The following is a 144,179-nucleotide window of genomic DNA, read 5'->3' as shown; positions in this document are numbered from 1 at the left end:
TTGTGCAACCTGTGACAGGAAGTCACTGTACACACTTTCTGATAACATCGAGTCACAATAAAGAACTATCACTGTGTTGGAGACTCCATTTGTTAATGAGGTTGTTTTTTTTTTATCTTGCCATGTCCTTTAAGCCAAAACAAGAGAACCCATTGATTGGCTTAATTCTTTTTTCAAAAGATTTAGAATTTCACCAAATACTGGATTTATTTGGCTCTTCAGAAATCAAGTAATGAAGAGAAGATTCTTGTTTAATTGTAAGTTAGGTTCTTATTCTGATTTGAGTGTTGTGTACAGGGTTGTGTACCTGCTACTCCAATATTATTATTATTATTATAATAATACCATTAACATTGTCATAAATATTAACACTTTCTGCAGTTACTTAAATAAATCTGTTGTCCTATGTTTGCTCAGCCAACAACTGTGATACATTACCTCACTTGTATATATAATTATATAAGTACAGTCCATTTCCATTTTGTTAACTAAGCAGATCATACATAGAGGTGGCCTTAAAGGCAGAGTGCACAATGCCAATCATTTCTCTGTGTGTCCAGTATAAAAGGAAAATATCGCAGAAATTACCATTACTTAAATTATAATTATAGTTATGTCGATCACCTGAGAAAAAAAAGGAATCTTATAAAATAACTTTACAAGAATAAATGTCATGTTACACTAATGAGCCTGTGCTGTGCAGGTGTACAGTATGACACAGGTTAAAGTGCATTCCATTGACATTTTAGAATAAGACAATTTCTTGCCCTTGAAACTAATTAGAATTCATTTTACATCTATTTTCTGCCTGACTTTAAGTAAAAGTTAGTTGGGTTTTTCTTGTTGGTAACAGCATGTTGCTGTTTTGTTTTGGGTTTTTTTATTCCCCTGGTTAAAGGATATATTTATTATTTGTAAACAGAATCTTTGATTCGGTCGTGCATGAAATATTATAGGTGCAAGTAAGTCCAGGCTTTTATTCCACAATTTAGGCTGTTGAGGCTGTCATAGATAATACATTATTATTATTATTCTTGAGATAAATGGGACTGTTTTTCATCAAGAACTGAAATTATGTGTTCCCTTAAGACGTTACCATAGAAATGGGTTGCCTAACAATTGTCAACATAAATGGATGGAAGCAGGAAGGGTGGGGGCTTTAAAATAAATGTTGAGGTTTCGTTTTTTTTTTCCCACTGAGATGCAGCAACACCGAGGGTCAAACACATCCAATCTTCTTCACTGGAGACTTCAGACTTATCTGGCCTGTTCAATGCCCTGTACAATATGTCCATATTCTGTATATTATCTATAATTTAGTATAGCATGCTCACTGCACCTTAATCTGTATATTATAATATACATAAGAATATACTTATATTTATAGCATTTATTTATATTTATAACATCCCATTAATCCAGCCATCCATATATACCCAATAATTCACTTTTTTTTGTCTACATCTGTAAATTTTGTAATTACTTGTACATAGCACAGATTCTTGCACTTTCTGCTTATTATACTTCTGGTGAGATGCCAAACCTCATTTCGTTACTCTATAATTGTATATGTGTAATGACAATAAAGTTGAAGCTCATCTCTCATCTCATCTCATAAGTGGCACAAAGCAGATGTCAGATGGTGATACTTGAAAAAACAAGTGAAACTATTCACTTTTCAGGGATGTCAAGAACCACTAATACTTTGATAGTAAAACTGCAAGGATGTAGGGAACCTACATTTTGTGTTTTTAATGTCAGCTGCTTCATTGGATGGCAGGAGCTCATTGGCAGTGCTGCCTGTCACAGCGATGCCACACAGCAGCTCCTGGCCGACTGCCGTTGAGATAAAGAACAAAACTAGAGCAACATGGTGAAGGCCTCTGAACACGACACTATTCACTTCAATTTATTATGCATCACAAGGAGGTCAAAAAGAATCATGATATCGGTTCAAGACAAGATGGGGGATGTGAAAATATGCAAGCTGTGGAAATAAAACACTCCAGCCTCCATGTGAAACATTTTGAGCTTACAGAATACAAAGAACACCTCTTCGAATTGCTCCATCTTTTTTAAACTTTTCCATTTTTACTTCTTTAATTTGCATGATGTAAGCTGCACTGGGTTGTAAGATGTATAATAAGTGCAAAGAGTTGTGAAGTGTAGGCAATTGAACAAAAATCAAGTTCTTCATGATGGCAAATTATGTTCTGAATGATCTATGAATTAATAGGTTATAAAGTAAAGGGATAACAGCACACAGTGTTTCTTCACTGTTACACTAACAATGAGAGTAAGAGGTCCATCAGAAGAGAAGTGTGTGACATAGATGGGTCAGAGAAGAAAGCAAAAGGTGGAAACACAAGCACACAGACCCAGAGAGAGAAGGAGATTCAGAGACAGAAGAGCAGCAAGGAGGGGAGAAAGAGCGAGCTCCATCCTGACTGTTGTTTTCTTCTCTGAGAGGAAAAGCCAACTGAGGGCAGCCCCATGTGGGTATATGTCTTTGAATAATTACTTTGGATAACAGTGGGAACAATAAGCTTTGATGTAGTGTCAGATTCAACTCAGTCAAGTCAGTCATATGTGTATATCAGCAATGTGCCTTAGATTGGTCTTGTAATTTAAAATTATAATGTGCAGTGGACTCCCTTTTGAGCTTAAAAGGTTAATTACAAGTTCACTGACACTTAAATAAAGCAATTAGCTAATTAACCAAGCTCATGGTTTTAAGGCGTCATTTAATCAAAGCCAAGTGGTTCATTGTTTTTCAGGTAGCCCAGCCTTTGTGTTGCAGTGAGACATTCTGTGCCCTGAAGTCTTACAGTTCCTCATTTTATAAGTGTGAGACCTTCGTGAAAGCAGTCCCAAGTTTTTCAAGGTATTATTGTTGTTGGTATAGTTTGGAGACAAATTATTGGCTATATGTTTTGCTCAAGGCCAAGCAACTAACAGAAAATAATAAAATGGTGAGAATTTTAAAAAAAGCCAGGGCTTTGCCTTCTAATCAATCTTTTTAATCACTTTCACTGTTCTTTGCCTTCTCCATCAACAGGATTAATTCCTTCTTTCTACCAAGGCCTTCACACTGCTAGGCTACTTTGAATTATATTGGATGGTTGTAGAGCCTAAAAGTTATTGTTTAAAAGAGGTCATATTATGCCCTTTTTGGGTTTCGTATATTTAATCTATGTACCTCCTAAAGTACGTTCACAATAGCTAAAGTTCGAATAAAGTGTCTGTTTTCATGTACTGCCGCTCCATGCACCGGCTCGCTTCTGACTCTCTCTCTAAGGCTCTGAAGTGCCCACGTTCAGAGTCCCCACGTGTGCCAAGTCTGATCTGATTGGTCAGCCTGTTGGCTCTGCTGTAATTGGTCAGTCGATCGGCACGGTTCTCGGAAATGTCACGCCCCTTTTACCATATTGGGAATGCAGCCACTTTGGATCCGAGGGGAGCATAAACATTAGCTACCGCAGGCTACGGCATATCGTGGGCGTGCTACAGAAGTTAATGGGCGTGCCACAACGAGCCAATGGGCTTAGATCAGTGATATCACACTGACAAGACGTCACACTGGCATTTTTTTTTCAAGGGGGGCTAGAACCGAGCGTTACATGCAGCTAATGCTGCAGCTAACAGGAGGACGTAGGAGAAGCCGCGTTTCCGCAGACTTTGAATTCTTGCACATAGATGTGCCTAAACATGCACAGGACACTTGGAAAACACACTAAAAAGCATATAAAACCAGAAAAAGCATAATATGACCCCTTTAATGGCTTGAAAAGTGAAATTTTCATATCATCAAGACAGGAAATAAATAACAAATGAGGTTCTTCGGCCTGCTTGAAGATATTGTTAGGTAGGGTCGTGATGAGATCTTGTGCCACGAGATCTTGGGATGTTAAAACATGACGATATCCCTTCGAGGGGAAAACTGTCTGGCGATATCATTACATAGAGCAGCAGACATCATGGCGGAGTCTGATTTTGAACTAAAAAAATCTACCAAAGAACATGCCATGACCACTTTTTAATCATTTTTGTGGCAGCTACAAACAGATCACAGCTAATCCATGATCCATTAAGATCATAAAGTTTACCCTCTATGAATATGCTATCATAAAATAAGTACAGTTTGATAGAGGAGATATCCCTGGATGTAATGTAGATATGGTAAAAATGTTGTATAGCCTATTAATCCATTTGTTTATCATATTGAAAATAACATTTCATTGAAGGTTTTAGCAGTTTGGGCCATCATAAAAACTAAAACTATTTTTATACCCCTTATTATAACCCTATTATTATTAAGTTAACAAAAAAAACTATGGTGTACACAAAAATATGCCACAAAGTAAATCCAGACTAGATGAAGCAAAATAAAAAGGCTCAGTTGTTCCTTCCAAAATCTGGACAATCTGTTCTGTGTGCTGGACACTTCATGCGATTATTGCTCCTTTCTCGAACAATTCCTCTTCCTCCTCTTCTCCCTCACTCAGTCCATTGATTCCACTTGCTGACAGCTGGGATTTATTCTCCCTGCTCTGTGCGTCTTCCTTACCTTGCTAAAAGTCTAGAAACGAACATATTACAAATAAATGGATCCCACCCAGGTTTAAGGTGAGGCAACTTGCTTCCCAAAAACAGAGGGTTTAGGTATTGAATTAAAATGTTGTTGATGTTTTAGGTATAAAAACGTTGCCAATGTTGGTTTATAATGAAATGAAGCTGGGTTGAATATGTTAAAATGCCCTTTATCCACAAGCATTATATACCATTTAAAGTTTTTCTGAAAGTAATTGCAGCATCCTGAGCTATAAGCAAAAATGTAACTGTTTGGCTAATGAGCCAACCAGAAGTACTAAACTTTCAGTAAATGAATCATTGAAAGCACCAAAGCAGCACAGTCACTGTGGGTCAGCTTTTAATGATAGCTCATTTTAGCTTTCTAAAAAGCACTCCTTAACAACAACACAAATATATACTACCACTGAACACACACCCTTGATGTTAAAACATGAAGCAATCAGCCATTAAATATAACCTTGCATGGTTTTGTTGATGCCCAATAAAATAATTCAAACATGCATCAAACTGTTTGATTCCCTCTTTTCCCCAACAATCTGCATAACTATTACACAAGAAGTCTTCACCAAGGTCGGGGCTCAAATGTTTCAGCACAATCAGGCACAAATAGAAGTTGTTGCAAAGCTCCCAAATCCAGATAGGATTAAACAAATACAGTCCATGGCCTTCCTGTTGCCTGGATGATAAAAATCCTATATTGTGCACCGTTGGTGTTATATTCAGGTGTCAGCATGGTACAGTGGTTTATTTATAGCTACAGCGAAGCAGAGATTCTCCACAGCAGCTCGATGGAACAAGAGAAACAACAAGACCTTTGCTAGTTAAATGCATTTTAAATACAATCTGGTGATGTTCACATTCTTACTGTCATTTCAATAAATCAAATTCTTGCGTGAATGCTTTACATTCATGTTGAGAAGAAGAAAATCCAAAACTTTTAAAATGCATGTTTGAATCATCAGATTTAGCTTCCAAATGAGCCTTGGCTTCCCAGACTCCAATGTAAGAGACAATAATATAATATAATGTAATTTAAGCAAACTGTCAAAATTCCTGTGAATTATTAAATGAAATAAGTTCACCTGACTTTATACAGACGCTTGTTTTGTGTTCGTCAATTCTCTAAGGTGCTCTTTAGGCCTGTGGGGGGTGTGACACCTTCGCTTTATCCGGTAATAATCCCATTCTATGATCTTTCTCCGTGCTCTGTTGCCACAAAATTCAAAGCCCACAGTCCCTTGCAGGAGTCAAAAAACCTTTGACCATTATCTCCTTCGAACTAATGGGATGTCTGGCAGTGAGTGTGCTGAACAGAAAGAGTCCCAAAGCGTAGGAATGTTGATTATTCTAATCCACAAGTCATTTCAGAAGAAAGGAGGAGACACAGATTATATCCCAGCAGTAAGAAGAAGAGCCAGTGTAGCGCTGCAGGTTTGACTTCAGAGCAATGGCTCCTTGATCAACTCATGCAACGGTGTGGATAAGTAAAATACCTGTTCCTCTGCAATTCAATAGCCACCGGAATCTAAGGTGTTCCTGGAAACCGACCATATATTGACTTCTGTCCATGAATTAGGAGTGAGGTTTCCATTAGGGAAATCACTCAGGCTGAGAATGTAGCTCTCCCTCCGGCCACACAAACCACAAGGGCCTTGTAAATATAACCTCCAATATTCCTGCACTTTCCTTAAACTCATTAAGAGCTGGTCAGAGAATGCATTCATATATTAAACACCTTTGGATTATAGCGCTTGCATCTGTTATGTACTGAATACTCTCACAGGCCTAATCCAGGTAATGAGCTGTGCATTGTGTTTGTGCTATCCAGGACATATTTTTTGACGTTTGCTGCCGTCGTCTTTTATAACAAAGAAATTGGTGTAGCCTTTTGTTATAATTAATTAAATATTTTCATTCAATGTCATCACAAAAGATATATATGAAAATGTGCTTAACAAACACTCAAGGGTTCACCACCAACTGTTGATTTGTTTTTATCTTATCAACACATGGAGTTTCACATCAGGACACAGACTGTCTGAAAATGTGACCCCAGAGCTACAGGGACTGTGACCCTCATCAGCTCATGATCAGATGTCATTTTTTAGTAAAATGCTATACTTAACAAAACTTTCCAACATTTTGAACCATTAGTTTACAATACAATGGCCATTTTAACTTGTTGTAGGTGCCAAACAGCTCTTAACGCCAATGCAGTTTTAGCATTTTAGGCAGAGTCAGACATCTCAAAACGTTACTGACTACAGCTCTCAGAACAAGGAAACAGCCTTGATTTGGCTCTTTAGGTTAACTGTATTAAGCTTGCACTGCAGCATATTGAAATCTGAATGTCATGTAGTGGCCCACAGTATATTTAAGTTTATTTATCAAAGCTGTAAGGCGGCGTATTTAGGAGCAGCATCTGCCTGTGCTTAGTCTACTATGCATAACCAAACAAAGTAGTTATGTCAACACTATTTATTGACACTTTTGAAAGGTGTGTATAACACTTAATGGATAGTATGTGTATGTTAGACAGTGTTTCAAGCATGGTTCAGTGTTTGCACCTACAGTTGTCATCACCTTCTACACAAGGTTGATTTCATGCTTCTACTTGTCTCTCAAACAGCCCAATACACACACACACACACCTTTCTCTCATACAAACACACATAGAAAACACCTGTCTCTATAATACACACACCTCTAACTTTCACATTCTTATTTTTACCCCTGTTATTTTGTTTGATAGAGATGCCCACACAGTTTCCATGGCAACACTTTAAAAAAAGGATGTCTGACTGGGTGTTGCCTTATAGGAACCAAGACAATGGAAATGGGGGACAAGGAACACAGCGCAAAGAACTTCTTCAAAACCAAGTCAGTGTGCGATCATCAGTGTACTCAGATATTTTAAAACATTAATAAAATATTAGCTTGAGGAGATGTTGTGAAAGAGCATGGATGAATGGCTCATCACAGAAATAAATTTCCTATAGCATACTTGGCATTAAAATAATTGATCTACATGTTGTCAGCACTTTAATGATGGTGAAGCCAGAGCTAACTGTAGTTGTATAATCTTCCATGGTAGCAAGTGGATTACCCCAAACCAAATATTCTAACTTAATGAAATGTAATGTATTTATGTATTACTTATGTGAATCTGAAAATCAAAAAGGAAGAATTATAAACTAGCAGGAAAAGGAAAATACTTAAGTAAATGATTTGTGCCTCAAAACTGTACTTTAGTATTACTTTCCCGCTTTTAAAAACCTCTGTTCCCTCTGTTATTTGAACATTTTAACCAATCAGGGAGGATGTGATGGTGATGTTCATCAGCCAGGTAAAGTTGCTGATCTCTGTGAGGCAGGTCTACATGAAAGCCTTATACAGTACAATGATGATGACAATACGATAGCGATTCGATTCAAAACAGCACTGTGTTAGTTTTCATCAGTTAAGCTTTATTGAAGGGATCTGAAAATGAAAGCTACATTAAAAGTGTGAAGCTTTTAAAATGTGTTAACTGATGCTTTGTTTTCAGGGTCAGGGAACAAGTATTGTTGCATGTGAAGGCCTCTACCTATAACCTTTGTTGTCCTTCTGAGTGCACAGGCGTGTGTGTGTGTGTTTGTTGGGTCTGTGTGTGCATGTATTCAAGAGATCAACAGTGTTGTGCGTGTGGGTCCACCTGTTGGGCACAGGAAGGAGAGGCATTAAAAGATTGCATCTGACCCCACAGAGTAATGACTTCTCAGTGGCTGAGTGTGTGAGTCAGGGAGGAGGACTAGTTTTATCTTTGCCTGACAGTCTTTCTTTCAGCCCTCTCATTCTTTTTTCCTTCCACTTCTTCCTTTTGCTTCTCTTTGTGTTGTCAACACTTAAAGAAGAGCTGAACTACATCTCCCTCTACCTCATGTCTTCTGTCCATACTGTTGATGGATCCCATGTCTTTTAGCTTTGTTTTCACACACACCTTTGTTACTGTCAATCTAGGTTATGTATTTACCGCTGTTTACATTTATCATCGGTAATACTAAATAGTGATGGGATGATTGTCAGGATGGAAATCAAGTATCGTATAATTCTGTACGATCTTCATTCAATAGTGCAGTATTTCATAATAACAGTTTCTAAATGTCTTTTTTTTTTATGAAAGAATGAATGTGTTAGCTTCCTAGCATAAAAAGAGCAGTTTTTGTTGAGTTAAAGTAGAATACTTTGTGGCTTTAGGATTTTTTATTTTACAATTTCATTCCAAAGATCTTAGAAAAAAATGTCAGCCACAACAAGAAGAAGCATCTCCAATTTAAATCATTTCTGGAGTACAGAGTACGTTATGTCATGTAATGTTTGTAATGTGAACTGAAATGTCATCTGTAAAGTGGAGGATTTTCTTTAGGTGTATTATGTATGACAGAAGCGGCAAAGCATTTTTGTTTTGTCACACTTTTGACCTTTTGGCTTGAAACAAGAACCAGAACTTCTTGTTACTTTAAATCATAATCTTTGAACATATTACTGCATTTTATTTGAAGTGACTTATTTATAATATCTCTACACTTTTAATGAACATTACTTTTTTTTTTTTTGCAATACTTTTTTTGATGTCAAAACTGTTTTACTGTCACTTATGGGGCTTTGAGCTATAAGAGGGATGTCTGAGACCACACACAGCAAGTTAGTTTCTTGGGTGCTTGTTTGTTTTCCCCTTACACCTTCATTAAAGAAAACCAGAAGACGCTCAGACCAAATTAAAGGGGAAGTACTGGAGGAAATTCTTCAGCACAGCACGGTGTATGCCATTGTGGTGTCTGTCAGTGCGTCTGTAATGATTTAGTTTAGATATGAAAAATTAAACAGAGAAATATGAAAGCAGTGTTATTTTGTTCCCTGAATCTGAAACAAGAGAGAGATCAGCTTCTGTATCATTCAAGGTGATCATCGGACCTTGCTGTGGCTTCGTTGGGCTTTAAAAAAGTGTCGAAGATTTCTTGGCAAAAGGCATCCTGCCATGACACACACACACACACACACACACACACACACACACACACACACACACACACACACACACACACACACACACACACACACACACACACACACACACACACACACACACACACACAGGGCAGTCACAGTGAGGATAATAGGAACCATTTCGTCCTGTTGTGAAGGCCTCAGCTGTGTTCTCCCCCACTGTTTTTACACACACATCTGCAGATACAAGGACACAACTTTCTGGATAACAGTTATTCATTCTATAGTGCCTGGGCAGCTGTCTAAGGTTTGTTGACTTAAAACAGAATTAAAACTTCTGTACAGGTACGCAGCGTTTGATGCAGCTATACTGAGTCAAGATTTGTGCAGACCTGTTTTCCCAGAGCAGCTTTGGCTGTTACATGTGGTGTAATTCTAAATTTAAATTCAATTGTAAAAAAGGGTCATGCCTATTTTCCCAGAGTCTTGTTTTTCTTGACATTGTATGCAGCCCTTTTCAGACTTGCATTTCAAGGCGTGGTTTTTTGGTCCTTGTGTCGTTTCGCCTTCAATCTGAATATCGCGGAGGTGTAATGGAGGGACGAAGAGATCCTCCCTCTGAGCCATCTTCGGAGGTAATAACAGATGCACTACAGGGCAAGACGGTATCAGCTGAGTTGGCCAGGAGCTCAGAGCGTGTGTTGGTGCATGCCATACTGTGTGTGTATGTGGAGCTCCCACTGTGCACTGCTTCTGCAATGCCGAAATACAATGTGAATTCACAGACTGGGAACTGCAAACAAAACCAAAGGAGGTGGACATTTCAAAAGCACATTGAATGTTGAAAGGATGTCAATGTTTAAAGTCCAGATAGCTGTCTGCTCAAAAGTTTAGGGCGTAGCATAATATAGTTGGGCTATAAGCCGTAGGTGGTTAAAGTCAACATGCTAACACAAAACAACATACATTGAACATTTGACCTAAGAAAAACCCATGTATGGGAACATTTAAAAATGTTAAATGTTTTCTCAGTATGTCATGAAATAGGATATCGAGCTAATTGTGACTAAAGCAAAGTCACAGTGACTTATACCTTCAGCGGACTAACCTGAGACTTTTCATTTAGGGGTATCTCAATGTGCCATGGAGGCCAGTGTGTGTCATTCAAGAGTTAATGTCGCTGGTAATGCACATACACAGTATTGAATAGCAGTGCATCCTACAGACTTTGGGGCCTCCGTGACACATGGTTGGGAATCAGTGCACCATGACATCCTGCTGCACCTGGATAAATAACAGTTTATGTTCCCGTGTTCGTCAGCCCACACCAGCTGATATGTAAGGGTTGCACAGGTCACTCCCTAGCTTCCATCAGCACCACATCAGCAAAATTAAACAGGCAGACGCTTGGCCAGCCCCTCTTTTATTTATCACCTGAGCCTTATCATCCATGAAAAGTGCTGAAAATGTTGGGAATTCGGAGAGGCCCCCATTGAGGCAAACCCATCCATCCATCAACTACAGCCACTCTTGAAACTGTCTTCTGCTATATCTGCTGTTTTTTTTTCTGAACCTGCCATTTGGATCTCAATAAGTGGTGAAAACACTTGCACCAGGGAGGAGACAGCAGCCTCTCCGCCCAAACTCAATTGATAAATGGAAGATGCTAAGGATATCATATTGTGTAGCATGGGGATACTTGGGTGAGCGAGTTTTTGTGGGTGGGGTGCTACAGGTATGTTCCTGTACGCAAAATGATGGTGTGGACACTTGCCATGTACAGCATTGTATTGGCATTTAAAAAAGAAGACACTTTCTTTTGCATTCTCATTTTGTTTCATGATTTTGATATTCCCTGACTTAGATGTTGTTAATCCTTCACATCTTTTTTTGCACTAGAATCGAGCTTCCTTGGTATTTTTTTTATCTCCATTTGTAAATAGTTGCTATTTCTTGTCACATGGTATGGATAAGGCGAGATGAAGGAGATAAAGTAAAAATATCTCTACTGAGGGTTCGATTCTACTGTGAGTTTATGGTTCCATATTGCCATTCTGTATGGGAGCAAAGTGCTGTTGTGTTGCTGTTTTTGTTCAGAGCTCCCCTATACCTAAAGGTTAAAGAATTCATGAGGTAATGCTGTTACAGCAGGGGACGCCAGTTTGAAGTAAGTTTTGAAATCAACACCTCGGCATTGCTGTCTCACAAAAACATCCTGGATGGAGTTTGGGGAAGGCTGTCATACAAAGTCTGAAAATGCTATCAGACCTTTGTTGTAGTGTGGCGAGCGTCCTTTACTCTTTCTCTGCCTGCTTGTCCGAGTAATGAGTCAAATACTGTGAACGCCTGGTCATCTGTGACCAATTGGATAAGTGGGCAAGGGATGAGAGGTGGGAGGTAAAGAGAGATATTGACCTAACCATTTAGGATGGTGCTTTTAATATCTGCATCAATATAAACAGGCAATATTGCAGAAATCAGTGTCATGGGCAACATAAGGTATTCTGATTGAATACAACCAAGAGTGAGTGAACAATGACTTTAGTAAGTTTTGGGCGATAGACATTGAAGTGTAACCACTAGCTATCTACAGATTGTCCATGTCATTGTAAGAAATAAACAGGAAGTCCGGTGGTACTTTGGCAGTAGGTTTTTTCATAGTTGAAGCACCCTGTGTTTTTTTCTCATTGACACAATTGACACAATTTGGAATGCTGTTAAGAGAGACTTGAAAACGTATTGTCTAAAGCCTAGCTCACACTGAAGGATAATTGGGCCGATTTGAGCTTCGATTCTTCCTTCCCTACAATCGTAGGGTCACTCCCGACTCAAGGCTGCTCGGGAAAGATTATCTGCTCAGATTATCTTGTAGTGTGAGCGACACAAAGATCCAATCTTAACGTCCCCGATCTGCCTGACGATCGACGGGGACGCACCGATTTATTTCAAACATTTTTGATATTTCGAATTTAAAATCTTAACGATTACGTCATGAAAGGGTCTGGCAGAAGTTGTGTGTGACAACAATATAATCAAGAGAGACAAGGGAGGACTGTAGTCATGGCGACCAGTCGCAGGACGCGACCCGGCATTTTTATTTTTAATTTTTTTGTTTTTGGTACAGATCATCATTGCAGCACTTTTCTGAAACTTGTATCCATATATCTACGATTGTATCAAATTTCCTACATCCTACGACAACTTACACTTCCTTCTCTTTCACCAACCGCCGTCTGTTGGAGTTTTCAAATGAAACTTTATGAACAATTGTTAATGCTCCGTCCCGATTTCACTCGTACAGTGTGAGCTCTCCGGCCGTGCCCGACAATCGTGTCGTACAGTGTGAGCACATAAATCGCAAGGTCTGGTCGGGCGTCGTCAATAATTCAGTCGTACAGTGTGAGCTGCCATGCCACCCCGACTTTTGTACAATCGGGGAAAAATCACACAGTGTGAGCCAGGCTTAAGGTTAGTACTGTCTAAGCAACAGTTTAATTAATATAATCTATGGTTTTTGGTTCGGATCTAAGTGTCTATTTATCCGTTGAACACAAAACTAGTCTAACAGCTTGTAACAAACAATAGACAAAAAGTCAAATGCATCTCCTTTCAAACTCAGTTATTATCATTCAACCCATGACACACAATTCCAAACGGCATTGCTAACCAACCACTGGCCAGCTTTCAAAACATCAACATTCCTATTAGCAGGGTAGTCCTAGAGCTTGCCGGTCTGTAGTTTCTCTCATGAGGTACCCAAAACTTTTTGGTCAGAAATTTCAGCAGATCACGTTTAATGCTCTCTAGGTTAGCGGTTGTACTACTAAAGACTCACATGTGCAGGTATATGTGGGAAAAAAAACATAGTTGTAGCCCTGTGGCTGGTTGCACCAGTCCAAGGTGCACGTTAATTATTTTACTATTTGCTGTTGGAAAACATAATGTAAAGCTCTAAATAGACCAACACTAAACTTTATGTGTTAGTAAAGCTATTCCTGAACTCATGTAGCTTTGAGTTAACTAAAATAAACTGTTTTACTTGAACCTAAACAGCTCTTCAATCATGTAGTCAGACAGACTCACAGGGCTTTTGTGTGTCAGATATAAAGTATTTTCTCATTTCCAAGTCACTCTAAAGACTGTTGTGTTCAACTATAAACCCAATGAATATGGAAAAAGGTGCACACCCATGAATATTACAGAGGATGTCTGCGATTCAAAAGTGTGATTAAATGCTCCTTTGTGTGCACTGCTGCAGTCGACAATGGGCGGTTTTTTTTTGTGCTGAGTCCATCTCCATGAGGGTGTAAAAACTGGTGGAGGCCCAGTGCTGAAATAAGCCTGTTGTTGAGAGGTGCTGTTCACACATATATTCTAATTCTCATTTAAAACGTTACTTTTTTATAAACAGAGCAGCGTGCCAGGGTTTTGTAGACATTCCATATTGAAAGAACAGACTTTAGTCTTCTTACTACATGGTTTATTTTACTGTAAATAATGTATTAACAACATGTTCATGATGATATTTTAATATAGAGATAATTCCAGATACCAGCGAGGACAGTCACAAATAGTATTTACTTTTTTATACTTTGATAATGTTTTACTTTTGTACATTTTTTAAGATTTTTGTTTTAGTTTGTGGCCTTTATTTTATAGGACAGCTTGAGAGAGACATACAATTTGGGGATCGAGAGTGGGGGATGACATGTACCAAATAGTATCAGGACTGTAAATAAACATGGACAAAGCCTCAGTGTTGTCATCCATTGGTTACTGAGAGTCTTTTTTGTTGGTTATGGTAAGAATGCTAACTAAACCATATTGAGGGGAAAAGCACAATCTGCAGTGGCCAGCAGTTGCATGCTGGCCCTAGCTAAACCCTAAAGGCTAAAAAGCTAACAGAAAATTCCCTAATGATGAATTGCTAAATGTTGAGAAATGTTCCAATATGTAAACCGGTGAAATATGTATCCTCACTTATTTTCCTTTCGTGTGCATTGTGGCCAATTTACTTAGTTGGCATGCCAACAGGAAAAAAATACATGAGGGAAGCACTGATCCTCCTCTTCCATTACCACTGTCGGTTACCTGCTCATTCCCTGGTGGACACTGATGTTAACTGTGTGCTGTGCTGTTTCCGTGTTAAGTATTCCCTCAGTAAAGGTCTGTAGATAATCACGCTTGGGAGACTTTCAGCGTCTTTCATGGAGCCAAGTATAGAAACTGTAGATGTGTGTTTCCCATGTTAGCTTACTTACTCCATGATAAATGTTTTGCTCTTACCTTTAGTATTCTCTGTTTAAAGTGCCTTGGTTTGGGTAGTTTCTACTTTCCTTTTTGATTGACAAGTGTTCCAGATGTTCTGACATTCTATTGATATTCCCATCAAAGAGGTACTGCGCACTTTTGTTTAGTAAGCAAAACACCAAATTATAGGACTGCCCTCTAAAAGAACACATGATTTCCATTAATATTGACATTTCTTATATTCACATTGGGGGTTTAATGGGCCGTTTAAGAACGGCTCAAAATGTCTTTAAATCAGCCCTGAATCTTGATATGGATTTGTAAGTCACAGTCACTGAATAACTTCTGCATCACATGTTGATGAGTGTGTTATTTGGATTAAAGTCCAAAGGATAGTTCAGCCAACAACAAGACAAAGTTGAGCCCTCTTCCCACTTCTGTCACATGTAGAACAACCACCTTAAGATCCTGTCACCAGTTGAAGAGGTTTTTGTTTGTACAGTAATAAATTACACAACACTTTACAATTGAGATATCAGAGGTAGTATTTAGTGCAGCACTGTGCGACAGTGAAGCTATTAAAGAAGAAGAAGAAGGGGATAAAAATCCACAGATGCATGACACATAATAAAAGCTGGAACAGTGCCTCGGCCCATTAACGATAAAGGGGGAAGTGGGGGATGATAGGCACGCTAATGCATATTAAGCACAACAGTATTGCTGGCAACTACCATCACCAGTCTTTATGTGAAAGAGGCTTTAATGGATAATTGATTAAGCCATAAATTACAACACCACAAACAAGCAAATCAAAAGAGGGAAGACAGGCAATTTCTCACAGGCGCTGGATGTCTCCAATGGGAGGAGAGGAGGCAATGGGACGGGTGTGTGAAGAGGGGCTTGATTTGTGATGTTGTGTGTGTGTAATGAAAATAAATACTGTTATCTAGCATGCAGCTGTATTTTCTTGTTAATGTCCATCTGTCTTTTTAGGAGGTTATCTTCTTAAGCTTCATATCACCCTGCACTTTAAGAAACACTGTGCAACTTTCCATCATTTATGTATACAGTTCATCTATCCTCCAGACTCAGTTCTAGTTCATATCCAGCTTATTCATTCATCCATCCACGCATCTGCCCATCCACCAGATCCCTATTCAACCATCTGTCTGCACATTCAGGAATTACAAACTGTATCCATCTCTCACTGATTCATTTTCTTACTAATCAACAATCCTTCCAAGCTTCTCGTCAGCCAATCACAGGTCCTCAACTTGGGTCTGTTTTTGAGAGTGCAGAGAGACTCCCTTAAACTCTGCATCACCCCATTCATTTATTTTCCACTTAATCCATTCGAACTCCATCAGCGCTTGTTTTGTTCCAAGTCACCAACAAGTGTAACCTCGGACCACCACAGTCACCCTGTGCAGGACCCTGGTCCCAGGAGGGAACGTTTCCGCTGGAGAAATACAACGGACAGGGCCAGCAGGCATTTGACATTTCTCTGACATTTCCGTTCTCCCTCTCTCAATTCTTTGTACATACTCCTACTTGTAAACAGTATGATGGCTTTATACAAAGCTTGGGTATTTTTTTTTTAACAATGAGCAACTGAGAAGCACATAACCTTTTACAAGGCACAGGGCGCAAGATGTAAGACCTCAGAATCCCTCTTCCTTTAGATCTCACTCCCTGCTTTTCCCCACCTTTTATTGTATAAGATGAAATACGTGTAAGAATGTGTGTTCAAGGATTAAATATAAGAACACATTTCAAAGCTGCTGTAGAATTTCCCCTGTTGGATTCAACATGTTCTTCTTTCATTCATATTTTAAATAACGTTTCAAATAACATTTCAGATCTAGTGCTGCAAGACTTTCAATTTAAAAACAATGACAACAATCAAATCATAGATTTTTTGACCAGTTTAGTTTTATGCTTTACATTCCCCATGATCTGAGTATTTATACATCAAAACATCCGTATTTTATCTTCCTGTACAACACTTTCAAATGTCTGAAGACTCATCCTGTACTCACAGGCATTTCCCTAATTTCGACCAATGAAAAAGCTTTGTTGTCACTAATGATTGCATCAAATTCAACCTAACATTACTTATTTGTTATTTCAAAAATGGGTTTGGTCTTGGCATTACTGCCGCCTGTGTTTGTGCCACCATATTTGACTGCAGATGTGTGACTATAACATAACATTTCCATCCTCCTTTCCACCATGCACAAGTAGACACATGACTCTTAAACATATTGTGAACACTCGTGCACCACCCAAACAAAACCCTCTCAAATTAAATTCCCTGCATACATAATAAGCATGTGGGATTTTTACCTCATGCAGTTGCACTTTACACATTTATTCAAATTTATATACACATACTGTTCACACTCCATTAATTAATCATCGCCTGCAATCCCTGCCGCCGCGCTCATAATTATGCCATCATTCAAAAATGTAGAGTAACCGAGTTTGAATGGAAATTGAGCCGTCGCTGTAGCAACATTCAAATCGCTGTCTTCCCTGGCCCTTAAAGGTCGGCTCAGTCCTCAGCGGTGATAGTATCACAGAACCCAAAAGGCATGCATGTTTGTGCTGATCCTTGAAAAGCATGCCTTGAATTCCAGACATGTTCTCTGCCACTAGACCGTGTCACTGCCTGGATTTTAGTAAATGCATTATGATAATCTCTTACCGAACAGGCCGTGGTGAGAAACGCACAGCAGGCATTGAATGAGTATGCAGATAATACACAAATCCTATAGACTGTGAATATGTGGAGCGACCAATCAGTCCTTCTTCCTTTATGTTATGCTTTCATCACAGCATATATTTGTGTGCATTGTGAGGGTTAATGTTTAACAGCATGTGCAGCTTCGTACATCTTATCATCTTCCATAGGATGTAGTCAGTGTTTGCCTTTCAACCGTGTATTAAACTTTGGATTCATTATAGTGGGTGTAATAATAGTGTATATTCATCAAATAATACGATTAGTTTCTTGTGATAGTTATATTGATCAAAGTGCCACGTACATGCACATCTTCGATTTACGCTGCAGTTTTCCGTAAACCATTTTGAAACCTTTCAAATTTAAATACTGTAGGTAGTTTTTAGAGTTTCTGCATTCAACGAGGAAGAAATCCCAAAAATCTCCCATTTAACAAGTTCTTGTGCCCGTCATCAACAACCCAGTTTTACAGATTTTCATTCACATGTTTTCTACCTAATATGTCTGACTGCTGGAAATGTCACAAGTGCTGTGCTCATAACAACCATTTTGTCTTTCTTATCTCATGCTCATCTCCTCTTTGCTCTTATTCTTTCTTGCTACTTACTCGCTGCTGCTGATGCTGCAGCAGTTTTCCCACAAAGATCATTAAAGGCTGCACGGCGTCACGTACTGACAGCCCCAAAACTGTAGTAACATGTTGGAAAAGTTTTGACTTCAAGATTTAAAGTTCAAATATGCACACCACGGTCATGGTAGAAATTTAAGTCAGGTTAGACATTCGAGTGGATGAGATTGTCCACTCAGGTTGGCCTGAGTTTCTCTGGTTATGGTGAGCCCCAGGGGGAAGACATGTGTCACCACCCACACTGCTTAAAGTATGTTTGTCACAGTGACTCAGACCCAGTTTGTAACACAGAATTATTGTTGTTTTGCTTCCTTTGCACCTGTTGGCAGTGTGTAGTTTATTATGGTGTTATGAGTATGGACAGCCAAGAAAAGCTGTAAAAGTCAGAGAAAGAGGATCACTACTTGTCAAAATCAAAAAGGAATCTTTTCTATTTTAATTGGTTTGTCATCTGTGTCCTACCTACTTGTCTGTGCCATTTTGGACCAAAGAATAATAGAGGTTTCAGACTAAAAATTATGTGAATATCCACTTCATATTACTTGCACATGTTGGTGCAGGATTCTTTGGTGTGAAAATTCCCAAAAATATTTGCCTCTCCGAATATGTTAGAAAAATAAAGTCTGTCATTATTTATTTGTTTCTTACATCCCCCATAGGAGATTTGAGTGATTGAAACAAACTGCAATTTGGCTGAGGAGCACATGTTCATCTGTTTACTGCGAGTCTATATTTCTCTGCAAATAGTAGGTTACACAGAGGCTTCACTCTGGCTAACTTTAGTGGAATGAAACAACAATATAAACAGATTTCCTTGTGAAAACATTGCAATAAAAGGGATGAAAGAGATAATAATAATAATTCTAACAACAACGACAACATTAATGAGTTTGTATAAGGGCGCCTTTCAGGACACTCAAGGTCAGCTTGCAGGTAAAACAACAATAAGAACAGCACAACGTCAGGACCTAATAACAACAATATTCAATAAAAAGCAGAGGAGAGCATGTAACTATGAAAACGTAATTCTAAAAAGGTGAGTTTTGCGGCAGGACAGGAAAATAGGGAGGATGTCGATGTCATAGATGGCTGCTGGGAGATATCAGAATCATTGTACTGGTTCATAATACCAAAATTGTCAGTTGTTCCAGTCAAGGGACGATAAAATCTAGACACTAATTGGATTTCGCAAAACAGCCTCATAATTAAAGTTTGTTACAGTTTAATTTTCTGATCTTTCTGAATGACAGGAATGACGCAATTGATGTAAATTTACATTATAGTTTGATTTTGCATTGACAGACACATATCGGAGTCTCCTGCAGCAGAGTCTTCTGACTCCCTTTTTGTGGGATGTGAAAATCCAACCTAGAAGGTTCTTATTGCCATTAGAAAGACAATTTGTTGCCATTACTTTTGTCTCAAGTTATGTAAAAAATATTAAATGTGTAAATCAGGGGATTGTAACATTTTCACATAGTGAGGGGATCATTGTTGACTGTGACATGTTCAACTGATGAGAATTATTTATTTTGAAAACAAACAAATGACCAGTTGTACTCTTGAATTCATTACCCTGATACAATATGAACTTGATTTACAGTATAAGCACGGTCATAACAAGACTCTTTGATTTGCCGATCACTGAGCCTATTCTCTGTTTTTAACCTCACTGGACTGAGCATCAGGCCTACTGTTACTGAATCCACACTGCTCATCAAACCACAGCAAATTGTCCTGATTGGCCGACATGGAGAGGAAGTCGGGCCGCTTGGGTTCTTGCCTGATGCGATTTATTGCCCTGCACACAACAAACTAATGGCCCGTTGGCAGCAAACAGGGAGCAAAGAGAGGCTGCTGCTGCTAATGAGGGTTGTCTGTGAGGAGGAGGTGGAGAGAGGGACACCAGAAAAGAGGTGAAAACAGAGAGAGAGAGAGACGGAGAGAAATACAGTCAGCGAAGGGGATGGCAGATGGAGTGAAAGGGGTGAGAATGAGAGACAGAAATGGTGACAATAAGCAGAAGAAAGTGACAGAGAGAGAAAGAAAGGTGGAAAAAGAAAGGAGAGAAAAAAAGAGAGCAGATAGGAAGATAAAGAAATAGGCCAAATAAAACAGTGTTGGTCAGTACTGAGTGATATTCAGGCAGTTTCACACAACTGCTGCATTGTCTAACAGTGTTGGAGGTCTGCTGTGTTAGCAGGAGAAACTTTTCTGTGACTTGGCTTCTAGACTACAACTGAAAAATACGCCTTCTTGTAACTTCTTCATTCGTCGTCTCTCAAGTTTTTTTTTTTACAGTGCATGTTGAGTCTCTTCTGCTGGGTAGCAACTTTTAAGACTACAATCAAGAGTCACCTGGGTTTTGTGATTTTTAGGATGGCATGTGGACTCACTGTGAGATCAGGTAAGGACTTCTGAATTGTTTGTAGTCATCATGGACTGTATATAAAGATAGACATCATGACTTCTCTAAAAGTGAAGCCAAAACATTTGGAGCTTCCCCTACAGACTGGCTGACATGATGGTCATAAACTCCGCCTCCTCTATGTTAACCAATGGGACAAATGGGTCAAACTATAAAACACAAATACTCATCAAATCGTTTTCTCTCCGACACAGAGACACTGATTATAATTAGTTTTTGGTAAAATGCCATGATTGGCAGCCCAGTTTATAAATGCTGCTTCTGTGGCACTGTGTGCACTCAATCAGCAAAGAAGAGGAGGAATGGCGAGAGAAATCATAACAAACACTAACACAAGAGTTATTGAACTTTCCAATATGGAGTTAGATCAGTCTCAATATCCATGAATGCACACAAAAGGATTCACAAATGTATTTCAATGAACACACAAATATTTATCATTTTATATAAATGTTTAAAAAAAATCATAAAAAAATAAGATTCACAAATGTATTTCTGATTCACACACAAATATGTATTGTTTTATATATATATATATGTAATAGAAATACACATATGTCTTAAAGTATTTGCAGTTTCCATCAAAAACACATTTGCACATTTGTTTTCTTTGTGTTCAGTGGCACACTGAAAGGAGTACAAATGAAGTTGGACATGCCCCAAATCACTTTTCTCAATGCACTTTACGCCATCAAAATGGGTCCCAAAGAGTGAGGAAAAGTGGAGAAAGGAAAGAGATAAGGTGAGAAAAAAAAGATGTCAGCATTAGATTAGTGTGCACTCACTCCTGAGAGATCCCACTTCTATTACAAAGAGCACATGTGTGCCCAAGTCTGACACACGAGCAGGACACGTTGGAGCTGGTTCAAACATGTGTACGACATACACTACTCACTAACGCACACACCCACATTTAGCAGTGAGGTTTGTGTGCACTGTGGTAGGCACAGAAACCAATGGCTTGTGACCAGAGGGTTTGGTCCTGCATCTACTTGGATGAAAGTGATCTGCCCACCTGCAGCACCAAGTCTTTCTTAGGCTCTTTAATTCCAACAGCTTGACAGGAAGCTGCTCAGAGGCCGCATGCAAGTCTATTTACCTGTTCACTACCCACACAATAAGAATTAAAATGCATGCACTAAAACACAGCAGCATGAATCAATGATGTACTTTGAGATGAGATGGGAGTGTTTTTACTATTTATGTGTGTGACTTGTCATATTCACATGCTTTAAACCTATATTGGCAGCCGTGCCTTGTCCATACAAAACATCCTGCACACAATCTAAATGCATGATTACCTTATTATTCATAGTTTGTTATGTGTATGGTATGTGTAAATTGTATAAGCTGTATTTGTATATATTTGGAAAAATAAGCTATCAACAGCAAAAGATGCAGACTGTGGCTCAGTTGGTAGAGTCGGTTGTCTCTCAACCAGAAGGTCTGGGGTTCAACACTTTACATAGCAACGTCTACCATCAGTGTGTGAAGGGGTAGGTGTGAAAAGAGTAACAGGGTGGTTTGTTGTTGTTTCCATATTATTGCTTCCATTTAATAATCAATTTCCAGCACTTGCACTTTTTTGTCTCCATAGGTCTTGAGTTGCTCCACTGAAAGCCTTTTAAGTGACCAATGCTTAACAATCTAAACATAATGATAATAATGATAATAATAATAATAATAATGATGATAATAGAAGCAATGTTGTCATGGGGTCCTGCAACACATCAATAGATCATTGCATCAGGGTGAGATGTTACACCACTGGAGGTCAGAAAAAAGCAGACAGGCAGAAATGAAGCCCTTCAGCTGTATCCCAAAAGGAGTGTATACATCTACTTTTAAAGAGAAAGGAGGAAACTCCTCTCCGTTCCCCTGGCAGTTGAATTACAACTCAAGTAACTTCCTTTACTTCAATAAAACATCTTCAGCTTTTTCAGTCTTTTTTAATGTTTTCATGGTTAGTGGGATCATCTTGAAGTGCCTGACAAATTTTACAGCAGTCTCAAAACAAAAAGAATCTTTCACATCACACATGAGAACCGTGGTTTGTTTTGATCAGGATCTTTTTGCCTTCCAGCGTCCTCTTCTGTTGTTTTCAGTCTGGATCTGAGAGAGCCGAGCCTGAGACACTCATCACTGCACATCACAGCATGATGCAACACAAAACTCCCACTTCCCTCTATTTTTTTTTTTCCTGCTTTTCCCCCATCCTAAACCCAAACTCACACTTCCCCCCTCCCAAACAACGAGGTTGTTAGCAAAACCAGAAATGTATCCCATTGCTCTATCTGCAAGATAGGAGCCAAATAATCTATGTCTGCTGTATAAACAGCATCCTCCCGGTCTCGCTTCCTGACTTACAGTAACTGGCCGTTCTGCAATGGAAGGTCTCCAGGGTGTTAAGGTCCATACAGAGAGTTATTCCCTGAGCAGAGCTGCCGAGCAAGCTGTCACTGGTTCTGCAAACAGGAGACACAGAGGCTAAAAGCCTGTTCCTGCCAGGTGAACAAGGAATCCAAGGAGATGGACAGGAGCAAATGAAACATCACTGCCTACATTCAAGCCCAAGAAAAAAACAAAACGATTTTTACAACCTTTTTGCTTTAAGGGATTCTGAGAAGGTAGATACTGTATAATCACATCTATGTCTGCATGTATCCTACATCCTGTATTGTCTTAATACAGTATCCAGAGCCACTGCAAACTCTTCATTTCATCTTTTCGAAAACCCTGCATCGACACTTTAGCAGATATTCTATGGAACTAAATAGCAAAGGAGAAGTGTCGTAGCTCTTCTCTCGCAAAATGAAAGAATGCCAATCATTCCTTTACATTTTTCCAGTAGAAAATATTGCTTCATCTGGTATGAAAATAGATAAGACTCAAAATTGGTCTTTGCTTGTTTAACTGTAGCCTGCTACTGTTTAACCATACAGCAGCTCCGATGTGTGTAATAATGTGTGACTGCAGGCTTAACCTGAAACAGTTTAAGTTGTCAGTTAAATTTAACAAAGACAACAAGATGTTATTCATGTCATTTTCTCTATAAAGAAAAAGATGCATTTACCGTAACATGTGATCCCTCTTTGATTAGGAAAATTCTAACGGTCTGCCTCTCAAAGCAAAGACTGAAGAGCGACACCTGGTGGCTCACTCTAAATTCTCTGCCATGACAAAGCCTCAGAGAGATCTGTGAATTGCACACACCGCTGTACCTGGCAGCCGGTACACTGCACAGTCCCAATGTACAATCCCATCGGTCAGGGAAGATCAACATGTAAAAAAAAAAAAAAAAGATGGAGATTGTTTGATCACCCAGCCAGCCCTGTGTCCTCACATGTTCAATTTTGAGTCTTCTCTATCCTTTTTTCGCTCGTTCCTTCGTTTGCCAGCTATTTTCATCACTACCCCTCTGACGCAAGAGCACAGCATCCATCTCGTCAGTTATTACCGTCAGAAGAAGCACATGAATCGAAACTGATGCTGTCGAAATCCTCACTTTGATCTATTATTTCTAACCTTAAGTCGAGCACACATTACTTAAGATCATTTATGCATGTTGCATGTGAGGAGAATCTTAACTTGTTTAGCTCTGATTACAAGAGTAACGGAGGAGATCAGGCTGCTGGGCTTTTTGTGTCTCTAAATGTAAATGACCTTGGAAAAAAATACTTACACAGCTGTCCGAACATAAAGGGAAAACAGTGTTCAGTGCGTCATGTCTGCTGCTGCTGACAGTAAGAATCAAATAAAGGCTTCTGATAAATAGAAAATAAACTGAGGTGAGTGCTGCACAGGGTCAAATAAATAGAAAAATTATGTGAAAAATGTAGGTGCTCTTCAAGGATAAGGGACAGAGGTCAAATTGCAAATAAGATAAAATACTGTCCTGGTTTTTTGTTTGCCAATATCCTGGACAGTTTTTTATCCTATTTGTGAAGATGCTTTAAATGATAGAATTGTTTTGCAGATGGAAGATTCCGGTCTGGTTTTTTTTTGTATTTAAGTGTTTCTATAGTGGAAAAAAACAGCAAGAAATAGCAGCAGTGCTTAAGATAAAGACTGTGAGCCAAAACGGAGGGAGAAAGTTACTAACTTAAGTTTCAGGCATATTAAAATGCAGCAGGTTTTTCTTTTTGCGATGCTTACTGAAAAGTCTCCACAGTTTTACACCTGTAAGCGTTATTTAGTTGTGGTAACACTGGCATCAGAGGTCTTGATATGCCTGAAATATAATAGAAATGTTCAAGTTGCATTTGTGCTTTTGTTTCAGATAAAAAAGGAAGCTTTTCTTCTGATTCAAACATCATAAACACACAGAATGGAGGTTTAAAAGTTTTCATAAGCTGAAGAACGATTAAATCGAGCCTGATTTTAGGAGTGCTGCAGCACCCTCAGTCCCCCTACTCCCCCGGCATATTTTAGATCTCATACTGTCCAAGTTAAAATGAGATTTCTGCTCACGGTCGGATGGAGCGGAAAAAGTCCGCTTTCCAACTTGTCATTGCCTCAAAAAAAATGCAGTCCTTTTTGCCGTTTCATCATTCCAAAAGTGATAGCTGGATGTGTGTCAGAAAAGTCTGTTTACATCACACGACACAATGGGCAAATAGATCTTTAGAAAATGAATGTAGAATGTATTGCTTTCTTATCAACGGCGGTCATGGAAGCAGTGTACAATGTATCTGGCTGCTGACTCATTTATTGACCGTATGTTTTTCATTTACTTCTATATTCAAAAGCTGGTCGGACTCAGACCACACTGACCCCAAAGGCTCCGCAGTCCATGAGAAGATCATCATGTTTATATTCTGTCTTTATCAGGTCATGAACCTTTTACATCTGGATAAATTCATTTGTAAGGAAGCCCTAATTTGACATGCATCCATTAATTTTACCTCCTCCATTTTTTTGTGATTATAACTTCCGGTTGTTTTCTAAAGATCTGGACATATTTATCTTATTATTCCTTGATAACAATACTGGTTTTCCTGGGATAATGATTTCAGTTGTGTTACAAAGCTGGTGTAAATTTATTGATCTCATCTTGAGATCACAAAGCTTGTTTTCTCGTGGCAAAGTGATAATATCCTGGTGTTCAAGAAAACAAAACATTAGGCTGGTCACTGTGATAGGCCAAACCAGGATTGTATTTGCCATGCTGCCACTGCCCACACCACTGAAGTCAGTAAAGAATATTTCTATGGTGTTTGTGCTTTTGAAACTCTATGGATATGAGATGAATAAAATCGAGCTCTTAAAGAAAACAACCGGCAATTACCCCTTATTTTCATCTTTGATTTGCGGTGACAGGATGAAATAAAATCTTTTGGTTTCACTTCTTTACTTTTCCTTCTTTCCATCCCCTCGCTCGCTGACCCTCCATCCGTGGCAGCCATACCCCCCCTCAGCCACAATGTAAGCAATCTGACACGCTCCATTACGTTGTGCTTGTTCCAATTAAAGCCGACACCATTTGCTGTCAAGAGCATGGTGATACCCTGCAGAAAGGTAACCCACCCCACTTCAATACCTGCTGCCCGGGGGGCTCTAACAGTTTCTGCATGTATATTATGTTGTTACAAGAAGATCTATACTGTCAGATTGTGATCCAAACGTTGGACCTCTAAAGCCTTCTCCTGCAAAAATATGTGCCATGGCATAAGTTTTTACAAAACGGTTAGTAAATGGTGATACTTCTACCGCTTTACTGTTTTAAAATTTATTTGATTCTCCAATTAATGTCAAAATTAAGAAAAATATTTCACAAAGGTGATTGTCTCCAGGTATGGGACGGCTTGTACTGCTTTTGGTGATCCCTCACTGGCTTCCCACACATGAGATACAATGAATAAAGAGGCGTAATTCTTCTAAATGAGCCATAATAAGCTCATTGTGGGTAGTAATATGTTGTTGTTATTCATTTTAAAAAATACATCTAATTGCTAAAATGCATTGCAGTGCAGTGTCCAGCCCCCAACTAAAAGTAAACATGTAGGCTATGTATACAGAATTTAATGAGTATTCAATAAAGTTTGGGGAAAAAAACACAATATAGAAAAAGCAGGAATGAACACGACTTGAAAACTACAAATACATGTATCTGTAAGTGACAACAAGTAGTTCCTCTCTTTGTGGTTTGTTATAGAACACTTAATTGATGTTTTTCTGTTAAATACTCATAGTGGATTTACATTAAGGATATGTGTCCCATGATAGTGTTACCTATTCTTCATTCATCGTCATCTTCAGCCCTGACGGACTCTCACTCCCACACGGCATGCCTGACGTCATTTAAGTCCATAAGGGTTCAGTTTGTGTGCTTTAGGGCCGAAGGTGAGATTGAGACATTGACATTATAGAGGCATGTGACATATTGATGGGCCATCAAGTATGTCAATCATTGTGATTATTATGTAAAAGTTACCACCTTTTCTGCGCTTCTTTTAATTTAAGCTGCAAGTCTGAAAATAGCTCAAAGTTTGATTTTATTAATAGCTAAAGGAAATGAATCACTGTGACTTGTTTCTCCAAATGTGGGGGACCACTAATGTGGATGCCGCTGACTAAGAAGAATCTATTTGGCTCTCAAAGCGACGAAGCTGAGCAAAAGTTTATCAGCAACCTTTTCCTTTGGCTAATAACAAAGATCCTGAGCCAGCAGGCTTGTGACTCAGCCTTGACTTCACCTTAAATTTAGTTCAAGATAAAACCAAATTTAAACTTTTGAATTTATAATTTGCAAGCCTGTCATATTACCTCGACACACTTTCAGACGTTCACTTTATTTCTGATGCTTTCCTGGCGAAGCTTTCTTTGGAAAAATTCCTCCGTAATGACTGTTTACATAATTCTCTTTGACTGGAACTTTCCGCTGAACGTCTCATCAGGCAGACTGATGTTAATGTACAAAAATCAGGGGACAGTGGAGCCCTTCGTGAAAACGTATCTGTTCGGCACTCAGAGCAATGAGGCTGAGAAAAAGTTAATCAGAAGGCCCCTCCTTTGATGAAATGACCCCGAGTAAAGTTGTGGAGAAGCTCAATATGTTTCCTCTGCAGCGGGCTGCAGTCCACCGACCACCCAGAACCAATCTGGGGCTTATGACGGTGGCAGGGGAGAAGATACATTAGGCCTCCCTCCAGTGGGTAATGAATGGAACTAATAGGAAGAGGCAATCCTGGTCCACACGTCTAATATATGTAGAAAAATCCTACACACAGCTTCTCTTGTGTGGTACTTAGGCAAACTGTGAGGCCAGTTTCAAACACCACTTCAGAAGAGTTATTTGGATCTTGGGAAGTTACAGAAATGTAGGAATGACATGTTTTGAAGGAAAATAGAGTTCATAAGATTTTAAATATGTTTTTGTAATGAATAAGAATATTTTAAGCCATGCAAGCGTTAAGGTTTAAGTGACAACAGGATTGTTCTGTTTTCAAACTTTGTGAATTAAAACAAAATCCAGCCGCTCAACAATGTTTTAATGTTGACTGGATTTTATTCTTTATTCACTTGTTCAACCTTTTTTTTCTCGCTCGTTATCAGCCCGTTGAGGTTAAAAGTATTGTGACCCATATACTGCATCTCCTATAGAAATATTGTTTCATTTTAATGTTACATTCGCTGTGATTTCTATCCTTGCAATATTTCAGATGTGAAATTTAAGGAGTCAAAGCACATTACAAAACACAGTCATAGAATCTATACTTTCTGAATTCGACTATTAACTTTGGAATAACTATAGTTACAAGAAACCCCATCAAGAATCTGCTTTGCATGTTGCTGATCAGAGTTATTTTCTGTATTAAAATGACCTTGTTTTGTAAATATTTTTGTATGGATGTGTACGATCATTATTTAGCCTTCGGGACCTTTAGTGTCCCCTTAACTCGAATTAATGAATTTTAAAACTGATTATGCTTTCTTAGCTTTATGCAACCTTATGGTAAGCTAACTCTCTAAGCTGATGTTTGTTATTAATTTATTAATTTATTCATTAAGATCTGATATAACAATGTTGACTAGTTTTAAGAGGTCCTCCCTCTTTAACACACTGCCTGATGAAGGTGTAGACCACACGATGTGCAGAAGTTTTCTTGTCATTTTTGATGGCCCCATTAGGTTTTGTTTTGTTTTTAATTTCCCTCAGGATCAATAAAGTATCTATCTATCTATAGTTCTCTCCTAAGCACCAATCTTGTAAAAAAAAAATGCGCAAAGTAATTTTCTACATCAAAGAAAAAAAAAAAGATTACATCATGGGTGGCTATGGCTCAGTTGGTAGAGTCATTACCTCTTAGCCAGAAGGTCAAGGGTTCAATCCCCAGCTGGGCAACATGTCCATCATTGTTTAAAAACAATGATCAATAAACGATCACAGTAATCTAATTTTGCTGTCGATATGGGACTTAACACAACCAGAACAAACAGGATAGAAAATCGTTTTGCATGAGGGATTGATTTGAAGTAAGAGATCCTTATTAATGTTGTTTTTTGTATAACTTGAAGGAGCAATCTGTAACTCTGACACGTAGCATAAATTGGTACAGCAGGCCAAATTCAGAACACTGAAGAGAGCTGTCTCTCCCCGCTCCCTCCTCCCGAGAGTCGATGTGCACGCTTGTTGCCATGTCGCAGATTCAGAAGCTTCAGTGTTCATCGGTCTTTTCTGTATTCCAACCTCCTCTCCTTTTAAAACGCATCTCCAATATTTGTCTATTAAATATCTAGTTTTCACATTTCTGGCCGTGGAGTTTATTAGAAAAATGCAGAGGCTTTTTAGGCCGGGTAGAATCAGTAATATTAGATAACTGGTCTCAAATCTGACAAGCTGAGGGGCGTCCAAAACGGATGTGTGAGGGTGCCTTAAACTGCCTACCTTCTCTGGTCAAAACTATTCTGGTGCGGAATCTAAACTTAGAAGGAGGACAAACTACTGTCTGCTGCATTGTTAACAGAGAAGCCAACACTTCATCATAGCATGTTTCCATAATGTCTGATGATAGAGAAATGAATGAATAAAAAGTCTTGAAATAATTACATAATCTGAATCCTATTGAACTACTCTAATTCAACATTAAAACAATATTTAAATGGTGTGATTTACCCTGCAACATAAATAAGTCCCACTAACAATTGGTTATAAATTCTATAAAAATGTAAAACTATTTTTGATTATTTGTGCAGATCAATATTTCTTTCAAATTTACAGCTTGTTACTCAGTTGTAGAATATAGCAGCCTATCACTGATACTTTTCCTCTGCTGCATGTCAGCTTGATGTAACATGTCTGCATGTCAGGGAAATTCACAATCATCCATTTATGAAGGCTAATGAAAGAGAATATCAAATGTCAGTGAACATTTGCTTAGAACTATAGCCTGACTCAGCCTTTAAATTTATTCATATTCTTTGGATTTCTGGTGAAAAAAAATGTGATTGGGTAATAAGTTATAAAATAAAGTGTGAACATGCATACACAGGGATATGGGCAAAACCCCCAATCTTTAGTTTTGATCAGAAACCAAGTAATATCTGGACCTGAAAACACAATACTAATACAGATTCAGATAAAGTGGCGATAATAGGAATATGTCGTTCTTCTGGAGCTCTTTCTAGTAAATGCTCATGTTTCCATTACACACGACACCGTTCATCTCTGGTGTGTGTCAACAGCACCACTCTGCTCTGCTCCACTCCAAATACACGTCGAGTCTTTCATCGACAGAGCTGGCTGTAAGTCCTGTACGCGTCATGGTCAGACTTAACGCTGCATACACGGATCCTGAGCAAACCTCCTGTTAGGCTGAGCCTGGCCTTCCTTTAAAGGGAAATCATTTCAGCTGCTTATTCCGCAATCTCATTCTTTCACCCACTACCCAAAGTTCATGACGGGGGGATGAGGGTTGGAATGATTCACTGGCCAAGTGAAAGCTTTGCTCTTTCAGCTCTGCTCCCTTTTTCCCCACAATCGTCCAACACAATGCCTGCTCAAAGTCTTACAACTTTAAAAACCCTTCTATCTCAGCCAAAGAAAACCAAATGAAACCACAGTCGGTCACAGTATGGATTGCTTAACAAGATTTTAACAGAATAGAAAATATCGTTGAGTATTTCTCTGACATTTAATAACCACAATGTAGGGCTTTATGTGTATCACTGTTCCAACATGAAGCAATGTTTTCTTGCACCAGCTGAGGTGGGAGAACAATGGACACAGAAAACAACTGAAATAGAGACAGCAGGGAAATCAATTTCAGTGACTAGTCTCACAAACAAAACCTCATCAGTGGAGAAAATTGCTTTTTACAACCACAGCAAATTGCAGGCTTTTATACATTTTGCAAACAAGACAAGGGTAATGTCGGTTGTAAACATTAAGCTCAGCATTACTGCCATTAGGAAGTGTCGTTTCAGTGCTTTGTTAGTATTAAGTGTGAATGTGTTTGTGTGCATTCACATTTTGGTGGCGGTGGCGTGCATGTGTGTGTGTGTGTGTGTGTGTGTGGGGGGGGGGGGGGGGGGGGGGGTTCTACACAACCAAACCTCCAGTTGACTTTATTTTAAACATGCTTTAATCAGAAATCTTTTTGATCTTTAACATGCATCTCCTAACATTTCAAATGTGTTTAAATTTACTAAAAGGGAAAAGTATGATCTCTAAGTCAGCTGTGATCATCTCGTCTAAGAAATCTTTCAAAGCAATTAATGCCTCGGACAGCCTGGAGGAGGAGGAGCTTCAGTAAAACGTGGTCAACATCCTTAAGGCCAGCGGCTGAGCTCGGAATTATACAAGGTCATGGCCTCCATCAAAAAACAGTTTTAATTGCATTTCCACCCCGTTCTCCTCTGGTTCCGCTGTTAGAGAGATGGTGTGTACTCCTCCTCAAATCCTTTTTTTTTTTTTTAATGACTTGCGGGTATAATCAATCGTCCTTCACATACAGGGAGGCGTACATGTGTGTATTCAAATGTGTAAGAATACCTGCAGGCTCATGGGAAATGAGGTGTTTTTACTGCATGAACTCTGTGTGCAATCATATGTGCCAATACCGTGTGACTGATATACTACAGATAAAGTCCCCACAGCTTTTATCTGCCACCAGAAAGAAGGAACAGGAAGCTGACAGCTGAGATGTTGCCCCCCCCCCTTGCTATTTTTTTTATTCACATTACTTTCACTGCCACAAAGCAATCCCTCGGCTCCCTTTCTGCTGACTGGTGACTTCTGTAAGCAGTGGTGGATAGAAAAAGCGAGGGTAAAAAAAGGAGAAATCAGTCCTCTGAGAAGTTTCAGTCGTCCTTTCACTCCTCTAACTCCCAGACTGCTGCCCTACATTTCCTCGCACATACAGACTGACTGAGCTTTAGAGCTGGTGTAATTTTGTATCTTCCACAGCCATTGCCTTTTTAAGAAGACAAATGATTCACAGGAGGTGGTGATTATGAGAATGTCTGCAACTGGAACAATCAACCGAGGGAGCAACCACTTACAAGCAAAACAACATATATTTTTTATTTTTTTGCAAAAACTAGAGGAAACTGCTGGATTGCTTCCTCAACATTATTAATTAAGGGCAGGAATAAAAGAGACATGTATATAAGGAAAAGGAAGATACAACCAAAGGGAGAGTCCTTTGTTTTAGCCCCTTTGCTGTATGTTACGTGTTTGTTGCTTAAATAAGACACTGAGGCAATTTAAGATTGAGTTATTGGTGATGTTTTGGACAAAAATGTGCAGCTTTATTCAAAGTCAGTAAACCTTGTTTGATCAGATTGAAAAAGCCAATCAACAAGTGGATAAAGAGACAATAATTTGTGTATATTGTATGTAGTCATTGTCCCAAGAGAATGAATCTTACCATCTTCAGAGAGACCCAGATGTTTTCCCTCTGGAGAATATGTGGGTTTTTAGTTTGTAGTAAAATATATCGACAGTTAATTGATGGTAGTTAAGTTCATAAAGCCATTGTCCAATGGCGACCAATTTACTTTGAGATAGCAAATTCCATAAAGGCATAACCTGACGGGACTTTGAGGTGTATTTGTTATTATTGCCATGTATGTGATTGTGATCGGGGGCTTAGCCTTTTCTAGGGATGCACCAATTCCAACATTAGCATCCATTAGTGGCCATGTTGACAGACATCGAACCATCAGCAAAAAAAATGTGACATGCACTGATTAGTAAAACATTTTCCAGTGTCATACAAAGGGAATGGACTTACAACAATCTCATAGCTCATTTGAAACACAAATTGGATAACGAATATCAACATGTAAGCATTTCAGCATTTTTTCCGTGGACATTTTAGCATGCTCAAGTTAGCATTGTGCTTGAAGCCCTGTTATGTCTTTCAGTATCCTTGCAAGGAATTGATGGCGCAATACATTCAGGATTCTAAAATAGGCAGTGGCACCAATCCCACAGAACAATACGCGAGATCTGGTGTTTATGTCTAATTTGATATGTAAAGTGGACAGAGCACTGACAGACGGACTAACAATTAACACTCAGAGAGCACTTAACTCTCAGAACAGTCGAGGAGTGACAGTGAACTGCATGGATGAGAGACAAGTGTTTGATTAAAAAATCATTTGTGCATCCTTGACAAGACACAGAGCCATAATCCGGCCCTGAGGGATCACAGTCCTAAAGCAATGCATCACCCATGATAAAAACATGCACAATCAGTTCTCATGGTTTGCCTTCTCAGACCCTCAACTTGACATCTGACATTGAAAACAGTGAAAGCAGGGATCAGGATAATGCAAACGCTTATAAAGAACATAATGATCCAAACAGCGATCCCCACTGAGACGAGAATTACAACCCAGTAACACAAGCACCAGCTGATCGAGCTCTCACTTTCCACTACATTACAGCTCTCACCTCACAACAGGAGAGACACTTGAAATATGAATTGACTCCAGTGGTGTTCACTTTATTTAACCAACAGCAATCATGTTTGACTTACAAGAGGTTTATTAGTTTATCGAGCCCTGCAATCTTCTCATTAAATGTGACAATGAGACAACTAGCATGGCAGAGGTAAAAAATCAATGGAGGGAAAAATAAGAATAAAAATGTCCTTTAGCTACTCTGTGTAACTGATTTTACAACAACTACAGAGACAGCCACAGAGAAAGCAGTAGTAAATGAAAACCAGAAAAACATGCATTATGTAAAATGACAAGGAATAACATTGCGCTCAAACCAAAGATTGCAGAAAATGGACATTTTCAAATTTCAATTCAGCTCTACCTTATCAGCAGCATAAACTGGAATACCTGTGTGCCCATATAGCCAACAAACATCAGGTGTGTTTTTTTTTTTACAAATGTCTAAAGGTGTAGATTTCATACCTTTTCAAGAGGTTTAGAACTCAAAACAATCACTGGAGGAATTCTGTTCCATTAACAAACAGGCAAAATGAGATTAATACAAAACAAAGAAAAACTTACCTATGGGAGTCCTCAGCTGACTGACAAAAAACGAAAAGCCATGTGGATCAAACAACAGTTTTTAATACTTCCTGGTTAAACCACAGTACCACTAGCAAGGAGAACGTTTTACTGATGATTAAAGCAATAAAAAAAATGTTTCCATGTATTAGTTAAAATATAAAATAAGTTAGATAGAGTTATTTATTTTTACTTCAGCTGAAACCAAGCACATAAGATAAACCTTTGCATCCTCCCCCATCCCAAAGTCTAACTTTGTACAATCCACATTGCCTGCACCTGGTCCAAGGGGTATTCATGTGCTCGTGTTCATGAGAGCATCAACCTCAACCAGGTATTGAAACGTAGAAAACAGCCTTTTAAAATCTATGATGCAAATACTTGTATGATGAATGAATCAAATAATCAACTAAAGAGAATCCTCATTTCAGTTGATTAACAAAGATCGCATAACAACGAACCAGATATTCATCTAAATAGTTGAGTTTCTCACTAGATTGGTGAAGGCTGGGGTGAGAGAGATATTTGATTTACAAAAAACAACTTTATTAACTTCTCCAGGAGAAGTCAGATCACTGTCTCACCATCAGCAAACAAACAGAAATCAAAAATGTACAACCAGCTGATCCCCTTCCCCTACAGAGAGAGCGAGAGAGAGAGAGAGAGAGAGAGAGAGAGAGAGGGAGAGAGCAGATGAGCAATGCTTCCGGTACCATCAGTCAGAGCATTTCCAAGTACTGTGACTCAACTCAGCAGTGATAGAAGGTGGGCAAAAAATAACTTAAAAACATTAGCCTGGCAAAGTCAATTGACCACACTTGGCTTAGAAATCTGATTCACAGAGACAGACACTCTGCACATTTATACAAGCGACTGTTTAAAATTCATGCACAAATAGTCAGTGGAGTCATTATTTAAATTGCACGCATTTCTCCCTCTCTTGAACACTTGATGTCAGAAAATAAATAAAGTAAGGCTGCACGGTGCTGCAGTGGTTATGACTGTTGCCTCACAGCGGTTCCCTTCCACAGTCCAAAGAAATGCTCATTAGGTTAACTGGTGACTTTAAATTGCCCGTAGGTGTGACTGGGAGTATGACTTGTGGTTTGTCTCTGTATGTCAGCCCTGTGATTAACTGGCTACCAGTCCAGGTCATACCACGCCTCTCACCCAATGGCAGCTGGGATTGGCTCCAGCCCCCTGCAACCCCTAACGTTATAAGCGGTATAGATAACGGATGAATGGATGGATGGATGGATGGACGGACATAGCCTTCTTAAAGTGTCTGCCATGATTTTAAGCCTAACCTCTGGATTCAACCAGCCGCTGTGTCCACCTGATAAAACATTATCACTTCCGAGTTTTGCTGACAACCATTCCACAGGGCATGTAAAAGCCCTGCTGGTAGAAAATGTGGTGGTGATGTAGGGCCGAGGCTGATTATTCACAGTCACACCTCACCGCCTCCCCTCACTAAGTGAGAGTGATCACATCGATACCACATCCTCCAGGTTGTCGATATGCTCGTCTTCCCTGACGCTTTGCACCTCAAGTGGAACAGGGGGGGAAACCTAGTTGTTTCAACATGTAGGAATAGATACATTCAATAATTAGCTTGTTCATTAATTAGGAAATGTGGTTGGGTTTAAATGACAAATTGGAGCAACGCAAGAGTAGCAATTTCTCAAATGTGAGGCATGTGGTATGAAGACTCCTCTATAGTCTCTTGATAAGTTTATCACACTTCAGAAAATGGTGTATGGGTAATACTTAAAAGCCAAAAAAAACAGACCCTCAATGTTTTATTGCATTTGCATTCTTGAGCTATGACTTATTTTTGTTCTCTGACCACTGCTTATATATGTGGAAATGTCAGAAAAATAAAATGATGACTGAAATATCTTAAGTGCAGCAAATAGGTAAGAAGGAGAGTAGCTGTGTTTAAAGAAAATTAACATGCTCACCTGAAGAATTACATTTTTGTTGTTTGTCCAGTTTTATGCAAAACTTATTTTATGCAAAACAGAATACAGATAAACTAATTTAGTAGATCAGTCTCAGCAGATACAGATGTAACTGGAGGGGAAGTTTCTAAACAGTTTGTACGGATGAGGAGTCAACACATCTGACTTCACAGTAAAACAGCATTGGCTCTAGCCATGTTTTCAAGACCCGCCCACAGGAACCAAGAGGAGATGCTGTAAGTGCATTGAGATGGGCTTCTAGGTCCAGACAGCTCCAGCGACATCAATCTCTCCTCCACCACTCCTATCCCATCCTACCTCGCCCTTTTGCATATTACAAACAACTACTTTAATATGCATGGTCTTGTTATTGAAAAGAGAAAAAAATCCATGTCCCATTTTCAATCTGTTTAGTATTTCTATCCATTAAACTTCACGAGTCTGGCAATGCTATGTGAGTGCTAACTACGTTCAGCACTTTTAAAATTGTTGGTTTCCCTGTTTTGCTTCTTTCTCCCTTAATTCTGGACAAAAATAGAGCCTCAATACATGAGGAAAGGATCCCATTAACAGGTGTTAGAGCAACAGGCTGAGATAAAGAGGGAGAGAAAGGTCTGTGCTGTGAGCAGGCAGGTGGAGCTTTTAAGACAGCAAAATGCCTCCTGATGCCTCCAGTTCATTTACAAACAAACCAGAGCTGCACCACAAAATGTTTACCTGCATCCTAACATTGACCATTGACTTTTTGCAGTATATGAAATGCTTATTTGTCAAAGTGAAATGAGAACGGACCACAGCACAAGGCAGCAAAGTGGTCAGCAGAACCCTTAACTTCAACCCCCTTAAAACTTTGCTGCCAATGATCTCATTAGTGTCTTGCCAACTCCTGGGACAAATTGTCCAGATAAGTCGATCCCTGACGCTGAGGAGAAGCACCGTGAAGCCTCACTAGACATTTTAAAAGGCTCCCGTCTCATCCGGGTGAGTGCCTCGACAAATAGGGAGGAGAGAAGCGACAGGGGGAGAGAGATGGAGGTGAAGACCGAGGTGGCAGAGGAGGGGGAATCAGCGGGGCAGAATGGAAACCCTGTCGAAGGTTAATGAGCAGAAAGATAATGTTTTAGCTCCAAATACGACCCTGTCACTATCTGCATCCCAGGCAGGAAGGATTATGGGAGGAAGAGGGTGTCAAGTGTATGAAGTGTGAGTGTGTGTTTGGAAGTAAACACACCCTCTGAATGTAATGTTGTGTGCATGAAGCCTTAACATTAAAGGTATCTCACCTATCCAGTCACACTTGAAATGTTTGAATCTTAACTGTACCTGCAGGTGCCTGAGAAGCTACAGTACACTTTCAAAATACACACAGTCACAAAGCGTTATCATTTTGACAGATGTAAAGACAAATTTTTACCGACCCCGAAAAGCAAAGCAAGCAAACTCAATATTGTAAAAGACACGAATGATGTGGTTCCATCAGTAGATGTGACTGGAAGAAACCAGAAATGTCAGTTTTATTTTATGTTCGCCGCAGTAAATTCTACAAGCAGGCTGGTGCTCTCCAAGATTACCAGACAGCAATAATACAACATGTCTGCCATAATTTGTTCCCAGTGCACCTGCTGTAGCAAACACAGTTGGATATCATGTTCCTAAACACTTATCCTGCTGTTGTCCTTCGTCTTACACTGTTGATTTGTCGTTTCAGAGCTTTCATTAGCTTTGTTCAGCGGAGACCAAAAAAAAACAAAAACAACGAGGCTTTGCAGCTGCGGCACAAATCTCTGCTGCATCTGCTTTTTCATGCAGCCGAACGTGGAGAGCAAACTGTGTGCAAATAAAACAAAGACGAACAACAAATATACAAAAGTACACATATATACAGCTGAACAATATATTTGATGTTGTTTTATCAGTTCACTAAAGAATAAGATTTTCATAACCTTTTGCAGCTAAGGAAGACTTGTTCAAATCTTAGAAGTTAAAGGGTAACACTTTATAATAACCATCATCTATAAAGGGTAAGTAAGAGTAAATAGATAGTTAATTAACTTTAGTTAATAGTTATTTACTGTTAACAAACAATGAAATTATAGTTCATAATGTTTGCTGTTATATTGTGTATTATGGAATTGAAGATTATAATCCCTTATTAATACTTTGTAAATCATCTATACATATTTTTTAGCTAGATAATTTATATTTTATCAAAGATTAATTATTGGTTTGTAAACCATCTACAATCATTATCTGGATGGCTATTGTAAAGTTGGAAGTGATGTTTATAATATTTGTAAAGGGTTCATTAATATTGTTCTACCACAATTTTAGTTCTAAGTCTTTTCTTCCTTGAGCTGTCTGGTTTTTGCATGATTCATTTTTGCTCAGGGTGTTTCTGTTGTCCTTACTCAGACGTTTGTGGGTCGACTGCTTGATCTTTGAAGGTCACATGTAGGCTACTATTCCTTTAGCTTAGTGATGTCACAAAAACTGGTTCATTTCTTTCTTTGGTGTTTGATATAATATCTTTCATTGTCTCTTACCTGTTGTCTAAATAGTGGATTTGTTTGTTTCTACATGCAAATAGGTGATGTGTCATGAAATTTTAGAAAATCAAGAGAGTCGTCTTCATTTGAATCAAGTTGAACTCAGGTTATTAAACTGACACATATCCCTTCAATAGCCCCTTCTCTAGTCATTCATAGAGAGTGTAAAACTGAGTTGAACTTTCCAGTGATGTTTGTGCTGCAGGGATGTTTTTGTACAACAAAAAGGTGCGCAGGTATTTCTAGGACAAGCCTTGAATCACATTCTATGAGGTACAAGAGAAGAAAAGAGGGAGAAGGATTCAGAAAAACAAGACTGAAGCAGACTAAGCTTGGTTTTGAGCCCCTGATAGAAATGCTTATTAGGCTTTTCTGAAAGTTACAGGTAATAGCAGGAGCCAGAAGCCAGAAGCCAGAGAAGCAGCAATTTGAGGATATTTTTGCCAACCAATTTCAGCCATCCACAGTGCAACAAGGTTCCAACTTCATAAAACACTTATCCTCCAGAGAGAGAGAGAGAGAGAGAGAGAGAGGGGGGGGGTAACAGAAAGAATTGATCATGTGTTCAGGAGGATCTAAGGGGAGGAGGAGAAGGGGAGTCAAGGGGAGGTGATGGGGATGGATGCATGGAAACAGAAAAGAGATGGAAAATTGGACAATCAAATGCTCACACAAACAGAAAGCAGACAATTTCAGATGGCTGTACAGACGTATATCTAATCGATTTCATTGTCAGAGAAGCGCACACACAAACACACACATATACACACACATACACCCTGGGAATGACGGCAGGGAACATTATGAAAACAGTAATTGGAGGAAACATCTCAGAAGGCTCCAGCATGTTAATATTGAATAATCACTCCCTCATCTCTCTCTCTCTGAATCACACGCACACACATTTATGCACACACTTTCCCTGACTCTCCCATTTATTGACAGAATGAGAATCAAAGCTGCTCAAAGGACAAATTAGAGGGTTGGAGGAGAAACACTTCCACAGTGGCCGAGGGGGGACTTCAATTACAATATAGAGCCGTGTTTGGCAAAAACCAAATAAATAAATAATCATAATTTAAAAAGAATATACAGTAAAAATTGTCTGGTGCATTTGCCGTTCGCCTCTCCCCAAGAATCAATTTGTCATACAGAGACGCACGTATATGAGAAGCAATCTATTTCACACTCTGAAAGAATTACTCATTTCCAATTTTCCTTGTTGACATTTGAGCCGGAGTGGTGGGGGCACTGTTTGTTTGTTTGTTTGAGTGTGTGTGTGCATGAGTGTGTGTGTGCATGAGTGTGTGTGTGCATGAGTGTGTGTGTGCATGAGTGTGTGTGTGCGTGTGCGTGTGTGTGTGTGTGTGCGTGTGTGTGTGTGTGTGTGTGTGTGTGTGTGTGTGTGTGTGCGTGCGTGTGCGTGTGCGTGTGCGTGTGTGTGTGTGTGTGCGTGTGTGTGTGTGTGTGTGTGTGTGTACCGTAGCTGTAGTGTTGAGGACCTCACATTCCCTTCTCAAATCTTACACTTTCATTATTCTGTCCTTTTTTAACCTTTTATACTGATACCCTCAGCTAAAGCCTAAACACACACTCTCCCCCCTTCTCTGTCTGATGTTGTCTTGTAGACATGAAATTTGAAAAAAAAAAGGCCATGAAAGGACCTGTGCAACACACAAAACACATCTCTTGACCAGCTTGAGACTTCTGTGATAATATTTCATGATTTCCTTTCGGCTCATACGTCTGAAGTTGGTCAAGATTTGATTGTTTTAGGTTAGGTTAGGCTATCTTTTTTGTACCAGTAGGCAGATTTGGATAACAGTGAGTGAGTCTGCCTCCCTTTCCAAAGGCATTACGGCATTAGACAAGACATAATAGACAAAGTGACGACAGTGCTGTCTCCAAAATATGTCCTACTCTTTTTCAATTTATGCTGTTCATCACATTCTCCACATATCTATCTCTCTCTCTCTCTCTCTTTCTGTCATTCTCTCGCTCTCTCTCTCTCTCTCTCTCTCTCTATCACTTTCTGTCATTCTCTCTCTCTCTGTCTCCCCCCCCCACCCCCCCTGCTTGGCTGCGCCTCCAACTGGGGTCAATTAATCATCAAATACTATTTGCATATTTACAGTGGGGCTAAGCTAAGCTGATTACCAGTCCAATAGCTGCTGATTCAACGGGGGCTTATGCTGCGAAATAATGTGATGAGGATTTAGGGAAAACAGCTTTGGAGCAATCTGATTGGCTCTCAGCCCTGAAAGCCTAAACAGCAGTTGAGTGCAACATCAGTGACCTTCACGAAACACCTTTACGCCGTAAAAAACCCACAGGACTGCAAAAATTGATTCTTCCCTTCCATTTCCTCTCTTCTGTTCTTTCTCTCAATCTGTGTTTCCATGTAAAGATCATAACAAAAACACATGTTTGAGGAGATGATGGGCTACTCTCCACAATATTAGAGTCTAGAATCTAATAGAGAGAATCCAGCACATTTATAACAACATTTTAATTTCATTTTTTCCAATATTTCTTTTTGGGCTGTTTATACTTTTATTGCATATGGAGACAGAGCTGTGGATAGAGTTGGAATCAGGGAGAGAGAGAGAGTGGGGGAATGACATGTGGGAAAGGATCCACAGGTCGGATTTGAACCTGGGTCACCCACTAAAAGAACTACAGCCTCTGTAAATAAGGCGCAACCTAACCACTAGGCCATCGTCACCCCAATAACAACACTTTTTATACACATTTCATATATATATATATTTTTGGGCTTTTCGTTTGAGAGGACAGTGGACAAAGTAGAGAAATCTGTGAGAGAGTTTGGAAGGACAAAATGGAAAGGAGCCATTTGTTGGATTCAAACACAGGCCTCCTGCTTGAATGAATAACCTCTGTATATGGGGCCCGACCTAAGTGCGAGGCCACCAGCACCACAACACACTTGTATTTAAAAATGCAGTATCCCAGAAGGGTCTCACTGTTTGGACATGATGTAGCTTTTCAGCTCTGTCCCATTCTTCCCTTTACCCCACACACCTCCTAAACCCCTCGACCTTGCTTACCTTACTCACCCTTAAGTCACCTCCTCCTCATGCTCTTCCTCCTCCTCTGATGCCTCTCAAGCTGCTTCATAAAATGAGGTAAGGAGAAGGGGGGGAGGTATTACGCTGGGATTAGGTCTCAGCAAGCTTTAATTCCACCTCCTGAAATGAGATCTATGCTGCAGCCAAAAAGAAGGCTGCTCACAGCCCTCACACACACATACGTTCACACTCATCACACACAAACACCCTCAAACACAAAACTGAATCCGAGAACATACTGTCTTCTATTTTCATCTTTGTTTGTGTCATAAGAAGAATAATGGGTGTAAAGAGAAAAGTTTTATTGGCATGTTTTATTCCAAGATCTTTGTATCTGGGTTTGTCATACAGATTGTTTTACTAAAACATTAAGATGATTAAAAATGAACACATTTGAGTTGATGTAACTTGACTTGATCATTTCTTTACAATAAACTAAACTAGAGAATCAACTGTACTTGAAGTTAACTGTTAAATCACATTTTTGGAGTTATTTGACAAATTAGTTTAACAGAACAGTCTACAGGAATTTAAATAACCAATAATATTGTGAAATCTACAACCCCCAGGAAAAAATCATTAACGTTAATAGTATGTCTTGTTACAATATCACAATGTACTGCTTAACTAGCTCTTGTACCTCAGTGTGTTTAAGCTTACAGTATCAAAGGTGACTCTCATACAAGAGTTCTTAACAAAAGTCATACACACCTCAACACCTGCCTGTCTTTTTTCCATGGTTTACTTTAAACGCCACGCTGTGATCAAGTCACCTGACAGTGCTCTGTTTCAACGAGAAATGATGGAACAGCTTGGTTCATGATTTATGTTCCGTTTAATAGTTTGAAATGACACAGTGTTGTGTTACCATTTTTAAAAACAGAAAAACATTGAACATGTCCAATTTAATTCTAATATTGTACGGTAAAACGTAAAATGTTTGTGAGAGAGAAAGAGACATGTTGTGGGAGTGGGAGTGGGAGTGGACACATTAAAACAATGTTATTGTGTATGAACATGTGGAGTTTCACTGCCCCCTAGTGTTAACATATGGATAGAAATGTCCGATTATGAAATGAGGGGCATAAGTTTGTGTGTGTGTGCGTGCAAGACAGAAACTAAGAGAGAGAGAGACAGACAGAGACAGGGAGGGAGAGAGAGAGAGAGAGAGAGAGAGAGAGAACAAGAGAGGACCGATAAAATGAGATAAATTGAGAGAGAGAAAGGAGGGGAGTTCTTGACAATCAGAGCAAGAAGAAAAGCAATGAGAGGAACTAGGTTTGGGAAAGTGTTTGAAAAATCAGACAGACAGGGCACATGCTCGGTCACACTTGAAACTGTCTCTGCAAACATTCGCTCCCACTCTCTTTCACTCGACAATGCAATACTGTGTTTTCTCACAGCAGGAGAAATAGTGAGTCCATTCACTTTGAGCGGCAGAGTCAGATTGACCTGTTCGGAAAATACAGATTGATTTCTTCCTTTTTTATGTAACTTGTTGTGAAAGAAAGCAAGCAGCAGAGTAAAAGACAGTGTGTGTGAAAGGGTGTATACCATGTTAAGCAATACATCACTAAAAGCTTATCAAAACTTGTATGTGTTAATAGCAAGAGATGTATTCTGTGAAACCTGCTGGATTTCCTCAAGAAGAAATCATAATCTATACAGAAAAGCAGATATTTTACTTAAAAACTCATGTTATATAATCATCACATTCAACCTGAGGGCTTTGACGTCAAACAGCAGGTTGTGGGAAGATGCAGGAGGAAACGCTGATGAAGATACGACATTGGCAGTTGTATGGGTCTAGTTTTTGATCAGCTTTTCTCTGCACTGGAGCTTCCTGCCATCACTCTTTGTCAGAATGATGCAGGAGTGTGGTTTTGTGTCAGGTTTAGTCATGAAGTAAGGAGCCTAGAGAGGGGACAGCAGACAACTTCTTCTAACTGGGCCAAGCAGACGCTAAAGCTTTGGGAGTTATGTATTGGGCAGGTTGAAGAAGCCTTATTGTACATGAACTGGTGTCTGGTTTCGATCTGTGGCAGTTTGTTGAGTAGGAACCTCAAAATCGTATCACTGCGAGGATAGGTAAATGGAATTTGTGCACAATCCTGCCATATTGTGTGTCGGATGTGACAAATTTAACAGTTAGAGAATCTGGCAGAATCTGCGGTAGTGTGCTAGTGTTAGTTTGCATTGGGAGTTATTTAATAATGCTTTGATGTGCTATTAGGAAAGTTCATATTTTAGGAGGTTAACATAGCAATAAAAATAAAGCTGTGTTACATACAGTACATCATGTCAATCCAATGTCCATGTAATATCCCAAGACCTCAAAAGCAACAATGACAAATACCTTCGAGTATCTGACCATAATTGTATCAAAGCATTGTACGTCTGGATGTTCAGGCAGTGTGAGTGAGAAAATAACAGATCAACAACCAGGTTGCAGATTTCTCCGTTTAGAACAGAAATTTATTCAGACTGGCCACATATACACACACACACTGGTTCTCCTCACAGGTGACACATATCAACCACTCTGCTGATCCAACACACATTAAAAACCCTGTTACCTGTCCTCTTGGGCCAATCAGAGAGGAGCTCTGTAATCAGTGTCAGATTGACTGCAGGTGTGATCAATCTCACCTCCCCTGAGTGAATGAGACACAGGTATGATTGAACAAAGAAAAAATAAATACCAATCCTCCCTTTATAAGTCCAAACAAAGCATATATTTACAAGAAATACATCAAATAAACATTTTGTCCACTTTCATTTTAAACAGAAAAAAAAAGTTTATTCATTAATTAGTTTTAGTCTTTTAAAAGTCATTTTTCTTAGCACTTTTAGAGAACAAAATATTTACACGTATTTCTAGATTAATATCGACTCTTGAGCGAGCGGAATGTGCACCTTCTTCTCGGCCTAGAACATCAACATTTATCAAAATAATCAACATTTTAGCATTGAAGCAATATGCTCCATAACACAAATAAATGGTTGGATTTTTAAAAAGGGGATTATGGTTTAAAAAGTAAACTTCAATTAAATTTCTAGATTTGTATTTCATCAGCTGATTTTTCTGGTTTTATGTCTCACAATCTTGGACCTCATTGACAGTTGTCATGGTTGCCCTCGGTTGTTCATGCTTTTGAGCCTTGGCGTCTTGTTAGTTTGCCCTTTTTTTAATCCTGCCTGGATTTTTTCTATTTTCTATTTTTTCTTTTTTCCATTGCTGGGTTTTTCTGCCCTTACTCATTGCCTCCCTACACATGACTTTCAAACATTTGATGATCTGTTAAATTTTCAAAACGTTGATTGCCAAAATATACAACCTATACGTATATTTTGAGATTATAGGACCTTGGATTGAAAAATAAATTAAACCTGTTTTTCGTTTGAATCTTCCTGATTTTTGAATGATTGCACAGTTTCGATGTTGGTGGATATTCGGAGATGATCACAGACGCTGACTTTCTCCTTCACATCCATCGTTTGTGGTCGGCTCTAAAGATGCTATAGGTAGGATTTCTTTTTTTTGATGCAACCCTATCAAAGCAACTTTGATACTGATCAAATTTCTGCAAATCCTGAAGCCGCTCCTTACCTCCACAGTTTGTGATCAGTTTCTTTGTTTGAAGCAGCAGAATATTAAGGGTGAAACGGCAGCAACATTAAGCAGCTTTGTTCTTTCATGAGGCAGGATTTGAGAGCTTTTGGGTTGGATTTTCCCTGAAAGCTGTAAGTTCCTTTAAAGCAGGATGTTAAATAACATTTTCATTAGAGGACAGAGGATGAGAACTGTGAGGAGCATTTCTAAACGTTCAGTAATGGTAAACAGGTCCTCTGTGGCTGCAATGTTCATGCTGGAAATTATAAAACTATGAAAGACAAAAAAGTATGATCAATGAAGACATTTACAATAACAGATCATTAAAATCTGTATTTGTTAAAACCATTTATTTAAGTGTCATTTTTTCTACTGATATACAATCGTAAACGTGCCTCTGATCTTTGTCATTCCCAGTTAAGGGATAAAACTGATCATAACTTTATTACTGTTGCATATTTTTAGGATTATTATTAGGGCTGCAAACTTAATCACAATTGCATTTTGACAGTAATATGACCAGTCGGCACAAACACATCACAAATAAATCTGTGATTTCCACAATAAATAAGATAAATAAATAAGCTTGTTTTTTTTGGTAAACAAGCCATGCAATCTTTTTCTATGTACATTTCAACTCTTGGATTGGAGGCTTGGCTGCAGCAGTCATACTATCACATTGTTCTGATGCTGTCAGATGAAGCTCAAAATATCCATCAGCTACGTCACAATAAGTGGTGCCACTCTCAGGAGTAATGTGTTGTAAACTGTGCTGGTAATTTCTGTTAACAATGCAAAATAAAGGATCATGAGTCAATGTCTTTGTTTAGTTTAATTCTTCTTGCAAGTAGAAGGAACAAAGCTTCAGAGTGTCAATACGGTCTGAAGGAAAGCGCAAAGTAATCACAATATGCTTGGGTTTATATACACATGCTTCACAGAAAAATCTTCATGTCTACATAAGGAGTGTCGATACAGTAAGTCAGAAATATCAAATACACGTCGCACTACAGTAATGTCAAGGAAACTTCAAGTCTGGGTATCTTTGATAATTTACTATTTGTGAGAAACCTTCATCATGGGTATAGACAAAACAAGAATATTACGTATTAAATTATTGCTGCATTTATCACGCGAGCTGTGAGTAAAATGTGTCCTCGACAGTAAACACAATTTTTCCATCATGAAACACATGTTGTATAAACCATGAAGAACAGCCTATAGACAAATAAATGTGAGTTATAGCTTTATATTTTGTTCTTATATCACACCTCCTATCAATATCACAAAATAGGACATTGTTATCAAGCATAGTATATTTAACTCCTATTGTACTGGTCTATTATTCAGTTTACAAAATGTCAGAACACTTGCCATAAAGTAAATCTAATGTTCCTATAACACAGAATAAAATCGTGCAATTACTTGATTTGTCCAAAGCCAAAAGATTTACATTTTGGAACGCTTAAAGCTCCTGTTAGTTTTTGACGTGTTATGATGAAGAAGTCTGACATTAGAATAATAACTTCTTTTGAACAGCCTTTTTTTTTTTTTTTTCCAGCAAACTTTTCCAGTGAACGATATGATTGATTGAACTTATGTCATCAGAAAACTACACTGGCACAGTGTACAAGACAAAATCAGCAAAGACAGAAGAGGTATTGTTATGTCCACAGGGGGCGCTTTAGTTGACACAAGAGTTCTTCACATGAGCTTTAATGTTAACAGACTGGGTTGGTACATCTGCCAGCTAAATTGTAGTTTTCCTTTGAGTTTTAGACTCAAATAGGGAGGGACAACTTTGAGCATAAATCCAAGTTTGTGTTTTAGTGCTTGGTCCAACACCAATTGCTCTAAGGATTGATAATCACCTGGGGTCAGGTCTTTAAATCAGATCCAATAGATCAATTCACTTCTCCCCAGCTTTGGCCTCCGACTTTGTTGTTTTGCATACACGTCAGCCTCACCGATGAAGCCAAACTTTGTTTTTCTTAGTCTTTAGTCTTAATGACACATCATTAGTGTGCTTAGTCTGAAAAAAAAAAAACAATTCAACCATTTTTTTTAAAGTAATGCTAACAAGTAAGTCTTCAGCTTACAAGGCTAACTTAAACAGCAGCTGTTGACTGTTGTTAAGACAAACAAACACATCCTATTTAAGGCACAAAAGAAATCACAAGGCATCATTCACAATCATTACGATGAGGGATGTTTAAATTGTATATCCAGGCCTCTAAATGAATCAATGAACCTTTTTGCCCTTAAAAAAAACCTGAAGTTACAATCTGTCATTTTCATTATGATTGCACCACAGAAAAAAATGCAATTAAATTTAATTAAATTTCCCTCCAGATTGGCTGTGTTTGCCATCTGCCCTCAAACACCTGCAGAGGCTTTCAGGACACTAGAATTGACACCGAGTCTCCAGATAAAAAGCTTTGTGTGAAAATATAACATGTAATGAGGACAGTGGAAGTATTAATATATTTGTTAGCCTAATGGAGTAGTAAGACTGGATTAACTTGGATGGTTTGATTTTACGGGCGTTTTTTTGTGTTTTTTTACTAGTATGTATTGATCTTTAATTTAGAATTAAATCTAGTCAAGTCTACTAGTTCTAAGGTGGCGACCCTGGTGTTCTCCTAAGTCTGCACACATTGGAAATTTGATGAAGCAGAAAACATAGTGACACGAGCTTCATCAAACATAACAAATGGTCAGGAAAAAATTACCTGAGATTAAAAGTCTTCTGCAATTTAATAAGCCTTTTTTTCCTGCAGACACACAGGGTCACTTCTGGCTCTGCTCGGCCCCCTGCGACAGACGACCAGCAGTGTGCTCGTCTACAGATGGGAGGGACGACCAGCCAATTACATCTCTTTGCTTTCTTAAGTCCATTAATCACCTCATTACAAAGGCCTCACTCCCCTTAAAGCAGTCCGCTGTCCTACTATAACACTTTATCACATTAGTGCTTAATTAAGAATTATGTCCTAGCATCTTGGTTTTAATTATGTGGATGCCTGGCTCCATTTGTAAAGTTCCTTTATGTAGCGACATGCTACAGCCACCACTGCAGGAAGGACAGGGACGAAGAAGAGGCGATGGCCTTTTGAGGTAATGAATTTAGCTCTAATTATGGAGGAGTGGAGGGCTTCTAGGCTTATTTAAAGGAGTAAACATTGATGCACACAAAAGGTAGAAAGGGGTTGTGAAGAACATGGCTCTTCACTTTACAAGGCTGAAAGGAGATGTAGTTTTGTTTGCACACACACTGCGAGATATAACTGCTCCTTCATCTCTCTCACACTGAACTATTAGTTTTGAAGAGGGCAGATAAGAGCTGTTACGCTCGGGGAAGCTGATGGGGCTGTTGCATCTTGGTTGTCAAGAAGGTTCAGTCCTTCTACTCCACTCCTGGCTGAACTTTGCTTCTCAAGCAGCACTTGTGTTTCACATCAGAGCAAAAATAAAACCTTCAGCAAAAACAAGCCAATACGTTTCCTTTCAGAAATACATTTCTGCACAGGTTTGTCCATGAAGAGCAGTTCACTTTCTTGCATGGGCGCCTCATGCACAAAAGTGAAAATGGAACACAAAGATGTTCAGAACCTTAAAAGAGAGAAAGATTTGAAAAGTAAAAGTGTACAGAAAAGAATCAAAGTGCCACTGGATGAAGTGAGAACACAATGTAGAATACTGGCCTCTAAATCTCAACATAAATTTTGTACACACATTCATATAAGGGTCTGAAAATCGAGATTCTTCTCTTCTAAGATTTAAAATTGATTCATAATTTCCAAAAATCGAAAATTCTTAATGCTAATCAGTCACTCCCTGCTGAGTGCTAAAGCCAGCTCTTTAACTCAGTAGAATGCCAAATATAGCGACAAGAAATTCAGCCAGTCTCACAGATGACTGGAGTAGATCCTGAAGTATGTACTCTATTAAAAAATAGACTTTGAATCATGAATCCAGAATCGTTTTGAATCGAAAATCGCTTCTGAATTGAACCGTGACCCCAAGAATTGAAATCGAATCGTGAGACACCCAAAGATTTCCAGCCCTACTAAAGTGACCAACTTTGGAGGCCTGACAAAAGTATATCTGTTGCAAAAAGAAATCAAGATGATTGGAAAATCTATTGGACGTTAACAGGAATTTTTGTTCAGATTTTCACTATTAAGTAAATGTTTTGACTATTTTATTTTTCAAATGATTTTCGATACATTTAGTTCATTTGCAACATTGTTCGCTGACCGTCAGAACACACCAAGAAGAAGAAGCAGTAAGCACAGAGAATGTTGGGGGCAGGTGAAAAGGTACCTTTTCACTTATGACATGTACATTTTGAACTCTAACAGTAGTTTTAAATGATTCTTATATTGATGCTGATTTTTTTCAGTTTAATCATGTTCATGTCGGTGCTGTTGTTTCTCTGCCAAGTGTTAATCTTTTGAGGATATACTGATAGAAATCCAGCTCAAAGACTGAAGATGTTGTGTGGCAGCACTTTATTCCCACAGAAGAATGATTCAGAGTCTCTTGAGGTTGAAGTTTCTCCACACCATAGAAGAATAAGATATATATTCTGGATAAAGGATAACCTTTCCTTTAAAAAAGCTTATTGTTTGAAAGTTTGGGGTGTTAGAAGAATCCAAGGGGAACCCTTCACACTCAGAGTGCAAAGTGAGTTTGCAGTCGAGAAGAGGAAGTGTTTTTTTCAATTAGCAAGAAAAATGAAAGTGGGAGTATGTGGGGGTGTTTGATGTGATAACTATGGACACAGAATGAGACAGGGAGGGGGGAATAATGAGGACATGTCAGAGGAGCGAGGGCAGGTTTCTCCTGAGGGGTTTTTCCATCAGATGTTAAAAGAGGGACAGCCGTCAGATAAGTTGAAGTCTCCATTTTCAGCCTCCGTGCTGCCGGCTCATCTGTTGCATCAGCTCTGCCGGTGTAGCTATCTCTGCACAAATTGATGTTCATGGCAGCTTCGATTACAGCTAGAGTCAAATCTGAAATCGTTTTGTGTTTGCGTTGGATGATTCGTTTCTCAAAATGAGATCCGCTGTTTGGAAGAGATGTCACCTACACTTTCAAAATGATGGGTTTGCTACCAATGTTATACTGTTAATACATCAGACATGATCTAGGCAATAGAAGTGTGTGTGTGTGTGTGTGTGTGTGTGTGTGTGAGCATGTGTGTGTGTGTGTGTGTGTGTGTGTGTGTGTGTGTGTGATTGAATGTTAGCATGCAAGAAGATGAAAAGTAATAACTTTTCTTGCAGTAAGACTTGAATATTTCAAAGATACTGAATAATGAATAAAATGATGGCTGTTGTAACTGAATGTAATTGAGTGTTAAAGTTTTTCATGTGAAGTTTGAGAAGTAGCCTGCATGTTTGAAAAATTAAGACCACTTCTTAATTATGTTCAGACTTCTTCATTTAGTTCTTCTGTGGAAGCTACTTAAGTAACAAATAAACATGTGTTGTGTGACTAAATAACCTCCAAAGTTGAGTTGAGAGGATTTTCTCTAATTATCGAATTATTAAACAATTATTCCATACATTTCTGAAGACAAGAAAAAAGTCCATATGGAAGAAAAAAGGATGGAACTCAATCTGCTATGTATTCCCAAGGACCATCTAGCTTCAACTTGTGTATTTAAACAGATATCTGCATACAAGTGCTGCTAACATTTTGCATGTAGACATCATCTCTCAATACAGACTTTAATCATTACTTCTCAAGTTTTAAGTCTTAAACATGGCGAAGCATTAAAAGGGAACGTCATGGCCGGTAGTCCTTTAAAGCAAGCCGCTGGCTATACCAGAAGACCTGAAAAGTTAGCCGTCACTCTTCAAAGACTATATACATGTACATCACTCTACAAAGACTATATACATGTACATCACTCTACAAAGACTATATACATGTACATCACTCTACAAAGACTATATACATGTACATCACTCTACAAAGACTATATACATGTACATCACCCTATACAGTCTCTATAGATGATAGCCAACGGGTTTCAGCTGTGTCCAGAATCACAAACGTATTCATTACTTCCTACTCCCTGTCTCAGGAGATCTCTGTTTGGGTCTATATAGTGAACTCATCGGCACAATAAGACAAAACCTCTATCGGACACTACTCCCTGTTTTGCGGCCACCACCATGATTTGACATCATTGCTGTGACACAATAAAAACATGAAGCTCAACGCTTCAGGGAGCGATCATAAATAACAGCATTATTTACTGTGACAACTAATGTATTATTATTACATTTTACAGTTAAAGTTAAAAATAACCAGTATTATAAAATACTTATACTGAAAATAAAATATTCAAACCCTATATTTGTGCCACCACTCATTTATTTATTGTGCATACAGATATCTGCTTGTCCTTTACCCCTCAATGCATGATGGTACATATTGCTTGGTCAGTGACCATTGGTTGTACACTATATTTCAAAAACAGCAAAAAAGGAGCACACTCGACCATAAATAAAGTTTCAGGTGCATGACTGCAACAAGACTAAAAAAGAGACAGAAAAGTCCAGCACACTAAATGTCCTTCAAGTTTCCTTGAAGGACATTTATAAGAGTGACGTACAAAATAACAGCGTTCCTCGTCCGTTGTTGTTTTGTACGCTGCTGTTACCCAGATAAAGGAAACTTGAAGGACATTTATTGTGCCGACTTTTCTGTCTCTTTTGTGCACTATATTTCACAATAGATTGTGGGAGTCCACTCTATTGGGGGAAATGAAATTCAGACAGCACTACAAAATGGTGATTCCCCCATAAAGTATACTATGTAGTGAGTAGTGTGTGATTTCACACACAGCACAGGATTGACAAATAGGTTCTTTTAATTATCATTGTTCTTTTGTGTTTATCCCTGGTTTTAATATTGACTTGTAGAGTCTTCATGGTCTACCAACACGCCCTCACACTATCTCTGTCTTTATTGATTTCATTTGGTTTAATTCAAATAAATCCTTTTAAAAACTACACAGGTGTGACGCGTGGGGATAATTATCAGCATTAAAGTCTTCCTGCACTCCTTTTTTTTAATTATGGGAACTGAATTCTTATTGAAAGACACACACACATACACACTAATGCAAAGGTATAAATATAGAAAAGCTGAAGATGGGCCCACATAAGCAGACATATTAAAAAAGGAACCAGACGTTATTGTAAAAAACAAAAACACCACAAACGCACACCTACACAAAATCTTATGTCTATTCTGGGAAGCAGCAGACACAAGAGACTGTTTTCTTTCGTCACATTGGAGTTCAGCATCATGACGGAGACGGTGTTATAGGACTGTTAGTGTGACATTTGTTCAATAAGAATTTCAGCAGATGTTGATTTAGCTGTGAAACAAGAAAGTAAATGAAACAAGAATTGAACCCAAAGTTACTTGAACACGTCTACACGCTCCTCTTTAAAGGAAGACAGGGCAACAGGATTTGTACTAGTGACGACTTAGAGGTCATGTCGCTGACAAAAAAAGGTGTTTAGATGAAATGATGTTAAATGTTACTGGGTCTTTTTGTGAAGGAAATATGGTAACAGTCTTTTGTATTTTTGTAGAGTTCCTGATCGTATTATTAATGTTTACTCCCCTGATGGATGGTAAAGAGTGTTTTTCCATTCTTAACTCATGATGAGTAGGAAGCTGGAATACAAGGATTACAAGGTTTTGTATTTTCTTGCTGACTGACTCAATATTATTATAACTGAACGCCAAGCTGTGGATTAATGAATTCTCTGTAGAACCTCATTAAAAGAAAATCCAGGTTTTACTCGCTTTAAATCTCCCATAGTTGCTGTCTTTTAACCTTACTCTGTCGTTGTTACGGCCTCCGTACAATCACTTCTCTATCGTATCGAGGTTGTCCCTTCACCAAACATATTTCCAATATGGGAATTGATTCCATTTAAGGACATATGACGTGGACAATTTCTTTAAAGGGATACTTCATGAATCTGTATTGACATTGGGTCATATATGTAGTAGAAATGTGAAATACATTTTGAAGTTGGTGCCTTCTTGACAGAGAAAAGGCAGAAAGTGTCTTTTTGGCTCATGTGGATGAAAGACACCAAATCCCAGAATGCACAGCACCGCAGGCCACTCCCACTAAGGTCCTCAATTTCAGAATCAGAATCAGAAATACTTTGTTAATCCCAGAGGGAAATTCGATCGTTACAGTTTCTCCAAAATATACAATATAGCAATAGATATGTAGTAATAAAAACATTTACAGACATGTTTACTTCAACACATACGGCCATTTCCTGGGGTGGCGCCTGGGGCCAGTGTCGGCCCCAGGCCCCACCTCGGTCCTGACACAAGAGTGCCACAGACCCTCCCCGACCCCCTCAGAATTCAGACATCATGGGAGGCTCTAGGGGCAGACCATGATGTGGTCTCTACCATGATGAGGGGGTACAGATTGCAGTTTGTGACCGCCCCTCCGGTGGCACGAGCTGCCGTGGAGACCACGGTTACAAACCCACAGCACAGAGAAGCTCTGCACTCGGAAATCTTCTCTCTCCTTGCAAAGTCAGCTATCAGATTACTGGGGAGAGGGGACCGGAGAGCAGGGTTTTATTCTCGCTACTTCCTTGTACCGAAACGGGGTGGCACTTTCAGGCCCATTCTGGATCTCAGGAACCTCAACAGGATTGGTTCTTGGAGTGAAGAGGTTTTCCCTTCACACAGACGCCACTCGGATACGGTTTCAATCAATGTAAATGACCGGGGTATGCGTGCATGGGCCTTTTATACCCTCGCATGCGGCCACTGGGAGTGGTGTGTCTTAAAGAAATTGTCCACGTCATATGTCCTTAAATGGAATCGATTCCCATATTGGAAATATGTTTGGTGAAGGGACAACCTCGTCACTCAGAGAACCAAGGTTACAAAGTAACCAAGTGATTCAAACACGACGGCTTGAGAGGAAAGCGACTAGAAAACATATGGGACACCACACTGTTCTCTTAAAGGTTTTCGACCCCGAGTTAAAATACCCCCCAGAAAATAACCAAAGATTAATAATGAAATTAATTAATCTCGCTTTGGGCACCTCCTGAGAAAGACCTGTCACTCCTACCTGGCTCCTTTAATTACCCATCCTCCTCAATGAGCACAGATTACACGCAGGTGTGCAGCAGGTGGAGGAGGAGGGAGGATCAAGGAGAGAGAGAATAGGTGTACAGCAGGTAGAGGGAGAAACGGAGAGGGAGGACAGGGCTGCCACATGTAACAGTTGTCAAACTTTCCATCCAATCAATAAATTCACTTTTTCATCTCCCTTACTCTCTTACGACAAGAGAGTAAGCGCCCCCTGCAGGCCTGAGCACTTCTGTTTAAAACTTGATCTGCAGTGTTTGTCTATTTGCAGTTGTTTTCTGAATGTGTTTTTGATAACCGGTATGTATTGTTTATGAATTTGCAGCACAGTTATTGTTTATGCAGTTGTGTTTTTTGCAGCATATTTGTTTCATTTGCAGGGTGTTTTCAATCATTGCATTTGTTTTGGACATTTTCCTAATGGAAGTTGTTTTGGCTGTTGCCATGCCTTTGCAACCCAAAATAAATAAATAATAATAATAGATATATCTTGTATAGAATAAATATAATTATCACGTTTGCCTACTACAAAATACACACAATACTTTCTCATCCAAATTCTACATTCTACATACATATCTTATAATGAAGTCTTGGCAACAGCTGCTTCTTCACCATCACAGTAACAGTCAACCAACAACAATACTTCTTTTCTCACATATGTGTCAAACACTATTTATTTCCCTTTCTTTACGTATTTCTTTCTCCCTCTCACCACATCCCTCTGAAGCCTTCTCTCCGTTCGTTTTCTTCTTCTTTGGTGGCTCTCAGTGCATAATTACCTTCAGCTTTGCAATCATGAGCCTCCTGGGCTCCTCCCTGCTTGCACTGAGATGTTCCTGTCTTGTTGAACACCCTGCTCTGTCGAACACAACAGGAGCGCACAGTCATTAGGCAGGTGGTGGAGGAGGTGAGACACTGTGCAGCAGATCTCAATCTGATGAGTGCTCCCACATGATGAACTGAAGCTTTGACCTGTATGGAGTTCACTGGCTTTTAACTTGTCAAATGTTTGTCCAATGTAACAATTTAAAGTTCTAACAATAAGAAATGTGCCACATCTAGAAACAAAACTAGATACTAACGAAGCCCAGACTGTTGATTTTAACATAAATCCAGCCTAGGACAAGTTGAATAGCTAATCATAGTTTAGATAAAGTTTTGGTTTGGGTTTGGTACCTGGGGTGGCCAATCAGCTATATTGGGGGACCAGGCCACCCTTTCGGCCACACCCCTGCCTTGGTCACCCGTGCCTTCAGAGTTCTTCCTGCCTCTTAAGACTTCATCAATCGCAATCCGAATAGCCATTAAGACGAACAATGTTTAGGAGGCAGAGTGATCTCCTTTTCTTGTACATTTTCACAGTTGAATATATATCTGGCATTTAATCTCCACATAGAATGTAATGTACGGAGAATGTAAAAGCCTGGGTCTGTTGAAGGTGGCCATGCTGTTTTGGTTGCGGTGGCAACCAATGGCCATAGGGTAGGTTATGTAGTTTTATCACTAGGACATAGGGCCATGGCTGGAGCCAGGGAAGTCTTCACTGAACACTTAAAGAAAGGATAAGGAAAAAAGCAGGTGGAAGTTCTTGCTCAACGTTCCTTCCTTATTATCATTGAAATAAAAAAGAGATAACATAAGTAAAGAAAGAAAAAGATTTATATATTCATAGATTTTTTAACTAGAAGAAGAGAAATGAGGACAACAACAATAATAAAAATTCAGAGGAGAGAATTTAAGGACAACCTGTATTCCCTTGGCAACAATCAACCCAAATCCAAGACCCATTATGCAGAGTTTGAATAAGGTTGATAAAAAAACAAAATCAGTTATCTTAATGACTTTCCACAGAGACACTTCCGACAAGTCTTTAAAACACAAACACAAACTTTGTGCACTTAGCCAAACAAAAATAACCATGATGTGCATTTGACAAATAAACCCATTTAGAGGCAGCTGCAGAGCAGACGCACTAAAAATTATGGTGTGACTTGCCTGCAAAGTGAAAGTGATGAGGTTTCTCATTTTGCAAGCGCTGCAGTAGAGTTCCACAAAAAGTAAATAACAGGGCCGAGCGAAGCCGCACTGAAATCTCTCCTTTCAAATGTAATTAAAAAAAACTTGTGGCAAAAGAATGAATTAAAGGCTCACGATAGCATTGATAACCGTGGTGTGCCAACAAATGAGGTTTTTAAAAGTCTCCTAATGGGCTCGCTAAAAGGCCCTTTAATATGTTTTCTCCTGTAAATGATCAAAACTCCTTTTCCGTAACCTCAATAATGATCTTTATCTGGGAGTGAAAGAGGAAATACTCACAAAGGCTGGAAGAAGAAAAAAACACCAGAGGCGACTGCACTTGGCTAGGCTAAAGGCTAATTGTGTCGGAAATGAGATTTTAAGCGGCTGAATTAGCAGAGGGTGCAAGAGAAATGGGAAGAAAATGGAGGGGAAATAAGCACAGGTCACAAACAGATAAGCAGGCACGCTCTCTGAGAGTCTGACTGTGTGTTTGTACAGCTCTTTAAACCACACAGGATGCTGTCTGGTGATAAATTAGGCTGACTCAGAAGAGCACACCCTGTCATTGCTTAGCGTATTCATCTTTCATTACAGTGGACACTTTTTTCTGCTGGGGACTTCACAATAAGTCACAGAATCAGATTGAAATCATACATCAGCACACAAAAATGACAACAGATGGTACAAAATCTACTCAAAAATGATTGTGAAGGGGAAAAAACAGGTAAGAAAAAGTGTAAAAACAAGACAAAAGTATTTAAGTGCGAGCGGAGGATGTAATAAAGCTTCTCAAACAGGTTAGGAAGTGTGAAAAAAGAAAGAGATGTGTGTATCTAAATGATAGAGGGGGAGAAAGTAGCCGAGCTCGAGATGCGGAGAACAGTGTTTATTGCACAAGTAAAGGTCTAAATATGATGTAGCATCTCCAGCTGTGCACTCAGCTCTGTCAGAGCGTGTGGTCTGCATGCAAATACAGGCTGATGGATGAATCCGGTCTGGGCTAAAGGGAACGAGCCAAAGAGGGGTAGGGAAAAAAAGGAGGCTGCGGTCGCTCGAAGACTAATGGGCCGATTAAGAGCTTCAAGGGGGCGGCCATTTATTTGTTGTGTGTGACTGGATAAAGATTCACTTCATTAATAAGGCCCGGCACTTACCAACATTGTTTTTTCTTCCCCCTCCTCTTGCTCTCTCTCTTCTTCAGTTAATTGTGTCTGGAGCGAGAGAAACAAATGGAGACTTGTGAGACAGAAAAACACCTGCAGCGCAAAAGAGCTGCGTCTTCATATCCAGACTCTCAAGACAAAACGTTTGCTGTCTCAATGTAGGTAATCTTCCACATTTGAAAAAGGAACACCGAACATATATAAAGGTAATGAAACGATGTAGCCAAAAGACAAATATTAGAGGCTTCTCGACCAGCGTCACAAGTTAAACACCTCTGCAGCAGTAGCGTACTTTTTTTGTTAGCTAACAGTTATTATCATGGATTACAAAGCTAATTTCTCTCTTGGATATAATTTATTTGAGCGATTATGTTAACTACCTACAGACAGCTAGCTGTAACTAAGCTTCACCGCATGGATCTAACTTTTTTTTAGCTTCAGCTATAGAGGTTAACAAGTCAGATCAACTTTAGGATCAACCTCAGGATGCAAGTCGGTATTTAGGGGGACCTGTGGCTCAGTGGTAGAGTCGGTCGTCTCTCAACCGGAAAGTTGGAAGGGGTTTGATCCCCAGCTCCTGCAGCTACATGTCCGATATGTCCTTGGGCAAGACACTTATTCCCAAGTTGCTCCTGCTGCTTCGTTGGCCGGGTATGAATGTGTATTTATGGGACTAATTAATACTGATGGACACTACATAGTTTCTACCATCAGTGAGTGAATGGGTAGGTGTGACATGCAGTGTAAAAGCACTTTGAGTAGTCAGAAGACTAGAAAAGCGCTATACATGTCTTGTGTTAAGTCAAAAAAAAGTGTGCACTGTAAAATATATAATTTCAGTATTTGATTATGTTGGTTCAGTTGATCAGAACTCTTTTGTTGTGGAACAAAAAATAAGAGTTGTACATCCTTTAAATGTATGTTCCCCGCATGTCACATTAGGTTCATCTTCTCACTTTTGTAACTGGCTAACAGAAGGGAATAAATGAATGTGCTTCTGCTCTTTTTATATCGATTTGATAAATGAACCAATGAATAAACCAGCTGCGTCAACAACAGAGCAGAAACAGAGCTAACTAGACTTAAACAGCAGGCACATTTTACTATAGTTGATTGTTTTGCTGGTATTCAATATGGCCCCCAGAGGAGAGAATCTTCAAAAAAATGTACAGTTACAGCACTTGAAAGTCCTCTTTATCAACGATATTCATAAAGAGCAGATACCTTCAACTTCTCAGTCCGATCCCCTTAAAACAGGGGGGACAGTGTTGACTGACTGAGCTCCACAGAGTCATTATGGTAATGCTGCTCCAGTGATGTGATTTACTGGGCAGAAATGTAATAAAAGCTTAAGGCTATAATGGAGTCTGTCATATCAACCAGCTTGTCAACATAATTGCCACTTCCATCTGCAATTAGATCACACTGCAGTCGCTGATTTCCATTTCCATGTAAGCCATTCAGCTGTCTGATAGTCTACAGCAGGTTAGAGAGCTCACTGTCGTCCTCAAGGACACTTTGGAGACAAAGGCCGTTTCCGAATAGTCACAGTTCAGTAGGCAGTACATACTTGTCAGTAGGGAGTTTCAGTATACTGAACTTTCGTGGTCATTCAGTATGCATTTTTTGGGTCCACCTCAGTATACTGAACATTTCAGTATGGATACTAACTTCCGGGTTTTATGCAGTATGGATCGGATGCATCCTTTCAGGAAATGAATTGTATTTTACCACCCACAATGCTGTGCGAAATTAAACGTAAATCGTCACTTCGCGTCCGCCTTCAAATCAAAACAAACGAGCGTGGATTAAGTGAATCAATTTTTAATCTAGAGTTAAAGTCCCGACTGAAATCACTACTTTTAATTCACAACAGAAAACATAACAAATGTATACATTATTATAAAACCTTTCCCCCTCTATTTAAATAATGATTTCACTATTTAAATGCGTCTTTATTGGTTGATTTTATATTCTGTATATTTCTGTCTTTCATTTGTACTTTCCTTTATGTACTGTATGTTATTTAGTTATTGAATCTGTCTTTTACTTGATTTACATTGTGATATTGTTTTCTTTTTTGACTGTATATGCGCATTACTCTTCTTGAATAAAGAAGAGTAAAAAGAAAAACAGGTGGATGCGGCCGGTTAGGGAAACGTAAGTGACGCCACTTTCATACTGAATGAATGTAGGAACAAATATCTTCCTACTGTGTGCGCCTACTGAATAGTAGGTACTAAAAGTATACAGCACGGATAGTAGGTGCTGTCTACTGCCTACTGACAGACTGAGTAGGTACTTGGCAATTCGGATGCAGCCAAACTCACTGTGTGTTGCGACCTTTGAACTTGCAGATGTGTGTGAACTCTGAAGGGTGGCTGTGGCTCAGTTGGTAGAGTCGTCACCTCTTAACCAGCAGGTCAAAGGTTCAATCCCCAGCTGAGTAACATGTCCGTTGTGTCCTTGGGCAAGACACTTAACCCCAAATTGCTCCTGCTGCTTCAGTGGCGGTATATGAATGGGATTAGTTTCTTCTGATGGATGATACTACATAGCAATCACTACCATCAGGGTGTGAATGGGTGGGTGTTACATGTGGTGTAAAAGTGCTTTGAATAGTCAGAAGACTAGAAAAGCACTATATAAGCTCAAGTCCATTTGCCATTTAAAGCCACAAACATGCTGTTTGTGGAAATCCTCCTTGTAGTTTTATTTATTCATACTGTTAAAAAAGTTTCCTCTTCCTGTCCCTTACCTACAGTTGAGTCAGCCTAAACTTTTGCCTTTGAGTCCTCTTTTTCACGTTTCTCCTCAGTTTTACCCCTGGCTGGGTTCAACAGAATAAAGAAATCAACTCTGAAGTTGTTAAAGTAATTGCCAAGCTGGCACATCCCCAGTTCCTCTGCAAAGACACAGCGGGCACTTCAGAATGTTAATGGCCACCCTGATCCACGGAGGGCAATGTAGGGCTGGCATATGCACAGCTAGTGGTGTGTGTGTGTGTATGTGCGTGCATGAGATAGAGAGAGAAAGTGAGGGGGTGCACATGCTCCCATTAACGATTTGTCCATGAGACACAGATTTCTTGTTCTCTCAGTGACCTTCTCTCTCTCCTCTTCTTTCCCCTTTCTTTTTGGGCATCTTCCAAATGTAGAAGTTCTTAACACTAAAGAGTCAAAGTGAATCCTGTTAGTCTGAGGACATGGAGGAGGAAGGAGGAGACACTGATGCTGTTAAGAACAGCTCCTGAAGATGATCCCATTCAGTTGGTTAGAGGTGTATTTTGGTCCCTCGGCAAACACGGACAATGATGTCATTTTCTTTTCCAAGGAGTTTCACAATTAAAAATCATTGGATTAGAAGGAGTGAGGCTGTACTGAATATCAGCACGGCTGTGACCTTGTGTTAAAAAAACCAACATGCTGATATTCAGTACAACAGCACAATCCAGAGTGTGATATTAATCTCATACAACAGTTCTACAAGCAGCAACAGCAATAAGCAACAACAGATTTAAACTTTTAGGTTATTTGATCATTCATTCCTCTCCACCGACACACAAAGTTCAACAACTTGACTGGAACTGGACAACAAACAGTGTATACATTTATCTGGCAGTCTAGTGACTTTGTGTATGACTTCACATCACTGCAGACCAGCTCCTATGTAGTATTTATTTTGTATGTTTCCAATCAGCATGAAAGCAGTAAAGTAAGATTCTGCTGACAGTTGCTTTGATGGCCTGTGTGATTCAGAGGTACCAGCTTGATAAATTAAAACAAAGTCCTTCTACTGTAACGTTAACAAACTGTGCACACATATTCAAATGTATGAATAAAACCCCTTGAGATGAACCATCTCGTTTTCGATGGGGTCCTAGACCATATTTACAGTCCATGTCCTCGACATACAATACCGACATAGTTATGAGTCTGTGTGATGGGATGCTTGTTAGTCAAAAAACTTGCTTGTCACAAACTGTAAACAATGACTAAAACATAAGAAAACGTCCTTGTATGTGTTCTTTGATTCAAACAAAATGCCATGTCTATTTATTATTAATTGCAATGTGTAATCTTCTGTTTGCTGTGCAAAGAAAGTATTCATTTGAAAGCCTCTCCAGGACAGCCTGTAATGCTGCTGTAATCCGTATTTTTGCATTAGCAATGGATCGGCTGGTGTGTTGTGATGTTTGCTGTGAAACTGGCAGTAAGCTCACCTTTTAGCTCATTGACCATATTCACTCGGCTGCCATTTTCCTGTGACATCATGCTCAGGGTGGGAAGTTCAAATGCTGCTTGCACTTTTAACTTCTCTGTAAGAGGTTGTAGGTTTTTAAATTAGTGAAAACCGGGAAAAATCAGGCATTATTTCAAGTGAAGACAACATATTTGATAACTTATTAGCTAGCATCATAGCTAGCCAAGCTAATATTGGCCTACAATTAGGCCAACAGTACGTAGTAGCTGGTTGAATGCTAGCACTTCTATTTAATTGGGTTTAATAGTGCAAATGGCCTCTCAAATTTGTTGTTTTAATTTAAATTTGCCCTGATGCCCCTCCCAAATGTTTTCTATCATAGTGTGGTTAATGAAGATGTTGGTAGCGGTAACAGTTATTGAATTCAGTGACGTACCAAACATGGTGTGTCATTCAAAAAATACTTTCCCAACTCAGATTAAACTTTGGATACTGACCTCTCACCCTGAGTCACATGAACATTTCAGTGTGTTTCCTTGAGACTAATTAGTTTAGTTTCAATAAAAATGTAGATGTAAGGATTCATTTGGAGGGAGTTGATCTGGATCAGCTGAAATGGAAACTCCCTTTCCAGGGCTACTAATTAGACTGTCTAAAAATAACTTCAGTAACAGGCTAAGCAAGTAAGCAAAAAAAAAAATACCCCCCCTCCCAACCCACTGTGTGCTTAATGTGCAAATTCGCAATTCCTGCCAAAGAGTTGCTGCAGTGAGAAATAAACAGCAGTGCTACTGTCTGCACTGCCAATTATTGCAAATACACACACAGTGTGCGAGTCTGAGGAGAAGAAGGCAGAGGATCAAGGCTTAGGAAGACGATTACACGCCACAGACCTGAGGCAGACCTGCTGGCCTTAATTAAATTTTACCATTACTAAGTAAATTAATAGAAAACTAAATGTTCTTAGAGATCTTAAAGGAAAAGCCTTGCAGCTCTGTACAGTATACGTGTCGTACTGAATCTGCTATTATGTTCTTTAAGGTGTAAATAAAACATCCCTCCTGACACAGTGACATGCTCTCCAAACCAAAACGCAGAGTTTAGTTGTGAGATAAAATAATTACAAAGGTTATTATTTTAGGTAAGAACAGGAGTATATTGTTGAAATACACAAGACTGTACAGGGTAGGGGGGGTAAGGGTTTGGCTGGTTAATGTTGCAGTTAACTTTTGTTTTTTTCACTTCAGTGTGTCGCTTACTTCGCAGACATGTAACGTGGAGGCTCTGTTGTGTGACTTGAGACATGACTCTCGTCAGACTTCACCTACGACCTTCACAACCTTCACATCAGGTTGGATAATAAACATGTCCAAAGCAGATGACTTCCTCCATAAAGGCCGAGATAAAGCTAAGGAGAAGGGTCTTGCTCTGTCAAGTAGAAATACAGTTATGTGCCACAAGACCATGTAAAAACACCTTGTGCTCAAAAATACAATAAACCCTTTCATTTATTTTCTTGTATGTTGCAATATTCAAAATCAATTGACAGTTGTATATTATTAGAACTGTATACATTTTGTGCTTTTGTGCCTTTTTTAGAGATAGGACAGTGGATAGAGCCAGAGACCAACAAGAGACATAGTGGGGGATGACACAGGTCAGATTCAAACCAGGCTGACCACTTGGAGGACAACTGCCTCCGCACATGGGGTGCCCGCACCAGCCACCAGCGCCCCTACTGTATACAGTTTTGGGTTTGGATTGGTTTTACCAGATTGTTGTCGATTATCTAATTCAGTGGATTAGCCAAAACAATTCCTGTCTGGTAAGTTTGTCAAGAACTAACAATTGAGCTTCCAGAAATGTTAGAAATCCTGTTTTTTTATGTAGTATTGATGGATTTCTTGATTAACAGTAACACATGTAGGAATCTGTCTTATCTTCAATGCATCTCCATTGAAATAAACTCTAAAAATGCCAAGGAAACTTTTTCCATCATCTTTCCATGGCTGGTCCACAAATGTACGACTCCCTTGAACCTTTCGGGCCACTGAACACACAAAACACAGAAGAGCTGGCGACTAGCAACCCACTTTAATCCCTATGAAATAGGTTTTTCTTGATGGACATTATTTGGAAACAGGAACACACACGTGTTCCAATATTTCAGTTGTGATGACAGAAAAAAAAAGGTAAGTGACATTTACAAATTGAAATCACAATACACAAGGCCTGCAGTATGTACAAGGTGACAGTGTTGGGAAAGACAGTTTATCAGTAGTTTTATAATATCTTTGTAGCACCTCCTTAGCATAAATATAACTGTATCCTGGAAAAGAAAGATGTGTTGTCCACACTGGGAAATATTCCAGAGAAAACCTGTTTAAAATAAAGATAATTAGGTTTCCAATCGGCCAAGTTTGTGAATTCTGTTCAGAAAATAAACAAACAGGATACAGCAACGGAAAAAAACAGACCACATTAATTAATATACAATATTGATTTATACATCTAAACCAATAATGATACATCATTTTCAACATTTTAGGGTTCCTACATATTTTCCCCCTCTTCCAAATATCATACATTTCCCCTAACTTTATTTCATCCTTTAAATTGACTTGATAGTTTTGGTCAGTTCATCTGCCAACAGGACAAATGTGCGCCATCACTCAGGGTGTCAGGGACTGTTACCAGGACAACAAATATTATTCATGTGCCAATGAGCGTTTTCTGGGCTGTTCTATTTCTTCCTTGAATGTGTGAAGACTAAGACGTTAAAATGTATTTTGTTCCCCCACATGTAGGAACCCTGAGAGAGTTTTTGGGTGTGAAAAGTGGAGCCGCCAAAATGACTTAATGACATCAATACATAAAGGTCTCATCTGTTCACTAATGTGACACAATCTTCACAAAGATTCCAATGCATCCTGCAGACAAATCTAAAAGTGTTTGCATTCAACAAGATTTTTTCTAGAACAAATAATTCTTTCAATATTTGACTAAGACATTTAAATACTGAGTACCCCCTACAATACACTTTTTTTTCTTTTACCCCATCCCCATGTTTACCTCTTGCAATATGACAACAACAACAAAAAAAACCCACCTCGCTGAAAATATCCTGAAGATGGACAATGTGACACTTTACTACCTCCACCAGTTTCGAAGCCACGAGTGGCTGCATTGAAAAATAGATATTTAGTTGCTGGTTCTTTGATTTAAAAAAAAGAAAAAGAAAAAAAAAAAAAAAGGGAACAAGCGAAGTCCACTGTGGCCTTGGTGCTGAGAGGCAGTCATTGTAATTAGCTTCCTGTATAAAGAAATCGGGACTGTGCTGTTATTTATTTAACATGACGAGGTCTGGAGTTGATACCACCCATTCATAATTATATATGCAGAAGAAAAGCACAGCAGCTGACTGAAGCAAACAAAGGCCTAGAAAACAACAAATAATCATAATCATAATAATGTTCAAATAAAAAAACGGTGTCCTCTTTTAGCCATGGCTCCAGAAGAGGCTGAAGCACCACTGCAAATACATTAAGTCAAATATAGAAAAGTAACATGCATTAAAAGAGTGCTCTTGTGTCCGTGTGTTTTCCTGCTCTGTCCTGAGCTTTCAGAGCAAGTGCACAAAATGTTTCTGTCCATTAATACAGCACTCGTTAGAATCCATCTCTGTTAGCTTACTTCTGAGTGGCTTCTTCCTCAGCCAGTGAGGTTGAGGAATAATATAGTGGAGTTGTGTTTTAATACAGGGGTCCGGGTCCATTGTCCTGAGGGAAATGTGAATTGAGGAGGGTCTCCATGTAGGAAACGAAGCCGCTGCTGTGGATGTAGCTTTCGGACATGTGCTGTGGAGGCAGGGGAGGGGACGGCACAGACAGGAGGGGGTCAGAGTTCAACGTCGACTGAAAGGGGGTCGACTGGGGAGTCAGCGTGGGGTCCGATGACAGGGGTGACTCCGTTAAAGCGTTGGTGAGGGCGAGGCTCGTGTCCATCGGGGTCACAGCGTCCATCTGAGTACCATTGTTTAAGGTGGGGGCATCCTGCGGGGTGGGGAAGGGCTGGGACAGGAGTTGTGAGGTGGGCTGTGTGTTAATACTGTGATCTGCTGCTGGTGCTGCTAACGGGGCTGCGGTTTGGGGATAGGCTGGGTTGTGAGTGGTCTCCATGGGGGTGTCAGCGGGCGGGGCTACGTTGAATGGAAGGCGGGGGCGCTTGGCTGCTTGAGCTTCATCTGCTGGGGGAACCCCCTCTTGGGGGGCAGGTATTGCCTGAAAACAGACAGAACAGGTTCAGTCTGAGCCCATGATGGGACAAACAGGGATGTGTCTGAAATGACTTCTTATTAACTAAAGACCAAAGAGCATGAACTGTCCGCCATGTATAAAAGTCTAAAAAATCTGAACAAGAAAATATATGAACCAAGTAAATGTCATATACATGACATTCATAACAGCTGCTTGAGTTTCATTCCTGTTTACAATTACCAACAGCCTCAGAGTTAAGAGTGAAGAATGTCTTGAATCGAACAAGTTCTGTTTTTTCACAAACTTCTGTTTGTTCACACAACAAAGAAATGTTTCTTAGACTTTTTCATGATGCATAAAACACACCTTCCCATTATTAATACCAGATTCACAGTTAAATCAAGCAGCTTCTTTGCATCTACAGAGGTCAACAGTGTTTATCTGATGGTTTCTTAAAGTGCAAGATGCTTGGTTGAAATGTGCATATTCAAATTCAGAGACTGTGAAATCTGACGCGTTTCAAAGTTTTCTCAAAACGATTAAAGATTTTGACTTTCTTCTGACACACATTATCATGAAAAGCTTCCTTGGCATTAAAAAAAAGGCACTCTCATTTTCTCACCAGATATTTATGAAAAGCAGCAGCCTACACATTTTGTCCCACACGCAGGCCTTTATCCATTGTGGGCTGCAACACGTCGGTTGTTTGCTTGAATAAATATTTATTTCATCTGAAACTGCTTTGTGGTCTTTTTATTGAACACTTGAAGCTATTGTTGGGCCACCCTTTTTATCATTCGCCTCTGCAAACAATTCTAAAAGCTACAGAGTGCCTTAAGTGCCCTCCTTATATGTTTTATTATAACAAGACTGAGAGCACAACGCATGGTGTGTGAGCTGAAAGCAGAGTGTCAGTGATAAACTCACCAGTCGGGCTCGGACTCTTTTGGGCAGCTCCTGGTCCAGCTGATGGATCTCTGAGTGTTTTAACATCAGCTGAGTCTGGTCCTGAAACTCAACCTGGACACAACATTGAAACTTCAGATTAATCCACTAACATTTTCATGTGGGTTGTTTCCTGTGAGTAAAGAGCAACACTCAACGACGTGACCCATAACAATTACAGCGGGCGACATCAGAAGGAAACTCATCCAATCATCAAAGGTTAGAGCTGGAGAAAAAAAAACAGTAGCAGGCTGGCTAAGTGAGCAAAAATACTGAAACTTTTAACCAGAAAGTCACAGATGGAGTTCCAGTGATTACAAATGGTTTCATCAAGGACCATGTGTTCTGTCAAAATGTCCTTGACCGTCGCACTGAACCCCAAAGCTGCTCATTGACTGGATGAGAGCTTCAACTTAGTGTTTTTAAACGCACAAAAGAAGGGGACAAGGTCAGGGTGGTGCCCCTGACACAGTGAACAGCTGCAGGTTTGTTTATAATTCATCAGAACGGAGCTCCTTGTCTCTTACAGAACGGTTAGGTGGCAAAGCTAGCGGGCTACAAGATGAGAGCAAAGAAAGACTCTTCACTTTCTGAAGAGGAAATCATTTCAAACCACAACAAATGAGTCTGTAGTGTTTTAGAAGATATGTCAGTGATGGTGAATAAAAGGTCAACAGCACTTGTGCACTTGTGCCAGTTGGTGTAGTATGCTGCACATTCAAGTATTTAAATGAGCAGTGAACTCTTGTCAGAATAAAGAGAAGACACAGGCCTGACAAGGTTGAATAGCTTGAATATTTATGTCATAGTGTACAAACATTCCAGTTCTGTGTGTATGTGTCATCAAACCATTTCCACGTGTGCTCACAAAAACCAGTGTTGAGGGAATATCCAAGATTAACAACCTCACTTAACCCTGACTGCTAATGCATTCCTCTATCTTTAAATGTAAGTGACTTTCAAGATGTCTGCCCTTGACACCAGTCTCAGAGAATCATCATCTCCAATTGTGCATGTCCCACTTGGTAACCCTAACCGTAACCCTCTGCATATTTTCCCTGTGAACTCCCCGGCATGCACGAGTGAGGCCGAAATCTCTCCACTTCACGATTTCAATGTTACGCTGCATCAGAATGCTCCGCGGTAATCTACGAGGGCAGCCAAGCTTTTCACACATTGATAAATACCAGACCGAGGATCAAACCGGAGGGTGGCAGGGCCATTAGACAGAGGACCCTGTTACCAAAAGTTCACAGGTTTAATCACAACAGGGTCCCTCCTGCAGAAGAGCATCAGATAAAAATGTGAAGATTGTGCCATGGCTCATAAAACCCTTCTGTGTGTGCATTTCTACATTTCTAAATTCAGCTTCTTCTCCGCCCACTGTAGCAGGGAATTACAAATGTTGCCTGAAAACACTGAAGTGGAACAGCAGTGGTTGAAGAATACAATTGTTCCTGTTCTTTTTCTTAAACACACATTTATCTATCGAGTGTGAGATTCTTACATCTCTTTCTCTTCTTTCTCTCCTCTGCTCAGAGATTCAGAGAGACCCGAGATGAGACTTTCCAGCCAGAAAACCTGACCCTTCACCTCTTCTTGTCCATCCTTTTTTCATCACACAGATTTACTTCAGGAGAGCTGTTTTCATAAATGCACTCCTGAAAATATCGAGATTCTCCTGACCTGGCTGTTCACATAATCAACCTCACAGCGGGAGAGTATCCCTGTCAGACTGGAGGGGGGGCAGGGGGGGGTCTCCTGAGTAGCGGATGAAGCAACAGAGTCTGCTATACGAGGCCATAATGAGAATAAAAGAGCGGAGAACAACATACTGACGAGGAACAGAAAACGTAATGCAGCTGTTTAAATACGTGCACAGAGATCATAGTTTCAATTTAACTGTATTTGTAAAGGGACCACGTGCAATGAGAACATAAATGTAAGCATTTGATGCATTGCACCAGAGTTAGCCTTAGCCTTATTTACATTTGCAGTCCCTTGGCAGGTAACAAATACAACATATAAAAACATCAAGCATCACTTAGCAAGTAAAGGACATTTAACAAATAACTATGTATTGCACATGAAATGTCCCGCACGCACGCACGCACCCTAATATCTAAAAGTGTGCGCTTTCTTTTTCTCACCTGATAAAATTTGTGGGTGTGCTGTCTGACAAAGGAAGCGTTGAGGACCTGACCGTCAGGCATGCTGACCACAATTAACTCTCCCACCTCGGGAGGACCGCTGCGCAGGCAGTCATGACTCTGGAGGAGGAGGAGGAGGGAAGAGAATGAAGATGCAGATAACGAGTTACGAGATGGAGAGATAAGACACTCTGCTGAAAAAAAAAAAGTCTGTTAACTGAATTAAAAGTCTTAAGAAACTGTTTCCCTGACTCGACGCTAATTTGTGTTGTTTGAAAAACTCCTTTCATCATTCATCTGGTGAACCTTAATCTATGAACTCTATCATCAAATGTATTAAACGTTCAGAGATGTTTGTTACTGAAATATGACAGTGATTCATTCAAACTTATTTTAATTTACTTTTACTTATCATATTTTATGTTTGCTCTCGCTACAAAGCACAGAACTGTTGCTAGGATATTTCCCTGTCTTTGAAACAAGGATCTATATATGTTGAAGTTATCTCTATGAGTAGGTGTCGGTGTTTAACTCGGCTAGAAGAAACGCTCACCATTATGTTTTCAGGGTGCAGGTTGTCGCAGTATGAGCCGTCGTCGAAGTTGACCTCGTAGTACGTCTGAGCGGCCACGCCGATGATGTCACAGTGGTAGTACCAGCCGTCAACGTTGCGACCAATCACCCTTTGGCTCACGTTTGGACCTTGTGGGGTTTTTGGTGCTGGCCGAGGCTGGACAGAGGAAAAACATACAAGACTGAAGCATGGGACAAATTCAAACATATTTAAATCAGATACAGTGTGTGTCTTTATGTTACTCGTTTTGAAATAAATGGTCAAAACGCCAAACGAGTAGAATGTCAATAAGGGATAGCAGCTTCAGCATAGATCGACTCAAATCAAAAAAAAAAAGTTTTCTGTGAGGGGGACCTTGTAAATTTTCCTTATAAAAAGTTTAATCAACAATAAAAACAACTTCTATCTCCCAACATGCTAACGTGCTAAGTGAGAACAGGATATCAGAAGCACGCTGAGTCTGAATCTAAAGGTAACATGGAAATTCTGAATGACTATCTCTGGCTGACTGTCTCCAAACCAAGACTCTTTCTTTGCTCCTACCTTGGGCGGGACCCTTTTATGCCGGTGGCAGGTGACGGAGACCACATAGGGCCAGTCTGCGGGTTTCATGACAACTCCGGCGATTTGGGCGCAGGTGACATGGAAGGAGGTGGCACAGTTCCCGTATGAGCACTGGATGCAGGCGCCGCGGTTCTGACTGGAATTACTGCTGTGACAGAACACACACTTCTACAAAGAAAAGAGAAAATGAAGAGTTGAGTTAGTTTTACAGTGATTCAGTCCCACCTCCTCTGCTGTTTTGTTTTTCTTTGACATAAATATTTAATTGTTATCAGAATTCTCTTCAAGATTCTGTGAGGAGCATTCAGGTTGTGTTGATTTTGGCGACCCCTGTGGACAAAGCTGTCTCAAATTAATTTTGCCAGGATGCCAGAAAAATCAGCCAGCTCACAAGGCTGATGGGAGCTAATGTTAGCCTGGAGGCTAGATCTAACACTACTGAGCAAATGTGCATACGCCGATTTAAATCATAACTTGGGAGGGCCCATTCACTGGACCTTTCAGGGGGCCCAGCCATTTCTGCGGGTGGGCAAGGTAACAAGCATTGACAATGAGGATGTATAGAAAAAGTCAATCTCGTTGCTGACAGTCGTGTTTGCTTTAGAACGTCAAAGAGGCATCAGTATACATGTCAGTTTATTTCATAACCAGTTAAAGACTCATCACAGGAGCTTTAAGGTCCTAATCTTCAGACTGCTGATTGAAAGCAATGGATTGTTCCTTCTTTTTCTTTTGCAATTAAACGCGAAAGTTGAATTGATTTCAAGGAATCATGCGAGATGGTGGATAGTAGCCTGCCAAAACACTGGTGGTGTTCACAATCACAGAGCCTCTTCCACAGCACATATCTCACTCCAGTGTTTCGGTGAACTTGCTGTTGACACAGGCTTGTCACAAAAATGTCTTGACAAGTGTCCATGCTCTATTTGCCGTCAATGTCGATAATATTCACAACAACCACGAGGAGCGGTTTCCGAATGTGATGACGCTTCATAATTGTTAAAAACCATGTGGTTTTTCTGGTATAGCTTGCTCTGAATTGGCAGGATTTGTAGGGTGTCGTCTCATGATAGAGGGACAAGGACCACCTTTTTATACTTTTTGGTACTGTAACAATTATTAAATGAAAAAAGAGAATAGTGCTTGTGAGAGCATCAGTGCTGGCAACCTGGTGAGATACTCCTCCAGACTTCCCTGAAAATGTCAACTCTTTCTTCGTCAACAACTTTATACGTGTTATTAACAGCAGCGTGAACCGTCACTGTTGCACCCCAAAGATAGTTTTTTTTTCTTCATCCTTTTTCTTGCATCACTTCTTCAACTTCTGCTCTTGCACAATAAAACAAGGACTTTACTTTTCTCCCTCACAGGCCTTTTTTTTCTTTTTGCCTTTTTTTCCCCAATTCTTTTATTCCATCCCTACATTTTGAGTGTGAAATTACAACCAGCCAACCAAATCTTTGCCTTCGGCCGGGATCCTGGTCTACTTGGAGACTTTTTGACATGTACAACCCTGCATGAAAACCCTTCTTCATTTAATTTCATGTTGAATCCTTTTCCTCCATGTCTACCCCCTTATTGTCACACTTTCCTAACCCATCTCTTCATGTAGAGAACACAGAAGGAAGAACAGAGACAGGCTTACAGAAGAGATGGAATAAAGAGAGAGAATCACAGCATGTAAGAGAATTTCTTCTGTCAAACTGAGATATCATGTCACTACACCGGGGGTAGGTGTGTTTAAAGAAAATCTTCCTTTCAGATACTAATGAAAACATCTATATTTGAAGAAATCACCTGCCATTGGAGAAGAAAAGAGTGGATTTATGGATGTCCTCCTCATGACACCATGGTTCGATCTGCCAGACAGACTGGAGCTATTACCTAAACAGCTTTGACAGCTCGCTCATCTTGTGCTCCTGGTATCTTTTGGTTCACTTGTTTCATTGTGATTATCTATCATCACACATTCACACACTCTGTCTGCCCCCACTCCCTCTCTCACCCGTCTGACTCCATCCTCCTCCTATTGACAAATAACAGCAGGAGCAGATGTAGCCTGGCAGATCAATACAAAATATATATTCTTTATTAAAGTGCCAATAGTTCATTTTTGTACCAGAGTGACGGGGGGGGGATGTTCAACGGCTCACAACAGAGCTATGTGATTTATTTCACCAGCTGGCATAGTTTGTAGTTTTAGCCAGTACACTTTTCCAGGCAGTGAGACGAGAGCAGCATGAGCATGATTTATACTCTGATACATCGTCGGTAAACATATTGTCTTTCTCAGGTCAGTTTCGCCCATTCATCTTGACTATGGTCAACTCACGAGTTTCGTTTTCATCGGGGGGGGGAAGAATGAGAATTTGAATGAGAGCCCCTCCCCGGTGGCAGAATCTACATACTGCACATTTAAGTCAAAATGTGTTTTTTTCTTTTTTTTGACTGCTTTTAGTAGCTCCGTGCATCAACTTAAATGTGTATACTGGATAACAATTTATATTTGCTGATTTTATGTCTTTTATTATTGTCATTTCTTTATATATAGTATGTTTAGTTGTACAGATATTGTGTTGTGCATATAATTCACTAATTATTCTTTCGGCTCAATTTTTCACCTGGGGATTACTGAATTGTTTATGATTTAAATCATTTTAATCCTTAGTTTTGTATCTTTACAAAATTGGAGTTCCGGGCACTTGCTTTAGGAAATCTAAGATAACACTGCACACTTAATCTACCCTTTAGAAATAAAATGTTCAAAAATTAAACCAGATGTTCAGATAAATACACAGCTTCAAAGTGTTTTTCTGAAAATTACAGGTGAGTGGACCTAAACCTGGAGGTGAAAAACAGCTAGAAAGGTTGAATGATGATTTATTGAAGTGGCTTGCTCGTCCAAGCTTGAGGCTGTTTTCTCAGAAGAAAATACACTGCAGATTTTTTAGGTGCAAGATACTACCTTTGGGAAAGGTATGTCTTTGGAGGATTCTGCCAGTGTTACTGTGCCTGAGAAATTCAGAGAAAACTAAGACAAAAGCTGCTGTGTGAAATCTCTCTGCGTCTGAAAACAACAAATGTTCAAAGACAGAAGGGAAAACACACATAGATTGCTGAACACGGTGAAATTGTTTCACTTGTTTCAAGAGTTCATGTTCTCAGTTGATCAGCCTAGTCATCAGGACCATTAGACCGCAGAGTTTCTTCTCGTGGCGTTTCAAGAAGCGATGGAGGAATCCTGCTTTGACAGCAGTTGGATGCAAATGTCACCCAGCTTGTCTTTGATAGATTATTCAGAGAGCGGCTGCGGAAGATAGGTGACAATATTTGTAGATTTGTTACATTGCACCAGCAAGCACTGCTGTTCCCTGTGAAGTGGGATCATGTGAAAGGAGGGGGAAGAGGGAGACTTAGAGAGAAGGGACGAGTTGTGTTCAAAGACGTGGACGCAATGAGAAAATTGCCTTTCGCCCACGGGATCGATGCACTTCATTTGGCGCAGTGAGAGATGACGGCTGATTATTCAGCTACTCCCCTCAGCACACATGTTTCACCCCATGTCCTCCACTTGTCTTAAAAGGATGAAAAAAGATCAATCCAGCAGGGGAGGATGGGTCCAAACCGAGAGAATGACAGATACAGTGAGCAGGGAAGACAGAAAGACTTTCAGACTTAAGAGGAGAACTGAGAATGTTACTGTCCTGTCCTCACGGAGAGAGAAACTCACCAGATTTTTGCGTGATTCTGGGACGGCACTGACGTCCACCGGCTCCCTCTCGATGGCGTTGACGAAGCGAGCTTCAGCCACAGCTATGGCGCAGATGACATGGACCCAGCTGGATAACAAGACACACCATAAAACATCAGGCTTTGGATGATGCACAAACAAGGCCAAACATATAACTCAAACAGCTAATTAACATGTGAATCACTACCGGTATGTGTCCTGCATCTTCTGCCTTTTCTTCAAACTGAAATCTGCAGAACTACCAGTAGACTGATTTTGCTGATATCTCATTTTGAAATCATAACCGTAATCGTAACTTGGTTAACTTCTATTTATTTAGCATTTATCTGTTTTATACAAGATGTGATGTTATTGTAGGTAAATGTTTGTCTGATAAGCAGGAAGAAGTGGTTTTAAGACTACACTTTTCTTTCCACCATCTCTAAAGCTTGGCTCAGATTACAGAATAATCAGGCCGATTTGAGGTCCGATTCCCTCTTTCTGAAAATAGTGCGGGATGTTACCGACTCACAGCTGCTCGGAACAGATTATCTTGTAGAGCGAGAGGTATAACGATCCAATCTTAACGCCCCACGATCTGCTCAGAGATCGTTGAGGACGCCCCAATTTATTTCAAACATGATATTTAGGATTTAATCTTGATGATTACGTCATGAAAGGGTCTGGCCGAAGTCGTGTGTGACTACAATAACCGCGAGAGAAGGACAGTAATAAGTGGACAGTAGTGGCGACCGGTGGCAAGACGCAATCTGTACGGGTGCGTTGGACAACTGTAATGACAGTTACAATTTAACCTCCAACTCTCGCTGAAGAACAGACATGTCGTTCGCGTCCCCCAAGACATTTCTTCACCCAAAACTTGCTTTGTTTATTTTGTTTTCCCTTAGCACAAAGCATTAAAAGAACAAATTTACCCTCATGGTCCATTGTTTACATGCGGTCACCTATGGAGGTTCATTCCTTTGCAGTGATGTTCATATCTGTGTTTGCATGCTTGAGATTATGTGGTAGAATCTCTGTTAATATTCTCCTTTTGTATGTGATGCTAACCGGACTCAAAATCGGATAAGATTTTAAAAACTCCTGCAGCGTGAGCCAGGCTTAACAGAACCCTCTGGTTTCCGTCAAGTCATTACAATATCAGATATATATGTAGTCATAGTGAGTTATTGGTGACATTGGAATAGAAGGTTCTATTCTTTGTTTTATTAAAACCCAAATCTATGCCATTTACCGTTTGTCAGTTGTAGTCTTCAAAGCTCCTCCGCGCAGGTTACAGAGACAACACTCCTGAAAACACACAAAGCACATGAGGATAACGTTTAGGCAGTGAGCAGACGCAGCCACATAGACCTTCTGAGCTCTCATGGCTCATCTCTTGGTATTTCGTCGTTATAGCTGCCGGGGAACATAATCAATCCATTTTAAATACTGCAGATTTGACGACACATGAGTAAGTGAACTCTGAGGGACTATGATCATGTTTTTATAGACTTTGTTGTATAATTAAGCTGCTGCTCACCACTGTCCAGGCTCCTGCTGCACACCTGGAGCACATCCAGGGATCACTGACACAGTCTGGCTTCACACCGTAACAACCTGCAAGAGAGGAAAGATTGGCTTCAAATCCTTTGTCTTTTAACATTTCGTATTTGCTGTTTCCATTGCAACTCTCTAAACCTACACTAATATACTGAATGATTTTATTGGCTAGCGCACACTAACACCATGTGGAGCAGAGGGGTGGAGCACAGAGCGGGTGCTTCTAGCAGGTTTTTCTGCTTCATTTCCTCTTATCAATAGCAGCACTGCTCCCCCAGCTGAGCCGAGCTCATGCTGGATGACTAATGAACTGCTTTAGGGATAATCAGAGCCTGGAAGGGTCAGTGTGTGTTTGTGTGCAGTATTGACTGAGCACATAGGATGCACATGTCTATGTTGTAATTGAACTGGTTGTATGTGCTGTTTGCAACACCAAAAAAAAAAAAAAAAAAAAAAAAAATTAAAAAAACATCCGTATGTACGAACATTTTGGGAAACATATAACCTCCAACAGGTCCAACCAACAGCTGACTGTCTGGACACATAAGTGCAGAAGGCAGGGCATAGGGTGAGAGAGCAGGTGTATGGTGTGCCAAAAGGCCACTGTGTATATTTAGCAGCCTCTTAGCTAGTTTGACCTGAGTCAAAAACAGTTCAGCCAAGAGGCCTCACTCAGAGCTGCCACAGGGGAATTGAGCCGACAAGTTGTTGCACTGTTGTAGCAGAGTGTCATCCGCTGTGCTTTCTATTTTTCCAATACTTTTTCCAGAAAAAAACAAACAAAAAAACAACAACAATGTGAAGAGAGAAAAGAAGTGGAATGCAAAACCTTTTTATTACCCCAATTATTAAAACAAAGGTGACAGAGCTTTACGAAGCACCTTTTCATCGAAATACATGTTTAACAATCCAGGTCATGATAATGCTACATTCAATTTAGGATGACTTTTTAGGATATTCTGCCTGACTATGCATGAAGATCTTATCATGTTAAATACGGGTACATTGTAAAAGAGTTACACTTGTGTGTTTCATTGTTGTTGCAGCTACAAACCCTTTCATATTGCATGGTAAATTGACTTTCTCAAAATATCTGCCAACTTAAGAAGAGGCAGATTTAGAAGACCTTGTAATAACTTGGAGTAAAAACCAGGCTGCTCTCAGTGACTGGAAAATCTTCAATGTAAAAAGCTGGAATTAAATTCTCTTTGCTTGAAAGTTTCCTTGCAGCTGCAAGAGAGTAGACTTTTTCATAAACAGCACATAAACACTGTGGAAAGCTGTGGTTTATTTTTATTTAGCATCTTTAAAAAAAGCCCACCAACATTTTTGATATGCAGGGGAACACCCACCTTCTTCACTAACTAGTACAGCTGTCCTCAGGTGTTTTCACTGCATTGCACAGCGACACACTTTGACAACCTATGTTTTTTTTTTCCCCCTCCCCTCAATGTTACTCCTTGCTGGATTTAGAGTTGTATACTTACTGGCATGAACCTGCATGTGGCAGGATGAGCAGCAGAGCAGAGGACTGGTTCCATCCTCTCCAGTGTGATAGTTGGTGGGTGACGGCTCGGTGTTGCCTGCACCCACACTGAAGCACATCTCCGACACTAGTGGACGAGTGCGACTGCCAGGACGGGGAATGAGGGTGCGCTGGGAGTTATTCGGAAGCATAGAGTCTTTTTGTGGCTATAATAACAAGAGAAAAGAAAAGATGCAAGTGTGACTATTACTATAAATACACCTCCGATATTGATACTAATACCACAATATCCCAACTACTACCCTGCAACAACTACAAACAACTGTCACTGCTATCACTATGAAGACTTCTTTCCTGGCTACAGTTGACAGAAATGAGCTCCTGGTGCAGCGTGTGGCTTTACCTTTGTGTAAGGACAGAAAAGTGAGCAGATAGAACAGTGTGGTTGAAGGGCTGCCACTGCATTATTGAAAGCCTTCTCTGCCAGGAAGTTGGGGGAGTGATTCTGCCACAGATGCTCTTGTTTCTTCATGTCGCTGTCCAGGGGCATGGGGGAGGACAGCTCTGTGGGTAAAGGACACAAGTTGTTATTCTCTAAAGCAAGACATCCACAATCGGATGAGGGTGAAACATACTGGGGAGACGCTGGAAGATTCATTATTGGGAATGATTTATTTTTCTCTAAAGTGCATGAGAAGCATTTTTTTTGGAAAAGCATGGGGATCGTTTTAAAAAGGGAGCCCTTGCCAAGATACAAAAATAGCACACTGTATTCCAGACAATAACAACAGCACTCCTAATATAATTGGCTGATGAGCACAAATAGCACAGGCATCAACAACTTGCTGTTGTAGGTCTGGAATCAATTTGGCAGGGAAGCTGCCTGAAGCTGCTGATCCAGATTGTTTGTTAAAACCTGGACAAAAGGCAGCAGGAGCATTTAACCCTTTCTCCTCTCCCTCCACCGCCCGCCTTCCTGAAGGAAAAACGTAGAGTCTGGTCCCCTGCTGCAGACTTTAAGTGACTTTGAAAGCAGGTAATTGGAAGTCATGATCCCCGGATCAATAAGCGTCAGTCAGAAAATGAAAAAGGGAAAAAAAGTCAGAACAGAGGGAGTGGAAAAAAAGCCTCTGCATGTTGATTTCATTATTCCCCACAGGGAGCTTTAGTCCTGCCTGTTTTTCTCTCTATGGATCAATAATCAAACGAAAAGGAACAAGTCTCTTCTTCATTTTAAGTATGGTGACAGAGAGGACGGTGAGTGGGATGAATAACGGAGGGGACAGAGGGGAAAAATGATGACTATAGATGAATAATGGTGAGAGTTATTATTCATGTTTCTATATTTATTTATTGCAGAGTTATATCAAGTCCTTGTGTATGGGCTTACAAATAAAGGGCGGCTCCCATTTAACAGTACGGTAGATCAATTTAAAACATATATATCTCCATTGATAATAAAAATACATTCAAGATTCACATATTATACTCCTTTTCAACCAGTTTAAATAAGTCTCAGAGCACCCCAAAACATGTCTGTGAAGTTTCTTGTTAGAATTCCTCTCTGATCATGCCTATAAAACCCTCTATTTCTGCCCTTCACAGAACAGGATTTTTTTGTGTCCGTAGCTTTAAATGCAAATAAGCTGCGTCGGACCACGCCCCCTCTGGACGAGCTTGGGTGGAATGGGTTTTCTTGCATCATGCCCTGTTGTTTAGGGTGAGGGAAGACTCAGAGGGCAGACCAAATACCTAGCTGTGTGAGTGTCACCCACCAGGGGGAGGGATAACTGCCCTTTGTGATGTCACAAAGGGAAAATCTCCAAATGGCTTGTTTGAGCACACCCTTTTCGAAAAAGTGGAGCAGGCAAAAGACGGAGAGAATGGACTTTTCTCATAACTGGGGTGTTAGTAGACGGAATAGGGACACATATCTGTGTTGTAAAAACATGGTAAAGTATATTTTGCATAACATGAGACCTTTAAATGAATTCATACAAACCTTTGTCGCCTGTTGGTTCTTTCTTGACGAGGGACAAAGGAGAGCGCATGGGGGGCTTGCTGAGGGGATGACGGCGACTCTTTTTGACTTCTGTTGGCATCTTCATCTTTGAGTAACATGCCTGATACAAAAAATACAGATTGTGTCATATCAGATTTTGTTTTTTAACCTTTAAATAAACAGCTTTGTTGTGGGCAAGTAATAAGTACAGCCACTTATTAAAGATGTATTTGTGTATTAGTTTAGAATTTCTGCTGTGCTAACAAAACAATGTAAATCTAGAACTCTAACTCTGTTTTAAGACCAGCCTGCTAAATGTCTCTCCTGTTAATAAGGGCAAGTGTGCTGCTCTGATTGGCACGTTGACGTAAAACCATTCAGAAGGACAAATTAAAATTGACTTGAAACAGTAAAACAACACCTTGCTGAAACTCACATCTGGCTTGATGTCTGCTGGGATGTCACTCTGTCTGGGGGTTAAAGGATTTGCCATCTCTGGGTGACCAACGGCAGGGTTAATTGTTGTCCTCATGCCAGATGTAGCAAACTGCTCAAAAACTTCCTGAAACCCAGTAGTGGATTCGATGGCATTTAACATCTTCTTTCCCTTTTTCTGCTTCTTTCTCTCAATGTCCTCCATCAAGTCCTGTGGCTTGTTCTCGAGTTCCGGTGCTGGCAAAAATACATGGAGGGAAAATAGTCAGGATAGTAGAAATGACGAATCAAAAAACTCTAATGGGATGTACTGGTGATCCCAAAAACATAATGAAATATACTGTGGGAGTGACTTTCATGAAACTGTAATGACATCATGTAAGAAAAAGTCCCTTTTATATTGGCCGTTCAAGGCGGGATATTTACGCCCCTGTAACCTCTCACCTTCAATGTAAATGTCACAGAGGTGAAACGGTGGGACAATCAGTGGAAAGGCATTACAGGGGCTTTAATATGCTTTGTTAGTTTACACTCTATGCATCCTGTTTCCACAATGCAGCAACACACAATCAAATGACACGCTGGGACACTAGTATCAGACCTTGTGGAATCAATATAAAAGCGGACTGACAGCAGAGCTTCATCACAAGACTCTTTGAGAGTATAGAACCGCTTACTGTATTTTTCGTAAAATAATTACAATTTCATGACAACTGTTGCCAGGTAAAGACTCTAAGAATGTTAAGCAGGGGAATCAGAGTGTCATTGCTCACACAGGGTGAGGAGAAATACAAATAGTAGAAGGGAGTGTTATGAGAGCCTAAATCACAAACTATACACAACAAGCTTCTGCTTGTTATGAGAAGGTGTAAAAGATTTAAAAAATGACTGCTAAATGGAGAGGCTCCATGTTGTTTATTTCATGTTGAGTTGAATTCTCATTATTTTTTGCTGCGGCTGCAGAAGGTTAAAGAGGATCGGAGACGCAGCTTGAAATCTAAAGAAAGAAAATGTGTTGCTTTGGACCATTTACAATAACGCTAGTGTAAAAAAAACCCACCTTCCTGTTTTATGTCTTTACATGCGGAAATAGCCGCCCTAGCAGCAGCCTCAGCAGCCTCCTGCTCCTCACGCTCCATGGCCTCCAGGGTCACCATGGCCTCCCGGGCTAAACGCTCCTCTCTCTCCTTCCTTCGCTGGGCCTCGCGCTCCTCCACCTGACGCTGGTAATCAGCCGCATTCAGCTCAATGCCTTCCTCTGCCAGCACCTTTACCTCCTCCAGTTTCAGACGACGAAACTGCTTCATTTTCTGCATGGCCCTGGAGTGGTGCACAAAGATTGATTAATGATAAAAGAATCTTATAACATGCATAATGTGAAGATGAGCATACGTACACTATATGTGCACAAAGTGTAACCTGTGCATCACAACCTGACACTTTATGAAACTCAGGTGGTTTCTGTCACTCACCTTCGCAGGAGGTTTGCGCGCTGCGTGACACGATCCTCCCTCCAGCGCTCTAGTTCTTGGCTGCTGAGCTCTGTTGCCTTAAGGTGATCCAACACCGTCGTGTCCCTGCCCTGCTTCCAAAGCTCATAGCGATCTGGCTGCAGGCAGCGCACAAACACATCCATGGAGATCTTCACCATGTCCTTACGGCAGGTACACTGGAGAAACACAAACAGAGAGGGAGCAGATGACTGTAGAGCTGCAAAGAGCATAACAAAATTATATATTCAACGGTAAAGAAAACTTTACAGAGGAAGAATGCTGGTGTGTGTCTACAAATAGAGCAGATGCTACAGATGACACTTTGAGCTACACTTCTCATAATTTTGACTGAGAACTCAGCAGTGAGCAATGAAAAGAGGAGGTAACGGTTTGTGGCAGATGAACGAGGAAGCCGAGAAAACATGAAGGTAGAGGATGGTTAAGGATGGCAGAGCAGCAGTAGATATCAAACTGTAAAGATAGACTGCTTCAGAGCTGAAATCTAATGTATAGATTAAAGAAATTGTAGAGTTGTAAAAAAAATATATATATATAATAATAAAATAAGAATACATCTGAACGTGTGGTTATATTCACAGCTGGAGAGGTTTGAATCTGCAATGACAGGTTTCTATATCTTTAACACGCTCAGACTTTGGGAGTGTGAAAATAGCATTTATTAATGTACACCTCACATAACTGATGATTGATTTCAGTACATTTAGATCCTCACTATGGATGTTACAAATTCATTCTGACGGCCTACAAATCTGAAAACTGTAGACTAACAAGGATTTTTTTAAAGATTTATTTTTTGGGCTTTTTGTGCCTTTAAATGGAGGCGAGAGTGGGGAACCACGTCGGATTTGAACCTGGGCCGCTCGCTCGGAGGACTATAGCCTCCAAACATGGGGCTCGCACACTAACCACTGTGCCACCAGCTCCCCATAACAAGGATTTTTAAAACTATTGTTCTCATAACTGCGCTATGTCTACGAAATATGAATACATAAAAATAGTCAGATCTGTAAAAGAAATTTATGATTGAGGACAAAACAAATATTAAAGTGAATTTGATGAAAACAAATCCATGCAATGAAAAAAAACCTAGAAAAAAAAAAAAAACGAGTCAGTGTAACGGCTAGGATTGAGGTTCATGTTGTCATGTGCAGAGCTCATGAGTAATCAATACATCAATTAAAAACACTCACACCTCAACATGCCTTGACAAACCTCGATTAAGACAATAGAGGTGAAATAAATAAATCGGCTGACTAGTGAAGGGAGAATATGTAGAGTGAGAGATGTAAAATGAAACCCAATGTGCTGAATATAAGTGAGGGGAAATGACAGGTACAGCAGGAAGAAGTTTGAGAATGCAGGAAACAACAAAAAATAGGGATTGGAAAAAAAAAACGAGGGACAAGAAGGGGAGATGAAAATATTTTCTTTGTGCCTTGCTTGCTGTATTACATTCTGGCCCTATTATTTCCTGAGCTGTGCAGAAAGCCTTATGTTCAATTACTGGGAACACAGCAATTCTCCTTCCCCCAGAAAAAAAAAAAAAAAAAAAACAATATCCAGCCTACAGCTCATGTGGACACCACTTGACAGACGGAAACATTCAAATATGGCGTGCGTGCGTGCGTGCGTGCGTGCGTGCTGGTTGTTGGCTGTTTGCGCAAACATGGGCGAGCAGAGGGGGGTAAGTGAGCATGGCTGCAGCTGATTGTTGCTATCATGAAAGCTTTAGTAAGACAGACACACACCAGGACGTTGCAAACACAAAATTGAAATATCTCCAAACTTGATCGTAACTTCAATGTCCGATTGTCTTGTGTTGTAGGAAATAAGCACTCATTTATTTAAGAGGTTATGGGGATTGCTGCCATCCTTGAGGACTTGGACAAGTTACACTTTATTATCATTTGAAAACTTAATTAGAGAAGGGAAACAGATTTGGCGATGCACAACATGCGGGAAAACAAAACTCACCCTGAGGCATGCAGTCAATGAGCCCTGAAGTATACTTGAGCTCCTAATGAAGTGATAGTGATTGAGCCTAAGAAAGGCTGGGGGACACTCAGAGGAACAGTGGACGTAGTGGATGTAACAAGTACCAAATTAACACAAAGTTTTGACTGGCAGTATTTTGAGATATTGATTACTTTAAATTCTGTATGTTTGTTTGCTTAGTTCAAAGTGCAGAGATGAGCGCAGAAATCAGCAGAACGATAAATTACAGAATGATAAACGATTGGGGAGGTAATTAAAAATTGTAGATGTGCAAAGCACATTCTATTCTGCACAGCAGGGCTGTGTATCATCCAGCTGCTCATGCTGTTTAAACTGTGAAATGAGACTCAACTTATCTGCACACTCATTTGCTCGTGTCTGTTCCACAAAGGGTTTTTAATGCTGCAGAAAAAAAGCTGACCAAGATTAATTAATTTGTAAACTAAATGTGTCTTATTTTTTCACATGCCTACTTATTTCTAACCGCCATTCTTTATCTGTTAATATACACCCCACTTTCACAAAAGCTGCATTGAAATGCAAACAAAACAGACGATGAACAGTCATTGATGTAGAAAAGTTCAGCAGTGAGTTGGTTTTTTTTTCCTGCACAGCTGTAGAACTGACTGTGTGCATGACAAACAGTATAAACAGAACTGAATCGCTGGATCTGTCTTGTTTATGTTGCAGATTTTTGAGGTAAATGCCAGCAATACTTCCACTGTGACGAGCACACTCATTTCATTGCATGGCCAGAAGTCTCTGATCTACTCCCCACTAAAAGAATGTCGATCATTTCAATATGGCCGCCCTCTCGACGGACTGGGTGAAGCAGAGCTGCTCTGGTATCTACAGGGTAAAGGGTGGATCCTTCTTTTAGATAAGCTCAGAGTAAAATAGTCAATGACATAAAAAGTGAATGTGAAAAATCAAATACCTTGATTTTGTTCTGCCTTGATACCTTTACTAACTTCATCATAGGGGACCATGGTGTTGCTTTGCTGTTTTAATATACAAGTATGATATAAGAAGTGATTGTTTTCGCTGCCTTTTTCGATCTGTGATCTGCTGGGGATCAATGTGGCAAATGGTGACTTTGAACAGTTTCACATCTTACAAGCACCTCAAGTGTGACATGACAGGTTACTGATGTGAAAATGAAAGTTTTTAAATATACATAATTTTAGTTTAACCTTACTGAATCTTGAAAATGCACACCCCCCCATCCCTCGAAAAAGACTAGGTCATCTGCAATTCCTTTATTGAGACTGGAAGGATGATTTCAATATCCCCCCCTTCTGAAAGAAAGATATTTGTCGAAGTTTACCGAAGCCGCAGCAAAGGACAACTGAGCAAAGGAGGATTTCCTTGAGGAATACCACACACCAGGAATTTAAATTCAGCATCATGTTGGTGCAACACACAACGACACATATTTTTAAATAATCTGCACGACCCACTTTTGCGATCTAAAGTGGTTCAGGGAGCTTGTTGCTAAGCGCCTTCAACGTATCTTACAATAGATGCAGTAGTATATGAATCAGGGCGGCTATTAGATCCCTACAAAAGACAATGAAACTTTGAAGGAATGACAAAGAAATGTTGAACCCTAAATGACTAAAATGACACGGCATGTACCTAACGAATAGTCAGAGAGGTTGGGGAAAAGGTTAATTAAGACTGCAAAGTCTGAAATAAACGTGTTGTGTCAGAACAAACCCACACAGCACATAAGGACTGCTGACAGTCAGCCTGTGATGACCGCTGGTGTGTGTTCGCTTAGTTAGTCAGACAGATGGGTCAGCAGTTGGGGAGCTTGTATTTAAGAAGACTGAGACATAAAGCACGCTCGCTCTCTCCTCCTCTCTGTCGAAAGCTGGCAGCCCCTGAACAGTGACAAATTCGATCGGGAGCCCCATCGCTCACTGTCCTGTTTGGTGCTGACAGACTATAGCTCGCCGTGGAGTGGGAGGGAGGGAGGGGAGATAGCCAAACGAGTTAACAGATGACTGCTTAAGCAAAAGACAGATAGAGAGAGAGATGGAGATGGAGGGAGTTAAGTTAAAGATCTAGAACCAATGCAAGACTTCAGTCTTGACTATCAAGTGGCATAGGAAAGCTTTGTAGATCTAGTCTTTGTATTAACAAAAAAGACTCCAAAAAAGGTAACCAGCTGAGATCAGTTTATTGACATGTTGTGATCACTCTTGAAATCTAAAGCTGTGGCAAAATAAGACGCTGTAAGTAGCCGAGTTTGGATTTATGAAGCACCGTTTCAACCAAACGTACCAGCTTGGTACGATTTGGTTATGGAGGACAACCAGGAGAGTTCTACACCTCCGAGGTCATCCATGGGCCACGCTACACTCTGACATTAGTTGCAAAAAAACAACAAAATCAGCCTTGAAATGACTCACTTTGAAAATCCACAGGATATTGTGGATATACATATGGTGCTTTGTGTTTGTCATTTATTGGCGCTTTCACACAGGAAGTGACGAGTCTTTCAACCAATCAATGGGCTGCAGTGTGTCTAGCTCCAGCCTTTAGGGTCAGATCGGTACATTTGGCAGCCTAACCTGGACTACTTGGTGGAAACGGGGCTTTGCTGCCTTCAGCCAATAAAGAGAAGAGAGATTTGAGAATGGAGTTCGTGGTGATAGAGCTTTTCAAACCTTAGCACTTAAACGTAATGCTCGACCACATCCCTGCACTCTGCTGAATCTGTCGATGTCTTCAAACATCAGTTAAAAACACATCACACTTAAGAGGCATTTGGTTAATCAACAGACATGTCAATATGTTGTGTATTTTCTCGTTTCTCTTATGCGTCTTAAATTCGAAGTTTGGCTTACTTGGCCATCTTATGTGCCATGTTTTTATTTCTCTATGTTATTATGAACATGTAAAGCGCTATATACATATTTCTTTACTTACAAACGTACTTATGGTTGGGGCCAAAAACTTCATACTTACTTAAATTACAACACGGGCAAACTTATTAAAGGGAATGAGAAGAAAGAAGGCTCAGAGAACGTGAATCTCAAGTTCTTTCCAACATGTAAGACAGATGTGAGGGGGGGTTTTAAGCTACCTCCTTACTCAGAATTATTCATAGGAAAGGAGCATGAATGGTACCCCCCGAGGACATCCTGCTGTATGAATGATGTTTTGACAGAATTTAAGCTCTATCAGCGAGGGGACACCTTTTGTAACTAAAATGTTAGAAGACTTTCACCGGGACAATGAAAACACCTTGGTGACAGACTGGAGAAAGAGAAGGAGTTGCAGACAGCGCCCCTGCTCTCTATCACATTCCCCTCACAGTGTGGTGCTTCTCTGGTAATTTGTCGGCCCGGATTAGCAGCGCAGTACGGACCACTCCTTTTTTTTAATCAGACTGAAACAAGTGTAGAGGAGATGCTCTCATGAGCACTAGGCGGGGCGGAGGGAAGACTGCTGCAGTCTGGATTACTGGTTCTTAAATTACAAGTGGCCACATGGGGAGAGTAAGAAGGCTGAAAAATTGTACTTGTGCAAACTGGCAACTCATAAATCTGACATGCAGCCAAGTAGAGAGGAAGCAGGAATAAAGGGAGCACACACACACATACACAGATTTGAGAACACCCACACAAATGGGAAGAAGGGAGGAAGTGAATAGGAAAATGAAGTGGAAGACAAGAGGGGAGGTTCTTCCAGAGGACATTGTAGTTGTGCTCCCGTCCACGACCGACCCGTGCCCTGTCAATTTCATGCTCAGCGGCCCACAGGCAAGCAGCAGTTTGTGTCCAAAGAAGGATGTTGAGGGTACGGTTACTTCGTGTTGGTAACAGATGGTGTGCAGCAGACGGACCACCACTACTTTCATCATTTGATATGATCTATTACTTTATCTTATAGGAGAACCAAACAGCCAGAGCAGGCTGCACATCAGATTAGTGTTGTGCGATATAACAATCTTAGATCGCGAAGGATTTGAACATGCTGACGATCTGCCAAAGCAGAGAGATCGTAGAACCGGGCTTATTCTATCATGCTGCGGTTTATGCTCCTACACAGACGCGTCCCCCCCCCCCCCCCCCCGCAGTGGTGAAAACAAAACTTAAGAGTAGCTTCAGTCCGCAAAATCAACTCCATCCCGGTTATATGCAACTGCTCTGATACTTTTCTAAACAAACACTGCGTGAGCAACTGTTAACTTATCTACATAGTTTGCACAGTTAAGGTTTATATCTCGGATAGCGACACAAGAAACCGTCTAACGAGCCGGAGAGACATTAACAGTCTGCAGAGAGTCAGACAGAGCGGAGCTCAGACAGTCAGTGATGGGAGATATAACCCCAGTGTTTAAAATGTTAATGTCTGTGTTTTCTCGACAGTTTTTGAAAGTTTTTAATCAAGCCTCACCGCCCGAAGCTCACCTATTGTGATAACCGAACCTATAAGGATTAGGCTTAACGACGTTACAGGTGAGAGTGAGTAACCATGGTGACTGTCTGTCTGTCAATCAACAATGTCCCGTCCCCTCTATGAATTAAACTCTTCTGTCAGTAAAACTTACTTTGATCATGTGTCACAGAATGAACACATTCTGTATTATGTTTGATTAGGCCTATATATATATAAACAAAACTAAAGTTAGTCCAATGATGTCATAAAAAACAACAAAGGCTGCAGAGCCTGTATGAAGCTACAGCTGGAGGAACTCTGCAGGGTTAAATAGAACAGAAACACAAGAACCTGAAGAACCTGTTTTTAAATAAATGCATCACTGCGTGAAAATGTTCCCATTGAACACAAAAAGAGGACACATTACTAAATCAAAGTGGTGAGGAAAACCTTCAAATTGTGCATAAATATTGATCAAATTGAGGGAAAGACGAATCTGGTGCTAAAAATGTTCTGGGTGGGAGACCTCCAGACCTCCTACAAACATGTTTTTCAAATAAACTAAACTTGTCAGCACAGTTTTTGTGCATTTAAAAACATCATACAGGGAAATAAGTTTGGTTGAACTGGTCAGTAACTAAAATGAGTCTTAATTTTCTTAAGTCTTAAGAATCGTGATAAAATCGTGACAGTGATTTAGCCAAAAAAATCGTGATATGACCTCTACATCAGTTAAAACCTCTTCACGTGTAGTGTCAACATTGACCAATGTAACTTTAAAGAACTATTTTCATATCTATATTTACACTACTGAAGCTAATAGGTCACCACTTAGATAAAAAAATCCAAACAGTAGAGTTGTTCAAGCCTTGTCAACCTGCCAGCTCCACATCAAGGCCCACCATTCCAAAAGACATCAAGACCCAATAATGTATGGTTTTAGTAAAAAGTATGATTTAAGCTGTTTTAAAAAAAAAAAAGATATCCAGATATTCTCCTGACCACGCTGTTCACACATGTACCTCACAGCTGGGGACTATCCCTGTCAGCCCTATTAAATGTCCAGATCTGCCAACATGGATCCCCCCCCACAGCCTTTCGTCTAATCCTGGCTTCATCTCAATGCTTCAAATCCATTTTATCTTACCTGTGTGGCCATCTTGCCGTAGTCCACCCAGCGCAGGGTGGCGAAGTTTGTGGACTCTGCACAGTTGAAGCCGTGGTTAAAGCCAGCATGGTAGCCATAAGGAAAGGTGATCATAAACTCCCCTTCATTCTGAGTTATCTGTTCAGGGAGAGAGAGAATACAACAGTTATGGATTTAACATTTGTAATATGTACATGGACACAAATGGAAGAACATCGCTGAAATTGTCAGTTCTCTCTCTGAATGAAGTGGAAGAAAATCCCGGGGCTGCATTTATGACTACACTGCAGTGGTGAGCGCAGAGAAGATAAGCATGTGTCTCAAGAATCAGCTGCCTTTACAAAACAGCATCTATCATTTAGGACCAATTACATTTTTTTTAAATCATTTATTAGTTTGTTCTGTGGTCAATACTATCTTCATCAAATTTGAAAATGTGGTAGCTTCTTGACATGCTTGATATTATTTATTGTGCACTTTTATTTTTGTTAGTCAAAAAGACTCCAAAGCTAAACTTGCTTTTTGTCTTTGAAGACATGAAATCGTCAATGAAAATCCATAGTCGGGGGTTAATGACATATGTAGACTCTTTCCTTAGAATACTTTTTAAATAATGTTTAACTTCTTCTATTATCTTATTCATCTTACAGCTGCACTCACCAGTTCCCTGTCTGTGTACAAAATCCACAGTTTTCCTTATTCATGACCTAACTGCATCTGTGACTTGACAATTGCAAATACGAAAAAACTTATCTTATTTCATTCTTAAGTATAACTCGTCAAAATAAAACTAAAAAGCAATTGAGGCTTTCGGAGTTCATCTACTCAGTATAAACTTTTTGGCTAAACTTTTCTGACTTGCGAGCAAAATGAATTCATCCGAACATGAGTCATGACTGCTGAGTGTTGAGTGTCTTCCCATGAGCTCCGTGTTATTCTGAGAGTGTTTAAAAATGTGAGGACAAGTTAAGCACGTTCTTTTTATTTAATGCCATGCCCCAAAACTTAAGCCCTGTGTGCCTGGCTGAGGATCTCAAGTTCTCTGTGAAGCCTGGATCCAGGCAATCAAGAAACACATCAAGCCAGATAAGGTGACAGACATGAGAGCAGAGACAGGGGGTTGAGGCTGAGAGCGCGAGATAGACTTCCTCAACTAAAAGGCAGCAGTACAGATATCAAACACGCTTTTTGCTCTTGCAAGAACGCCAAGAAGGCGGTTTTATTTTTAAACATGAAACGAGAGTTGTACTGTAGGTGTGTAACAAGTTATATGTTCGCTGTGATAATGACGTCCTGAGGGGGGAGCAAAGAGACAAATAGGAGGGTGTGTGTGGGGGGGGGGGAGGACCCTCTCCTGACAGTGAGGAACTTTGAAGGGGGGAAAAAAATGGGACAGAGCAGGCATACAGTCTTTCATTAATTTTGCACGGTGAGGATTTGTATTACCTACTGAATAGAGCAGAAGCAGAAAAAAGCCAATTAATGAGACGCATCGACACAACAGAGGATCAGTACGTACACTGTATCATTAGCACAGACTGTAGCAGTCGTGAGGTCTGCTTTGAGGCCACTAACCTCTGCTGTGGTGGCATTCAACATTTAAAATAAGACCACCCTAAAGATACCCACACCTGAAAAAATACACAAAAACGTCCAAAAAATATTTTAGAAGTTCTGCATTTCAAGTTTAATACCAATGCCTTTGCCATATATCTCTGTGTAACAGATGATATGTGTGCAGAAGTTAAAGTGGACTCTAAGACAGAAACGTTTTGGGGGGAAAAGACGTTGTTGACTCGACAGGTTCAAAATTTGCACATTACCGCTGTTAGCCACGATCGACTGAAGTCACTTGATTTGGAAGAGATATACAAAAGTCCTGTGAGCCACAGTTAAGAAACAAACACGGGCTGATGAGAGACGTTGTTTCAACTCTTTTTTTTTTTTTTTTTTCAAAAGAATGCAAGTGGCTTCACTTTTTTACATGAGATGTCGTGATGTGATTGTCGTGATTGTCATTCAACGCTGTCTGGAATAAACACGGAGACAACAACAGAAGACACCGTACTTTTTTTCAGGGAACAAAGAACATGTGCTGTTACTGAATTTCACTCACCCTGTCGAAGGGAATGCCATATTTCTTCAGGATGGATGGAGATATCAGCGTCATCTTGTGGCGAAGGAAGGCGTCACAGCCTTGGCAGCTTCCAGGGAAGAACCCTGCACAAATAGGGTGACGACAAATAGAGAGCATTTAAAACAATTCACTGATAAAAACACAGGAAATACTAAAATATCAACATATAAGAAGAACCTGAAGCACTACAACAACAAACACTATGCTGTTGACACATACGGGAATCATGGGAGTTCTCTCTGCTACTCATACTATCATTTAATAAGAAGTGTCCATGACTCCTCTGTTTAGTGATGGAAGCCGCTTTAGGAGAGTTTTTTGGCAGTTTGAGAAGAGGGATGAGTTGGCAGGTTAGTATTAAGAAATTACGTATAAATTGTGCCAATTCAAGAAGACTTCTCCAGTCCTAAGTTACCCGTTTATTTACTTGTTTCATTGTTAACCCTGAAACCCAGAAAAGGAAATCCGGTTCCCAGTTGACATGGGCGTGAATTCATTTACTGCCAGAAGTGTGGAATAATCCCATTACCACAGCGCATGTAAATGTGTTGTTTGCGTGCCTCCAGGTTGGATTACGGGAGTAACAGCTGGATTGTGTTGTGGCACAAAAGGAGTACAGCAAAAAACAGGAAAGGCTGCCGCCTCTTCTGAATGAAATAATGAGCCTATGCTGCACAGGATAGATCTACTTAAAAGGAAATAGTCTGCACAGATATTGCATTATCATTTGAAGAAGCAGCAGTTCAACCAAGCTTGGAAGACAGAAGCTACAGACTGACTTAGGCTTGGTCTGAATTATTTCACTTGTCATGATGATTCCCTCACAAATATAAAGTCTGTAAACTCGTGTACTTTAATTATTGACGTCTGTGCTCTCCTTAGAACAACATCTGACCTTACATAAGCACCCGATTTGTATTCTGTGCTTTTGTAATGTTTGCAGCTAGTACTACTTCTAAATCTGATCCAAAGCAGACTTGTGTAGATGCTGAAATTTTGCAACGTCCCCCTCTTTGTTACAAAACAAGCAACCCACTTCCTTAAAGACACAGACTGCTTTGAGATCATTATATACCCCTCTGACATTTAAGGGTTTCAAAGCCCCAACTCTCTCTCTCTCTCTCTCTCTCCCTCTCTAAAACAAAGGCTCACTTTTTCTCTGGGAGACAGAGAGGCTCAGACGGCCTCTGCATAATCAAAAGCCAGAATTTCTCTTCCATCCCTTTTCTCTCCCACTCTGTACCCGCCGGTGCCTCAAAGGGGGGTCCATCCAAGCCTCCACCGAGTTAAACTTTAATGTGACTGACAGTATAATCGGCGCCCATTTCATCCTTCATTTTCCCTGCATTGTTTCAGCCTCTGTTCAACCCTACAAAGCAAGAGAGGGATAGAGAGCCTCTATTCTCTGATCGCCGGCCTGCTTGTTGGAGCTGATAAAGGTGAATAATGTGCCGGCAGAGCCCGGGTATTAATCCCCATTAAAATGCAGCTGGCTCTCTGAACTCTCTGCAGGGTAATATTAACTTAAAGGCTTCATTCTGTCCTTTTGAGTTTGAAAATTAAGTTCCTGCCTCCAACCGTGCACCCTCCCCCTCCCATCCCCACCCCTGACACCCAAATGAGTCTGCAGTCATGACTAAAATAATGCAGAGATGAGGAGTGATAAGAGCGGCGGCTGAAGCTGTGCCAAATGTTTGGAGAGGAGTTTTCAAGTAACAAGACCGTTGTCCCGGCCCCATAATGTGCCCCTCCTACGCCCATTACCCGTCTTTTTAGGGACGTCGTAAACAGTTGGCTACCTGTGCTGACGAGGGCTTTGATAGGTCAGTGGGTGCTTGTTAAATAACATTGGCATCGCTTTCCTCCCACTGCCAGCTGCTTAGATAAGAGGAGAGAGGAAGGCTGCAATCCGGCTGTGACTGAAAGCTCAACGCCAACATGGAGAGTGATAAGAAATGTCTACAGTGTGTATTTGGACTTTGGGGCTGGACGGCATTTCATCAACTAATGAAAAGCAAGATCTATTCAGAACTCTTTTGAAGCTGATTTCACGTACTTAAAGGTTTAGTTTAACAGTCTCACTGAAATACAAACAACATCAGAGCATGAGGTAAATTATAGTAGAGCAATCTAGTTAATCAGCTAGAGAAGACTAACAAGCCTCTCTTATGTTTTAATTTGAAGTACTGTAACAACACTGACAGGATGAACATTGCACATCAAAGCAGCATCCGTTTACCCGACAAGCAAAGCAGTATTTGAAGACTAAATCTGCTCCGATCAGTGAACAACTTCAATAATTAGGACCATTTAATCACTACTGCGAGGTGAATATCATCAGCAAGCACATCAGAAGTCACAACAATTTCGGCTCTGTGACTTTCAGATTGGCAATGAAGAACATCAGAGGCTGCAAAACTAAAAGAACTCAAAAGAAAACATTATCACTGTTCATAATCTCTGACTCGAATCAGATCTACCGGTATGTTAGTCAAGGCATCAAATTGAGAGCAGGTGGAGCCGTTGTTGATGCTGGGTTGTGTTTCCCTGGTGTCACATGAAGTCCACTCACACAGCTTAAGCCAGTGTGCATGCCCGCTTCCATCGCTGCAACACCTGCTGGTTTGCCGTGATAACTGGTCTCATACCTGGCAAACGTGTTGTGTGGAGGTGCCTTAAAACCGCCTACCTTCTCTGGTCAAAGCAAATACAGACCATTCAGGACCAGAATTGAAACTTAGCAGGAGACTATACTGACTGCCGCAGTGTTGTTAGATTGAATTCAGAAGAGATCTTACATATTGCTCATTTGAAGCCCCAGAGAATAATAAAGATTAATATTGTTATTCCAAGAAATGTTCTTCATAAAACATGCTGCATTTATTTGACAGATTTGCCTGCATCTTTGAAAATTGATAGAAATATTGCAGAAAACAGAAACGGCAATGTTTGTTATTCCAACATAAAGCAGCCCTACTGACTACATCGCTTGTCAGTCACACATTGTTCATCAAATATTTTGAGCCTCTTCAGCACAAGAAAAGGACAGCAGGTGACAGAGGCTATTCGTTGGTGATTATTGATTTGTTCTCTGCTCTTCACAACAACAAGGACAAACAGTGTGTCTATTAAATGTTCTACGGACTGGGCAACTCTCCACCATCATCATCCCTGCATTTTACACCTTGGCCTGAGCAACATGCAATACACGAGTTAATCCTTTATTGATCAAAAGAGAGGATGGAGGGAAGAAGAGGGAGAACAGGGTTGGTGGATGTGAAAAGGAAAGGCGCAAGGAGAAATGATAGGGCAGAGCGAGCCGAAGATTGTTGAAGAAAAACTCAAGTCAAAGTGGTAAAAAACAATTTCAGGCTGATTATTTGAATTTGGGACTTAACCTTGGGATATTCAAGTTTGTCATCCACTGCGTACATGCAAAACATTTTTCAGTGTGAGGTCCACAGGGTATACAGCACTTTCCATTGTGAGGAGCACTGGGAGAGAAAAACTGGGATCTGCAGAGGGGGGTATTTATTGTGATGTGAAAAGGGTTCTTAACAGTACTGTGCATGATGTAGCTGAGTAAAAGTTTGCTTTCTAATTTCTAAAAGGGTGAACATGTAAGTGTAGTAAATATATGTTGGACATGTGTTCAGTGTGTAGGACAATGAGCAATATAAAAAAAAAAAAAAAAAAAAAAAAAGGGATTTTATATGAAATAATTTTCAGAACCTTACCTTGTGCCAACCTCTCCAGCCTCTTGCCGTGCTCAGGCGGGATGGCATACCTGCAGAAAGAGAGACATTTTTTTTTATCAAATTGCACTACTGAAACAAGGCAGGCAGCTGAAGGGGACAGATGTCTACATCAATGAACACTTTATATTTTTTCGCCATTATCAGCTTTCTCCATAGAGCCTGTTAGCATAGCTTCCGTTACGTTTTGATTCAGGGAGCGAGTTCTCACCCACTGATCTGTGATAGGTCTGTAGCTTCAGTGGTCGAAAATATGAGGAACTAGCCTTGTAGTTTCACCCCGCTAACCGCAAAATCGTCATTTTGCGTCACTGGAAGCTCCTTTTCAAACTTAGAAATACAAAGATTTCCCATCTCAGTTGAAAATGAGGGCGGGATGCACGACCATTCAAACATACTACCAGGTTTCTAGAGATACAAAGCTTAATGCAAATGAGTGAAGTATCCCTTTAAGGTATGCGGAAATAAAAAGAACTGAAATCTACAATAGGCAAACTGATTTCATTAGAATTTGCTTAAAATAACTCTCTCTCTCTCTCCTTGGATCGTTGCCTCAGTGTTGCTGAAAGGAAAAAACGTTTCGCTGCACACTCCAGTTACATCTTTTTTACTTTGTCGCCCATTGTGGCCCAATGTCAAAGACGTGGATGGATACACACTGGGGAGCCAGGGAGGCATTTGACTGGTTCTTCCCATCAGGACCTCACAGCAGTGATTGGTCTGAGTTTTTACAGGATTCAACAGCTGGAGAAGCAGGGACTTTTGTCAGATCACAGGATTTATTGACTGCTGTCGGTGTGTAAAGTACATTTAAAAAAATATAACAATGCAGGGTGAATTTACAAACCCCACCTTTAAATGCTGTCCTACATATCAGGATTGTCTGACTCTGAATACTTAAAAAGTGATCATTTGAAGGGGATACAAAGGGAGCATGCTTTAGAAGATTAAATGACCGGTGAAGGGCAGGACGGGGAGAAATGACCATTTCGGGAGTGCTGGGTTATTGTACCTTCAGCACCGAGCATTTGAAGGAATTTAAATACCACTGATTTCTTACTTTTCTCTTTAAAAAGATGCACTCAGTGTAAAAATATGTTGGAAAGATGTTACATTAACCTTAGCAGCCATGTAGCTTCACTCCTGTATTCTTCAAATCCACTGCTGTGCATGTTTCTGTAGGTTCTTTGTGTGCATTTTAGTGTTTGATCCTATTTAAGTGTAGTTCTTACTTTGACTTTGCTTCTGATCATGCAAATATAGAAAGCCCTGTAGCCCTGGTTCAGTGTGCAGTTCACATGAGGTAGGTTCCAGTCTGTACCATTACACCAAATGTCAGATGCTACATTTAGTAAGTGAGTTTATTTGTAAAACGGAGTGGGAGGCAGCCAGCTAAGCTTGAATCTGATCTGTTTGTTTTAGAAGTTATACAATGCTCTTTATTACTGCCATCATTTCCTCTGGTTTGCTTAAACTCCAAAAAAGGGAACTGAACTAAAGGTGCGGTGAAGCTAAAGCTTTCATCACTTCCTCCAGCCTCAAACAACCATATGAACACATGACATGGAGGGAGAAGAACTAGTATGGAAGTGTGGAAGAAGGAACAAGATGGAGGGAATGTGAGAGGCGATAACACAGGAGGAGACAAAAAAAGAATGAACGAGAGCATAAGACAGATAGAGAGAGAGAGAAATAATATACAGAAAGAAAGTAGAAGTCAATTTCAGTGTGCTGGCGCCAAGACGTGGTGCTACACTGCCACCTTTAGACCAAAGCCTCGAGCTTCACAGAGGTGCAGCCTCCTGCAACTTTACAGTTCAGATGAACAAAAGTATCCCACATCAGAGGCCGAGACCAGAGCCAGCATGTGACATTTCATGAGGAGCAAGTAAATTGAAACAGTCTTTTATCTCTGCGTTTCAACTCTAATGTTCTGAAAGGACATGAATATGTAAATATGTCCTCTATCTGAGCTCTGCAGTGGCTCAGAATTGTTTTTCATATGTCATGTACAATGACAATGAACCTATTCTATGGGGTCACCTACCCTACCCACCTTTGTTTTGGTTTAAAGATCATAATAATTATATAAACTTGAGTTATACATTGCATTATTTCACTTTACAGAGGCCTGAAAGCTTCCTATTGAATTAGACCTAACCAAGGATTTGTTTTTTTAATTCACACACAACAAAGCAACAGGCATTAATGAGTGCCTACCATAATCTGACTTTATAACCATGCATCACCGATCTTAAGTAAGTGTGATCACACAAACTGTCCAGAACCATTGATTTCCTGATATCAGTTATTTAAAAAAGCCTTGTGTGTTTTGTGAGCAGCTGAGTGCATTACAACATTACACCTTGTAGAATGGACTAAACTCAATCTGCACTCGTCAACCGGAATGACGTCACATCCAAGTTGACTGTGCTCCATGAGCAAGTTGGCAATAAGTCGGACAAGCTACGGACACCTCCAGGAGTACCTTTGTTTTGTTAGCTTATAACAGTTTAACAGACTCAGTTGTTAATAAACACCGTAGTGTACAGCTTAAACTTCACTGTTAATGCAAGTAGCATCCATGTTGGGAGTTTAGCTCAGGCTAGTGAAGTTCCACTGAGTTTCTGAGTTGGAGTTCCGACATCAGCGAGCGTTCCTGGTGACGTATCCGACCGGCAACTCTGGATTTCTGACTTTCAAGATCAAATTTATTGCACCAAATTGGGGCGCAAAACAGGATGATAAAACTAGGCGAGGGTGAAGCAATGTGTTTGTGCTGAGCGTAAGTGTGTCTGTATCTCTGTTCTGAAGATGACATTAACATTGAACTTCTTATCTGACTCTGATGAAGGCAGCGAATAAGGAGATTTTCGTATTCCATTGAAGGTGTTTTTTTTTTCTTTTTCTGTATCAGTGCTGTCGGAACCACAGAGCATCCCTTAGATGATCCCCTCCATCCCAGCATCAAACTAAACAAATCAGCCGTTCAGCGAGTCTCCTCCTGCTCCCTCTCTGATACGGCCACAGTTGCCATGGCAGCAACACGTCCGTCACTCCGGCAGCAGAGAGAGAGAGGGAGAGAAACTCACAAATAAAACAACACACAGCAAATGAAGGCTTGAACTTTTCCACCTCTCTGAGGAAGACTTTGATTTCTCTGTGGTGGGAAGGCTGACCTGGCAGGTGGAATTAAGCTGTCATGACAGCATGAGAAGTGGCGCAGCGTGTGTTTGTGTGTTTTACACAACGACAGTCATGCTACCAACTGGGTGCACGTGCAATGTTCCCATGAAGCCAATTCTGTTTAAGGTCCATGTGTATAAAGTGGAACATCAAGTTTCTATTGATTTATATTAAAGTTATAATTTATTCCAACTGTTTATAATTAAAATCAGCATATACTATGGGAGAAAATAGATTTTTGTACCCTGCAGCCCAAATCTAGTTTTTCTAGATTGATTGAAACAGGGATGCTAAAAATAAAATTAAAAGGATTTAGCATTTAGTAAATGTTTGCAACACATTAACAGTCTCTATGTGCCCTGCAAACCAGCGGACAAATATGCTTAAGATGTTTTATATTTGAAATATATAATGACAGTAAATATCCTCACAAATGATTCACATAAAGATATGAATATCTTCAGAGGTATCATCAGTGCAGCAAACAATGTGAATCACACTTTTCATCTAAACTTATTATTTGACTGAAATAGAAAGTATTTTGACTAAATGTACAGCGCTAAACACACACACGCACGCACGCACGACAAGTACGACAAGTCTTGACAAGACAAAACAAGAACTATGAGCAGATCTACGACTCTTTTTAAAGCACAAAGCACAGGAAATGTAAATATATAAAAAACCTCACCCAATATCAAAATGCAGAACAACCACAGACACATATGCTACAGGCAGATCTTCAGCTCTGCACATCTCTTCTCACTTGCTCGCTTAAAAAAAAACTCACTGTCAAACCAGAATGGTTCAAAACCTTTTGGCTACAAAGTGAGTTGAAGACTGATGGATTCATAATTAACTCCTCCCTCAGTGGGAACTTGAAGCCTGGCTATGCTTCCAAATGTCCTTTTAATTCTCTTTTGTCAACCTTTCCCCCCCGCCCCCCCCCCCCCCCCCAACAAGTTTTAAGGCTAATGTTTTATCTGACAGCAGATCTGCTGCTGTGTGGTGGGGCAGAGGGGGATTCAGCTATGAAAACATAAAAGGGAGTAAAAAAGGAGAATAAAGGATGATTCATGGATAAAGGCAGGGACAAAGTGGTGGACTGGTAAGGTTGAGATCTGTAACACTGCGTGTGTGTGTGTGTGTGTGTGTGTGTGTGTGTGTGTGTGTGTGTGTGTGGGGCAGTCTTTGTGGAGGGGTCTGACTTTGATGGGAGCAGGGTTGCAGGGGGAATGGACTTAATTTCACATACGGCTGCACTATGAGAGAGAAGACGGTGTGTGTGTGTGTGTGTGTGTGTGTGTGTGTGTGTGTGTGTGTGTGTGTGTGTGTGTGTGTGTGTGTGTGTGTGTGTGTGTGTGTGTGTGTGTGTTTTAAGGAGGCATGCTCTGTTTAACAGCCTGTAATTACCCCACCATACACAAGTGTGAACGAGAAAATGATTCAATTTAAGAAAAATGAAGGTGCCCAGGCTTGGTGACTAGAGAGAGACGGTGAAAGAGAGTGAGAACAAAACCGAGCATGATACTTGAAAGAAAGCAAAGAGAAAGAAAAAGTAAGTGAACGGTGTGCGGCCCTCCATCCAGGGTAAGAAAAAAGTCTGTTGACAGGGAGGATGGAGATAAGTTCAGAAGCAGGAAACTTGATATGAGCACATGTATTTGCAAACTGCAGATGAAGGCACATTGTTTCTCACATGTATGAGGACACACACAGAGTTATTTTTGATGGCATATTTAAAACACACTTCTACTGTTGATACTCCATAAGGCCCCATGTCCACTTAGCTTCTTTTTTCAATTGTTTTCAATGAGGAGAGAGTGTTCGCAGCAGAAAGCGGCCGCCTAGAGAAAAGGCGCAGCACCCAGCATCTTTTTCTCCAAACGCTCCGCCTTTATTGTGCGGCCGCTCTGAGCGCTCAAGTTGAAAATTGTTCAACTTTACAGGAAGCCGCCGTTGACGTCGCTCTTTTCCAAATATATCGTCTCTTATATCCCACTTTCTCTTTGCGCTGTGTCTGATCAGCAAATAAACGATCTAAAATAAAATAAAAACATTCAGTAAAAAGTAACAGAGCCGTGTCGGCCATACAGCGGCCGTTGTCAACAGACTGTTGTCATAGAGACAGGATGGTCATGTAGAGTTTCCTTTTCCCGAGAGTCCGATTGTGTTTTTAATTGTTTTTAAACTGTATTTTCTATGAGCTCTGTACAGAACTTTGACTTGAAAACACTTTACAAATAAATGTATTATTATTTTCTGCCTTGAAAAAAATGTCTAGTAATAATGTTGCACTGCTTTGTGGATCTTCAGTATGTCCTTTTCCCCAGCACAAAAAGGCTCCAAAATAGCAACAACTAAACTACATCCCATCAGCTGCAACCACCAACTTCTTCTTCTGTCTGATACATCTGTTGTGTGCCAACATGTGTCAAATGACACTATTTTGTAAGTGTCACCTTTAGTGAAAGAAAAGTCAAGTGGTACATTTGTTTGATGGACGAGAAGCGGATTAGACTCTCTGTCATCATTCACTTGAATTTATAAAGCCCAACAGGAAAATCATACTTTAAAGGCTACACTTTTACAAAAAAGAGGCCTTTTCTTTCATTTATTCTCATTTCCATTGAGAAGGTCCTACCAAAGTAAGATGTGGATTCTGTTACTCAATGCAAATGCTTTCGCAACCATCCGTCCTGTTTCAGTCAGTGATTCAATCGATATTGATGTGTCCCTGAGCAACATACTGATAGCCTACCTACAAGTGTAACAGTGCGTCAGTAAAACTTCAGCACAGATTGGGCCGCTGACCTAGTGGTTAGTTCACATGCCCCATGTGCAGAGGCTGTAGCCCCATAAAGGGGACAGCCAAAGTTCAAATCCGGCCTCTGGCTCGTTTCCTGCATGTCATTCCCCACTCTCTCTCTCCCCCGGTATCCGAACCACTTTTCTTTCTCTACAATATAGGCACAAAAATAATCTGTCCAGATTGGAGTTTGATACTAACTGAGGAGAAAGAAGCAGGCACATGGGATAAACCTGCACAAAGCTTAATAGCCATGGCACTGACAACACTCGGCACAGCCCATCGAACACAGACACAAAAATCACAGCTTGATGACTTACATTTCTTATGTACACGTGCACACACACACACACACACACACACACACACACACACACACACACAGGTTGGAGGTTGTAATGATATCTTCCCGCTCCTAGTGAGAGGTGTGAAATAGGAGACATAGAAATGATTTTAATGAGATCACATCACAGAGAGGAACAGGTAACACCCATATACACGCACGCACGCACGCACGCACGCACGCACGCACGCACGCACGCACGCACGCACGCACGCTTTGTGACAACAAACAACGTAAATTGAATCCTAGGTTTCTGCTTGTTCTAGTCTGGCTTCATGGGAGATCCAGGCAGTTCTGCACGCTCACTGACCACAAGGCTCCGTCCCCTCCTCGAGTCAATGTTTACAATGACGGGCTATCTGCTGCAAAGGCTTGTCTTGTTGTCACTTGAAAGTAGCACAGTACTGATTAGCATCTCTGTCTAGTTACTGAAGGTGTGTTTCAACTGATATCTCGCTTGTCTTAAGTCCAAGATGACTTAAGTCAGGCTGTGACTCTCGTCCAAAGAAGCGCCTGTTAAGATCTCTGACTTAATAAGTTTGCTCTAACAAAGGATTCAATAACATCATTCTGCTTCATTTCAACATATGTATGTCATTTTTGGTTTTAACAAGATATCATTTAATTGATAATGGCGTACATTGTTCTGGATATCCCCGCTAAGTGTAGCTCCACTAAAGCAGCAATAATACACACATTCTATTTCCAACAAGTCCGGAGAACAAAAGTTCTCGGTTTAAATGCTGTTGACGTGCTTTTATTGTGAAACAGCTATATCAGGAAATGCAGCACTCACATCTGTAGAACCTCAACACAACTCGGAGAAAGAAACAAAACTTTACACCACACCGATTCAGTTAGAAGCTACCACGTCCTGAGAAGTGAACCCACAGTGACTAATAAACATCTTTCGAAACAAAACTCACACTGCCCAGCAGAAACCTTTATGATTGTGTTGACTCCTCATATAAGCTCATATCCTTTAAAACAATGAATTGATTACCTTGCCTCTAAGTCAAGTCCGTTGCATTTAAATCAGAATTTGATGACATAGCTGTTATCAGCCTCAAAATAGTTAAGCCTCAATAATATTACAAAGGATATGGGGCCAATTCAAGCGGTCGACAGAGATGGCTTCAACCTACTTTTTACTACTTTGGACTTAAGACACACCATGCCAAGCCTAGTTTAACATGTTAGTGTAATAGTTTTTGTTGGTGTAAGTGCAAATATTATCATATAAATAATATTGATCTTAATATTTGCTCTTGTGATTTAAAAAATATATATATTTACTTGAATGACTCAGTTTTTAGTACTTAATAAGACCTGTTTTTATCATTTTTTTAAATTAATATTACATTTTAGAGTTTGTTTTTTTTTACACATTTTGAGGGATGCAAACAATTTTTATCAGCAGAATCCCCCAATATATCGAGATGTTATTGTACAACCCTAACTTGATTACTATATGCCTTGATTATAATATGATACGTCATTACATTATGCTGCTGGTTGAAATAAAATGGCATGTTAAAAATTAAGAGACTGATAGATTTTTGAATCCACCAGTCACAGTGGAGAAAAAGTCAATTTCCAACCCTGGTGAGAAGTGCTGGCTAATGGTTCGTAAGGTCCAAAAGAACATCTGGCACAAGGCCTTGGATGATCGACATCAGTATTTAAACTCAATCGGAGTTCAGAAAGAAGATGTGCAGAGTGCAACCCAAACGTGGCTTTGGGGTTCTTTAACAGTCACTGTGTAAATCTGTGGAGCATAAAAATGGCAGCAGAATTCAACTGCCTTAAATAACAAGTGATAGGACAGATGACTTCAAAAACCAAAAACAGCGACTGACCAGGACTTGGACTGCCCAAAGTGCAGGTAGTTGATGCTGTAGAGGTCCATGTCCTCAGTGTGCCAGGCAAATGTTGTCTTCCACATGCCAAAGTAGAGGTAAGGAGTGTTGACACCCTCGATGACGATGCCACACTCCTGCTCCACCATATCCAGTAGTGTGTTGAGGTGGCCGATGTTCCACTCATGAACGTCCTGACCGAGACAACAGGCATCTTTTAATTGGCATGTACAGGACTGTTCTGCTTACTACAGACAAAGTGGTCCTCAATGTCTATAAAAGACCACCAGATGGTGCTGTGGTCAAACAACGTATTGCACTACAATCATTATTCTGAAGCAGCTATATTTAAATAAACATCATTTAGTGAAGAAATTACACAAAAATGTGCAATTCAAATAATTAATAACACAATTCAAAAAAATGGAATCAATTATTTTATATCCTTACATCACTGAATAACAGTCTGGCAATATAAGTATCAAGTAACACAAGCAGGGTCAGCAAATAAGCGATCAAAAATAAGGATCTTCAAAGTTGAAAAACACTCTGCCCTTACCTCATCATAGATGGAGCCACTGACATCCGCACCATAGATGGGGGACACAAATGTCAGGTTCTTCCAGTACTTCCTCTCCAGGTCATCAAAGTCTTTGTGCCGGGGTGTGCAGTACCTGAAAACAGCACCGGATCAGTCATATTGTCAGCAGTGTTCAGGGAGATTGCAATAAAACAGCATGTTAGAAAGTAGGGCTGCACGATATATCGTTTCGTCATCGTCATCGCGATGTGCACATGCGGAATAGTCTCACCGCAAGGTTATGCGATGTGAAGAAAAAAACAAAACAATATTTGAGCCTTTCAAGTAACTTTATGTAGCCTGTCTACGCCCATTCACATTACTAATAGATCTAAATGAGCATATATTTATATATTTTATCACATTACATGTAACAACTGTTATCAGGGTCGGGCAGAGCGACGTGCAGCGTGAGTGGTCGAGCGACTAAGAGAGAGGGAGCATAGCAGGGATTTTGACAATCTGACAGTTTGCTTATAGTTAATAAGCAAACTGCAACATGAGAGGCTATACTTAACACTTTCTAGGTTAAAGGCAGCGGCCTCCAGATCTGTGCGCTCAACTTTGTCTTCAGTCAGAACGGGCTCTCGGTTTTGTTTTTGAGGTGTAAGTTTCGATCTTCTGATGGCCCATTTTATTGTTTATTTCATGTCCTCCTTCACACGCCTTGCGATTTTCATGAGCTGCCATAAAACTTGAAACAGTCGTAGTTTAATGTCGAAGTAATCCGTTGCTTAAAGTTTGCTTTGCTTCCTGCGGAAATCGCCATTTTTCTCTTTCCAAGGCGGATCGTTTTCACAAAATGCATTGTGCTTGTTCTAGAAATGTCTGTAAACATTACTTTTCATTGATTTACATCTCTGGCAACTGATTACTCAAGCCTACAAAAAAGGCAAAACGCAGGAGGAGGACAAACTCTGTGAGCCATTGCGCATCTGCTCAGCCTGTGTGTGTGTGCGCGCTCCCGCTGTGTGTGTCTCTCTCTCTCTCTCGCACGCAGGCTGGAGGGGCGCACGTGCAGCACGTTAATATATTTAATAAATATCCCCATAATACGGAGAATTGAGCTGAACAGAGTGAAGCAGTAAGCTTTAAAAAATATCGCAATATATATCGCAGGACAAAAAAATATTGCAATGTCATTTTTTCCCCAATATCGTGCAGCCCTATTAGAAAGCATCCAGCATTAGGAGAAGTTCAACCTTTTTTTCTTTGACACTTCTAGGTTTTCTAAATACCTTCATCTCAGAACCATAGGAAAAGGGAAAAACGGATGACAACAATTTCCCTCTTTTTTTTGCAATATCATCATTTTTATTCCTTATTTATGTAGAAGTATTGAAAATGCCGAGTCCTAGATTATATCCTCAATAAACATGATATGATGATACTATAGTGGTGATTCTATTTCATTTAAGACTTTTACCACTAGAGGGCAGAAAATACAGTTCTAAACAAATGTACAGCCTCAGTTTTATACAGTGCCTGTAGACATATTGGTCTTGCCGGTTTCAAACTTTAGACCTGTAGGTTTATAATATTGAGCAACAGAAAAAGACGTCAAGAAATGTTTGAGTCTTTGTTGATTTCAGTGACATGAAACTAGAGAAAGCACAGTACAAGTATCAGTATCAATTCCTCTTAGTATGTGGTTGACCATGTGTACACACAACAACGAAAACACACAAAACAACAACCGACCAACTTACTTCTTGCTGTTGGCCATCTTGCGGTACTCTCCTACAGTCATAGACTTCTTCTGGATGTTGTACTGAGTGAATAGACCCGACTGTCCGGTCACAACCTGTGTGATGGGAGCTGGAATCACCATGTCCTCGATGCTGTCGTAGGATTTCCGAGGCTTCCAGCCCTCTGGAGGAATCACCTGGTGAAAGAGACGGCAGGCTTTTCAATTTACCTTCAGGAACATGTTTGTTTTTCCAGATGATTTTGGGGGCTTTTGCTTTTATTTGGACAGGACAGTGGAAAATAGACGGGACATGGAGTGAGGGAGAGCGGGGCGTGACTTGCACCAACAAAAACAGGATCAGGGGTTGAACCTGCGACCAGTGGGGAAAAGGGCTGTAGCCTGTGATCATGGGGCGCCAGCTCAACTAACTGAGCTGAATGAGCATCCCAGCGTTGTATAGAGTATGGAATCGTACTTAATCTTTCTGTATGTGGTCTGAAAAGACATTCTCAGAAAAGCAAAGATATGTTATGTTATATCATGTGGCTATTTATGTTAATGATTTGACTGAAATTTTATTTACAACAACAATTTTAGCAAATCCTCAACCGTTACTGATTTAATCTTCTAAAATATCGAAAAGGTTTGCTTCTCTTTTTTTATTTACATAATATAAGTAGGGCTGTCATCCTTCAGTCGATTGATTGGTTGGTTGATCGATGCGCTCTCGACGACCAAAATCTCAATGGTCTGACATTGCACGTGTTACTTTCATAGGGAAGATGCATCGAGCATTTTTTTGGCAGGATTGGAGGGAGACCAGAGTGATGACGTGTTTGGAAAAAAAAAAAAACTGTGAATATGAATATAGGTCTGGAGCCGTTATACACGAGGATGCACCTTTTTTCCCTCCAGAGTTGTTAATAATTGTAGCATAATTCATTATACATTATAATTTATTAGACTAATAGCCAGGGTGCTCTGACTGCACTGTCACTTACAAGCGATGACTTATAGTTAGGCTAACGTGCAGATTTTTTTTACAACTACCAATCGATTGGTTGTTGGGTTTAATTTCAGTCGACCAACTTTTTCTATGGTTGACAACAGCCTTAAATATAAGTATTATCATGTGCAATCCTTTGGGGCTTTTTGTCATTTTAATAAAACTAAATATGAAATGTTAAGACCCCTAGACCCCTTAGATCTAGTTAGTTGCAATATACATGTGTCACTTTTGTCTGAAAGTTTTTTCAATAATCTTCCGAGCTAGCAGTTAGAACCTGACCATAACGTGACAGTAAGGACTGCATATAGGTTTATGTATTTCATGTGTGAGAGCATATACTCAGAGTGTGAATGTTGTCCTCACCTTTGCCAGGCCAGCCCGGTGAGCTCCTTGACTCTCCATGTAGACGATGTATTTGGCAAAGTCTTTGAACTCCTCCATGGTGGGCCTAAAGGTCATGATCTTGCAGCTGGGGTTCTTGGCGCTGACTGGTGGCAGTGGTGGTGGCAGAGGGGTCGGGGGCAGGTCAGAGCCTGGAACAAGGCCGGGGGCCAGGTTTGGGTCTGCAGGCTGAGCCGGAGTATGATCTGGAGCGGCATCGTGTTCTGAGGTCAATGCTGAGTCGGGGGTTTCGGCTAATGCTGGCTCCTTGGCGGGAATTTGATCTTGGGCAGCATCAGAGCTGAGAGCAGGAGGAGAGGCTGGGGTAGTTTCAGGGGGTGAGGCTGGGGCAGGGTGAGGAGCCGGCACCGTGTCCATGGGCATGTCGGTAGCCATCGGGTCTTTTAAGGGTTGCAGGTAAACCTGGAAGGTGGACAATGAACAGTCAGGGCATATTCAGTCTACTTTGGACATTTTCTAAAAACCAAATCTCTGAACAGCTAAATGTTAAATATGACATTGGAAACAAACGTGTGCTCTTCTAAAATGTGCATCTGATGCAATAACCTTTACAGGAAAGGCAAACTCAAATCTAGTTATTATGTTGATGTTTTTTAAGAATAGAAATAAACCACATTTACACTCTTCCTGGCGTTTTATAAAACGAAATATAAATCCAGGGACACAATCATTTTGAAGGCACTGATTATTTTCAGCTTCATATTCTTTACATGCCACAAGTAAATGGTAAAATGGTAAATGGACTTAAGCTTATTTAGCACTTTTCTAGTCTTCGGACTACTCAAAGCGCTTTTACACCACATGTCACACCCACCCATTCACACACTGATGGTAGTGATCGCTATGTAGTATCATCCATTAGAAGTAACTAATCCCATTCATACTGCAGTAGCGGGAGCAATTCAGGGTTAAGTGTCTTGCCCAAGGACACAATGGACATGTTGCTCAGCTGGGGATCGAACCCTCGAACTTCTGGTTGAGAGGCGACGTCTCTACCAACTGAGCCACAGCCGCCATAAGTCAAAACCTTTAGCTCCCTGTTTAGATATATGTAGGGAAATAATCCGTTACGTCAAAACAAAAACAAAAAAAAACTTGAGAGTTCTAATTCTCTTTTAAGCAAATTAGAAAGCAGTGAGGTTTCGACCTGTCCATCAAGAGTCACTACACCCATTATAATTGTCCTGCTTACAATGAGGCAAGGCACGTTTAATTATATAGCACATTTCAACAAGAAGGAAATTCAAATGAGCTCCCGACCAACCAAATCTGACCACATCATCTGACACCTCTGCTTTGACTGCTTAACAGCAACATTACTGACATGCCTTCAGGCTATCTTAACCCTGTTTTATACTTCTGCGTTGAATGACGCCATAGCTACACTGAAGTGGACTAGGCCATTTGTGAGCACTAAATACTCATGCATTGGTGTGTCTGCTAGCTCTGTAACGCTCTGCCTATAAACGCTAGCTGCCGGTCTGATTTCTATGCTTGTTATATCCGGCACATTCTCAACACGTTCTCTGTTTGTTTGTGTACGGGAAACTGTGGCGACTGAAACCAAGCGCATTATGTTCGGAGTTAGAGCTGATAAATATTGAGCAGCAGTTGATTATTCTGGCTCGTAGCGTTCTTCCTTCTGCATAATTTCAATTATGGCTGCAATACAAGAAATGTTGTAAATGCAGGAAAAGCAATTCATTCTACCCATCAGCTCAATCACAGGGCATGCGATTGCATCGTTTCGACAGGTAGTTATATTCATGAGGGTGTGCACATCAGTCTACCTAAGCAGGCACAGGGCTACGCAAACCTAAGGCATATGCCATGGTGGGTTTGAAGTTTGAACCCAGAAGAGTGAATCAGGCTTTATACACTAGTCTCATACAGGACTATGGCTGCCACTTCTTCACAATCCACCGATTTACCTTTTTTTTTTACATCTTTAAACTTTTGAAAAATATTGTCAAAAATACTCTAAAATCCATCAATTCATCTTTATTTGTATAGCAACAATTCGCCAGAAGTCCACTACATAAAGACTCTTCTTTTACTATTCTAACCAAAACAGAAAAGTATCAGACCCTTTATGTTAAAGGTGCTTGCCTGGAACTTGTACATTTTTTGATTTCTTTATTTTTGCTTTAAAAAAATAATCAATATATTAACTAGCTGCTTGTTAACAAAAACGTTTAATTATTTTTGTTTGAATGAATAGTATTTGCTGCTCTATTCAAGACACTTCTATGCTGAAAAAGAGTCGAGGTACATGATTAATTTACCTTATGGTAACGCATTATATGAAGGGCAACATCAACAAGTAAACATATAATCTCTTACATTAATTTAATAACTGCCATTGTCATGTTATAGGAGGAGATGACATGAAGTGAGAAAAACATGTGACCCCAGAGACTTCCAGCTGCCCTCTCTTAACAGAAAACAGTGTGAGAATCCCAGGGAGACAATCAGACACTAAAATGTCCACAACAACAGATCTTAAAATGTACCACAGCTCAAACCGTTAGGCTATGCGATTAAGTCCTGAGTAACTGGGTTTGCTTGAGTCTTTCAGAATCGGTTTAATGTTGTTGTTTTTTGTTTGGCAGTCAAACAAAACAGCATTATTTTTATTATTAATCAGGAAAGCTATACTTCCCTTCATTTGACAGGAACGTTTCACCCCTTGTCCTTATACTTCTGACTAGGTATTAATGTGTATCACTGGGTTTTTCATACATTTTAGCAGCTCTCGAGTCTTGTAGTTCATCAAGTAGCAACTTAAAAAGCTCCTTTAACAGTTAAAACTGCTTAAGGCCAATCAACTTTGGACATGAACATTCAGTTAATAATCTATTAGCTGATTGAAATAAACGTATCGCCATTTGTTTTTGGCAATACACTGATCCCTTCAGTTGTTTTTCAGTTAAAACGACTTCCAGCCTCTGACCCTGGATTCACCAACCAGAGGATGATCAGTTTAAATAACTGAACATCCTCTGACTGAATAACTTTCAGTTTTGGGCTACTGCTCAGACAACAAGTCTGTAAAAGATGTCACATTAAGAGCTGGGAACTTGTGACAGGTGTTTTCACTTACTTTTTGACTACACAATTAGGGATGCTCCTTATATATATATATATATATATATATATGAAATCAGTGGATACATTGATAGTTGCTTATTAGAAGCAGTCCGACTTTCCTTAAGGGTGGCAAAACAGTGTTCCTGGCAAAGTAACTGAGGGTGACAGACAGTGACTTTTTAATGATTTGCTGCTGCAGGTGTTCTCAAAATAAGGTTGGAGAAATGTTCCTCTGCACATGCTGCCAAGAAGGGGTCTACCAGCCAATCACCACAGAGTGCAAACACAATGTGTGCATCAGTGTTTTGGAAGTTGAACTTAACAATAGTAGTTAAACTAAACATAAACTTAAAGCGCTTTCTTTTTTACTCCAGGAATACCTTCAGCATTCAGCATGATATTCACTTTCCTTCCACACAAACAGGAGACAAGAATTTATTTTCCTTGAAGTTTACAAAAAAAAAATTCTCCAATAGCATTTTGCTCTGCAACACTTACACAATTTGGAAAGTACAGTTGTAAATTATTGTTTTTGGCGTATACCTATAAAGCACACTAATGCAATGCATGCAACTACACACACTCCTTCTGACACCCACAGAGCAGGTCAACACTGTACGAACTGCAGTTTCCTATTTGTGCTTTGACTTCCTACTACAACAACAACGTTAAATTAATTGAAACAGCAAACAAAACAAGCAGTCGTTTGCATAAAGCACCAACACCCTACAGTGCAGGAAACATAGTCTGAACTCAAAACTACCAACTCTGGTATAAGTGTCTGGATTCAAAGAGTGTGTGTGTGTGTTTCTGAATCAATATATAACAATAAGGAAGTAAATAATAAAAAAAAAAAAAAAAAGGAAAAGAAATCCAACAGTATCCTGCTAAGTGGCTTAGAGGCATGGCTGCTCACAAATAGACTGACGCTGTCATTAACTTCACAGTCCTTCTTCCTGAATACTATTATCATTATTTCACAAGTTACGAACCTCTTTTGGACCGGGGCGGACCTGTTCAGATGATAGAAGGCCACATGACCCCCCACCCCAGCTGTCTAACCACAACAAAAAGGGGCCTACATAGCCCCTTTAACTCCGTCTGGGCCCTGAGACTTACTTCAAAATTGCAACACTCGTCCCTCCCTAATGAGAAAACACTGACCTTCACATGCAGCATTGTTCCATATTATTGCTAATGCATGCACACACCTGGATACAAAAGCAAAAAAAAAAAAAAGGTAGCTGCTCGGGGGTTAACAGGCTGCTGCTGCTGCTAAGGGTGACGGTGGTGCTGCACAACCAACATCCACTGTTAGCATGTTATCCCAACAAACACGGTTGCTGAAGCGCATAAAAACCGGTCAAAATGTGCATCCCATACACACACACACACACACCTCCGGACGTGTGTGACAAACGTGAATGTTTTTATTTAATTTTACGCCAAACAACCGTGACATTACAGCAGAACTACACTTCAATCGAGAAGCTAAGGGTAACCTAAGCTAACGCTAGCTTTGGTCCTAGCAGGCTGCTTCCAAATCTGCATTCAGGAGAGAAAAAAAAACAAAAACACCGCGACGACAGAAACCTTACACATCGCGATTACACGAGAATACGTTTCTCGCCATTGAATTAAAAAATGAATCCCGTTTTGGGAAATATTACCTCCTGCCGCAAGCAATTCTCCTCTCCCTGTTTTTTTTTGCTCAATGGATTTGGTTTCGCTTTGAAAAAAAAAACTGCCTTGGTCGATTTTCGTCTATAGCATTTAGCTTGCTGGGGATAATCGGAGTCACGCCCCCTTCAGAAACTGGGCAATGCGATTGGTTGGAGAACCCGGATGAGGGAATTCGTGGTGAGATACCCAACGACGTGATTGGTTTATCCGGCTATCGACATAACAAGCTGCCATTGAAACGAGCAATACCACTCGTAGTCAGTGCTCGTCCTCAGCCGACGTGCAAACCAAGCACGTAGGCACTGCCGGCTAAGTAAATGTTGTTATATGTACTCTTTAATCATGGGAAGATTAAATAACTTCCAAGTAAAAATATATATTTGCATAACCCCTGAAAGATTTCGCCATTGTACCTAGACAAAATTATATTATTCCAAGTTCTCTATATGGATCTTGGTTACTTTCTCCCTTTAAATGTGAATAAAAGGTTGACCTTGTCATACAAACAAGACCCCATTCACAAACAAGTTAAGGGGCAGTGTCTAAAAGCTTGAAGACCTCTGGAGAATTAAAACTCCTCCCAAGTTAAATACATCCACACAGTTCCACCTAATAAGACAAAAGATCTTGTTTTTACCTTTTTTTATTGAATGACACAGAAAATGTATTGACACATATTTGCACTCAACGTGTGCAAAGCAATTCTAAAACTACATATCAAAACTAAACGGACTAAAAATTATACAATTTATGAAAATATACATTTACCAGTCTATGCAAGTCTTCCATCTCAAAAACTTGACCCGCTGGCATGGGAATAGGCATTGTCACACATTGCCTTTGAAATTACAAAACAAGTATTCAAAGACAAGAGGAACGGCAAAAGCAATACATAACAGATTCAAATAATTATGTTTATTCTATATCAAATTTCAGGAGCATGTGTGGAATTTCCTTCAAGTTTTAAACTTGATGTAAGCATTTCCTGTTTTTGGAAAGGTCAGGTATAACAAGTGCCGGCACAGATGGCGGTAACGGATTATAAAAATGTAAAAAGTACAAATTTTAGTTTTAGAAAAAATACAAATAGATTTTCTAGACTCAATTAAGTTGGAGAGTCAGGGACAAAGTCTAAAGATCTAGATACATGGGAGTTCTACATTATATATTCTTGGTTGAGCACTTGTGTTTCTTTGGACTTATAAAGGGAAGCTTTAAAAAAAAAAGAAAAAAAAAAAAAGAGTAATCAAATCTATTTTGTTTAGAAAATCATGTTAAGCATTAAAGTTTTATCAAAATCATAGTAACTTGTATCCAACTTTCACAAACATCACATACAAATATAGAAAATTTTAAGGAACAAATAAACATAGAAAAAATAAACCATGCTAAAAATGACATTTCTCCACAATAAGACACTTCCTGTCAGATTGTTTAAGTGGCCAAATAAAAAAAGACATTGGAACTGGTTCAGTTTAGGCCAGTATGTTAGTTTTACTCTACATTATATGGAACAGTTTTGACTTCAGAAGTCCTCCTTGAGGGGCCTAGATCACTGCTTATGTTAATGCCACATCAATCATATGATCATGCCAGCACAAGGTGCCACAGTCAAGAAGATTGATCCATTTCGCTCTAGTTTGTCATCAATTTCTTACTTAGAAACCAAGCTTCATTGTGTTTGCAAACACCAAAATACAGACATGTTTAAAAGAAAGACTACAGAAAATTACATCTCTAAAGGCGACAGAGCCTTCCAGGTCAGGTTTGAGTTTAGACCAAATTTCTAATAATTCTTTCAAAATGACGACCAACAGCAGCCTGACTAACGGTAGACCACATGAGACCCAGGTTCTAAAAGCCACTTCCAAAAGTAACACATTTGGCCAACCACCCAAGTGACTCTTGAAGTAAAGTTCTCTTAAATAGTGCTAAACACTGGAGGAGTTAGTTAAAAGTAGGAAACATTTTACTTCATGAATAACATTAGCGTTAGTTAATGGAACAGAACATAAAGCTGGGAGTAAAATCTTGGTTCTGGGTATTAACTGGGTTATTGTAAAGTTACAAAAGGAAATTTCAATTTATCATTACCAGCGCATGACAGATCCGAGGTGAAAATGGTAACATTGAAGTCCTCAAAAATTCTTGTTTTATAATCATTAAAAATATATTAAGAGAAACTGATTCTTTATTGCCTCTACTGAAAAATTCCCCTTACAGTTTTTAAATCGCATTTCCTCAAGGGCTGAGTAGGCACAACCAATGATCATCGTCCATTGCTGTAGCCTGGGAAAAACTGATTAAGAATGTCTTGCAGGGGTTTGTTGACGGCCATGGAGTAGTTTTTGCCCAGGTCGTACCTGCAGGCCGGGCAGGTGTACACATCTGCTTTGAAGGACCGCTGAAGGCATTCCTAGGAGGAAAACAGAAATATCAGCTTTTAGATCTCACAGTCTCCACTATTGTTTAACATTCATTTTTTATGGATTCAAAGCAGTGATTGTGAAGCTTGTCTCTTACCCTGCAGACATTGTGTTGGCACTCTGTGGTGATGGGCTGAAAGACCACTTCTTGGCAGCAAATGCAGAGGAACATTTCTTCCACTTTGTTTAAGAATTTCTGCAGAACCAAAGCATTAACGAGTGAGAAAAGACATTTTAAACTGTTCCACTGCTATAGGTCTGGGGCAGGAGGTTAAAAGCTTAGAACTCTTAACTTCTACTGTCATTCTTCAGTCTTTTAGTGTTTTCAGAAAGTGAGAAAGATTACCTGATCACACAAAAGCAGGTGTTTTGCTCCTTAGTACCCAATCAGGGACAATTAGTTCACACTGTAGTGTAGAGTTATAGCATGGACCATCCATATATTCCAACATTACTCTTCGTTTCCAAAAACTATGTTGGACACGTTCAAGTTTTTCACTCAAAATAACAAATGTTTTTGTTTTTTTTACATGTTCGAAATAAAGAAATCATTCAAATATGGTTTAAGTGTTTGCTTGTATAAAATACGTCAACACGTCCCAATTTAAATCAATGCCTCATTGTCAATGGTGAATGGGTTAAATTGCTTCAGAAAATATAAATGTGACTTAAAGCTGTGTTGCTTCAATCTGCATGCAGGACAAACGCAAGCGAAAGCATACAAAGCAATGCTGGTCTCAAATACACCGCCATCCTCACCGGTCCAAGTGACAGTGACTCCATGGCTTCGTCCCACAGCTTCTTGTTTGGCTCGTCATTCTTGATGAAGCCTTTCTGCTCCTTGGTGAGCTTATACACCTCTACCTTAGTTTTCTTAGGAGTCTTTGCTGGTGGGCTCTTTGAGGATTCTGGGAAACAATCACATTTTAAGTTAGCAGTAGAGTTCTGGGATAAAATGGTAGTGAATTATGTCCATGTTTTCTACAGAGTAAGCACTGAAATATGCGTCTACTTTCTCTTGGAAAATCTAAAACGCCTAAAGCAGTATGACTGTCTTAACGGCCTTGGGGACATTGTCAACAAGAATATGCCCCAATGCGTAGCTCTGGTGTGATTTGTAGCAGCCTTGTAAAAGGGAACTGCCAATAAATATCAAGTAAAATTAACATCTCATCAACCACATACATTTAAAAAAAAAAAAAAAAAACTTACCACTACCCTGAGATTTTCTCTTCCTCTTTGCCTTGCTGGGTGTTGCTGCTGCAGCTGCTGTATTCTCCTCTTCCTCTACTTCATTTTTGTTCTCCTTCTCTTTTTGATAACCAGCAGGATACTGGAACAAGAGAGAACATATTCAAGTCTGAATAAGCTCAATCCACAGATAACTTTGTTTTTTTATAAATATGCCATGTGCTTAAGCATAGATATTCATTTCAAAACTATATGACTTTATACACTAAATTAAAAGTGTCAAAATTGATAATGATGAAATTTTCACATTCTTGGAGATTGACAATAAGCACTGTGACATTATGCTAAATATGAGAGTATACAATGTCAGGGAAACATGAGAAACCATTGTTACCATTCAATGTTGTTATGAATAAAGCGATGGAATTTGGTGCTTAAACAAAACCTGTTGTTCTTTTCAATCGAGTCTGAATGGCAGTCTCTACCTGCATTGTGAGGCCGAACTTTTTGATGCGGTCTTTGCCGTCTCTGGTCCACGGTGCCGGCTCATCATCATCACGCTTCAGCAGATACCTCCAGACCAGGAAGCCAGACTTTCCCTTGGCTGGCCAGTACTTCACCACCTGAGTGAAGTCAAAAACGCATATAGATGAAGAACTACAAAGTTACAGGACAATTAATTAAATATGAGTTTTGAAAACTAAAGGACTTTTCCATTTGGTTATACTGTGCTGGTGAGACTAATATATTCTTGTCAAGGCCGAATGAATAAATTCATACTATTCTGAGAGCTGGTAGCTTAATTTGATAAGAATGTAGGATAGGCATTTATAAGCTTTTTGCTTCTGCCTATTCCTTTTCAGTCACTACATAATACATGACTGTTGATTATGTTTGAACTGTCTGTATTGTTTAAATATTATTGTATATGTATAATGGCTGAATAAATAATCATACGCGCATGTGTTGTAACAATGCGTGGTAAATATGTGTGTTTTTTTTTTGTTTTTTTTAAACATAAACAAATCCATGTGATGTTCCCTTTTACCTTATATATGCCATCATATCGGTTTCCTTCCTCAGGTGAGTATTTGCTGTGCTTGCGACCCTTGCAGCTGCGTACAACTCTAACAGGTTTGCCTTCCTTCCAGTTCTTGGCCTCCGCTCCATTTTTGTCGTTGACATTGACGTTGCAGTTGAGAGCCAGCGCCCTGGTGCAAATAAACAAACGATTTAAATACGCAAATTAAAGTCAATCTTGTTGATTTATAGTCAGTTGTAATGCCGTGCCCTTCGCCAACATACCGATTCATGTGGGTAAGTGTCTGGTCACAAGACTGCTCAGCAGTCCTCTTGTTGCCAGAAAGATCTCGCCCTCCAGAGCCAGTGTAAGTGAACTCGTTGCCATCATCCTACATTGTAAATCACATAACAATAATTACACACATTTTAAAGTACAAAGACAATTTGGAAGCAGATTTTAAACTTAGCTTCATGGACAGAAACATTGGTTTTATACCATAAATACTAAAGAGAAACTACAAAATTATTCTAACTTGTTTTTTTTTTGTATAACAGTTCGTTGTAATATTGTGCAACTCCTCCCAAAAAATGTAGACAATCAACAGTCTAAAGCTGCATGTTGTCTTGCAGTACTGAGCTCCATTGAGCGATTTGTTAAGTTATTTAAATACAATTGACATAAGCACAATAACAGTTATCTCTCAGATGAAAGATTAAAAAAAACAGATAAGCATACCACATCATCCTCATAGCCTCCAGCCAGGACCAATGAAAAGGCCCCATCATTGCTCCTGCCATGAATCCCAGCAACATGTGGCCTGTGGACGCCAGACTCACTAACCTAGAAAAGCCACAGAACAGTGTTACTGCTGGAAAATGGAAAACATTAGTTTAATTCACATGGTGCAACTTTTTCTTTAATCCTCTCTCCAGTTGAGTAAACTGACCTGCACTCTGAACTTCCACAGGGAGCCAACAGGGATGCCAGGGATCGGGCCGTAGTGGTTGGATGGGACGATGGTGCACTGCTTGGTTCTACCAACACAGGCCATTCCCTGGAGGAGTTTAAAATGTTTACATTTGAAAACCTTGGCATCTAACGTAATCACAATCATAGAAAGCTGCCTGAAAGGACAATGAGCATATAGGCTGTAAGAGTATTGCTGACAACAAATATCACTTTCTGTAACCAGTGCCAATATATAACATTGCCATTGAAAAGATCATCTTGATGAAACATGTTCAGTATTTTTCATTGCAATCATCTGAATTGTTTTTTGAGGTGTAATGGAGCCCAATGACTAGAAGTGTCTTTTTAAATTCATAACATAAAATGAGAAGTATTTCTGCTTCTCTAATTAAGACCCTTTGCTGTCAAGCACAATGTCAGCACGCACCTTGCCCCAGTCCCTCTGGCTGGAGGAGCTCGCTGAAGCCATCTTGGATTTCTTCTTGCTCTCCTTCAGCTTCTCTCCAGCCAACACAACTTCACTAGCATCATTACGACAACCTGGGCAATACCTGGCACAGAAATACGTGCAAGGTTTAGGTCACAGTTATCATGAAAATGGCAATGTTTATTTTCAACTTTTTACTTTCTAAGTCTTAACTTTATATTCCAAAACAAGAGAGAACCACGTGTGATTGTACTGACCAGTCCTCATCATCTGGGATGGAGGTGAGTGGAGGGTTCAGACAGTAGATGTGATAGGCCATGTCGCATTCATCACAAAGCAGTTGTTTGTCAGGATCCTGCTTAATGCCACAGATATGGCAGTTACACCACTGACACTTTTTTTGGGGATCATCCTTACAGTGCTTGCACTCAGGTCCATTTGATCCTAAAAAAAAAAAAGGAAGATACATCTGGTAAAATGGAGAAGAACTACATACTGTATACGTCAAGGAAGAGGTGCATGCAAGTTCAATTTCATTGAAATCTACGCTTCAATAAGATTAAAAATCAGAATCCTGTTGTTTGAACTGTCAACTCGTTTTTTTTTTTTGCAATGTAAATGGAAAATAACTCCCAACTGTACAGTTCAAACATTTCATCCATAAACATACTTTTTAGTGGACTCTCAGATCCAGCAGGGGTGTCAGCTAGAGAACCAGGCACCTCGATTTTGTAGATTTCAGTCAAGAACATGATCCGGCAGTCATTCAGAGAGTCACCAGCATCACTGAAAACAAAGAAACAATTAGTCCATATTTCATCTGTTCATCATCCTGTATATTGATATCATTGTAAATGAGGGAAACCTTAATGACTTTTAAGGCTTAAATGAAAACATTTTGTAAAGTAGAAATACAGCAGTGAACCCTCCTCCTTGCGATATACGCAGGGTTAATAGAAAAGTGCACCAAAGAAACACTGCAGTTTACATTACATGTATTAAAGCATTACAATGTTTTCTTCAAATCATCTAAACGGATAAGCCTTTTACCCTGCTTAAAAAGTTTCAAGTACAAATCGCTCTATTCTAGAAACTACAATGCTACAACAGCAGGAAATCTACCGCTTCCTACCTGCTGCGGCTTCAAGACAACCTAAAACTATGATGTGCAGACAGAAATGGGGCCACTGCGGCAGGTTCACTTTAGAGGTTTGACTTGGCAGTTGCTCCTACTATGCGAGGTATTAACAAATGCAGTAATTTACATGCAAAAAAAAGCTCTTACCCGAGAATGATCTTGGCATAGATCTCTCGCAGGGTGCGCGTCTCCCTTTTCCTCTGGATCTCTGCATCATACCAGTAGCCACGCTCCTTGGGGTCGTCTGGGTTGTAGTTCACCATAACGACCATCCCCTTTTCCAACTGGTGCCACTGGTACACTGTACGGGCCCGCGGTCGAACATCCTTCTTCAGCAGCTGAATCTCCCCGTTCTCTGGGTAACTGTGATAGTGAAAGTGATAACCTCAAAAGAAAGCTACACACCAACACAGGTGTTTCCTACACAGCGCCTGAGTGTCTGTCTGAGTGTGTTGACAAGTGTACTAAAGTATGTTTGGTAAGTAGAAGTGGATCCTCACCAGACAATGGAACAAATTTCCCTTCATCACAAACATGCAATGCTCAATACTGTAAGAGCTAAAGAATCATGACTATAGGATTACACACAAGAAAACGTATCAGTTCATTGTCACTTTACCTGCAAATGAGGATATTAATGGCATTCCTACTGCCTTGTCTATAACACTTCCAAGTTTTGTTTTTTTATTCATTTTTTCAGGAAGTCCCATTCAGATTTACAATAATCTATTATAAAAAGTTTTCATAGGGCGTAAAGGGCTCCGTGTTAGTTTGCATTAGAGGCAGGAAAGACATTAATTTTGGTTAAAAATAATAATAATGATGGTCTCTAGATTAATCATGTGTTAATGAGTTAACATTTAAAGCCCCTTTTATTGTATACACAACACAATGTTTTGATAGTAAATAATTGAACATAACAGAAAAATGAGTCTTACTCCTCATATTTAACATGGTACAGTATCTCCTCTTCGTCTGGCGCCGTGGCCTCCTCTTTGGGCATCTTTGTGGTCTTAGTCACATTTACAATCTGGGCCTCAAACCATGCCCCCATGTTCAGGTCTCTGGCGTCCACCATCTCATTGACCTTTTGAAACACACGAGGAAAGAATAAAATGAATTTTAAAAAGGTGCAAGTTTTAAAATGTAATAAGGTGATTAGTTAATAGCACAGCATCTCAGCAGAAAATCTAATTTCAGTTTTATTTGACAATTTTTTGGAAAACATGTTTGATATTTGAAATTACAACAAGAAAAAAACTGCCACATTGAAATGCAGAGAAAGCTACTAGCAGCCCAGCAAAATGAGCTGGACACACTTCTACATATATGGAGGCGGCATTACGGGTGCAAAGACAGGACCACTCAAGACAAGTTTGCAGTTGGTAAATGATGCTGAACTGTAAAGGGACATGAGGCATGAGACAAAACAATGTCCCCCATGGGGGATCAATAAAGTTTATTTTTATGATCTAACAATATTTATATTTATGGGCTAAACAATATATAGTTTAAACATCCCAATTACAATGTGTACATGCACAATAGTTGCATCCCATGTTATGTCTGACCTGTGAAGTGACCTGAAGCACGTAAGGCCGCCACTTTGGTGTCATTTGATCTAAAAGCGCTAGTTTTATTATTCTGTGACTAATCCACAATAAAAGTTTGTCTGATATCACCATCAGGAGTCAGAGAACTAAACACTGTGCATGCAGAGTCAGTGTCCCCTGCTTGTATGAATAGGCTACATGTGATGCTGCCATCACATACCACAGCGGCAATCACAGTTTGGAAATTAGTTTATTACCGCTCTGCACAGCAGAGCAACTCGTTCTGGTGCTCCTTAATGTTTTGACCATATATACAGACTGTTAACGGCTGAGCATGTGGTTGACTGTTTACTTTTATAAGCTACGCCTGCTGTTCTCTCTCCACCTTTCCTCCTCCTGCCGTGTGTGTGTTCAGTTCGGTTCTGTACAGTACCCATTTATTGGGGTCCACAACGTCAAAAATTGGGGATGGTACCAAAATAAGGGATCCGTACCATCCCTTTTTTTTTTTTTTTTAAATATCCTTCTGTTGGGGTGCCGCTCCAACCCTAAAGGGTCCCCTTGTTTACTGTAAACTGTTTAACTTAATAGTGGGCTACACTGTGTTGGGCTGCCAAGTCTACCGATCCGACACTAAAAGCTGGAGCTAAACACTGCAGTCCATTGATTGGTTGAAAGACTCGTCACTTCCTGTGCGACAGCGGTAATAAAGGAAGGCTGTATTTTTCCTCGCGGCAAACAGCCTCATCTGAAACAAATCATTGCGTTTTGTGAGAAAGAACCACAAGCCAATGAGAAAAGAACACGAATTGCTGGATGTCCTCCATTGTTGCTCTTACACGCCGCCTACCAAAAAAAAAAAAAGGGGGTACGGTAACTACGGTTGGCTGTGGAATCGCAAACAGGATCAGGCTTTACCGAACCAAACCGTACTGATCCATACCGGACAGCTCGGTGGTAACGGGGCTTGACATAGCTGACATGGATATTTCAGTCTGGATAGTCATACAAGGGTACGGTTGGCTGTTGAAACACAAGGAACTTCAGGGTTTACCGTACCGAGCTGTACTGAACCAAACTGAACCGTTTGGTGGGCTTTAGAGGCCCGAACCCAATGAAAGTAGGGTGTTTAGATTGTTTAAATTGAAACAGCCTATATTGCACTTATTTCCATATCTTTGTGTTCTTGGTAGTAAAGCATATTGGCAGGCTGCTGTGTCTGCATCCTAAAAAGGAAAAGTTTTTCTCCCTTTCCCATAATGCAAAAGTAAATTGTTACCAATGTATATATCACAGAAATGAGTACCACAAGAAAAATGTTCATCATACCTTATAAAATCCAAAGCCTGGATCAATGAGCTCTGTGGCGTTTGTCTGGGCAGAGGTGCCGGCTGTCTGAGCCTCTACCTCCCCATGAGTTGAATTTTTGTCAGACTCACTCTGGGTTGAGCCACAACCAGAATCAGAGTCAGAGAGCTCAGCTTCTTTATCCTTGCTTTTGACAACATCAACAGGGGCCATTTTCTGTCTAACAAGCAGCTGCACTATGTCATTCAGACCCACGTTGTAGTCAAATATGGTATGGCCATCCTCCATCTGATATACAAGAATAAATGACATGGTTAGATAAAGAAATGCAGACTTTTATGGCTGGTTGTTTTTACACCATGAACAAAAAGTGACAAGATTATAAAGAAAGCTGCCTCACCTGCTTGCCGCGGTAAAACAGCCTCTGCCTTTCTGGCTCTACTTTGAAGAGCTCAAAGATTTTAACACGCAGCTCATCCACCTTAGTGAGTTTGGAAAGGGAATCCACCCGGTGGGTTTCCTTCCCATCCATTGTGCGCACTTGAATCCACATTGCAGAGGCCCTGTGACAACCAGCATCACGATAACCCATTTAAGCACAAGCTTTGCAATTGTAACTTCTCTTACACATTAGATCTTTTAATTATATGCATCTTTGATAACTTCAACTTCAGGTTTTTGATGCAAGGAAATTGTGTCAACATCATCAACAACATGATCTTTTCATTAGTATATTTTTGTATCGACTCGCAAAAAGTAATACTAATAAATAGCATTTAAATACAAACAACTGTGTTTTTGTCTGCTAAAACAAAAGTTAGTTTGCTTCTAGTAAACAAGTGGCCTTGTCTACTCTAATTACAGAACTACTAATTCAAGAGCTATGCTGATTTACACTTTATTTTATTAAATGTGGTCAGAAAAATGCTCCATTATCTGTCATCAAGATTCATACCTGCAACTCTTACTACTAAGCCCAAGTTTAAATAAGCTTTCTAAATTATTTCCCTTCTCTTTAGTGCTCAAATTTAAGCAATGCAATCATTTTAGCCTCTCAAAAAGGCTTACTGTATTACATTGTGAAAGCCTTCAGTGTCTGCCAAAAACACTATTTTAGAGTTAATGCTGCTTTTCTCTACAGCATAAACTATTAACTTCACTCAAGGAACTAAATTAATGCTCCTTAGATGCAGAGATGTGGGTTTTGCCAGTCTTTTTAGGAGCGTGTATTGTTGTGAGCAGTGGGCTGTCACTTGGACAAAATATTTAGAAAGGGAGGGAACAAGCTGATTTAAATACAGTGCGGGAAACTGAGCTGTAAGCCCCTCCCCGTTCTTTTAAAAGCAGGCACATCCGGACGGAAGGGAGCGCTGGCAAACAATGTGCCTGCGCTCTGTGACAATGAAACACACCGAAATACCATCTTTTTTTTTTTTTTTTAAGGTTTAAAATTGAATAATACAAGACGAAAAAAAAGGCCTAGATGACAGAGACGTGACTTGATATTAGATTTTGAGAAGCGAGCTGGACGGCTCGTAGTTTTTTTTTTTTTTGGGGGGGGGGGGGGTCTAGAAATAAAACACCAGCGATTAAAAACACAAGTGAAAACATCGGAAACAACCTACTTTCTCAGACATGAAATGTAACATCAGACACCTACTCAACATGCAGCAGTTTAACATCACCTTATTCACCTTTAGGTACATCGAGGGGAAAAATCAAATCCTTTTAAAAGGTTAGCGTTATTTGTTTTGCTTCACAAGAGGCACTAAACTGTACAAGAGAGCAGGAAATGCACTATTTTGCTACACATTATTGTGTTACAGATAAACAACACTAGATAACATCTCCCACTCTCCAATGCTAAGCCACACAGCAAACCACGTTACTTATTGTTTGTACAGCTTACTGGTGGTATATTGCCAATAGCAGATAAAACTACATTAAACCACAGTTAAAAATAATTATATGAAGTCATCATTAACTACTTTTTGAACCTTGTTTCGTTGGCTGGCAGTGGAGCTTAATGTAGCACGTCAAGCAAAACAGAAACGAGGCAGGACTTTTGTCAAGTTAGCTAACCTTAGTAAGCTAGCGACAGAATGAAGAAATCAATGAGTACACTTCTGAAAGTTACAATAACAAAAGGAAATCTCGCTTTACCTGATTGTTCGTCAAAGTGAAAACAAGAATTAAACGTGTTAGAATTAACGTGCACGTTTTCCCCCAAATAACTTCTATGCAAGGTTTGCACGACCAACTCTATGCCTTGTTGGAGATTGATCAATGAGTTATTCTTCAAGACTTAGATACCACGCCTGCCCCTAAAAAAATCAAGCGACGCCATTGGCTAGTTTCCTTGCAGCAAAACGCGCTCATTGGGCTGAAGAGCTGTCACTCCCAAATGTGACTGGAGCTTAGCCTCAGCGCGCGAAACGACATTCTCGTGGGTGCAGCTCGCCTTCTGGTGTTTATCGCGAGATTACGTGGAACCCAGTAAACAGCGGTAACCCAGAGAGACAGATGGTGGTTCTTGTAAACAACCTCACTGATAGAGCTCGTTTTCATCTCTGAAGTATGACTGAGTCTTCATTTGTTTCTGAGTGATCTCCCTTCTTCAAATGTTTCGTCCTTATATGTGGAACTTATTTGTGGATACCCCAGAGAGTTACAAAAACTCTTGAATTAATGATGTGTAATTAGGCTACCTCTCCTTTAAGGCGGGAGCTGAAGGTGAATGAAAGAAACTTAAGTTTAAATGAGAAGTGGATGATATGTAGCCAATTTGGGGACATGGGAGATAATTACAATAATAAAACATGTTAAGGCATAGGCAACCAGTAGCCCACATTACTATACTCCTGGTGTAGCACTGTTCCTCAATCCAGCTGTCTGTAATCCTGAACACAGCTTTTTAAACAACAAACTAAACAACAAAAGAGTTTCCTACACCCATGTTATAGGCTATAGTTTACATTAATTTTGTGCAAGAAAGAAATCAAATATCAAATTTGAATTAAAAGTCAAGTCACATTCATTTATAAAGCACATTTGAAACAACTCACATTGACCAAAGTAGGCCTAATGTACAACCAAGAGAAACTATACAATTGAAATAAAATCCCAATAAAAGACCAAAAGCGGTCATAGACAAAGATACTGCATATAATGAGACATGATAATAAAACAAATAAGAGAATTAAACAATAGCAAAGATTTAAAACCATAAACAGAATAATTATAACAGACAAGCTTTACAATAGAAATAAATAATAAACAAATAAGGGGAGGCCAGTGAGAAGAGATGCATCTTCATCACTGACTTAAAAATGGCAATTGACTGAGATCTCATGTGGATAGGAAGATTGTTCCAAAATTAAGGGGCTGTCACCGCAAACGCTTAATCCCCTGTTTTTATGTTTTGATCTCAGGACTTCCAAGAGCAGTTAATTTGTTGAATTAAGTGGTCTAACTGGAGTAAAAAAAAAAAGTCATCAAAAAGCTGTGGGTGTCCAGATATAACAATCTCTATCTTATTTTCATTCGATTTAGAAAATTCAACTCCATCTAATTTTATCATCCTTCAGACAGTTCAGCAATTGCTGCATTTTGCATTGAATCCTTACATTTAGTTTTAAAAGGAAGATAGATTTGGATGTCATCACCAAAGAAGTAAATGGGATATTGTGTTTCATGAAGACATGAATAAATAAATCGTTCAAGAACACCAGTGACGACCATCAGAAAAGAATAATGGTATTGTGTTTTTAACAATTGATCCCAAGGGCAACAAATACATCAAAAAGAGAACAGGGCCCAAAATGAAGCCCTGCAGGACCCCACAACCTATACAATGCTCAAAGTGCGATAAAAGGATCCTGTGATCCGCCATATCAAAGGCAGAAGTGAGGTCTAACATCACGAAAACAGCAGAGTCCCAAGAATCAACTGAAAGAGGAGAAAGTCATGGCAAACTCTTAGCACAGGTGTTTCAGAGCTGTGGCATGAACTTTTCACGGAACCTCATGATACTCTAGGTACTCCTGTAGTTGTGAGAGAACCACTTTCTCTATGACTTTCGATAAAGAAGGGCAGCTTATAAATTGGCCTAAAATTTGACAGGATGGAGGGGTCAAAATTATGTTTTCTAATCGGAGCCTGAACTTGGTCCGACATTTTTCTGCTGAGAGGGGATACAGTCGAGAAGACTGTTAGTGGGCCACATATGATGCCTTATATCAGACAACAAAGAGAGAGATATAGGGTCAAAATGCTGAAAGACAGCAGGGCATTTAGAAGAAATAGAAGGGTCCACAGCACAAGATGAGAGTAAAGACCCAAGAGCAGATATTTTGTTGATACATTATTTTTTGAAAGTCATTACAGAGTTAGGCTGATGGCACAATGCAAGATGAGTCACATGGAACCATTAAAGGACCAGAGGCCAGTGACTGTTCATAGATATAAGGTTAGACATTGACTTAGCATGTTTATGTGCTTTCTGATAACTAAAACAGACAGTCCCGTAGTATTGTAAAACGCACTTAAAGTTTGTATGTCTTTTTCATCTTCTCTCCGCTCATCTACACACGCGCCTAAGGAGTGCGTGTGTTGTCATTCAGCCAGGGATCATACAGGGGTTTAAGAGTGTTTCGTCCTTAATGGGGCAACTGAGTCCAGGATATCAGTAGCCTACAAATGGAATTAAAAAGAGTTGTGAGCTCATCAGCCCTGAGACCATCACCAGCCAGCATCGAGAGCACAGAGTCTTAAAACATGACAGAAAACTTGGAAGCAGTTAAAAAGTTAACTATACGCAGAAAACATGCTCAAGCGCAAGCTGTCACCATTAGCTGTAAAAATGTTTGCAAAGAATGAATCACCTCTGAGAGACCTAATGTATGTCTCTATATCTTAACAGCTTCAAACACAGAGACACAAATATTAATGTTGAATAGGCAAAGGCGAGTGATACACAAATGAGATTTAAATATGAATAAAAATATATTTCTATTGCATTTGGCCCAACATTTTTAGGTATACAACTTAAATAACAACAACTTTATTTAACTAATATTTCCTGCCTAAACAGGTAAAGGTAAGAAATAAAAAAACAACATTTATTTGAATCCATCATACATAGTTTACAACTCATCTGCCTAGATACAGTATGTATCTCCTGGAGGTCCAGAGGAATCTTTATGGACCAATGTTTGGTCATTTGTTTCTCCCTGAACGTACAGTGAAACTTAAAGCAGAGAAAAATAATGCATAAGGTTCTCCCCTTTATCGCCTTACTTTGTGTGTCATTAGAGCTGCTCAGTGTGAAGCGATTATTCTCAGGAGGGAATATGTTTAACTGAACAGTGATGAAATGTAACAGAGTTAATACAATCCTTCCCAGCATGAAAAAAAAAAAAAACTAAGAGAAAAGCTCTGAGTGTGGTTAGGAGCTGTATGGTGTCTCTGGTGTGGTGGGTCCAGGACAGAGCTGCCTGGCAGGGACCGGGCAGCACTCAGAGCTCAGGGAGGAAGATAGGAAGTGGACACGACAGGCCAGGTCGTCCAGGAAATCCTTTTGTAGCTTTGTTATTGCTTGAGAGAGCACGGCGGGCAGCGACTGCACACTGAGAAGGATGGAGTCTAGTTTGTCTTCAAGAACTACAATCCTCCTGTCAAGCTCCTCGCTTCTGTGCTGCAGATCTACCACAAGATCATACATCATGTTCTGAGTCTGCAAAAAAAAAACAGCAAGGAGGTCAGTCCAGGTATCTATAGTTATAATATTTTGTTAGGGTAATCACTACACATTTGACTAATGATACATTATATTTAACAAATATTTTTTTGAATGTAGGCATTAATAAATTCTGAATCAAATTATTGTTTCTGTATGAAATTGCTTGTTATTCATTGACCGATGATTATATTTCAAACTCAGTGTGAAAAATGTGGGAGCACATAAACACTATTCTTCCCTCTGTAGCTAAATTATCACAATTGTTCGTTTGCCAAACTGTCCACAAGCATCATGTGGAAGGGAAGTAACAATGAGGGAATGTCATGTTGGATTGGGAAGGCTTTCTTTTTTTTTTCCTTTGCCAGTTTTTTTAAAAGAGTGAAAGATACTGCTCATACAAACCTTAGCAATGTCACCAACTGTATTGGCCTGATCAGTCAGCTTCCGTTGCTCCATTTTGACTGTTCGCAGTCTAAAATTGAAAAGGGTGTCACTTTTGTGGCATGTGAAATAAATACAAAGCTCAGTTTTTACTGATAAAAACTAGCATGCTAATTAAACATGCTATCAAAGCCAACCCATCTTTGTTATTGAAAAACTCTTCGAGTGGAATATAAATGTATTTTCTCATTATCTATCCTTAATGCTCCCCTGATGATATTTTTTTATACCCACTGGTGAATGGCTTGCAGAAATTTGCGTTGATGGTGGCGCACTCTGGCATGGTCGATCTTTTTGACCAGCTTTGTGTTTTTGTAGATGAGCCACGTCTCCCTTAGCACATTGGCTGCTGTGTTTTTTATCTGTGACAGAATATTAGAACAGAATAATATGCATACGATACAGCAGAGTAGCAGTGTTTCAAAATGTATTTACAGTCAGTAACGTTTGTATTGTATTACATGCTCTGTTTATGTAAGACTGGAAATTCACATTCATTATCAAAAAGAAAAATATGTGCATGTCTGATTGTTATAAGACCTTTTTGTAGAGCTGAGTATCCATCATGAAGTTATGGACGTGCTTCTCGGCTCTGGTGAGTTCTGACTTTCTTGCAACAACAGCGACCACTAAGGCTGTACAGCCTGCTCCCTGTCGAGGAGGGCAGTGGTTAGTTACACATTGGCGTACCGTGGTGAGGAAAAATACTATTATCTTTCTAATGCAGGATTTTTTAAAGTAGCCTTAACCGTTACTTACATGTTTAAAGTAATACAATATGATTTTGCAAAAGTAGCAATTTTCAGGCTTCAGTCAGAAACATCTTAAGTAATTACCATCCAACTGTACAATAATTGTGTATGTAGGAGAGGTATATATTGTAGGACATACAGTATATGTGTCATATGTTATGAGCTTAACTGTGAATTTAAGGCCAAAAAGTGTTGATATATGAGGTTGTGGTCCCCCAAGCGGGCAGCCCTTGTTGGGATCCAACCTCTGGCTCTTTCCTGCATGTCATTCTCCTTTCTTTCTCTCCCTGATATTCGGCTCTATCCACTGTCCTATCTTGCCAATAAAGGCATAAAAAGCCCAAAAGTAAATCTAAAAAGAAAAAAAAAGGTGTTGAAATACTGTATTATACTGTAGGGGTACGCTGAGTTTGAGATTACCTTCAACTACATGTCTGGTTACTTGTCTTTAGAAAACTTACCATGATTCCTGTCAGTAAGCAAACGCCTTTCCCACAGTATGTGTGAGGGACCATGTCGCCATAGCCAATAGATAGGAAGGTAATGGATATCAACCACATGGCTCCAAGAAAAGTACTGGTCACTTCCTGTGCATCGTGATACCTGTGTAAACATGACAACTGGCTGTATCAGCAATTGGTGTAAATATATCAAAAAAGCTTTGTTCAGTTGCAATAAGCTTGATGTAAGCTTTATTTTTTATCACAACCCACTTTTAAATAATGGAATTTACATAGATCTGTGATATTAAGAACTCACTAAAAGGAAGAGTGAGAAGTTCAGAAGCTAATACCTCTCACAGACACGCACGGTCCACGCTGCAATGATCCAACAGGTCACACTGAAGACCAGCAGGACTGTTCCAGGGCAGATGGTCATCAGAGTCTTCATGACAAAACGAGTGTCAAAGCTGATCTTGTTAAGCGCCCCAATGCTGCGGGAGGAAGCGTCCGTGAACAGCTTGCTGTGAAGTAACATGACCCGGCCAATCAAGTAGAGGCGCAGGAACATGGGAACAGAGAGGATGATGTCAACATCAGCGTCCGCTACCGATGCTGTGTAGCTGAAGGCCAGCCTGGTGGTCCAGGTGAACACATATTGGCCTGGGATTGGATGGATAGCACAGACAAGGAGCTCCAACACAACAAACAGAACCCGCTCAATGGTCATAGCTATTCTCCAATCGTCAGCTCCATTGTCTACCATGAAGAGCTGTAAAAAGAAGAAAAAATAAAATTAGGTTAACCAGATAACCAAGAACCAGCAGTACACAAGAGTTACTTTATCCACATACCTGGATTTCCCTTGCATGGTACATCACGATGAGTCCAAGAAGAAAAGCAGTAGAGAGGCTGATCAGGCCTTTCAGTATGTAGGAATATATGGATTCCTGTAAATAATGGAGTCAGATACATCATTAATAATCTACAGTCAAACTATCAAACTTGATGAGTAAGGGGCTTGGGATGAGGAAGGCACCTTGCTGTAAAATCCTCTTGAAAGCTCTGTCTCAATCACCATGACAATGATGCCAAACATCCCACAGACCAAGGCGTAGTCGCTTAACTGTTTGCGCTTCCCAAAGAGAGCCCTTCTCTGACCCAGCCGGTAGCTAATGTCCTTGGTCTTCTTCTGTGGTACGTTGCCTTCTTCCCTGGTCAGGTTCTCACTGTTGGCCTTACTGGAATCTTCTCTGATGACTTTGGAAAAGGCGTCCTCCAGGATGGTGCTGTGAAGAAGCTGAAGAGGCTGCTGGCCAGAGTTGAGTTCTGAAAGACTGGATCTCAAAGTGCCATGGCTGCTCAGCGGATGCACTGCATCCCCGTTGACTAGGTCACTTGTTTCAAAGGTGTCAGAAGGTGGAGATGTATGTTTAGGGAGGGATGGTTTCGATCCAATGTGGTGCTGAGAGGTCATCTGCACAAGAAGTACGCCAGACAGAACAGGGCATGGATTTATTCAGCCAAAATATTTTTATGCTAAAAAAAGCAGATTGCAACAAAACAAAACAAAAACATTATTTACAACCAGAAACCACACTTAATTAGAAAAAAGCATTTAAACCAAAGTGACTTAAAAAGAAAATCAATGAATATCAACAAGAAAAGAAGACCAATCATACTGGGGAACTGCCTATTTTTATTTTAAATGGCCAATTTTGATAGAAAGTTGAATTGTACAGTTAAAAACCTGTTCCATAAATAATGTGTGCACTATTTGTGGAACATACTATTTCAATGTGTAATGATAGGTAGGCAAATGAAGTGAAGTTTTCATTGATGGCAATTTAATGAATAATTGGATTTACTTTTTTAAAAAATAGTGATAATGTATTGTACAAATAATATGTATGTACCTGTCTAGCTCTCTCCTCCACTAAATTCTGGTTCGGTGAACTAAACTGACTTGCCGAGAAGGACTGAAGACTCTTGTTACTTGCCGGAGTAGACAACCTCTTCATCCGCGGGGTGCTAGTCAAAGGATTGTAAGGGAGGTGTCGGCACTTGAGGATGATCGAGGGCTCTCGTGATGACTTGCAGGTTTTATCGCCACTTGTCCCGCATTGAGAATCTTGCTTCTGACATTGCTGAACTAACAATGGCTCTTTACCAAAAATCTCCCTCCAGTTGAGCTCTGCAGCAACAGCAGACTGAGAATGCTGGTGAGGTGGTTTCAGATTTGCCTCAGCACACTCAAAGGAGTTCAAAGGGATGTTGAATACATTTGGATGCACTGCTTGGCCGTTGTCTTTAAGTTTTAAATGATTGCAAGGCTGTTGCTGCAAAGAATCTTTTCGACCTTCTGGGTCATTGCATTGAAGCATGAAATTATCCTGAAGATCCCTTTGGTGTGTTGGCAGTGGAATAACCTGCCAAGAAGTCCGGTTTGGGGTGCTTTGAGAGAAATGTTGGGTTTGTGGTGAAGTTGAAAGGCTTTTCTTGTTTGAAACTCTGGAGTAGCAGTCTTGGATTGTTCCCTGATTTGATGGCAGATGAAAACTGGAAGCCTCTAAGTGTTGTTGGTGTGCACCAGGACAAGAACAACCACATCTGTCATTGTGGTTTGGATGTCCTACACTGGTCCCTGCTCTCTCTGCTGATGTTGAGCCATCTCCAACACTGCTAACCTGGCCACACAGCAGCAGCCAGTCCTGATCACTCAGCTGTGATAAGGTTAAGTTTCGGGTTTTCACCGGAGACTTCTGAGCTGGAATCCTTGTTGGACTGATTCCATTGGATCTTTCGCAGGGTGAAGACGAAACACGGCACAGACTCGTCTCCTGTGGAGAAGAAGACGATTCCAAAGAGGCACCTGAGTACTGATCATGCAGTCCCTCAGGAGTTTTTGTTGGACCTGATGGACCTCCTGAGGTACAATGCTCATTCTCTCCGTCATGGAAGACTTCACCTGTTGAGTCAAGACGTCGAGTGGCATTGGTGGGTTTAACAAGGATCAACCTCATGGCATCACTGAAGAGCTGAAATAAGATAGCACGCACAGATGGAAGTTAGGATTACAATAGTGGGATGAGAAAGACAAAAGATGAGGACACTATGCAACAGAGATCCTAAAAAATATTGAAATGCAGTATATTACAGTTCAAATGTGCACACAGTAGCCATCAATCCCCCCCTCCTTTTTTTTTTCTTTTACAAAAAACACAGACCTTAAATCAACTTTAAGGCTGAGGTAGGATTCTCAAATGACAGCAGAATAGAAGAAAAATATTTTTGTTTTATCATTTTACAACAAATGTTTCCCTTTCCTAGACCTCAATAATGGCCTTTGCTCCAAACACATTTTGGGGAAAGTCGAACACACCAGTCAGCAATAGTCCACTCTCCTGTTGTCATGCAGGGAGAAAATATGTTGAGTGTAAAACCATCACTGTTGTATAGAAGCAACAATTTTCTTAACCTCAAACTGTGTGTTCAGCTGGTTATGAATGTGAAGCAGTCTGTCAGAATCAGATGTGCCCTCCCCCCCCCCGTCCTGTCTCTCTATTAAAGGCACAAAAAGCCCAAAAATAAATCTTTAAAAAAAAAAAAATCTCAGAAGTTCTACAGAAAAAAATCAAATAGAAATAAAAACAAATTTCATCAACTAAGCAACTAAGGAAACTAAACGCACAAGCAGAAAGCTTTGTTAAAAAGGTGAGTTTTAGGACGTCATCTTGTGCTACAGACTATTTGATAATTTATGTTGTCACAAAACAGAATCAAAGAGGACCGTTACCAAGAAAACCTATTCAGTGATCATCATTTAACCACTAAACCATATACAATTCACATTTATATGAAAACTACTGATTCTTTTTCCAACAGATATTTATTCCATAAAAATGTATTAGCCTCTAACAAACATCCTGAGTGTTAAGTCTGTAAAGATCACAAAGACAGCTTGAACACTGTAATCATTTCCTAAGAATGCAAACCTTATTATTCCTAATATACTCACTTATTGTATACTTACATATTTGAGCTGCAATTCAACATCTCAATTCTTCTAAATAAAAAAGAATTCATGAAAAAGAAAAGTCATGACTGCTCCTTAAAGTCCTTACCTTCTTCTTCCATGTGTCCTTTTTCTCCAAACATGAAGAAGCAGGTTACTTATAGGGAATGTTCCTGGTTTAGGAGGAGGACGAGCAGCTTGAGTAGGTGCTGGACAGCAGCTTGTTCCTCAGTACAAACACTTGATAAAGGAGCTTTGGAGACGCTTTCCTTTGAAAGTAATGATTAGAATTCAACATCAAGAAAGAAAAGGGCAGCAGCAGCTGGCCTGTTAAAGGGTTGCCATGCAAATGGACAGGGAGTGGGAGGGTGCAGCCACAGGTTAGGATGTAGAAAAACAAAAACCTTGAACATCAGACCGCCGTGTTTAGTCGGGACATCACACGCAGAAGCTCAAAGAAGTCCAGATAAAATGAGAGTGAACTGATTAGGTTGCTAGGGGAAAGAAAAGAAAGTGGTTGTTTCCAATGCATAAAAGGAAATAAAAGGTCAGTTGAACTTGTCATTGAAGCTTTGTTGTTCAAAGGCCTTCCCACAGTCTCTTATCTCCTCTGCCACAAGAGCCTGCATAGACAAAGGCGCCCATTTTTAAATGTTGCTCTGAATGCATCTGGCCACTTCAGAGTGCAAGTCCTCTTCAGTTGTGTGCTTTTTGACATAACAAATGTAACAAAAGTATCTTTTTTTTTAAATGTTATGAAAATATATATTTGGAAAACATAATACTAAAACTTAAAAGTATGGCGTGAGAAAAAAATGGACTCCACAATGTTTACACAGACGTAATTGTTCTACCCTAAAAGTTGGATTTTGTGATGTTTGATGATGTTTACTTTATGGATGGTGATTATTAGATATGTCTTTCCTTACAGCGAATAAATAAATCACTAAGCTATATTATTTTGGCTATACAATTTGTTATTGTATTGATTCATTTTTGAAAAAAGTATTTTCTGTACTTTCCAAGCATTTGAACCATTGAATGGATGGACTTGCTCGATATACACGGATATATTAGTTAAGTGGTTTATCTTATACAGCTTTTTGTTTTTAGCAGCTAGGTTGCTAATGTTCATTTTTTATGACTGCTGTCTGTCTCTCCATCTGGCCTCAGACAAAAAGCCGGCAGCCTGCTGCCTCAGCAGCTCAGTATATAAATGTTGCTGCGCTGTAGAAAACCTTTGTGACTGACTGCAGCACTGGACACTGACGCTGGATGTATAAATGAATACCAAACAAATTCAAAAGCTAAAGCTCCTTCTGTGGCAGAGGGAAAATCTTACATTAAAGTGATATACATTCAAAAAGAAGGGTATTCATTGAGAAAGTTACTTTTGATGTTGATTTTAAATAGATTTAAGATGTTGAATTTCATCAAATGGCAGGCTATGCCCCAATTGCATTTTATATGACTCCTTTTAAAGAGTAACTAAATAAATAGGACACAGAAAAGGTCAAACGTTTTACCATGAAAGCCTGAACCAGTAATTTATACAAAGCACTAACAATGCTCTGAGCGCTTGGATCAGGACCCGGGTCCCCTTTGTTTGAAAATAAAAGCAATATGTCAGGACCCTGAAGTGATGGCTAACTAAAACCCAATAGATTTTTTTTAGAGAAGGGTAGTGAATTTCAGTGACAGTTTGAGGTCTGGAGATGACTAAGAAAGAGGTCTTAATGTTTTAAGAAGCTTGTGTCTGTATCGCTAAAACATAATAGAGCATCTGTTGGTTTGTACAAATAGCTGAACTCAGCGTCTATTTCGTTGAGTGATGAGCCCATGATTGGTTACTACAAGGCCTCTCTGCTGAGGGGAGGAACAAGCTAAGCATTTTAACTAATCTGACTCAAGTAAATTCTTCAGCCTCTGCACTCGACGACAGGCTCTTTTCCTGATCACTGTGGGTCCTTGATCACTTGCAAGTAACTCAGAAGACAAACAAAAGAAATCCCAGCTGCAGTCATTTCCAATTTACTAGATTTTTTGCAAATGAGCATTTTCCTCAGTCAAAAAAATAACATTGCAATCAAGCAGCTGTTATCAAGAAAGTTCAACTTCAGTGTGCGACTTGATATGTGTGCCTCTTGACAACAGAAGGGAATGTCTGGCATTTAAAAGCAACAAGAGAAATTGATGATTGAGTGGTGAAATTTAATAAATGACACTGAAAACATCAGACTTCCCACCTCGCCAGAAGTGCTAGAAAGAAGAATTATTGTTACTTTTTAGATTGTTTTAATTGCCTCATTAGTAGCAAAGTGCACAAACATAGGGATCAGTTGTGACCTTGATAGGGGAAAATGATCTTCTCCCTGCAAGTGAATCAAACAAAGCCGAGTCCTCTGGTATGGAAGAGATTGTTTCTGGGCAGTTGGTGGTAAAGCTCTCATCAACAACGCTCATTTTTCAATGGAATTACTCAATTTTCAATGAAAGTCTCAAATGCGCATAGGCAGCCAGTTTTCATCTGGAGTTATTGGGAAGGAGAGTGCGTTCACTTTGAGTTGTACCCAGCAAAACGTTGGTTTAAGGGGTTCTCTGGCGACTTCATCCACTCCTTCTTCAGCTGTTGTTTGAGCTGTGACAATCTCATGTTGGGATTTTCTTTTTTTAGGCGGGGCATGTTGGCCTCCTCAAAGGCAGCAAAAGCTGCTTTCATCCTCCTCTCTGGGTGGTGGTCCAAGTCATCAGGCCCAGTGCTGGCAACAGAGAGAGAGGATGTAAGGATTGGTTGCTTGCATTCACAGGTAACGTTAACTGTTTCATGACCCTTTGGAACACATTACATATCAGCATCAATGTAATCACAAAGACAACAGACTGTCAGTTCAAATGTTACCTGAGCACTGCGATGGCATCTTCTATTGTTCTGGCTTCCACACTTCCTTCTTCAGGAATAATTCTGTTCACGTTCTCCTCCAGTGGAGTCTCCAAGTGGCTCTTTTCTGTGGGAGGAAATTTTATTTTGTGACATGACAAAGACGGTGTCACGGTAAATACAGTGTATTTAGAAATTTGTTTAACAGCCAATGATGTTTCACTGTAACTGATCTCCTATAAACCAGCTGAATTTGTCATACATTTCAACGTTAACGGTACCTTTTGGCTGTTGCTGCTCCTGCTCCGCTTGCAGCTGCTCATTCTGAAGCGCCTCCTCAATCTGGGCTCGGGTTAACTTTCCTCCAGCTGCAGCCTCCTTCAGGAGTTTACCTTTCAGCCTAGCACTCTCCTCATCCAGAAGTCGCTGGTTTTCCTTTTTTCTTTCCAGAAGCTCAAGCCTCTTTTTCTCCTTGTCATCCTGCAACAACAGAAATGTTCACAAGTCAGAACTTGTGATTAAGAAATGTGTTGTTTTTAAGTAGTTTGGCTAAACTTAAGTTAACACACGCGATCACTCTTAATACCCCGTTTCAGCCATGAGGATTAAGAACCCCCACAACCAAACAGTTTTGCTGTAACCAATAATAACAAATTAACAATGAAGTTGAAAAGAATTCCCTGTTGACTTCAAACTAGACCAGCCATGATAACCATAATTTCATTTCTGCATGTAACTGAGAAAATCCACAATTAGGTCAGCTTAAACTGGGGATAGTTTAAGATAGTCATAGTTATGACGACTCCAGTAAAAAGACAGTACGCAAAACAATTTGCTTTTGAGAGGCAAACCACCAATTGTTATTTGGCACATATACTAATGCTGATGATCACTTAAAATTGCATGTAAACTCTTTTTTTAAGTTCTCGCTAACAAACTACAATAGTGTTATACTGGGGATGGTTAATAGTTTATCTCATCAGGACTTCAGTTATTGAGTTATTTGAATTATTCCAGATGACAGTCCACAAAAGAATCCAGAAAACAGCAACTTCCTCCAAATCACAACAATGAAAAGACAGAAATATGAACAGTCCACCTCATTAGTACGTCAGCTCACCTTTCTCTGCTCTTTTTTGAGTACATGTTTGTCGGTTTCTTGCCACAGGGCGTCCTCTTCCTGTTTCTTTTTGTGGGCGTCTGCCACTGCCTTGGCCTCGGCTTTGCGGGCTTTGGCTGTGGCGGCCTTTGAGTTCTCACCCTGGAACTTCTTTGGCATCCCAACAGCTGCTCTTCAGCTGACAGACGGGGATTGATAAGGACCATCATTCATCATTCAGACAGTTTGACAGTGACTACATTAATCCAGTTTGATCTGGGACTGGTACTAACACAGACAAAAACCATATTCACTAGCTGAAGTGTAGCTTTATTTTTTTTTATTCCAACAGCACTTTTTGTTCTTTATCACCAATGACTTGAAATCAACCTGTTAAACACCATGTTTTTACACTATCTGTATGTTTATACTACTGTGTGTCCCTGCATTATCTTTGTATACAGTGTCAGTGTGACTGCAGGATAACATCACTAAACCGTTTTAGAAAAATGTGGGTTAGTGGATAAACAGTTTAGCAAAAGAGATGCTTTCTCAAAGATTAGGAAAAACTAATAACCATATGAGAGTGCTCTAAAATCACACAAACGACTTCAGTTTTGCAGCTCAGTGTTTTAGGTTTTTAGCTACAGCTAGCTACTGTTAGCCTGGTAAACAAGCCTCCACGCTTTGAAACGACTCAGTCCCTAGATAACTTTGCCGAAATTTAACTGAGAGGATACTAATCCCAGTTTATATATATTCAAGCATAAAGCGGTTTCATACCAGTATGAGAGGAAAAACCGGGTAGTAGGTAGACAACAGTTCAGTGTTGTTTCGAAGAGGCATCTGCCACCTCCTCCTCTGCAACCAGCGCACACTGATGACGTAGATTCTTTCACCGAAAATGTGTGCTGTGCTGTGCTGCACTCCTCTCCTCCTCCTCCTCCTCATACATCATCATCATACATAAAGCCAAATGCTCCATCCTCCACTACATTTTAAAGTCAAACTTCTTGCTTTTCGACTTCGCATTAACTTTAAAGTAGTTTCACTTTGGCTGTTTTCATTTTAAAGATTTAAGAATCCATTGAAACGGTGAATGTATTGACACATTGTGCCTCGCTGTGATTAAGAAGCATTAAGACTGTAAATATTTTCCAGAGATGAATTGTTGAATGTAACTTGACTCGCACATTAAAGAAAAAAAAATGCTGCAAATACTCACAAAACAAAATTAAAATGACTTGACAATTTACATTTGAACTAAAATAAATGTTTCCTCTAGGAGTACATTTTGGTCGTAAACTAAACATGTATTATAACCTGGGTATGTTTTTCATGTATTATAACCTGGGTATGTTTTTCATGTATTATAAACTGGGTATGTTTTTCATGTATTATAAACTGGGTATGTTTTTCATGTATTATAAACTGGGTATGTTTTTCTTTTATTTTTCAGTGAAAAATAAAAATTCTACACTATTTATATAAAGTTAAAAAAATAAAAAATAAAATAAATTGATTTGAATGACAATGAAACATTATGCACCTGTCGGACTTCAGTCAACAGACACAGAAAATAAAATAGTTCAGCTTTTATTTACATAAACAGTTAACACATATTTAAAAACAGGATCTGTGCTTATGCTTTACTAATCAAAAACGATATGGTTTAATGTAATGATTAATGCATTTGTTTTTTTTTTTACAGGTGATGGAAACAGAATCAGCAGGAGCCTGTCTTTATGTGTGTTCTACACTCAGAAGTCATTGTCACTCTCCTCCAGGATAGGAGGTCTCATACCACCCCTGGAAGGGCGAGCACCCCCGGACACTGGTCCCTCCAGACTGTCATCCTCCAAATCCTTGCTCTCCTCTTCTTCCTCGCCTTCCTCATCTTCTTCATCGTCCTCATCCACATCAATCTCACTGTCTTCAGTCTGAAACAGGGGGTAGCAAGCAGGTATCTACTTTATTCACTCGTGTAATTACTGATCACTCAATGTGCAATACAACATGGATGGAAATGTTTTATATTCTAGTTTAAAGTGTCTAATGTCTCACATTAACATCAGACAGGAGGATCTAATTACTGAACCATCTCTTTGGCTGTAATGGAAACACGCCCAGTCCAGACCTCATTTAATAGTAAATCACTAAACTGGGACACTTCTACCTAGAGCCAGTCAACTAAAGGGACCAGTTTAACCTAATTTAAAGGAAAAATCCAGTTCAGACACTTCAACACTGTTACTGTTAATCTCACGGATGTAAGAATGCATTTGAAAGACAAGAAAGCGATATCATTTATACCCACAGATGTATCAGTGGAGCAGAATGGAGTTTCAGAACACAGGGTTTGCAATGCTAATAAAGGTCTGTTCCCCGTCCTGTGCGAACAACCCTTTCTTTGTCAAATGTTTTGAGAATGGATTTTTCCTTTAAATACATAGATGAACAAGGATTTAGGAGAGTAGATTCCTTAACAAACCTTTCCCTTCCGTTGCTTTTTGACATAAGGGATTGGCCGTCTGGAAACAGCTAAAGCGGACTTTCAAAACACAAGTGTATGACAGAGAAAGTCAAATGTGGAACAGAGGCAAGATGGAAAATTCAAAGTGAAACGGAAAATCTGATCCGAAAATGAAACTGGTGCATGGGGCACTTAGTTAATACCACTGTTAAAAGCACGTCATTCTGTAGCGAGAGAGACAGGACAGAACATAAGGAGATGTGTGACTGTAGAGAAAGAAGGAGTGAATCTTTACTTGATGTGTCTAATACAGTACTAACCTCATCGCTGTCACCTCCCTGCATGTTCCCAATGAATCTTCCTCCTCGACCTATGGTGCAAATAGAGGCAACATTACATTTACATGAAATCATGTTATGTTTATTGTTGATTTATCTTTGCAAACCACATACAAATGATCAGAACCACAGAAAATGGATAAACATTTATATTCTGTAATAAGAAAATTAGAGTTTAAGACATGGACTTGGCCTGTGTACCTGCCATGATGCCGTTTCGTGTTGGCCTTGGCTTGGAAGGTCGATTCACTTCCATGTCGCTGTCTGAACCTTCATCCTCTGGAACATCCATGTCAGAGTCCTCGTCTTTCACTGCAGAAAAACGTTTTTTTTTTTTTAAATTTTTTAAAAAGCATCTGCAGTCACATAATGGGGGTTGTGATTGTGACTATTGCTTAGCTTGCTCAGTTTGTAATTTGTTGTCTCACAAGAACTCCTCATTAGATCTCTTTCCTCCTCCTTCAATTTGTGCTGCATCATCCTCATTGTGTTTTCAGCCTCCTGCAACGAAAAGAAATAGAAAAACACTTTTATCCCATCTGAATTTTAATCACAGAGTCATTTATTGTCATTTCTACAAGAAAGGAAGAGGGACGCTAATGTTTCACACATCTTCAGATCTCACCAGTGGTCATTTTATTCCCATTGTCTGCTGGATTTATACAGAAATGTGACAATAGGCAGCACAACATGCTTAATAAAAGTGCCATTTCCAAGCACTTCCATTGAAGTCACATAATCAAACATCAGACGCTGACTGGTGTCCGTGACATATACACACACCTCAAACCTCTCCTGGTCCAGTCTACGGTATTCATCCAGCTGAGACTCCAGGAAGCAGAGGTTCCTGAACTTCTCCACATAGGTGTCATATTGTTTCTGCAAATCTTCTTCTATCTTTTCATATTCATCCATGAAGGCTGGCCTAAAACATTGAAAGAGAAACAAAAGACAATCTCTTAAGAGGAAAGGAAACACACATAGCAAAGATTTGTTCAGATTTAAAATGTGGGAGGAACAAAATATGTTGCTGTTGTTTTTACTTTACTCTAAGTCATCCCATTATTATACACGTCAGGTTGTGAACTGACCTGACACTCTGCAGTGTCTGAAGCCTCTTACGATTCCTCTCCAGCTCCTGCTTCTTCTTTTCTATCTTTGCATCCAGACTTGTTTCATCAGAAACAACGTTACTAAGCATGTCTTTGGTCTTCTCCACACTCTCCTTTGTAATGAACACATAGGCAACAGTAGCAGATTAAGTACATTAAGATAAAAACAGGCCGTGTGAAAATATGGATGAAGGTTAAAAGAATGAATACAAACCAAAACCTCCTTGATGGCAGCTCTCAGGGCTTTTTCAGTTTCATTGATCTCCAAAGGTCTGGCAATAGCTGCGGTTCTCATTTCCTAAAAAGGAAATTGAAAACTCAGATATTAGAGAAATCTTCTGCACCACTGTCACTGATATCTTTTCATATTGACTACACTTGCATAATACGGCTGTTATCATCTGAGAGTAGCAACTTTGTTTTGCTTTGCATAAACAAAAGCACAGTACTTAAGTTTTAATTGTTTAGGGTTACATCATTTTCTTTTCACTGAGGAAATCATTCTATTTGGTTTGGGTCTAATGTGTGAATAAAAGAACATGAGAAATTAATTTTTGTATAATTTCAAAATTTTGAGTCTAGAAAAAACTTTTCCTTTAAATGTTTTCTCTTGTGTGCCACTGTGTGTGTGTGTGTGTGTGTGTGTGTGTGTGTGTGTGTGTGTGTGTGTGTGTGTGTGTGTGTGTGTGTGAATTCAATGATTTATCTCACTCTTAGTTCCACTTCTTTTCCCAATAAATCATACAGAGATGCTCCTTTGGAGGTGACCTCTGATGCCAGCTGCCGAGCTGTTTTAAGATCTGAAATCTGAAGAGAAGATAGAGTGAAACCTAATCAGCAGGAAAAAAAACATTTCTTCAGCAGCACATTCACATCTGCTTCAACAAACAATATATGGAATTTGCCTCATTTTATGTAGTTTCCAACAATGACTCAGTCTAAATGTCACTTGATGTAACTTTTCTTTCCCAGACTCCTTGTAGATTAAAGGGCTGTTTTGAGCTTAATATGCCAACACAGTCTTCATATTATAAAGTGTAAACAGAACATCTCACACGTGATCCGAGGTCAAACTTGAACTTGCTGTTGTCCTCCTCGATTTGATCCCCCAGTGTCATCTGCTTGGTCTTCATTGCAGTGTACAGCACTGAGGTGATCTTCAGCATCTCTTTCACTGCATAGCCATCAGCCTGGTAGAGACGCTTGGTGTTTAACTTGATGTGAGCCTTCGTTGCCTGCAACCACAAGAGACAACAGTTAGGACAGGCGACCTAACTGCAGGTCTTCAAAAAGTTAGTTGTACATTCGGCATGACTTAAAGAACAGACATCACCATAAACTGGGCAACCGCCTTGATGAAGAATATTCTGTCTGACTCTGTGTCTACATCAGTAGGGATATCCATCTGAGGCTCGTATCTATGCAGTGGAGAAAGAGAGGGATTTTGGCTGATTAAATTAAACAGACTTCTGGGACAGGTCAAACTCAACATATGAAGTAACAACATATTGCGAAATACATTTCCAGTTTAACTACCAAAGAAAGGTGTGATAAATATGTTATGAGGCAATAAAGACATAAAAGCCTTAAATTAAGAAACCATCATCGCTTTTCAGATTGTACTTTATTACAAAAGAAGAATATGAGAAGTGTTGGCATACCTTTTTACAAGCCATATTAGGATTTCTGCAACTAAAGTGAAGTTTGGCGTTCTGAAGTTCTCCATCGAAATCAAACGAGGATAGCCCAAGGCCCTCATCATTTCTGTGAAATCTGCCAAATAAAGTGATGCAATTGTGATTTACGGTCCTGCATGGACACGATAACACCGGGTTTCCTGTGAGATGATGTCATGTTAATCGTGAGTGAGAGCAACACTTACTTCTTAAGTCTCTGAAGGACATTTTGACGTTTGAGGACTTGACAATAAGACATGTACGTATTCCTCCTCTAACAGCAGAAGAAAGAAGATGATTTAACAGACAACCAAGCAAATGAATCTGCATAATAATCTATAAAGATAGACTTTGAAATGAATCTGCATAATAATCTGTAAAGATAGACTTGAAATGAATCTGCATAATAATCTGTAAAGATAGACTTGAAATGAATCTGCATAATAATCTGTAAAGATAGACTTGAAATGAATCTGCATAATAATCTATAAAGATAGACTTTGAAATGAATCTGCATAATAATCTGTAAAGATAGACTTGAAATGAATCTGCATAATAATCTGTAAAGATAGACTTGAAATGAATCTGCATAATAATCTGTAAAGGATAGACTTCAAAATGAATCTGCATAATAATCTGTAAAGGATAAACTTTGAAATGAATCTGCATAATAATCTGTAAAGATAGACTTGAAATGAATCTGCATAATAATCTGTAAAGGATAGACTTCAAAATGAATCTGCATAATAATCTGTAAAGATAGACTTCAAAATGAATCTGCATAATAATCTGTAGAGATAGACTTGAAATGAATCTGCATAATAATCTGTAAAAATAGACTTCAAAATGAATCTGCATAATAATCTGTAGAGATAGACTTGAAATGAATCTGCATAATAATCTGTAAAAATAGACTTTGAAATGAATCTGCATAATAATCTGTAAAGATAGACTTTCGCAGTTAAGGTCGTCATAATTCTGGTCAGACAGCAACTCTGTAATCATACATTTGAAAACATCTCGCTTGATACACAAGATTCCTTCGCTGAACACTAAACTGGATCTCAGTATTCGTTTATGTTGCACTAGCAGCCGATGTTTACACTGACGCTGCAGCAGAGGCTAGGTAGCATGTGGCTACATTGAAGAGCGAACGCTTGGGGTTGTCGATGGTAAAACAAGAAAATCGGCCTGCTAACCGAGAACACTTTTCTTAACTACTCGACGGACGGCTGGCACATATGTCACATTGTTTTTATTGGTTTGATATTAAGGTTTTTTACCTTTCGTTGTAGTATCTGAACTAGCTGGATGTTCGTTCGTCCCCATGGAAACCAATACTTTTTTTGTACGGAAGCTCAGCCAAGCCAGAAAGATTAGCGAACATGACATCATCATCTGCAATTAATTATGATTTAATTATCATTTTTCATAATTGTCAAAATATAAATGAAGGCAGCCTTGGATCTATTGAGGCTATGTTTATATTTTATCTTCTCAGCAATGTCTTAGTTTACTTTTACAATTTACTATGAGATGTCGTCTTCTTAATGTCTTTTCTTATTGGTTTTACTATTTTTTGTCTTCTTTTACTTCTTACTGTTCTTTTATTTATGCTCTTATCTCGTATTTATGCTCATATCTTAACTCTTGTGTTTTAACTTGGTAATTTCTTATCTTACTTACTTTGTCTATTTATGTTTCATATTTATATTTACTTTTGATTTTTATTAATATTATAGTTTTGGGTTTTCTTGATCCTTTAACCACTTGTTTCTATTTCTTTTACTGCTCTTTATTGCGGTTATCTTTTTTATTTTATTTCAGCTATTTTAGTTTCTTTTTTAAATCTTTGGTTCCTCTTGGTCTCAGCTCGTGTTGTTGGGTTCTTGTGTTGCCTGGGTTCTTATCATGGTTCTTGTGACGGTCAGGTTATATATATGTCTGTTGGGTATCGTGCACTTTAGGGTTCTTTTCTGTTGAATTGTATTTAATTATTTTTAGCATTTAGCAT

At 39.8% G+C, this 144,179-nt stretch overlaps 5 protein-coding genes across 6 annotated transcripts; all 5 read right to left on the bottom strand.

The window, feature by feature from the left end:
• Positions 1 to 63,948: 63,948 nt before the first annotated feature.
• Positions 63,949 to 111,279, bottom strand: kdm4b (lysine (K)-specific demethylase 4B). Its single transcript, XM_065955770.1, has 22 exons — positions 111,153 to 111,279; positions 106,354 to 106,794; positions 105,001 to 105,176; positions 103,271 to 103,385; positions 102,712 to 102,905; positions 94,497 to 94,546; positions 90,739 to 90,842; positions 88,623 to 88,760; positions 81,047 to 81,243; positions 80,635 to 80,894; positions 79,576 to 79,811; positions 79,140 to 79,260; positions 77,541 to 77,701; positions 77,139 to 77,343; positions 75,632 to 75,708; positions 75,344 to 75,399; positions 74,089 to 74,197; positions 70,338 to 70,526; positions 69,774 to 69,950; positions 69,221 to 69,340; positions 67,053 to 67,145; positions 63,949 to 66,149 (listed from the first exon to the last, which is right to left on the bottom strand). Exons 2-22 carry the CDS (start codon positions 106,765 to 106,767, stop codon positions 65,622 to 65,624), a joined length of 3,720 nt encoding a protein of 1,239 aa, XP_065811842.1. The 5' UTR covers positions 106,768 to 106,794; positions 111,153 to 111,279; the 3' UTR covers positions 63,949 to 65,621.
• A 513-nt stretch (positions 111,280 to 111,792) lies between these two features.
• On the bottom strand, positions 111,793 to 123,503 carry uhrf1 (ubiquitin-like with PHD and ring finger domains 1). The gene is made up of 17 exons (XM_065955771.1): positions 123,365 to 123,503; positions 121,602 to 121,764; positions 121,223 to 121,489; positions 119,279 to 119,427; positions 118,488 to 118,703; positions 117,873 to 117,988; positions 117,460 to 117,646; positions 117,203 to 117,326; positions 116,753 to 116,860; positions 116,542 to 116,646; positions 116,088 to 116,194; positions 115,831 to 115,993; positions 115,268 to 115,405; positions 114,804 to 114,924; positions 114,351 to 114,499; positions 113,689 to 113,787; positions 111,793 to 113,581 (listed from the first exon to the last, which is right to left on the bottom strand). Exons 2-17 carry the CDS (start codon positions 121,752 to 121,754, stop codon positions 113,435 to 113,437), a joined length of 2,349 nt encoding a protein of 782 aa, XP_065811843.1. The 5' UTR covers positions 121,755 to 121,764; positions 123,365 to 123,503; the 3' UTR covers positions 111,793 to 113,434.
• A 720-nt stretch (positions 123,504 to 124,223) lies between these two features.
• Positions 124,224 to 133,116, bottom strand: kcnn1b (potassium intermediate/small conductance calcium-activated channel, subfamily N, member 1b). Its single transcript, XM_065955769.1, has 9 exons — positions 130,491 to 133,116; positions 129,614 to 130,051; positions 129,429 to 129,524; positions 128,928 to 129,346; positions 128,596 to 128,737; positions 127,923 to 128,033; positions 127,617 to 127,744; positions 127,344 to 127,413; positions 124,224 to 126,935 (listed from the first exon to the last, which is right to left on the bottom strand). Exons 1-9 carry the CDS (start codon positions 131,595 to 131,597, stop codon positions 126,648 to 126,650), a joined length of 2,799 nt encoding a protein of 932 aa, XP_065811841.1. The 5' UTR covers positions 131,598 to 133,116; the 3' UTR covers positions 124,224 to 126,647.
• Positions 133,117 to 134,604: 1,488 nt separating this feature from the next.
• Positions 134,605 to 137,474, bottom strand: ccdc124 (coiled-coil domain containing 124). The gene is made up of 5 exons (XM_020656465.3): positions 137,350 to 137,474; positions 136,588 to 136,765; positions 135,749 to 135,947; positions 135,489 to 135,594; positions 134,605 to 135,348 (listed from the first exon to the last, which is right to left on the bottom strand). The coding sequence occupies exons 2-5, from the start codon at positions 136,744 to 136,746 to the stop codon at positions 135,144 to 135,146; spliced, it is 669 nt and encodes a 222-aa protein (XP_020512121.1). The 5' UTR covers positions 136,747 to 136,765; positions 137,350 to 137,474; the 3' UTR covers positions 134,605 to 135,143.
• Positions 137,475 to 138,146: 672 nt separating this feature from the next.
• Positions 138,147 to 143,552, bottom strand: cluap1 (clusterin associated protein 1). Of its 2 annotated transcripts, XM_065955768.1 has the most exons (14): positions 143,449 to 143,552; positions 142,372 to 142,439; positions 142,151 to 142,262; positions 141,823 to 141,907; positions 141,545 to 141,724; positions 141,201 to 141,296; positions 140,704 to 140,787; positions 140,469 to 140,602; positions 140,161 to 140,302; positions 139,806 to 139,878; positions 139,579 to 139,689; positions 139,360 to 139,409; positions 139,058 to 139,117; positions 138,147 to 138,506 (listed from the first exon to the last, which is right to left on the bottom strand). In XM_065955768.1, exons 2-14 carry the CDS (start codon positions 142,391 to 142,393, stop codon positions 138,327 to 138,329), a joined length of 1,329 nt encoding a protein of 442 aa, XP_065811840.1. In that variant the 5' UTR covers positions 142,394 to 142,439; positions 143,449 to 143,552; the 3' UTR covers positions 138,147 to 138,326. The 2 variants fall into 2 exon arrangements, with proteins under 2 accessions (XP_065811840.1, XP_020512109.1); XM_020656453.2 differs by lacking the exon at positions 139,058 to 139,117 and having other exon boundaries at positions 143,449 to 143,550.
• Positions 143,553 to 144,179: the final 627 nt, after the last annotated feature.

This window comes from Labrus bergylta, chromosome 6, assembly GCF_963930695.1.
Source record: "Labrus bergylta chromosome 6, fLabBer1.1, whole genome shotgun sequence".
Classification (NCBI taxonomy): Eukaryota; Metazoa; Chordata; class Actinopteri; order Labriformes; family Labridae; genus Labrus; species Labrus bergylta.
The sequence above is the reverse complement of the archived record's forward strand: the minus strand, read 5'-3'. Positions and strand labels throughout refer to the sequence as shown.

Bases quoted from the DNA above. Each gene is read 5' to 3' on its own strand.
- kdm4b (XM_065955770.1), bottom strand. From the start codon at position 106,767: ATGGCTACCGACATGCCCATGGACACGGTGCCGGCTCCTCACCCTGCC. The intron at 79,261-79,575 runs GTGAGTTTCAGC...TTTTTGTATCAG, and splicing joins CAGCAGACATCAAGCCAGAT to GCATGTTACTCAAAGATGAA. The intron at 66,150-67,052 runs GTGAGTTTATCA...GTCTGTTTTCAG, and splicing joins AAAGAGTCCGAGCCCGACTG to GCAATACCTGCCCCCCAAGA.
- kcnn1b (XM_065955769.1), bottom strand. From the start codon at position 131,597: ATGAGGTTGATCCTTGTTAAACCCACCAATGCCACTCGACGTCTTGAC. The intron at 130,052-130,490 runs GTACATACATAT...CTTCTTGTGCAG, and splicing joins TGGAGGAGAGAGCTAGACAG to ATGACCTCTCAGCACCACAT. The intron at 129,347-129,428 runs GTATGTGGATAA...TTCTTTTTACAG, and splicing joins ACCATGCAAGGGAAATCCAG to CTCTTCATGGTAGACAATGG.
- uhrf1 (XM_065955771.1), bottom strand. From the start codon at position 121,754: ATGTGGATTCAAGTGCGCACAATGGATGGGAAGGAAACCCACCGGGTG. The intron at 119,428-121,222 runs GTATGATGAACA...GTGTTTCAAAAG, and splicing joins CAGGCTTTGGATTTTATAAG to GTCAATGAGATGGTGGACGC. The intron at 114,500-114,803 runs GTAAGTTTTTTT...ATTGTTTCCCAG, and splicing joins GAGAAAATCTCAGGGTAGTG to AATCCTCAAAGAGCCCACCA.
- ccdc124 (XM_020656465.3), bottom strand. From the start codon at position 136,746: ATGCCAAAGAAGTTCCAGGGTGAGAACTCAAAGGCCGCCACAGCCAAA. The intron at 135,948-136,587 runs GTGAGCTGACGT...CTGTTGTTGCAG, and splicing joins TCAAAAAAGAGCAGAGAAAG to GATGACAAGGAGAAAAAGAG. The intron at 135,595-135,748 runs GTACCGTTAACG...TTCCTCCCACAG, and splicing joins GGAGCAGCAACAGCCAAAAG to AAAAGAGCCACTTGGAGACT.
- cluap1 (XM_065955768.1), bottom strand. From the start codon at position 142,393: ATGTCCTTCAGAGACTTAAGAA. The intron at 142,263-142,371 runs GTAAGTGTTGCT...TTTATTTGGCAG, and splicing joins GTCCTTCAGAGACTTAAGAA to ATTTCACAGAAATGATGAGG. The intron at 138,507-139,057 runs GTTTGTTAAGGA...CCCCTGTTTCAG, and splicing joins AAAAGCAACGGAAGGGAAAG to ACTGAAGACAGTGAGATTGA.